This window comes from Erithacus rubecula (genome assembly GCF_903797595.1).
Source record: "Erithacus rubecula genome assembly, chromosome: 11".
Classification (NCBI taxonomy): Eukaryota; Metazoa; Chordata; class Aves; order Passeriformes; family Muscicapidae; genus Erithacus; species Erithacus rubecula.
The window spans coordinates 69528-184934 of record NC_136663.1 but is presented as its reverse complement, the minus strand read 5'-3'; the positions used below and the strand labels follow the sequence as shown (position 1 = coordinate 184934).

Genomic DNA, 115407 nt, shown 5'->3' with positions numbered 1-115407 from the left:
GCGCGGAGGGGGCGCGGGAGGGGGCGGAGGGGGCGCGGGAGGGGGCGCGGGAAGGGGCGCGGAGGGGGCGCGGGAGGGGGCGGAGGGGGCGCGGGAGGGGGCGCGGGAAGGGGCGCGGAGGGGTGCGGGAGGGGGCGGAGGGGGCGCGGGAGGGGGCGCGGGAGGGGGCGCGGGAAGGGGCGCGGAGGGGGCGCGGGAGGGGGCGCGGAGGGGGCGCGGGAGGGGGAGCGGGAAGGGGCGCGGGAGGGGGCGCGGAGGGGCGGCGGGAGGGGGCGCGGGAGGGGGCGCGGGAGGGGGCGCGGGAGGGGGCGCGGGGAGGGGGGCGGAGGGGGCGGAGGGGACGCGGGAAGGGGCGCGGAGGGGCGCGAGCGGGGCGGGCAGCGCTGGGCTCGGCCCGGCCGGGGGCGGCCCGTGCCCAAAGTTTCCGCGGCAGTTGCATAACTGCGGGCGGGGCCGGGCCCGTCCCGCCGGCACTGCCCCCGTCCCGCCGCTGCCCGGGGCCCGCCCGCCCGGGACACCGGCGGCTGCGGGGCCGCAGAGCAGCGTCCGCTCCGCTCCGGCCGGGCCGCTCCCTCCGAGGCCGCCAAGCCGGCCCGGCCCCGGGCGGAGCAGCGCCATGAACCCCGCGGCCGCGGCCCCGCCGCCGGGGCAGCAGGTGATCCACGTCACGCAGGACCTGGACACGGAGCTGGAGGCGCTCTTCAACGCGGTGATGAACCCCAGGCCCAGCTCCTGGCGGAAGAAGATCCTGCCCGAGTCCTTCTTCAGGGAGCCCGACTCGGGCTCGCACTCGCGGCAGTCCAGCACGGACTCGGGCGGGGTCCCGGCGCGCCCGCCGCCCGTGCACGGCCGCTCGCACTCCTCGCCCGCCTCGCTGCCCGGCGCGGGCGCGGCGCCGCAGCACGGGCACCTCCGGCAGCGCTCCTGCGATGTCACGGACGAGCGGCCGCTGCCGCCGGGCTGGGAGATGGCGCTCACGCAGACCGGGCAGCGCTACTTCCTCAAGTGAGAGCGGCGGGGAGCGGCGGGGAACAGACCGGGGGAACAGACCGGGGGAACAGACCGGGGGAATAGACCGGAGGAAGCGGCCGGGAACAGGGGGGGATGCCCCGGGAGAAGCGGCGGGGATGTCCCGAGAGAAGCGGCGGGGATGCTCCGGGGGAAGCGGCGGGGATGCCCCGGGGAACAGGGGGAGAAGCCCCCGGGGAAGCGGCGGGGATGCCCCGGGGGAAGCGGCGGGGATGCCGCGGGGGAAGCGGCCGGGCCCGGGGGCTCGGGGGGCGCTCGCCGCCGGGAGCTGCAGCGGGGTGGCCTCTGGGTGCATGTGACATTTCGGTGGGAAATCCCTTCCCGGTGGGAAGAGAGAGGCGAGGGAGAGCCTGGGGCGCTCCCGGGGCCGGGCTGGAGTCCTGCCGTTCTTGTTGGTAGCGCTTTTCTTTCTGCTTGGCCACACGTCCAAGATTCTGAAACTCGATTTTTTGGACAAGTTCAGTAGCGGTCATTCCGGGAGTTTCTGCTCTGCGTGCCCGTGGCCGGCCGGAGTGGAAGGGGCGGTGGGCGGTGGGAGCTGCCCGAGGTCCGGCCGTGTGTCCCCGGAGCATCCCCGCGCCCTGTTCTGGGGCGCTGAGAGAAGTGGGGTCACAAACCGCCGATATCTCTCCTGGCCAGTCATTTTAGCCAGAGTGTTTTATTTGTGACGATTGAAATTTGATTCAAATAGCCTAAAAATACGCAATAACGATAATAAGAGAAAAGGCAACAGTGCTTTGTTTTGGTAGATTCTTTAGGTCAGCTACAGATTCATTGCAGTTGTACTGCATTAACTTGGTAAATAAGATTAAATGTTTGCTAATGAAATAAAGTATTTACTGATGAATCATCTACCTGAGGATATTGAGGGAGTCAAACTGCCAGGGCTCCAGGACATCATTTATTTGCTCACCACAGCCTTCTTGATCCGAAGTGTAAAATCCTGAGCTCACATTAAGCCATGTGTGGGTATTCAGCCATCATAAATGTTATATAGACAATTTGTCAGGGGAAAAAGAGATAAAACTGTTTAGAAAAGTGAAAAAAGTAATAATTGACCGGATTGTATAATAATTTCTTTGCCTCGTGGGTTTGGAATCTCTAATGGATTACTCAAGAGCCCAGTCTCTGAATGGCTGCAGAGTTGAGGGTTTTTTGCCTTTTGTCACGCTCTGAGCTGCCAGCAAAGTGTGTAAATACCTTTCTGTATGTCACTGTATATTGTTTATGATACTGTGTTCTTATGTCCCTGGCTCCAAACTTAGAAGTTTGTTATTAATCTGGTTTATCACCTAAATGATAAGATTTCCTGTCTCTACACTTTGCATGTATTTTTCTCAATAGAACAAGCTACAGAGAAGTAGCTGAGTGACAGGATCACCCTAACAGACCATTCATAAATAATTATTCTATATAAATTCTTACTAGGCTTTGGCCAGGGGGTGTTTTCAGATACCTCTGGCTAAAAATTGCGTAATATAATCTTTGTCTGCTCCGTGTTTTATTGACTAATGTCAGAATAAGCTCCTGTGATTTCACCTTCCTGTCATGCATTTCTGACCTAGAAACAGTTTTCCAAGTCGATGGGTTCTTGTTGCTTAGGCCAAAAATACAAGGCCTTTAGTAAATAAAAAGTGTAGGTAAAAACTCAAAGTGGTTTTAATTTTGTTTTTCAAATCCTGTCAACAGTAATACTCTGATTACCAGCGTCCTTTTAAATATAAAATACAACACTCATTGTGCATGTAATTTGTCACCTAAGTTGATATTTGTTTTGTTTCCCCAGTTTTATCTGTCCAAAAGAACTTCTCTCATTTATATAAAAATTAGTTGGAATAATGCATTTCTTTATACCTTTAATGCATTTTGTTATACCGCAATGCTTTGGGGTGTAATATTTAGCTATAAAATGCCCACATATGAATTATAGTATTTTACACATGGTGCAATATTCTTCAGGTGAAAATACAATTTAAGATTAATTATGGAAAGCAGTGTTTAAAGCTGTGTGCAATAAAATAATAGAGGATTTGAGTCAGGTGATGTGCTAAAAATTGTATTTGATCAACCTGGGCATACAAGGTTACATTTCCCTATATTCAAGGAAAACACAAAAAAAAGCCAGTGCTTTCCAGCATTACAGTAATGATTTATTTCTTGTCACTATTAAAAAGAAAAAGAGAAACCAATTGAAAGTAAATAGCCAAATTAGATCCTAATAATGCCTTTATTGTCTGTTGAAGTTCAGAATGCAATTTGTTGTATTAAAACCCATTTTCAATAATGATTTAACAGGAGTGCTAAGTGAGTTTCAGTGAACAGTGGGCTAACCTTGACAGGGAACCAGCTGCAGCTTGAAGCAGTTGCACTCCTGCATGTCAGCTCCTGCCGAAATTTTCTGGCTGTGACTGGAAGAAACATAAGTAGCCTGGGGACCACTCCGCCCTGTAATTAAATACCAAACTGCACAAGTGGGGGCTGGAAAACAGGCTAATGAACACACACTTGCAGCAATGTTATCTGAAGCATTTTTCTGTGTGAGCATGTGTGGAAAAAAATGTAAGTGTGATTTATTTCTGATAAAAAGCGTTTCTGTGGAGACAGGCCAACTGCCTGCTCTGCTGCCTGTGCCTGGGGAATGTCTTTGCATGTGGATCTCCAGGCTGGGCTGTGTGTCCATACTCTGTACAAAGAACATTTCATGTATTGCTTAGGCCAGTTTGGGTTTAGGTGGTACAGCCTCATATTTCAAAAGTGTGTGTAGAGAGCTTCTTGGTCAGACTCACATAAACAGATTTGTGAAACTTTTGCCACTGTTATCTTTATCACTGTTATTTTTAAAATGTTACAATAAACATTTGCCATACCAGGACATATTTGCCAGTAAGTTCTGCTGCTGGATAAGGAGGCTAATTACTTACAATATTTCATTTACACAAAATGTTCCTATTTTTTCTTACTGGTTTCTGTTGGAATAGAACTTAACGCATTATCAGTTTTAAATAACTAACTGTGTTCAGCCAGACAGCAGAAGAGTAGTATAAATAAAATAAATACTATAAAAAGTAATACAAATACAATGAAAACCTTTTTTTCCCAAGAATTACAAAACAAATAGTACTAAGATAGCTGAACTGCTGAGGTGATTTTCTAATATGGTCTTTCCTTGAAAAGCATTTGTTAATTCTGTGGAGACTGCTGTTGTTTCACATTGGTGCTGCACAGCAGTCAGTGTGAGCTTTCCCACCCTGGGAATGCAGTTCAGAGCTGGAGGGGGAGGAGGGGGCAGTGCTGGAGGAGGTGGCTGGGATAAGTTCTGGGGAGTGTGGAAGGCACCAACACCTGTGTTACCTGTGAGCAGTGCTGCCCCCAGGTGTGGCACAGTCACCCACCCACCACACGGGTCCTGCCAGGGCTCCTGTGCCCCTCTGCATCCCTTGGTTTGGTGTCAGGCAGGGACAGATGTTTCACACGTGCATGTGCCTTTGGGAGCATTTAATCCACACCTTAAGGGATTTTTTTTGTTCCCTGTTTCCAGTGCTTATTCCTGTGGGACTTAGAACCTGAACTGTTCCCCTTGCCAGCAGCCCTTTATAAAAAATAAATTATAACATGCTAGACAGTACCAAATTGCATTACTGGCAATGGCTTTTATCCAAAATTGCTGAGTGCATTAAAGAGTTCTTAACAGGCAGGAAAGCTGTGATACACCACTGAAGTTGATTATCAGAAATTCAACTATGGGTCACATTTGTAACTCATTTTAGAGACACTTAGGAAGTTCTGAGTTTGGAATGCACACATCAAAACTAAATTTTCCAGCTGTAATTGACAGCATTAGGGGTCTGTGTGATTGCCCCTCAAGTGCTGATTTAATGACGACAATGTTGGAGTTCCACTTAAAAAACTACCAAGGATCCATGAGCTGCTCTTTCTCTGAATTTGGCAGTAGAAACAGCTGCAGAGTTTCTGGTGAAGGCTAGCATTTATTCATTTTCTGGTCCAAGATGGTGTCTTCCCATGACAAACAGACTGTTTTCTTCAGAATCTAAAACCATGTCATCAGTGCTGCTCAAACAAATTTGGTGGTTAATGTGGAGCTTAATAAAATCTGAAGACAGAAGCAGATATGGAATAAAATTGCTTCAGGGACACATTTGATTTGCAGGATGTGATCCACTTCCCTCTCCTGTTGAGTTTAATGAGTTAGGATACAAGCTACATTTCAGATTGGACTGCAAACCATCAGTGAAGGAAGCTTTTAGCAAGACTGCACTGTCTCTAGAAGTATTTGCAAGAAGGGTTTCCTTTGAGGAAATATTTAAGAAATTTTTTGTTAAGGGCTGTCTAGAAGCAAAATTTGAGTTTTGGCATCTGCATTTCTAAATTATTTAAGGAGTCAGTGGCAACTGTCCTATACAAACTACTGTATTGATGTAGAATTTTCTATATTGGACTTACATATGCTTTTAAGAGAATAATAATGTGCACGTGGAATTATTGGTTTCATGAAATTAGTCTAAAGCTAGTGTTTAGGTCATGTTAAACCCAAAGTCCTGGGGTATTTGTGCATTAGTGGATGATAACTGTCACACATTATTCTCACTAGATGAGCTGGAAACCTAATTGCTTTATGTATTAAGGATTGGGAAATAATATCAGCATATTCTTAGATATATAAAGATTTGATACAGGTGTTAATGGTGATTCCTGATTGATTGCTGCTAGCAACAGGAGTTCAAAATCTCTGGAAAAAATACAGATTGCTCTTTAAATACACTTCTGCTGCTGGCTTGTTTACAGGAGCCAGTAATGGTTTGTACAAACTACAGCAGCTCCCCAAACACACTCAGACACAGAACACACAGAGGAATATGCAAGGAAGGCCCCTTGCCCCTGTTAGATTTTCAGATCATTTTTCCAAAGGTCTCTTCACTTGATAAAACCATCAGGCCAATGTGGGTTGTAAGTCACCTTTTTATAAAAAGAATGAAAGAAAAAAATAGCAAAGCTGAACTGCTGGGTGTTGTTTGTTTGCCTAAGCTGCCTTTTGTAATCTTAAAGTAGAAATGCTGAAGTTTTTTTCAGAAGTTTCTTAAAATCCTGTATTTTGAAATGCTTCAGGAATAAAAGTAATGGCATTTGAGAAAGGTTTGGATTGTCTTAGACTGTTTGGACAAAAGCAGCTTTTCTAATCTTGTCCTGTGCTCCATATGGATTATCTCAGAGCACACAGGCAGTTCCAGCTGCATTCCCACCTTTGCAGCCCCTGCCCTCACCTGCCTCAGGTGTCTCCTCTCAGAGAAGCAGCTTTGTGGGGAGTGTGGGAAAGCTCAGCTTCTGGAGCTGACCACCAGAATTCAGGGTGGGAATTCTTCACAAACGGATTTTTTATTTCACATTTGGTGTTGATACTGCATTTCCCATTTCATGTTTTACTCCTTCATTAAACGTGTATATCTTTAAACAGAAATAAAAATGCTTTTAATTCTTGAGACTGGCAAAATACTTTTTGCAAGTGAAGCAAAATGACTGATGAAGAAAAGATGATGTAAAGATATGAAAAGAAAGAAAAGTGAAAGAAAGACAAGCATGAGTTTGCAAATGAAACAAACTGGGATGCAGTTAAGACACAGGAGCACTGCCAGTTTCCATTTTGTGCTCCTTTCCCTGCACACACAGACGTGTTTGCAGTTATTTGAGTAGTTTTGTGGTGCTGGTTTGCTTTGCTAAAAGCCTGCCTTCCACTGAGGATATTGTCTCATGAACATTTCCTTCTTCTGTTAGGATGGCTTCTACTAGAACAATATTTTCAGTGGTCTTTTTTTATCTTAGAGAAACAAATGTCTGATTCATTTTTCTAGAAAAAAACAGGAAGCTGTGAAGCAGACTGGAAAAGAAGTGCACACTGTAACTTAAAATGTAATTTCTAAAGGTATAAAGCAAACTGGAAGAAACTCTCTGTTAGATTCTAAGGGGATATTACACTTCTGCTGTTTTTCTCCTATTATCTGAACCTCATGTGAAGGACAATTTAAGATGATCTTGTTGAAAAAACCCCAAAACCCAAACCACAGCTACTGATATAAAAACTCCAGGTGAAAGCAGCTCCAGCACAGCAGCATTTGGAGCATGCAGCCTCTGCACTTTGTGAGTGATGTTTTCTGTTCCCATGTTCAGTCTGCTGCGCTGTGCTGACACAGTGACACAGATTTTGAGCACAGCTGAATATTCCTCAAAGAAAGAGAAAAGACCTGATGGGGAGATTGAAGCTGAGAGCTCATTCTGGCACGTGTGAAGCTGAGATTTTTAAAAAAATGGAATGACATGATTAATGGATAAAATGTTCCAATTAATTTTAATAGACTAAAAAGCCCTGCATATTCATAATAGGTTACTAAGCATGGCTGGTTTGGTTTTTTTGTTTTTTTCCCCATAGAAAGGATTGATCCTAGAGGCAGATTATTCTCAGATTTGCACGCAGATTGTTATTGTGATTTTGGGTGCTGGAAATACCCATAGGTCTTTTGCAGCTGTGCCAAGGGCAGGTACCAGGTGTGTGGAATGGCAGAGGAGCAGAGCCCTCAGGGATCCCTGCAGAGGCTCTGCCTCCCTCCTTCACTCCCAGCATGACCAGGCTCGGTGTGCTCTGACCCTGCTGGAGTGATCTGCTTCTCCATCCCACAACCTTTGACTGGGGGCCCAGTCTTTACTGTTGCAGAAAAAAAAAATTAGAAATTATTGAAAAATTATTCCCTTAGAATAAGCGTTGTGAAAAATAAAGATTCATCCTGTGTGCTTTGATAGTCATGACAGAGGGATGCATCCTAAGTCTGACTGAAATACAGGGAGACTATTTTTCAGGTAAGAAGCTGATCTGAAATATTTCATTCCTACTAATTTTAAAACCAGACTTTAGGTACCAGATTTTAAATTGAATATTTGGAAATTTCACAGCCCTTACTCTTTTAAATTATATTTTTCAGTCAGCGTCAGCATTTTTTGCAGCTATGATACAGCATTTTAGTATTTTTAAAAGTCACACCTTTTCTGAGGATAGCTAACTTTAGGACAGCTAATTTTCTCCAACCCCTCCATACACACACACATCCCACAGTAGTCCCCAGTGAAAATTGTATTTGTTAGCCAGGTTAAATGTCTAGGCTAAACATCAGTCACTGTCTTGCATTCCTAATTAATTAGATTTAGGGACTAGTCTGTTTTGCTAATAATGTGTGAAATTTGTGCTGCCTCCATTCCACTCACCATTCCTTGGAGCCCTCAGTGCTCCTGGGGCATTCCCTTTCTCAGAGCAGGAATCCTCACACGAGTGTTCCCTGCACCCCAGTACACATCACTGGGATGCACCCACGCTGCTGAACAGATATTTCTATACATTATTTTGAGCTTAAGGGAAGCCTTATTTGTCCACGTTTGTACTTAAAGTATTTCAGTTAGATTCTGTTTGACAGGAATATTAGTGCAGTGTCAGAAATGATCGGAATTCCTTATGTTCAGCTAAATTTACTTGAAATTCTGGTCTCATTTTTAAATTCTCATGTACAGAGAGCACCAGTGTAGAACTGTCATCCCTCCTAGGCTCTGGTCAACTGTCAGCTTTGAGACAGTTGTTGCTTTATTTTGGAAATGTTTTGTTTGAGTAAAGTCTTTTAACCAGCTCCTGCTTTTCATCTGTTTTTCATGGCAAATGATCACATTTCCCAACGATTTGCAAACAGTGTCTGGCAGGATTTCCTGGATACACATTAGTTCTGAGATTGTGAAAGGTCAACTTTCTGATCTCTGGTGATTAGTGTGGTTATTTGTTCTGCTTCTCTTCCATGGGAACTAACCAGCTCATGTGGAAGGTAAAAACAGTGTCCAAGAAAAATCCATCTGCTAGCTGATCACCTCCAGCATGAATCACAAAGAAAAAAATAATCCAAGTAGGACATCTCCTGACCTTTGTGTATGAAAACTTTCTGAACATCTGGAACCAATATGTTTGGAGTCAGAGTTTTGCAAGAAGCTTCTGAACAAGCTTTTCATAACCTGGTCCCACTTTTGTCTGTCAGAGTGAGGAACTGGGACCTTGCAGCACAAAACTCATGAGCAGAGGGCAGGGCATAACCAGTGCTGACTGGGAAAAAAACCAATTCTTTTAGACCTTTTTTTTAGTATTCTAAGGTGACCTTCAAAATTAAAAGCAAGAGAGTAATAAAAACAGGTAAAACAACAGATGTTTATAGGAATTTGACCAATTTAAATTTGTTTCTTGTGACTCCACTGGAAGAAGTGATGGAATTTTCTCGTGTACTTATGTAAGAGATTGAAGCCATGGACAGTTTTCCAGGCTGTGAGGGAACCCTCTGAATGGGTGGTAGGGAATAGCAGAGAAGATGCTGATGTTGATAAGAGATGGAGTTTTGTCATTATTTGCATAGAATCCATCAGACATTTCTTCAGGCCCTGGCAGTGTGTTTGATGGATCCTGATGGATTTCTGGATCCTGCAGGGAAGAGGAAAGAGCTGTGCTCACATCCCTCAGCCCCAGCAGCTGAATTTGGTTGATTGCTTTCCTTTTCCTCACCCTCTGTCTTACAGAGAGGGCAACATTCTGTTCTACCTTTTGTCTGTTTAAGAATTATGTATCTCCTGAGCTGTCTGTTTTCCTGACTGTATTCTCAGTAGTGACTAAATTGCCCAAATGGAGGAAGTAAGATAAGTCCTGATGCATTCAAGGTCATGGTTGTCTCAGCGTTCATTGAAGTAAAGCAGATTTTCTCCTGTGGAATTTATTTTACAGAGGAAATGCCAAGGGCATCCTGATCACTGCTTTCTCTGCCCCTGGTGTCTGGAGCTTTGTTCTGCTCCAGGAATGAGCTCTGAGAGTTTTGGGTTGTGGGGCTGGGGGGAAGGACCAGTAGCTCTGCTGGTTGTTTTTAGGATGGGTGTGGGTTCTCCCCCTCAGGTGGGGCAGTGGAGATGCTCTGTGCAAGGTCCAGACCTGCAGAGAGCCTGGGGCAGTCAAACTCCATCCAGTGACCACTTCTTGCGTCTTAGGTACATTCTGCACATGATAAAAGAAATTGGTAGTGTTAGTTTAACTTTAAACATACAGATTTGAAACAATGGTTCTTATGAGTCTGATTAATCTGCATCATGTAACACTTGAAAGGATAGGAGGGACCAAAAACCAGAATTTGTGGTTGGATAAAAATAGAAGTTTGGCACATTGGATCAGGGGCAAGTGGAAAACTTCAGTGTTTTCAGATATGGTACCTGTCACAACATTGCTCCTGGTAATACTTCAATAACAAATTATTTTCTAAAATACTGAGAGATTTGAGTGGCTTGATATTTTAAAGAATTATATCTACCTCATAACTACTATGGGGGTAGATAAATATAGGCCCAAAGTAATTTTATTCATCTAAATAGTTATGTCTGTGATATATTGAATGAAATTTGTTGCCTAAACAATATTTTTAGTTGGCTATGTTGTAACTAAATCATGGAAGAAAATGCTTTTGCATTTGCTCTTTGGCAGACTAAAGTCTTATTTACAGGATGTAAATCTTGGTCTGAAGAGTTGGGGATTTGGGTCATGGAGGGAAAAGTGTCAATATCTAGTTTGGCTCTGCATGTCTGTAGCCACTGGCATTCATATTAAAATATAAATATTACTGTCTGTGAAGTTCAGAGAACAGAAGTTATTTTGAGCTTTTTGGAGCTTAGTAAATGTAGTGACCTGAGAGCTGAGGCTGTGGGAATGATCCCTGGCTGCTGAAGCACCAAGAGCTGCTTTGCACAGATGTGTGAATTCTGGGCCAGTGCTCAGCTTCCAGAGGAGGATTGTCTGTTTGGGAAAGCTGTTCCTCAATCTGTGTCATTGTTTGGAAATCCTGAGCAAGCAGTTCAAAAGCTTGTCATAGGAAAAAGTTATAACAACTGCTGAGCATTTGTGGAAAGAAATTCTAGAGACTGTTGTAACAGTGTTTTGTTGTCTTTTGAAGAAATGCTGTTCCCTGTGTGATTTCAAAATCAGAAGGCAGGCAGGATTGCAGATGGGCCTACGTATGGAGTAGAAAATAGTTTTATTTCTGCAGTAAAAACAGAAGTGTACTTGAATATAGTGCAGTGACCTGAAGCTCTTGACAAGTTATTCTTCGAATTGCAAAGCAAAAGCAGCACATAATTGTGAGTTAAATAGCAAAATAGAGTATTATTGGTATTATGATCATTAATTCAACCCTCTAAATTCTCTGATCAAAAAGGCACCAGTACTAGGAAAAAATATATTTTGTTTGTTTGATTGTTTTTGATTGGTTTGGTTTGGTTTGGTTAATGAACATGCCAAAATGCACAATGCCCTGGAAACATTAATGGTGATTTTCTGACAGACTCAGAAAACAAAACATGAAATAAAAATCTAGATTACAGAGGGGGCGAAATTCTGCAGTCATACATTTCTCTGTCTCTGGCCAGTGCAGTGGAATATAACATCAGGTATTTTTCTAGAACTTCAAAGGTGTTTTGTGTCCTGTTTTGCCCTGGGCTGTTTTTCTGTCCAACCATCTGTTCTTGCCTGGGAGGGTTTTCAGCCTGTCCTTGTAGGGGACTCTGCACAGCTGAAGGAGGATTGCAGGAGGTTTGAAGGTTGTTTGGATGATTGAAGGATGTTTATGCATTAATTTCTACTAGAATGCACAATATGTTAAAGTAAGAACAGCTTGTCTGGAAGTGCCACCTTGGTGGACAAAGAGTGTTTATTGGGTTGGGCCACTTCTCCCATTCTTGTTACAAGAACCAATTTGTACCTTATGTGTGCAAACACTGATTGTTCATAAATATGGTCCCTTTTGACATGGCTTGTGTGCTGGGAAAGTGAGGCATTCCCTCACAAAGCCCCCAGCTCAGGAGAGGGCAGATAGTTCCATCCTATGACCTGTTCAACAACTTCAGAAACTGCACACATCTGAAAATGGCATGCATCTCTCATGAAATAATGCTTTGTCTTCAAATTGCTACATTTGCCCCCAAATAAAATAAACATGGTTTTAATAAAATCATTAATATGTCTCTTTAGATATGAGTACTAAATATGAGGCACTCATCAAGTAAACAAATGCATTAATGCTGTTATATATTGTATATGTCACAAAACCCTAAGAATGTTCTATATAATAGCTTCATTCAGTACCTTTTTTTTCTTTCTCTCAGGAATTGGGATTTCATCCAAATTCTAAAGGTTAAATTGTCAATAGAACTCAAAGGGTGTTTTGTTTCCATTTGTATAACTAGTTTAATGTTTTTTAAGGCCTCCATGTACACCAACAATGGAATCAGTCAGTTACAGGGGGGCTTAGCAGGACATTCTCAAAGTTCTCTTCAGAGCAAATTATGCTGAAACTAATTCAGGAAAAGAGCAGCTCTCTTCACTGAAGGAGTTACTTAGCGTGGCATAATAAATATTCAAATACAGATGTAATGTTCCGGCTTCAAGATCAGAGATGATGATGAAAATGCAGCAGGAGAACAAAGTCCATGGTTCAATCCTTTAATAATTACATTGTGGCTCCTTGTTAAAGCTTCATGTAATTTTCATTAAACATTATCAGTGTCTGAAGAATCAAGTGCCATGAATTTGATCAGCTGAAACTCGTGAGCTGAGTGCTGCAGAGCATCACTTGAACTCCCACAGCAACAAGTGGCTGAACTGTTGAACGTTATTAATTTCTGCACTCTAAAAGAAAGTGATGGAGGAATGCTGGATTTTATATTGGTGTGCTTTTAGTGATGTAAGGAACAATATATTCTCATTCTTTCCAACTGTTTAACAGCACAAATGGAATCAGGAGCATGCAGCTCTAAGCTCTTGCACCTAACAGCAGCTCTAAGCTCTTGCACCTAACAGTTATTTTTGTCTCCCATGTGTATATGACTGCGTGACTTTTACAGAATATTATTAACATTTTGGCTTTGAATATGGCAAAATTGTGTGCATTCCTTATTAGCAGTGAGTAATGCTGGCATATAATTAAATTTCTGAGGCTCTGGTGTTCTGTGGGGGCACCTGGAGCCCCTCACAGCTGTAGACACACCTGGCTGCACCAGGTTACTCTGAAGTGCTGAAGATGAGCAAAATTCTTCCTTTTGAGAGGGGAAAGTTCCTCATAGTAAACTCTTAGTGCAGCACGTGTCTTTGGTGCCTGATTTTGGTGCAAAATGAGAAGCTGCTGAAGGTTTTTGTTCTCTCCCATTCCCCTCTGTCAGAGATCACAGGGCAGGGCTGTGGCACAGGCTGGCACTGTCCCACTGTGTCACACTGGTGACACTGGCTGCAGGGCACTGCTGGCCTGGCCCTGTCCTCCTCCTGCCAAATATTCTCCTGCATTTCCTTGCTGGGGCTGCAGGCTGGGGCAGCTCAGTGTGCCATGCAGCTGGCACAGTCTGCAGGGTTTGTTCCTGCATGTTCAGGGAGCTGCCCCAGGTGTGCACCTTGCCTGGCTGCTGCAGGGGCTGGGGCAGTGCTGGGGCCATGAGAGGCTGTGATAAAATCTGCAATCCACCTGAACTGCCTCATGCATCATTTGTGGTTTAGAATGCAGAAAAATAGAAGAGACTTCAAACCTGGTTTTGTTTGTAACAGCCCAAGTGCCCTTTGGTCTGCCCCAGACGTTTGGAAACATCAAGAAACCTCAATGTGTTGAGGCACCAGTGCTAAATAGCAGGAAAGATGCTGGAGCTGTCTGATTTTCCCATCTTAAAGTATTGTCCCATGAAAGGAGCATCTTACCCATTTGTCAAGCACCTTTGCAAGGTAGCTTAAAGAAAGGTCCTTCATATTCTTTTCATCTGGTTTAGTGCTTGCTGAAAGTAAAAGTAGATTTTTATCTCCATATAATTGCATGAAAGGGTGTATGTATTTGGAAGAACCCCCTCCAACCTACACTACCACCCCCCATGCCTTCCTGTGGTTCCTAAAATGCACATTCTCATGGTGGTAGCTGCAATCACTGGAAGCTGTTTTGAACACTAAAGCAATATGTATTTTGTAGATTCAGGGGCTGGATGTTTCAAAGTACTCCCTAAAAACACTGAATACTGCTAAATGTGCTGTACCCCTGATCTGTAGGATGGGAATAGCCTTGCAAAAACTGAATGGAGGTGTCTGAAGGTGCACTGTGATCATCTCACTGTCTTTTAAAGATAGCTTATTACACTCGTCACTAGAGTGGATTTTGAAGATTTTGCAGTAGGGATGGGAGGAAGCTGCATGTTAGTTAAAGAGAAGATCCTTCACAGCACATCAGGAACAGAGCCTGTGAATAGTGAAGTGCACTCAGTAAGGCAGGTACCCTCTGGGAAGGAGTGTGGTTGGATAATGACTGTGGGGTTACATTGCAGCACCAGGGAATTAAGAGAAGCAGCACTGAGCTAGCTGGGTTCATTGGTGAAACTTCCCACATGCCTTGTTTTTGGGGTAATGTGAATATAAACTGAAAAAGAAAAGTCTGAGACAACTGCCAGCCTAATGACATTGATGCTTTGTCTGCACAGTCTGGATGTAAACTTGATGCCAATCAAGAATTTTCTCCAAACATTTTCTCTGTGGGTTCGTGCCAGCGTGGAGCTCATTGTCTTTAGCAGGATGTGATTCAGATCATAGTTTAGCTCAGTCCCATTTCCACTTAAGTTTGAATTTAACAGAGCTGTAAACAAGTGGCAAGTCATAAAAATCGGGCTGTCCTACTGAAATTGCAGGATTTTGAAACACGTGTGGGAGAAGTGACTGTCTCTTGTGTTTGAAGGTCGCTCCAAATCCCAGGGACTGCTGCAGTCTGCTTAAAGAGTTACAGTGAGCAAATGCATGACATCAGGACATGGGCTGGACTTTCTGGAAAGTCTTTTCATGTTGTGATGAGAGCAGAACTTGGCTCTTGAAATTCTCCAGCCTGTGGTGAGAGAAGGAAAAAAGCAGCATGGCAAAGGAAGACATGCAGCTCATCCAAGGACAGAAGATGTTCTTGTTGGAGCAGCTCCTGCCTTTCCCAGCAAGAAGCATTTACAAATTCTCTTTCCATATCCAGGGGAACACACAGTGTACCCACAGGTTTTTTTATAAGAGGTAATTGAATTGTTTCTCACCTGCTGTGTTGCAGTGGCAGTGAATTCCTGCTGCTGGAGGAGGAGGGTGGCAGTGAGCAGTGCCTCCGGGTCTGGCAGCAGCTGCTCCTTGTTGGGCAGCCCCAGCCATCCTGCCACCAGCTCCAACAGCTGCCAGAACCTGCTCTGAAGTGACACCTAATTATAGCATTTGCTTATCCTCTTGATCCCCTTGAGAGATTCCTGGCCCTGCCCTTGGCCAGGCACTCGAGGGGTGTGACAGTGGCACCCCTGCTGCTGCCATCCTCAGGGGCAGGTGATGTTTCTGTGGTGACCAGTGGGGTTGGGGGTCTCCAAATGTCCCAGTAAATGTAGCTACTGCTGGTATTTAGCCCAGTTTGGCAGGGCAGTGTCATGCACACACACAAACTGTTCATTTATGGGAGAACTGGACATGTGCACACAGGGTAATTGTTTCTAAAGCTAAAATTTGTTCCTGTTCATATCTTGCATTTTCCTCACCTGTGACTGCAAGATATAAAAAGATTAAAACATTGAAAAGAATGCTAGAGCTAAGGTTTTTAAGTGGATGATAGTAGAGTTTTACAGTATTGTGGGAGTTGCTCCCCTTTGGCTCTGCATCCTGCACAGTGCAGCTCCTGGAGGTGTGTGGGGCATGGCTCTGCCCGCAGTTTCACCAGAAATTGCTCTGCAGTTCCCTGAGCAAGCTCACACAATACACTCAAATGTTGGGTCCCTGAGGTAATTTTCTTAAATGTAAGAAACTTTCTGTCTGTGTAAGGGCACATCACCCAGAGCAGTATGACTGCAGTAACTTTCTTTGTGTGCTGTTTTTGTTTGCAGGGAGCAGAGGGACAGAGGGGAGGTTGGGCAATGCTCTGGCCCTGCTCCAGGGGATGTAAACAGATTTCCCAATGTTTGGCTCCAGGCAGGGAGTGTGGCTGCCTTGGAGCCAGGGCTGTGCTGCCTGGGCCACCAGCTGCCCCAGCAGCAGCTCCCCTTTGATGTGGCTCCTCCCAAAACCCACACTCAGTCCCTGTGTTCAGACCCTGATAAAGACAAAAGAGCTCGAAAGTGTTAGTCACACACCGTGTTTGTGTTATTTCAGCTGATAGTGCACTTGCAGAATAATCACTTTGTCTTTCTCAGCTCCCCAACAACCTTTTCAGATTAGTTGCTCTGAATTTCCTAATACCAGAAAAAAAAAAAGAATTCTGAAAATAGAACCCACTGAGACACATTTGTTGTTGGAGTGAGTACAAGCAAACAGAGAATTTGTGTCCCTCGTGGTGCTGCTTGCTGTTAAACTCACTGAGATGTCTTGGCTTGGCTGCAGGGGAAGTCAGGGATTAGAGCCTTGCAGTCACAAAATGCAGGACGAGGCAGCAGCCAAAATTCAGAGGAACACTGACATTTCAAAGCAGGAGGCTGACACCCAAGCAGGAGGCATTTAACACAAGCCTAAGGTGCAACAGCTGGAGCAGAATCCTGAAGTCTGAGTAGAATACTCAGCTGTTTAGGTCTGAGCTTTGGTTTAATTTTCTTTAGTGAGGTCTGCCATTGGGATTCCATTTGCCACTTGCTGAATTGGAGCTCTGCAGGACTTTATGGGAGCGCCATGATCTGAGCAGGCTGCAGCTTGTAGATGTTCTCTGTCCTATTTATCAGATTCTTGGGTCTCTCATTTGAATTGTAGATATTTCAATTTCCCTGATTTTATTGGAACATGTAAAGTTCTTGTTTGCATATGGAGACCCCCATCAGTCTCACCAGTGATGCAGAAACAGAAGACAAAATGGACATCTCTGCTTTCCTTTTCTGCTTGCTTATGAATGAAGACCTTGCTGAGAAATGGCATGCTCTGATATTAGGATTTATAATAATAAGAGATGCAAAAATTGCTTATGAATTTTAGTATGAATTTTGAGGCTGCTTTGTCATGTGTTTGAATATGCCTTAAATAAGAATCTTATAAAAGTTATAAAAATGAGTCACAGAAGTTCCTTACTTATCTACATAGTTCTGTTTCAATATTATAGGTGATTGTTGAAATTTGAGGCTCTTTGCTTCATGCACCATATGCAAGAATTTTCATATAGAAATGTAAAGAGAAGAAAAGCTAAAATGTAATAAAGATTTACAGTAAGGGGAGAATAAAGTGTTTTCATCGTAGAGAGAAGCAATAGTGAGTGGTTTAATTGTGAATAATAGCAAATAAATCCTCTAGAAGCTGCAAAGAAAGGAAGTGGCTCAGCAGTTTGAGTAACATTCATGTAAAAGTGTGATCTTCTCTTTGAGAGTTGTACATTAAATGCAAAATGTTAGGAGAAGAAAAAGGTGTAGACTGCATAAAGATGTCACATTTTTCTGTTCTTTAAAAACTGGTCTAGGTTCTTTTCCTTTTTCCTCTCCTTGCAATTCACACTATTTTGGTGGTACCTGGTGTGTACATCACAATATGACACTTGGTTGTGAAATTGGTCTGGTGATGAGCTGGGTGTGGAGTGGTGGCAGCAGTGGTGGCCCTGCCACCAGGGTCTGCAGAAGCCAAGGCAAGTTTAAGATGGAGCTCAGGAAGGATTTTAGACTCTTTTATGAAAATTGGATCAAAATGGTTTTCCAGACCCTAAACAGAATATTTAAATTTTTCTGCCTCTCGACACGTTCTTCTTAAAGACTTACCTCTTTGTACCAAAAAAGCAATAGAGGAGACTCCACAGCAGTGACCTGGTAAGTTGGTTAGGCTTGGAGCCAGGCAATCCCTTGACTATTGATTGCTTTAACTTCCTTTTTCTTGTCTTGTTTCAAATAGAATTACATACTCATCCTTAAAATGCTTGTTCTATTGAGTTCCTTACAAAACAGATGCATTTCATCGTAAACTTTCACTTGCAACAAAACCATAGTTCTTTCATCACTGAATTCAGTGGCCAAAAATATTTTACAGTGATCATTGATACAGTTACCTCACTGTAAAATTTATGTGGATTTGTGCATGACTCCTCTGCTTTCAGGGTAATACTATATATGAGAATTTGCATACTGAAATGGTAGGTGTGTTGTTAAGTGCATTGCTGTAATAAATATTAGTGCCTTTACAGAGAAATTGCTGATTACACATGATTTAATCTGCCTGGTTTAGGAATGGGAATATATGCTGGTGTTCTTGGAGACTCATTTTCGTAGTGTGGAAAGCAACCAAGCAGTTGGATTTGGCAAAACAAACACTTGTCTTTTCAACACTCAGCAAAATGACTCTTTCTGGGTGAGGAATGGCCATATAGTGAGTATTTAGAAAAAGACTGGTAGGACAAGAGCAAACAACTTTCAGACAATTAAATTATCTGAAGATGAGTATGCATTACAGACTTCAAGTATGACTATAGAATTGAACAATTGTTCAAGCAAAAGTAATTATTTAACACTAGAGCAGAAGGAATTAGAACAGCAGTGGCAGAAGATCAGAAGAAAAAGTAAAGAAAAAGAAACAACAAGATAATTTCAAGTGGTGAAGGGTGGAATGACAAGGGCAGGCGTGGAATGAGAAAAGCAAAGAGGCGTCCGTGGCATTGGGCTGAGCTGTTCATACGGCGTGGCAGATTCTCTGTGCTAAGCTTATGTTTTTGTTTCCCAGTCACATCGAGAAGATCACGACGTGGCAGGACCCGCGGCAGCCGCTGAGCCCCAGCCCCGCCCCGCGCAGGTGCGCGGCCCCACCCGGCCCCGGTGAGTGCACGGCCCCGCCCGGCCCCGCCCCGCGCAGGTGCGCAGCCCCGCCCGGCCCCGGTGAGTGCACGGCCCCGCCCGGCCCCGCCCCGCGCAGGTGCGCGGCCCCGCCCGGCCCCGGTGAGTGCACGGCCCCGCCCGGCCCCGCCCTGCGCAGGTGCGCGGCCCCGCCCGGCCCCGGTGAGTGCACGGCCCCGCCCGGCCCCGCCCTGCGCAGGTGTGCGGCCCCGCCCCGCCCCGGTGAGTGCACGGCACCTGTGGGACACACACAGTGTGACACCTGCCCTGGGTCACAGTGTGACACCTGCGGGACACAGTGTGACACCTGCATTGGGTCACAATGTGACACCTGCCCTGGGTCACAGTGTGACACCTGAGGGACACAGTGTGACACCTGCCCTGGGTCACAGTGTGAGACCTCCTCCCTGCTTGGTCACAGTGCCCTGCACTCGGGGAGGCAGCTCTGACTCTGCTCTCTCTCTGCTCTCTCTCTGCTCTCTCTCTGCTCTCTCTCTGCTCTCTCTCTGCTCTCTCTCTGCTCTCACTCTGCTCTCTCTCTGCTCTCTCTCTGCTCTCTCTCTGCTGTCTCTGCTGTCTCTGCTCTCTCTCTGCTCTCTCTCTGCTCTCTCTCTGCTCTCTCTCTGCTCTCTCTCTGCTCTCACTCTGCTCTCTCTCTGCTCTCTCTGCTCTCTCTCTGCTCTCTCTCTGCTGTCTCTGCTGTCTCTGCTCTCTCTGCTCTCTCTCTGCTCTCTCTCTGCTCTCTCTCTGCTCTCTCTCTGCTCTCTCTCTGCTCTCTCTGCTCTCTCTCTGCTCTCTCTCTGCTCTCTCTCTGCTCTCTCTCTGCTCTCTCTCTGCTGTCTCTGCTGTCTCTGCTCTCTCTGCTCTCTCTCTGCTCTCACTCTGCTCTCTCTGTTCTCTCTCTGCTCTCACTCTGCTGTCTCTGCTCTCTCTGCTCTCTCTCTGCCCTCTCTCTGCTCTCACTCTGCTCTCTGCTCTCTCTGCTCTCTCTGCTCTCTCTCTGCTCTCACTCTGCTCTCACTCTGCTCTCTCTGCTCTCTCTGCTCTCACTCTGCTCTCTCTGCTGTCTCTGCTCTCTCTGCTCTCTCTCTGCCCTCTCTCTGCTCTCACTCTGCTCTCTCTGTTCTCTCTCTGCTCTCACTCTGCTCTCTCTGCTCTCTCTCTGCCCTCTCTCTGCTCTCACTCTGCTCTCTCTGTTCTCTCTCTGCTCTCTCTGCTCTCTCTCTGCTCTCACTCTGCTCACTCTGCTCTCTCTCTGCTCTCTCTCTGCTCTCTCTCTGCTCTCTATTTGCTCTCACTCTGCTCTCTCTCTGCTCTCTCTGCTCTCTTTGCTCTCTCTCTGCTCTCACTCACACGCTGTTCCCCCTTCCTTTTCTTCATTTCCCCCTCTGTAGGCTTGGCTGCAGGTGGGTTGGTATGTTTGAGGTGAAGTTCTAATATCTCATGTTCTGTTTTAGTCTCCGTGGCTTTTTGGTGTAGTGCTAGACATAGAAGAGTAAGTTCTGTTTGTGCTTTTCTGTTCTGAGGTGCTATAAACCCCCCAAGCCCCCTGTCACGTCCAGTCTTGTCTGATGTTGGATTACCTGTCCAGTTAGCCCTGTGTCCCTTCAGGTCACAGTGTGCACCTGGTTGCTTGTTGGTTTGTTTATGGCTTTTGCATAGTGAGGTTCTGCAATGGAAGCAACTTGCAAACTACTAAAAAGTTTGCTTTGCAGCATGAATTACCTACAAAATTCTTGTACCTGGTGTGGTTCCCTTGGTGTTTCTGTTTAGCTCTTCAAGAGTAAATTTAAGTTGTCAACGTACATCAATCTGATATTGCCAGGTTTAAGCCTTAGTGAAAATAAAGCCAAGAAAACTCTAAAATTTTAAAGAAAATTTGTGAACAGAAGAAAACATTTTCATGTTTAATTGAGTTAGAAATAATCCCTAACATTTCAGTTCTGGATCTTTAACTTTTCCACTACTCAAGAAGATGAGAACAGGTGAGCTTACAGCTCAAGATCATGAAACTATAACCAAAAGGCAGACTTAAAAACACATAGCAGATGTGTTCCTGTTAATTTTTGGTCAGTTGATCTCTTGATTGTCCACTTGCAGTGTGGTTCATGAATGCTGTCTCTTCTCATGCCAAGAAAATGCTGCACATTTGTCTGCTGGTGATCACCAATAGACGTAGTGCAGTATTTACTTTTGTCTTAGATTCATAAGAAACCCCTAGGCTGACCTGTGAGGAAATTAACCTCAGTTCTTTTTTCTACCTTTGTCTCATCACCTGCCTTGCTTGCACATACGCAGTGAGAGTTTTGGTTATGTTACCAGATTTAGTGGGAGTAGCAAACCACAACCTGAGAGTGGGTATTTGCAGAAGAAATAATAAATAAACTCTGAATAAACTCTGAAAGGTCAGGGCATCTGCAGAGTGCCACAGCACATGGCAAAGCCAACAATTGCTCTGCTGTGGCTTCAAACCACAGCTGTGAGTGGGCCAGGCTGTTCATAGCAGTGCTGGAGTGTCAGGAGGTAAGAATAGGACACAGGGATTCTGTTCACAGCAACTCCCCCGCCTGGGGAAGCACCTGCTACTCTGTCCCCCTAAAAACACCAGTGCCCAAGGCAGGACTCTGTACACAACATTTCCCCCTCAGTTTATTAGTGGAAGGGAATGAAAGCCAAATCCTGGACTAAAACACGTGTAATGAGTTTTAGAGGAGGGTCTTACTTGAGATTCAAGGGATTAGAAATAAAAGTCTATACCTAATGAAAGGTCTGTTCTTAAAGGCATTTCAGGTGCCCAATAAGGGTATTTCCACAGACTTCAAAATCTGTCCCATTAAATACAGTTTGTATTTCATTCAGTACCCTTCGTTATATATATATAAAAATATATACATATGTATATATATATATGTGAAGAGGTTCTCTTTTTTTGTGTAGGTATCTATGCAGTTGTTGGCACAGTGGTTCAGATGTATGATTGAATTATTTAATCCAGAAAACATTCCATCAATATGTCTTGGTGAACTTTTTTTCATTTTGATGGCTTTCAAAGGCACACTAAATGTGACACTATTTTATTAAAAAATATATCTTGCAAGATTTAGTCCATAACCGTGTGCATGCCTGTATATCACACAGAGAAATTGGGCAGATTGCAGTGGTCTGCCAGCACTGCAGCCCCTGGCTGCTCCATGGGCAGTTTAAAACGCACGTGGCTGTGGTTACCAGGGCTGGAGCAGAATGTCTCTATTTTTAATTGCCACAGACCGAAGGAAGGGGATTTCTGGTGCTCTGTGCTGGCAGCAGAGGAGCTGCTGGGCCCTTCTGGGTGTGCAGGCAGAGCAGGGCAGCAGCTCAGGAGCTGCACTCCAGCTCTGCCTCTCTGGGGCTCTGCAGCTGATGAGCTCTGGGCATCTCTCATTTGCCTTGGCTTTTCTGTTTGTTATTTTTGGGCTTTTGGATTTTGTTTTGTTTTTGTTTTATGGACTGTAGAAACTAGAAGAAGTTTTTCTTTTGAAGATGTGCCACTTAAAAGAGAAGGATTTAAGTGTTTCAGGTCTGCACACTGGTCTGCACTTCCAATTACTAACACATGTGTTTTCCTTGTACATCTTATGAAGAGGAAGAAAATATGGTTTGTTTTGCAAGCTTGTTGTTTTGGTTTATAAACTCCTTTCAGCAATATTTGCTGGGAATTGTACAAAGGCACTTACAAACATTTTATCAGAGCACAGACTATGATTAGACACCAAATCATGGTATGCCTGTGTGGGAGGCATGCAAGAGCATATAGTGAAAGTTGGTTGAAGTTAGTACTCACACTTTTAAAAATCTGCTGTATTTTTCTACATTTTCTCTTACTATTTAAAGTAAAAATTCACTTACATTTAAAACACTGGTTTTTTTAGTGTTATAGAAAAAGGCATCAGGTGGTTTTTTCCCTTTGATGCATCTTGTTAAATTTACAGAAAAGTAACACATGCTAGGCAAGCTTCTGGGCTCATTTACACACCACCACTAAATTCAGTGACATTTCATGAATGAAAAGGAAAATTTGTCACATAGATTGAAATCACATTCTTAGGTTAGCTTATATTCAGACTTGTAAAATTTGTTTTTTCTTAACACTTGACCACTGTTATTCTTCTGGGATGTTGTGTAGATATATGTACTCAGGACAGCACAGCATTAACAGGAATGTTCTCAGTGTGTGTTTTGTTGTTGGAAGTGAACAAGACTGAAGACAAGCAGAAACTTTTAATTAAATGCTCCTTGTTTTTCAGTCTTTATTCTACATTATGCAACACTCAAAACCATTGTTATTTCCATCCTTCTCCCTTCAAAGTGTTTTAAACAGATTTCTTTTGTGATTGTAGTCTTCATCCAGTGGGTAAGCGCAATCTGGTCTTCATTTAAATATTTTCTAAACTTAACAATTTGCAACTTATTTTGCCATAAAATAATGAACCTCTCCAATAGTATTTATGTTTTCTGTATGAACTAGCTTGAATTTATATGTGAGTTGCTGAAAAAGCTCATACAAAAAGAACATCCAATCTGCAAAAAACCTCAGAACACTTCTTGCCCCCTGGGGCACAGTGGGTGTGGGATTTGGGCCTCGGAGAAAACAGCAGTTGCAGGGCACAGTTATTCTGTGTCCCACCTGGGTGACAGAAATGCGTGTTAAGCGGTGCCCAGAGTTTGCTGGTTTGAGAGTTCTGGGCACTGCCACTCTGGGTGTGGATGGGGCTGTCAGTTCATCCAGCTGTGGTTCAAAGGGGTGCCAGGTGTGGCTCGAGCCACCACAGCCCAGCCAGGGGGGTCCCTGCTGCCCCTCTGCACTGGGGACACTCCAGCAGCAGTTCCAGAAAGATGTGCCTGGTTTCACCTCTGGTGGTGCAAAGAGAGCCCGTGTGGTCCATCAGACTGCACAGGGATGGGGCTGATGGGCAGGAAGGGTTTGAATGCTGCAGTTACTCCTGACCTGGCTGCCAGGGAGGGAGTGACAAGGTTGGAGCTCAGGGACAAGCTGTGCTCTGTGAAGAGTTGGAGCTGAGCCATCTTCTGTTGCCCTCTCTGTTTTCTCCCTTGCAATGCATTGTTTTCCATGTGAGTTTGGACAGGATGGCTTCTCGAGGTCCCTGCTGGCTGGGGCTGTCCTGCGGTGATGGTTGATATATGGTATCTCTTGGCCCAGGTAATGCTGCCTTCAGAAAATGTACCTGCATCACTCTTAATTCTGTACATTGATATAGGAACTTATAAATATATATTCTCTTTGGTTCTGCCATAATGAATTCATTATTATGCACATTTGCAGGGAAGAAAATCATAAATACTGTTTTAGTTCCAGCGTTCCTGTACTCTATCCAAATCTGGAGCAGATTTTGTTGCCACAAGCAGGATGGCTGTCACTATTTAAACTCACTGGTTCTCTGAGGTGAAGGATACTGGGTATTACATATTAGAATTTTTTATTGTGGAGAGCCTCTGACGCTTGTTGTTTAATAGAAAATCATTGATGAATCTAAGAAGTTTAGCTTTTGGCTGTGTTGCTAATGGTATTTCAAATAGGTCGGGACAATTGGGAGTTATAGGACTTTGCTTTCATTTTTTTGAAGGAGCCAGGAAATCCAATCAATAAAACAATGCCAAAATCCTATCTAGGAACAATAAACACATGAACTGAAGTTTCCATATCCTGCCATGATAAAAGAGGTGTAACTGCTATTGTTTAAGGATGATAAAAGGCAGTTTTGGTAACTGTGTCAAAGCCAGTCTCTGGAGATAAGAGCACAGAAACTCCCAAAGTGTTCAAAACCAGATGAGATGTATTTTAGTGTTCATTAATGTCCATGCAAAGTGTTCACTGCTGTCCAGGATTTTTCAGGTCTTGGTTTGCATTGGCTGGAAATGTGGCTAGAAATGTGTGACAGACAGGAACATGTTTTCCCTCTCTGTAGTCTGTACCCTCATACCACCTGCATGGTGGAAAGGCTTCCTGTTCCAGGTCATTTTTAATTGCTGGATATCCTGAAAGAAGCAAACACACTCATTTGTGGTCTGTGAATAATCTTGGCCCTTTCTGATGATTGCTTTCAGGAGAGCTGGAAGCATTGCAGAGGACATGCAGTTCTGTGGGAATGAGAGTTTGTGATGCAGCTCTCAGGAGCAGGAGGGGCTCTTGGTTGTTTGCAATTAAAACCTCTAACAAGTGATTTATCAGGCAGATTTCAAACGGAGTAATTTATTTATGTTTAGGGACAGTGGTTAACAGGTCCAGAGTCTAATGGGAATTAACTTCAGTATCAGGTAAATTAAATCAGAAGACACACACCTTTAAACCAGCAACTGACCATCTAGTAAATATGAAATGTTGAAGGTTGATGTGTTCAAGAGAGATGTTGGCATTGTTTCAAATTCTAGTCATTTTAAATTTTGACACAAAGAAGTTCCTGTTGATGAAAGCATTTCCCCTTAAGTAATCCGAACATGTGTCAGGGCAAGAGTGGAGGGTCATTTCCATAGTTTCAAAGTGAATGAAATGCAAAAGCTGAAGATTGCGTGAAACAAAATTTAAAATGTGTATATATATATATATAATATTTATTTAGTATTTTAAATCTAACAGTCATCAGTAATTAATCATTAGCATTAAAGCTGACTCTGCTCAAGCAGCCACCAACATCACTTTTTGTTACTGATTTATTGTTAAAAGTGTTGGCAGAGTAAATCTCTAATCCTTTAAATAACTTCCTGGTAAATCATGGCTTTGGTGTTGCACCTGCAGGTTGTTTGTATTGGTTTTTTTAATCTTAAATCATCAAAGATGGCAAAGATTAGTTAAATGTGAATATCACAGACTTTAGCAGTTGAAACTGTTGAGAAATCTCTATATAGCTATTTTCAGCTCAGAAATCTGAATAAAGGAGTCTCTGTGCACTGGCATAGTGCAACTTTTTGCTTTAATACTTTACAGATTTTTGGAACAAAATGCACCAGAACTGAAAAGCAGCATTTTTTGCTGACCTTGTTCGAAGGCTAATGCTTCTTTCTGGGAAATAAATGAAACAAGCAGTTCTTTGTTGGCTGGAGTGATAAAAGGAGGGGAGCCCAGTCTTTTTTTCTTTACAGTGTCATGACTAAGTCAGAACTGTAATATGGCTGGGTTAATTTTTTAATTTTTTTTTAACCTTTGTAGACATTTGTTTTTGATCAGACTGTGTGAAACCTGGCTAGTTCATCTGAATTTGGGTCTGGGCTGCCTATAAACAGAGAGAAAGATCCACAGCTGCAGCCAGACACTTCTGACACTTAAACAATAAAACTTGGTGCAATCAGTTCAATGCATATGTCAAAAAAGATTGACATTTGCATGTTTGGCTTCTGCAACTTGCAGTGTCTCATATACAAAATAATCCTTGCCCAGTAAATATCCAGCAAAGTCAACAGGAAGGTCAGTGTCAGAAAACCTAATCACTAGGATATCAGTATTAATTTAGAAGCAAACAAAAGCAATACAAGAATTTTTTTATTTTTCATCTGACTGGAAAAAGAAAACCACAATGTCTAACTTGATATAAACTAAATAGTTGCAGTTTCATGGACTGCAACAAAACTGTGGTCGCATAGTTCAGGTTTGGAACTTGGTTCCATATTTTTGCTTGCTTTTTTTTTGGCCTGGATAATTGTGTAATGGCTGTTTATTAAAAGACTTACTTCATTTTGCAAAATAAATTTGGTTTTCCCCAAGAGCACTGAATCCAAGGCCACCCTGAGTCTGTCTGCTGTAATGACAAACACTTATGTTAGCCCCAGTCTCCTTCACCACAGTGATAGATTTGAGCTTTTGAGTGTTCTTTCTTTGCAGACCTTTAGAGATGTTACACGGGGGTCCCAGACCCTGCCTGAATTGCAGGTGACTGCAAGCTGATTGTTTTGCTCAGTATCTTTTGGAATTTGGCTGCAGAGCAGCAGGCTGGTCCCAGGGTCTGGTGGACTCAGTCCCCAGGCACAGCACACCTGTCCCAGGTGCAGCACACCTGTCCCAGGTGCCCTGTGCTCCGTCCCAGGTGCAGCACACCTGTCCCAGGTGCCCTGTGCTCTGTCCCAGGTGCAGCTCACCTGTCCCAGCTGCAGCACACCTGTCCCAGGTGCAGCACACCTGTCCCAGTCGCCCTGTGCTCTCTCTCCGCAGTCCTGAGCGCGCAGTCCCAGCTGCCCCCCAGCCCTGCCCTGCCCCAGCAGAGCCGCCCCCCACAGCCCCCAGCCCTGCTGGCCCTGCCTGCAGCCCTGGCCACCCACCAGCAGCACCAGCAGCAGCAGCAGCAGCAGAAGCTGCGGCTCCAGAGGATCCAGATGGAGAGGGAGCGGATCCGGATGCGCCAGGAGGAGTTGCTGCGACAGGTAACACCAAACATCCTCTCACTTTATTCAAGAGCTTTTAGTTCATTGCATTCTTAACAAGTACAGTTAGTAGCTCTGTTGCTTTGTGTCAAGACTAGCTGTGGTTTTACAGAAGGGTTACCAAAAGGCTAATATGAACAAATACTTTCATTTCTTTTCCTCTAGCACTGAACAGAACATGGAGTGCCATCAGTCAGAAGTTACTGGCATCTTTCTTACCAGCCTTCCTTAACAGTCATGTAGTGAAATTCTGCTCTGTGTCTGTCTGTAAGCTGCTAGGGCAGCTAACACTGATTCATGTGCAGTTTAACTGCATTTCCATAGAAGACCATGTTCATACTTCCCTGAAGATGAAGGAAGAACATATGGAATTGTTCTTGACTCCAATCCCTACTCTCTTAATTTGCACCCTTTGCCTTTTAGTTGAAATAAAATCACATTCACATCTTACATGAATACCTCTCATCTGAAGACTCTCCAGAATTGGTTGTTTGCGGATGTTTTGCTTATTATTCTGTTTCTTAAGTTTCAGCTCTATATAATGACTCATATTGTTCAAAATAGATATGTAACTTCCTTTATACTGCTTTAAGAAAATTATTTTTAAGAATTGTGTTTCATCTGTTACAGACAAGTTCAGTAGTAGAGTTGTGTTTTCATGGCATATTAATTGGATTCCTTAGTGGAAAAAAACAACCAGTTTCTCTCAGAAACAGCATGAAAGAAGTACACTCTATCAAGAAACATATCGTTTTTTGTGGCCTTGCAAATGCTGCAGCTAACAGTTCTAAGCAGCTATAAAATGGCAACTTCCACAAGAGTAAGGTGGCAGTTCCTGACATGGGCAGTGATCTCAATCTTTTGTGTAGCTGCTCCTTTCCCACCAGGAGCTGATGACAGAGAGGGGTGTGAGGATATCTGGAGCTGAGCCATGATTGTCACCATGCTAACAACTTTCAGCTGTTTTTACTCTCTGGCTCTTCTTGATTCAAGACAAGAGCAAGTCAGGCTTCAAAGCAGTTGTGCCATTAACACAAGACAGGGTTTGCTGCTTTGCTGACTTTGATCCAGTGCCACACTGAGCAGCTGAGCCAAGGCTCCACTCACTGTGCCCAGCACTGCCCTGTTTGTTGGAGCTCCACATTGCATGAGGCTGTGCAGCATCACTTTGCATTGCTGCAGTTTCTGCAACTGGTGTGGCTCCTGGGGAGGAGAGCAAGGCACAAATCTCTCCTTCCTGTCAGAATGTTGTGACCTCCCTTGCAACAGCCCCAGGGCACAGGGACCCCCGGGGTCATCAGTGCCCAGTGCAGCTGCTCCTGGCCCTTTGCTGGCTTTGCTGTGCCAGGGGCACCTGAGGGATAAGGGTGAGGAAGGGTGTGAGCTGCTGCTGGCAGCTGAGAGGAGGTGCAGAGTGTGTGAGTGAGAGGGGAGGGATTCCTGGGAGGGTCACAAAGCCCCAGCAACAGCTGCTGGCTCCCCTCTCCATTCCTGGCAGCAGCTGCTGGGTGCAGCAGCATGCCCAGCCAGGCACCAGTGCCTCAGGGAGCTTTGTCCCTCTGTGTCCTCCTCTTCATGGAGTTGCTAAAACCCTACAACTCTAGATTGAGTACATGCAGGAAGGGCAGCATTTCAGAAAACAGCGTGATAGCATCTATTTAGAGATTTCCTTACTCAGTTTTGTCATTCCATAAGGAGTTAATGTTCTTTTATACTAATTCGATGTTGCCAGCTTTCCAAAGGAAAAGAGAGAATCTGCTTGTTGCTTAGGAGCTTCTTGGAAATGGAAGTCAGTGAAGTAATGTCAGTCAGAAATCTCAGAAAGCTCCTGAAGAAAAGGTGCCCCAGCATTTCTCTGTGTGCACCAGGGCCATTATGCACTGTATTTGGAAGGGTACAGATAGTCCAAAAAGGCAGCACATCTCAGAGGCTTCTTTCTGATCCAGTGATTCAGAGAAGTTTTCTACTAGCATTTAAATGAAATATTTATTTTGCTTGCTTAATTAAAAAAAAAAAAAAAAAAAGTTGAGTAAATTATGGTAAACACAGAGCTTTATTATTTTAGGTCATAGGATTTTTGTTTGGAACATCCTGTTGGAGTCAGACAACCTCTGTATAGAACACTGTACCACTAGATGTCATGTGTGTTTTGCACAGATAATGCTGGAAGAATTTATCTTTCAGGAAGAGTTGTGAATTATTTCCTTTGGCTCTGATTGCTTGTTTGCCATCCTGCAGATAGCAGACGTGGGACAGGTCATTAGGCAAATGCTTATTATTAGGCAGAGTGTTCATTCTAAAGATTGTTGGATCCCAGTCTTGGTTCTAGTGTTTTCTTGCAGCATGTTTAGCAGTTTGTGGTTGCTGAATTACAGGCCTGGCTTCCAGACTGGTAGAGCTGACAGCTCAGTTCTGTGGAGCTTAGAACAGCCAGGTAGGGGTGAGCACTGCCTGCCTGCAGCATGGCTTTCTTCATACCAGTGTAAACAAATTCTCATCAGTGACAGAATCACTTTCCTTCAGTGTATATGTTACATGTTCCCTTGTTACAGGACTGCAGTATTTCTGAGCTGGAATAACCATTCCCATGTGTTGATTTGTCTTCTCAGGAAGCTGCTCTTTGCAGACAACTTCCTATGGACTCAGAAAACATGGTCCCAGTTCAGACAGCTGTGAGCAGCCCTGCCATGGCACAGGACATGAGGCCTGTCACAAATAATGGATCTGATCCTTTCTTGAGCAGGCAAGTTCATTCTTCTTCATTAGGCAATTGCTTCTGTTGCTTTCTCTAGACTGTTTCAGCTCTCCCTCTAAAGAAGTTCCTACATTATCTTTTTTTGTTTACTAACTGCAAACAGGGGTATGACTGAGTGGCTGACCTGAAATCTTTCAATTTATGCTTCAAGAAGGACTCTTAGGAAAAGCAATCTATTGTAACGGGTGGTTTTAATTCTGTTGTTAGTGTGTGTAGAAGACTGGATAGAATAGGTACATTACCTGAGTGTAAATACACACAACATTTTAGGCTGTCAGAACTGATTTCAGCGAGAGAGTTACATATACACGTGTGTATTTCAAAATTTAAGCGTGCTCTGCGTTCAGTTACTCTGTTGTTTGGGCTGATGTGACCCAAGGATGATGTTGGCTGACCAGTGGCAGCAGCTGAGGATGAGGCAAATGTCTCAGTATCTATTTCTAGCATGTACCCTGTGCTCCCTCCTGCCCTGTGTGTGTCTGTGTCTGCAGAGCATCTTCACCCACTCTCTTTCCTGTCTCCATTTGCAGTGGGCCCTACCACTCCAGGGAGCAGAGCACAGACAGTGGCTTGGGGCTGGGATGCTACAGCATCCCAACAACACCTGAGGATTTCCTGGGCAACGTGGACGAGATGGACACAGGTAGAACACTCGGGCTGAGCTTGAAGTGCAGTCCAGCTGACAACTTTGTATATGACTAGTGATGTTTGATAATTACATACTGAACAATAATCTCTGGCTGTCCTATCCAAGAGAACAGGCTGAGACTGGGAGAAAATGCCTAGAAGGTGCTTAGAGCCCAGAGCATTCTCAGCTTTAACTTAGATCCAGATTCTGCCCTTCTGCCTCAGACTGATATTAAACAGAATAACACCTGGAAAATGCGAGCCTTAATTCCTGTTTTCATTCATTGGTAAGGGAAGTAAAAATATTGTTTTGGGTTACATGTACAAATCAATACATTTTCTAACTCTGGGAAATCAGTCTTGCTTGTAAGTCTCTTACATTGGCATAGTTGAATTTGCCTTCAAGCAGAATGTATTTAGCTAGCTTACGTTTTGATACACATTTATTTTATGTTAGTGTCTCATGGTGTGTAAAACACTGAAATAATTTACTAGGAAATCAAGGGTTTTTCAGAGAGTAAAATTCTCAGCATTTCCTTACCTAAACTTCTTTTTGAAGTCATCAGAAATTTGGTATTATGCAGAGAAAGATGTATCTATTAAACATTTTCATGCATGTTCTTATTAATTTATGAAAAAAAAAAAAAAAAAAAAAGAGTAGTGTTAGAGAGCTAAATTGCTGTGAAGCCCTTTTGTCAGCTCCTTCCTGCAGGGTGTGTGGGGGTCCCTGGGCACACCAGGACACAGACTTGAAGCTGTCCTGCCTCCCAAGGGACAGCCAGGGCTGGATGAGTGAGCACTGCTCAAGGACCTTTGTGCTTTTGGGACCAAGCAAGGGTGGGAAATGTATTCTTAGAAGAATATGTACTCTGCACCTAAACAGAGTTTTGGGATAGTATTTGTGGTGAATAGGAGTGCTCACAAGTGCTCGTGGGAAAGGGGCAGTCAGTTTTCCTGTCAATCCTGTTGTTTTAAGTGGCCCACCATAAGAGTTTGGTGCTCCAAAGTAACTCTTTCCCTCCTAGGAGAGGCTGCAGCACAGACAGCACTGGGCATGAATCCCCAGCACACTCGTTTCCCCGATTTCCTCGACTGTCTGCCCGGCACAAACGTGGATCTGGGGACTCTGGAGTCAGAGGACCTGATCCCCATCCTCAGCGACGTGGAGACTCAGCTGGAGTCAGTGCTCAGCAAAAACGAGCCCTTCCTCACCTGGCTCTAGCCCAGGGCAGTGCGGGGCAGATGCCTCCTCCTCTTGGGCTGGCACAGAATATCTGAGCAGCCTCTGCAGATACAGCACACTGCCCTGATGGCTTTTGTTCCACCATCTTTATGATCAGTTTAATATCTGTCTGGATTTTTTTATACTAATTTAAGTATAAAATACATATTTTATATATATGTATACACACATATATTTATATATATATATAAAATACATACATGGATATATAGTCCTTAAAAAAACCCCATACCACTTTACACATCTGTGTCCTTTTCTGCCTTTTCAAACCAAGCAGAAACACTTCACTTCCAGGACAGGAAGTGGCTGATGCTTGTGCAGATCCCTGACTGCTCTCCTGACATCACAGACCCTTTGTGAATCAGAACACCTAACTCCTAGGTCACTTGGTTTAAAAAAAGTGCAAAGCATCAGCACATGAGAGCAGCTTTATTATTATGTTTATGACAAAAGTATCAGAAGCTATTTTAAAATCAACTTACTTGAGCCTTAAAAATCTTCTTTAGTTCTTAGTAACTAACTAACTGTTCTGTGTGGAATACAGGTCAAATCTGATCCTTAGCAAGCATAATTCCTATTATATATCTGTGAAGGCACAAACAATAATATAGATGTTTCTTTTCTCAGTAAATTACTCCATAGTTTTCAGAAATTGATTGCTTTCAATCTCAAAGTACCAGAATTGTTTATCAACATTTTTACACTACAATATTGTTACAAAATAAACCAGGCTGGTACTGACTGTTGCCTTTTGAAAACAAAGAAATGTATTATAAGCAAGCATTTTTTAAAAATTCTTAGATTTTTTTAGATTATTATATTAAGCACTACAGTTTTGTAACTTAACATATGAACAAGCAATTTTTTATATATATAAAATCTGTGGCAAGTATTTTAAGTGCAAAAATATTCTTTTAAAATATCAGTTCTGGAAAATGTGGCACAACTTGTTAATGTCATATAAAGGGGGAGAGCAACCTTCCTCATGCTGTTTTCAGTGATGTTTTTAACTGACAGTGTCAAAATACATGTAGTTGTATACATGAAAAAAAACCAGGAACTTTATCAGGGCACTGCTAAAGCAGCATTTACCAGGACTCACCTGGTAAAGCTGCTTAGGTTTTATGTCTTTCACTTACCATAATTGTCATATATCCTACAAAACTCCCTTATCAGAGTTTTGGGACTGAGAAGACATCAAGAACATTAAGCCTGCAGTTCCCCTGAAGTGCAAATGAAGTCCTGAATATTCTTAAATGTTTAGAAATTATCTTATTTATAATTAATGGTTTTAAGCATTTTGTATCGAAAAATATGTAATTTTATGAAAGGCATTATAACTTTTCTCTTAGCTTAATCCAGGCTATGTAAAGAGAAGAAGAGATGTAGCACTAAGTGTAAATGTGTGTTTGCCAGCTCTGATAACACTTAAAAATCTTGCTGATGTGTCAGAGTGTTGACCCCTGAAGACTTTTTTCCATCTGGTTGGGTGGAGGTAGGTGAAAAGGTCAGTGATGAAGTGGTGGGAATACAGAGTAGATTTGGAAGATGAATGATAAGGTAATAAATGTAGATCCTTGCTGAGAAGGACATACAGCAAATGAATCCTGGTGTTCAGTGAAAAACAGAACAGAAGCACCAACAGGGAGTGACCGTGTCCCTGGGGAACTGCTAAGTGCACGTGGTGTCACAGGATGGAAAATGAAAAGCACACACACTGAAATTCTGAAAAAAGAGATGTCAGGCAAAGACCTACGCTTGTGGAATTTTATTGCATAGCAAAATGTAGCTTTTTAAAATTTTTTTTTTTGTTTTTTTAATAAAAAAAGAGATGTAACAGCAGAGTTGTGTCTGCGCAGAATTTAATCATTGAATGGGCATTGTGTTTCTTTATTCTTCTGAGGGTTATTAGTTGGGTTGTTTGTTTTATTCTTGCTAGTTTTGCTAACTGTTGAGATAGTGTAAATTTCTTTTCAGTAAACAGGGGACCGGGCAGGGCTGACCAATATCACTATAATTAGTTTTAATCTCTCTCTGTCAAGGATTTCTTCAGGCTGTCAGCCTGAATGAGAAGCAGATGGTCGTAAGGCTGTGTTCTTTATTGCCAAGAGTGGTGCTGGTAAAATGGAGATTTCCTGGCCATGGCAGAGCTGGGGGTGCTGGAATTGGCCCCGCTGTGTGGAGCTGCTGAGCTGAGCCCAGCTCAGGGAGTGTCCAGCTGTGCTGCAGGTGCAGTTTGCTCCCTGGAGTGCCTCTGCCCCATGGATGTGCCAGTTTCTCATTCCAGGTGCTCTGGGCTGAGGCTGCTCTGCTGCAGGGAGAACTGGTGCAGTTTTCTGGAGGAATCACACCAGGGATTTCTCAGAGTTGTGAAGCTGCAGGCTTGGTTCCTTTTTTGTTTGTGTTTCTGGGGGTTGTGTCTGGGTGCAGGGGAGGGTGAAAGCAGTCAGTGTTCTGTGCTGCTTCCATCCCAAACCAGCAGCAGGTCTGGAACAGGAAGGTGTGAGTGCAGCAACACCTCAGGCTGAAACATCTGCCAGAATCTTGGGTTAGATCTTCACTCAGTCTTGAAACAAATCTTGGTTAAATGAAAAGTGATTCTTTACACTGTCAGCTTTTAATTTTTATTATGGAGATGATGCATCCAATGAAGTGCAATGACAATAAAATCTGTTTTTCAAAGTTATATTTTTAAAAAGGTTTCTGGCTTTAAACAGGCTTATGGCAGAACTTTTCAGTATTCAAAGCATACGTAATATGAAAATAAATTTATTGTTGACAATATTTCACTGTACTATTTCAGGTTTTGAGCATTTCCTGTACTCAGTTGTACACTGTCTGCTTGTAGTATGAGTACAACCAGGTGGACAGTTTTGCTGTGACCATCCCTGAGGGGGCATGTGTAAGTCTTGGTGATACAGCAGCACTGGGACATGGTTAATTACAGCTTGTATTCTGGTAATACTGTTAGAATGTAACTTGGGGAGAGATTGGGTTTGAGTTTTTGTCAACAAATGCTGTTTGGAGGAAGGGAAGGATTTAATCTATATTTTAATTACAGAAAAATTTGGGTGGTTGTCCAAATAAACTTGTTTCCTAATACATACATCCATGTACATGCTAGTTCTTTAACTATTTTATTTACTTTTACATTTTTTATATGGCTTGTGTGAACATTTGTTTTTAATTTTTAGTACCTTGAAATGTATTATTAGAGGCAATCAGATCAAACTGTTGTATCCTGGGTTTGATTCTGTTTGTTTGTTTGTTTGTTTGTTTAATTATTCTTTGTCTTTTACATGAAAATACAAATGAACTTGAAAGATTTTGGATGCATATTGGTTTTTTAAAATAATTTCTTTAGGGGAAGGAGTGGGTTTGAGGGTTTTAGTATGGGCTTTCCAGGGAACTGTGAAACACTGCTTAGAATAAAGGTGCAGCCATGCTATTCTGTGAAGAAGGCATACATTTTGTATTAAAATATTCAATTTTATATTGTATATTAAATTATTCATGTATGTATATACACATTCAGTATGTATATTCAATTCAATATAGATTTGAATTAAAATATGGGGGCAAAGACCCCACCCATACCAGTGCCATGGGAGAAGTCAGCCTTCCCAGGCTGAACTTGCCATTGCTTGCCTTGCAGCTGGTCCCACTGGGCTGGTGCACAGTCCTTGGGAGGGAGCTAAAGCTGGACTGGAGACAGGTGATGAACGTGCAGGACTAGAATGCTGTGAGAAAACACCTTCTTCTGGGCTGAGCAAACTGTGTTTTCAGCACTGTGTGTTGCTTCTTCAGAGAGGCTTTTGCAGAGTCTCCAGTCAGTGCTCATTCCCCGAGAGGTGACACTGTCCTGGTTCATGCATCGATTTTCTGCAGCCTGTTAACTGAAGACAATCCAAAAAGAGAACTAACTGTATATGGCTCAGCTGTGCAGGGGCTGAACCAGATTTGTCCTGCTGAAGTGCATGGCTCAGAATCATGTGCACACTCCACATGTTGCAATCTGAGTTGTTGAATAACCAGTGTGTGTCCTTCTGTGATAGCTCTCACCTAAAACAGCCCTGCAATGTGAAGTTGCCATGCTCTCAGCACCCTGGTCACCCAAGCCAGGTTTTATGGGTCAGCAGTGAAGCTTCAGCCAGTGTGGCTATGGCAGAGATTTTACAAAAAATACTAATGTTCTTTCTTTTGGCTACTATTATTTTTAGTTCTGTATTAGTGTGTGTTGATATTTCTACACACTATAGCACAGTGGTGTCTTTAAGATGGTCAGGGTTCCAGAGGTCTGTTAACACTTTCAGTTATCCCTGATTGTGGCTTCTTTCTTACCATCATCTTCTGTCCCTTCATAGCACTGCACTCTCTTCATCTGTGCCTTCTTTTCCAGAATTAACACTGGCTTTTTACATCATTCTCTGTTGTGAGGATCTATGATTAGTCCCTGTCCTCGATTTTACTGGGTGCTTTGTGCAGTAGAAACACAGAACAATCTCCAATTACTGCAGAATTGACACTGCAGATGTGATTTGATTGAAATTAAGAGTTAGGGGAGATCCTCGGGTGCTTGCTGCAACTGAATCGATTTGGGAGCACCACTGTTGGCTCTGTGAAGAGTGAGCTCAGCTGGCCTGCTGGTTCTGCCTCATTTACCCTTCTCAATACTCCTGAAGGCCGAGGTGTGAATGCAGTCTGCATCACAAGATGAAATGTGTCAGGATCTGCTGTGTATGTGCTCCTGTTAGAAAACCATCGTGTAGCTGCTGTCTCTCGGATGCAGGATCTCATTGATTTTGGTTTTAGGTTCATAGCTTGCTGCCTGTTATTTCTTATTCCATCTCCCACAAGGATTTCTGTACTCTGTCTGTTGATAAATCAAAGCTGTGCTCAGTGCAGCCACCCATCCCTTTGTTGAACACTGATGAGAAACATTCCTTGTTCCCAAAAGCTTCATATAAATCAAATGACAAATCTGAGACGAGGTGCAGGACAGCTGCTCACCACAGATGAAAGAATAGATGTGAGATGCTTGCACAGTGTGTGTTGAAATAAAGGGGACCCTCAAATTCCTGGACAATGCAATAGAGCAGGTGGGACAGACAGCTGTTTCTGAAGAGGGTTTTTTTTGCAATTTTTCATCTTGTACACCCTAGTTGTCAGTACCTATATCGAACTGTTCAACATTTCTGCATATTTCTGAAGAACTTTCAGTGCTTTTAAGTATTTCTAGATTCTTCAGACATCTCCTAGTGTAAATACACAGTACATGAAATGCATTTTCTGAAAGCACAGGCCACAGAGTCATTATTTCAAGATAAAAATTTTAGGAAACAGATACAGCCAATATCAAGCATTGAGACATCCAGCCTGGCAAGCTGGTTTGTGAAAATTTGTTTCAGAACTTTTTAAAGAAGCACATTAGTTGATTTGAATCCCTCAAATGTCTCCAATCCCTCTTATTTTCTCCTTTATTCCTTTGGGAAGTGGCTTTTACTTTTAAAGTTTTTAAACTTCTTTCTAAAAGGTATTTTTGCCTCTCTCCTGTCTTTCCTATCTCTTTCATAGCACTGTGCAAATGCAGCTAAATCAAACTTCTGCAAAAAGTTTAATAAGAGCATTTTATTTCAGTCATTTTATTCCAGGATGAGGATCTCGGGAGGGCTGGAAGGGGAGTCAGGGCTCCACAGCACTGGTGGGAGGAAGAGCCCTTCATTCTCTTGCCAGGCAGTGCCCGTGCAGGCGGGGGCTGAGCCCTGCACCAGCATCCCCCCGGGGCAAGGAGAGCTCTCTGCAGGGTTCCACTGGAGTTACACAGTTCCATCTCCCTGGAAAATAAAGCATGGAGGTAATTTCCTGGCTGCTCGTGCTGTGACTTCCAAAGGCTTGTGTTATTTCCTAGCGGAGCAGAGCGGGGTTTGGGCAGTGTGTCAGGAATGGGGACCGTGCGGCTGGAGGAAGGGCAGTTTGGTTTTCTGGCTGCCAGCTGGAGCTGCGTGCAGCCCAGCAGGACACAGAGCGGCAGGGGAGGGTCGGAGCTCACCCCACAGCAGCACTTGCAGTCCCCGCAGAGGGTTCCAAAGAGCCCGTTCACCACCTGGATGGCGCAGAGCCCTGCCTGGATCCCGCTCATCACCAGCAGCAGCGAGAACAGGCTCAGGTGCCACGGCACGATGTGCTCGGGGCTCCCGCAATCGCTCCACAGGGAGTGGTCACCGAGGTAATCCCTGCGGGAGAACCAAACAATTGCAAGAAGAATATGTGAAGTGGCAGGGGAGAGCGGCGCTACGGTGACTGGGCGGCTGCTGCTCCCTTCAGCAGGATGCATTCGATACAACTGAACCATTTTGAGTGTTTTGGGAAGAAAAGGTCTTAGCCAAGCGTGCACCAAATAAGTTTTATCTGTTCCAGTGTTCTGTCAGGGGCATTTTTGCTGCTTTTGCTGGATTGCAGCACTTTCTGTGTGTGAGAGTGGCAGGGGACTGTGATCAGGGCATGAAATCCAGTATCTCAAAGTACAGTTGGGAACAAGGAAGTACATTGTAATCAAAACAACTCAATTATCAACACAGATCATGAAATTATGCAAGTCACCTCTTGCCCACTGAGCTGAAAGTAACAGTTCTGTTCTAGATGTCTCATCTTAAGTTAAGGTAATAACTTCCATAATTTTTACCTCCACATTTTGATTTAATTGTAAACTGCTTAAATATTGGCTGTATTTCATCTGCACATTCTTAGTGCTGACTTGTTTGTGTTCTTGTCAAGTGATTTCTGCAACCAAAACCATGTTTGAAACAGAGCATATTTCCGAAGAATCTGAGAATGAGACCAAGGGAATTGGTTTCCAGCCCACACTGACCCATGAACAAGTAATCCTCTACCTGTATACTTCTTGTTTTCTATGTTTTTCTTTTTCCTTTTCAACCTGGAGTATAATTGTTTTGTGTATTATGTGAGAATTGCTGCCAGGTCACTCTTGATGGAGGCATTGAAGGTTCTGAGGTGATGAGGAGTTTACTGCAGCCTTGCTGTTCTGCTCCGATTACACCTGCTCCCCTCAGTAGCACATTGTTAAACTTGTCTTGACTTTGGTCTGAGCAGTGGGATTGCTGGGGTTAAGTTATAATTATACATGGCAGCAAACATGTTTGAGTTGCAGAGCATGAGGAGCAAGCAGCTTCCAAATGCCATAGCCAAAATAAAATTACATGTAGATTATATTTATTATTATTATATTGTATTATATTATATATATAATATTAGCAGTAGTAATTATTTTAAATTTCACTATAATCATACGATCACGGAATGGTTTGGGTTGGAAGGGGTCTGAAAGATCATCTCATTCCCATACACCTGCCATGGTCAGGGACCCCTCCCACTGTCCCAGGCTGCTCCCAGCCCTGTCCAGCCTGGCCTCAAACACTGCCAGGGATCCAGGGACAGCCAGAGCTTCTCTGAGCAGCCAGTGCCAGAGCCTCACCACCCTCAGAGGGAAGGATGCTTGATCTAAACCCAGTCTCAGTTTAAAGCCATTATCTTGCCCTGTCACTCCATGCTCTTTCAGAAAGTCCCTCTCCATCTTTCCTGCAGGCTCCCATCAGATACTGGAAAGCCACAACCAGGTGACCCTGATTCTCTTCTCCAGGCTGAACAATCCCCAGGCAGTTCTCACAGCCTTTCCTCATAAATCATTCCATCCCTCTGATCATCTTGGCAGCCTCCTCCATCTGTGCCATTAATGAAGATATGGAATAGCAGCAGTCCCAGGAGGGATCCCTGAGGGACACCTCTTGAGATCCTTAAGGATCCTGGGCCACTGACCACCACCCTCTGGGTGTGACCATCTGACCACTTTCTTCTGCATCTAACAGTTCATCCATCAACTCCATCTCTCCAATTTAGAGAGCAGGATGTTTTGGGGGACTGTGTCCAGACAAATGACTTGTGTAGTTCTTCCATGATCCACTGGTGGAGTCACCCCTGGGCTGGGCAGGCAGGGCTTGCCCTCAGTGCTGCTTCTCCCAAATCACTTCCCTGTCCTCCTTGTGCACCACCAGAGCTGGCAGGAGCTGTGCCATGACCTTCCCAGGCTGACAGGCTCCTCCTTTCTACCTTTTTAAAAGATTGGTGCATTATTTCCCCTTTTCCAGCCACCTGGAGCTCCACTTGGCTGCCAGGACCTTTCAAATATTCAGAGTGGCTTGGCAATTACATCAGCCAGTTCCTCCAGGACTCTCAGAGGTGTCTCAATGTGTCATTGCTGCTCATCTAATTGGAATTCATCCCCATGTTGCTTGTCATCCCAACAATAGCCCAGGAGGAGGCTGTGCATTTCTCTTTATTGGTCCCTTTGAAACTCAGTAGTTTTGATTGTACTTGCTATTCTTGGCATCCATGCTCTTGAACCTTGTGAAGGGTTGCTGCGTGCTGCAGGCAGATAGAGAGTTCTATAATTTAGACAGATGGTATAATTCCCATTTTTATACAATGGATTTGGAATTTAAATCACCTGACAAGCTGAAAGCATGTATATCTTTTGTTTTCTGGTTGCCTTGTCTTACCCATCCTTGAAGGGGTAGGTCCAGTTTCCTTTAACTTCACATTTAGGGCCATTGTGTAGGGCTACTGCTGATAAAATAAAGCAGTATCCAGCCCCCAGAACTCCAACAGCAGCAAATATTATAGAAGAAAACATCTGATGAAGAGAAAAAAAATGTTACTTTAGTTGCCATTCAAACAATTCAATGCGCCCTGTCAGTGAACGTTCCCTAAATCCAGCTGTTAATAGTCAGTCAACACCTGTCAGTTTTCACTGCACAGTAAAAGGGTAACACCTGTAATTGTATTTTGAAGCTTTTCTAGCCTTGGCCCCGTGTGCCTGAGGAGGGAAGGTGAGGCTGGCAGCAGATGGCACTGCCCTCCTGGGGCTGCTGCTTCTTTCTCAGAGAGCAAGACTGAAGTCTTGGACCACTCAAGGCATTAAAAAAAAAAAAAAAACCAACAAAAAAACCCAAAAAACCCAACTACAGTATCCTTTACAAGTTAGCTTTGGTGTCTTGTTAAATTTGAACTAAATAATGACAGTTTTCCTTCCCAAGTCCCCCTTTAGGTTTCAATTAGTGTTCTCTATCTTCTTACAAGTACTGGTTTGTGTAAGTTCTAGTAGTGCAATTGAAATGGATGGGAAAGTATGTCTTTAATTTTCTGGTTACTCTGCAAAACAAGTGAAGCTTTTTCAGCAGTAAATGTTAATTGTGGTAGTAACTATAAGTCTGTTGTGATAGCAAAAACCAGTGAGTACTGCTGTGGTGAAACATCAGAGGCACAGTGCAATTCTCACAGCACCAAACAAACAGCAGGGCTGTGTCCTCACTCCAGGCAGCCTCTGCCGAGAGCACAGTGGCTGGGAGAGGAAGATAGGTATGTCAGTACACAACATACAGTGTATATGTATTTATGTACAATTTAATATACATCAGTAACCATTTCACTTCTCCTTTTTCTGCCCTGTCTCTTCCACTTACCGCAAACCTCTTCCCGCAGCCCCGATTGCCGCAGCATCCACAGCAATCATTATTCTGAAGGCCCAAAAACACTAAGGCAGGGAAGATCATCTACAAACAACAGAAATGCAGCCTGAGTTGGGGTGAATTCAAGTTACATCTTATTTTAAATGTAACAATCTATGGGATTTTTTTTCTTGTCATTAGATTAAGTTACTTATTGCCAAAACTTTGGATGACTTATAACTTACTTGTTTATCAAAGAAGAATTTGCAGTCCTGAGAAAATTCAACAATGCAAGTCATGGTTGTGGGTGGGGGGAGGTAGGAATGTCTGAATTGAGGTACTTACCAATACACCCGATCCCAAGATCCCTCCAAAGTACCAAACTTCATCTGTAATGTGTTTGCTGTCTTCAGCCACTGTTCCTCCAGGGAAAAACAGCAAAATGTTAGCAAGGGTGCAGAGCACGGCCAGGGGGATGAGGGTGATTCCCAGGCATTTGGCACAGCCTCCCGTGCACATGCTTCTTCAGAGGAGCTGCAAACACCACTGAAGGCAAAACAAAGTCTCTCAGATCTGATTTGTGAAAAGAAGCTCCTCGGTGTCCTTTGCAAAATCCAGTTCCTGTGGTGCTGTTAGGGGAGCTGAGACTGTGGAACGCTCCTGTTCCTGTAGTCAATCCAAAATGCACCGTGCTGGTTTTTATATGTCCTTGCAGCCGTGATGTCAATTGTCTGAATGTCTACAAATGAAATTACGTTCAGGGCAGCCTCTCATTTTACTGTGACAACCCACAAATTCAGTTAATATTTTACTAAGCTGGCTAAGACACTACATAATCTGGGCTCAGGTCATGGGTAGATATCTGTCTTAGTTCTGGATCATCATTTTTACAACACATGATCTTTCTTCATACTAGAAAATATTTCTTTCGCAAGGACTGACATAAAAAATGCATAATGAGTCAGCTGATATGAATAACATACTCATAGTCAAAGTTTTTACACGTCATGAGACAGTTCTGTAATTGAAACTTTAGAGAAATTAGCTAATACAAAGGTGAGACATTACAGGCCAATAAAGATAAGCATCACAAACCTGAGAAAGTTCCTGGGTTGCTGCAGGATGAGAAAAACTTACTTCTTGATGTTAGGCAGTTGGACTTACCTCAGGGTATGTGTTTCTTCTCCATTCATGGGATTAAAAGGTTGATTTTTTTTTGTGATTTCATTCTCTACATGATGGAAGACTGTTTGCAGGAAAGACTGTATTAGAAATGCTGCAACATTTAATAGCCCTCCTCACCAAACTTTAAGTTATATGATGAAGATTAATCAATCAGCATTTTGAAAGGCACATGTTCATCAATGTAACTTTTCATCTCAAGAAGGACAGCTAGTATGCAATCGAAGAGCAGGCAGAGAAAAAAAGTCCTGAGAGAACAGTCTATGTGGCATTCAGTAACAAGTCAGCAGGGTCAGTGTAAGCAGTTTGCATGCCTTTAAAATCCAGTTATTGATTCTGTGGCAAAGATTCAGGACCTGAAAACTCTCCTTACGTCACTTGATACATTAAATAGGCTTTCATAACATTCTTTTTTGGTAGACAGCATCTGTAATTTGGCTCCTGCTTGTGGCTCAGTAACAGGCATAGGGAAAATGTTAGCTGTAGCTGGAATGTAAATCCAAGTTGGCTTTCTTCCCCTTCTCTCTCTGACTAGAATGCAGCTTTTTTGGCAGTTGTGAATCCTGGCTTGCAGTAAAGATGAAAAGTTTAAAGCTGTACTGCATCCAGCACCCTGCCATCCTGATTCACAGCAGGAGGTTCAAAGGCAGCTGCTCCCAGATGCTCCCAGATGTTGCCAGGTGTTCACTGCACTCCTGCACTTTCCCTTCCTCCTCTCACTAACATTGCCTGTGCCACTGAAGTCTAGCCAGACCCCTCTCTTCAACTATACTCATCTATGCATGGAGTTTTTTAACTCTTGCCAGCTTTTATGTGAGGGCTACACCTCATTTTCAGCAGGGAAGGGGCATCCAACCAGAGCTGGAAAGCAGCACTCAGATTGAGTCAAGTATTTTCCCCAGGGAAAAGCTGAGTGGCTTGCACATTCAGCTGCTCTGAAAGGAGCCTCTTCCACTCCCAGACATGTTTTCCAGCTGTGCCCACCTATCTGGGAGGAGTGAACCATTGTCAAGCATGAGCCACTATTCCTGTTGTGGAATAAATGCTCCACCTTGGAGGCTCTGAGGGCTGGGAACTGGGTGAGCCAGTCTTTGGACATTGTGTCATCCTGAACTCTTGAACAGTATGTCTCTAGGACCTGTGCTATCATAATGGAAGGCACTCCTGTCTGCTGTGTTTTGGGAGGGTGTTTCCTTTACTCCTCATCTCCTGAGTCATACGAAGTCCATGCTGTGCAGAAAAGTGAAATGACTTTATTTTCCTGTGGAAAATCATAGCAATATCAGGCCACTCCATTTTGGTAGTTTCAGGAGGATGTAAGCAGTGCTGATACCTTTCAAATTTTGTACTTTGATGTATGGCATGGGAGAAGTTAATTCCCCTTCCTGTCCCAGACTCAGACCTGGGCTGGCTTGTGTGAGGCACCCAAGAGCAGAGGGGAGGCTGGGGGCCAGGGGCTTTCTCAGAGCAGCTTTTCCTGTCCCAGCCCAGCTGCTGCACCCCCAGGCTCTGAGGACAGACTGCTGATGCACAGAGCATTTCCCTCATACCATTTTGACCTGTGTCAAAGCTCAGATAAGAGCTTATGGCAAATGCAGCTCAGACTGGGTGGTGTCCCCAGTGGCACAGGGACACCACGTCACCATCAATACAGAGCAGCCAAGGGTGCTGGTGGCTGTCGGGGGAAATTGGGATAGAAGGCACATTAGAACTAATGTGTTCAGCTTTACTGTAACTCAGCTTTATTGAGTTTATTTATTTACTTCTCTGCTGTTCTATTACTCTGTAGTCATGTTCTGGTTTACATGTCTCTCTTTCACATGCCCCCTCTGCCTGCTTGCCAGCTTTCCCACAAATACAACATGGACCATCTTCTGTAAGGGTTTCAATAAAATTTCATTCCTTCATTCTCCTCAAGGCATATTCTGAATCCGAGTCCAAAAGTAAATGTCAACCAGTCGCAAAAGGGCATGTGGGCTCTAAGCAATCTCCAATTGCTCCTTTAATTTATATTACTTTAAAGTAAGCAAAAATTACATAACTATGTGTATGTAATACCTCTTTTTTTCCTACTGTTACGTTTCATGAGTCTTGCAATATTTATTTTTGTTCATTGGTACAAAAGGTGTGTTGTTATGTATTAATGAAATTGCCATTTTTGAAATCCACAGTGTTTGTAGGAGAAAACAAAGGAACTTCAGAATTGCTGAGGGCCATCTAAGCACCACTGAAGTACTTTAAATAATGAGGACAAAAATTCCACCTAATGTATTTTCCAAAACGAGGGAATTGAAATGAGGAATTGTTTCCTTCGGGGCTACCTGTTATTTATTTCTCTGTGGGGGTGTGTGCCCTTTATTGTCTTGTTGTGAGTTTTTGCCAAGTCACACAAATTATTATTTAGAGGATGTACAGCATTTGCAGTTATATATTCTTCCATCACCATGCATGCAGAAGTGCACAACTGTCCATCGAGTACAATCATTCTCTTGCTGATATAATTTGGTTCTTCTTCTTCTTGACTCTACAAAAGCAGGCAAACAAGCAGGAGATACCTGGGAAACCATTCCAGTTGCTTCAAGTTTTAGAAACAGATGAATCTGCCTCCTATTTTTACCACATAATTTATTCCCTGCTTTCCTGGGAAGTGTCACTGGATGCTACCACTGGGATTGGTTTTCTGTAACTTCCTTCTCAAAGTGACCATTTGTCACTGATTTATGTCTTCAGAGCCCAGTGTTCATGCTGATTCAGTGTATTTCTGAAGAGTGCAGCAATATATGATGTGTCTCCACGTGTATTATCCTCACAAAAAATGTCCCTTTCATGCTTTGATCTGCTTCTAGGTTCATTTACTCAGTCAGAGTATCTGGTGTTTTGCAAGAAAATTTCAATTCTAAGTAAGGACTATAAATATTTGAAAATATGAGCAATTGGAATTACCATTGCTTGAGTGAAATCTTCACTACAACTTCAAATACATAGCTCCCATCATGTTCAGCAAGGGCAGATTTTAATTCTTGTATTGTTGGTTTTGACAGGCTTTTTATGTCTGCAGTTTGAAATTATCTTATCTCCGATAAATATTTTTAAGTTTTCACATCACATGCCCAGACCTGGAATTTCCTTCTTCTCTTGTGAATTACCAGTGTAATTGAGATGAAAAGCCTTTTGTGAATTCATTAACTCACCATAGCTAGGAACCATATGTGGCCCCAAATATAAAGCAGGAATAATTCTGCAAACTCACTCTGAGTTGCTTTGCTTTCATGCTTTCATGGAAGAGAACACTTCCCTCTCATCTTTCTTCCTCAATTTGGAGGAGATGGGAGTAGAAGAGATCTCGCTCTTTCTTACTGCAGCTTGTTTGTGTTGCTGATAAACAGCTTTCCCTGCACACTGGCTCCTTTGGTAATGAGAGGTGTGAGCTGCACATCCATCAAACCCAGTCCCTGTCCAGGTCCATCCCTGCTGCTTTGCTTCTTGTTCTCCACTTGTGCTGTCCAACTGTTCACATGCTCCATGGAAATGACATGACTGTGGCCAACTGGCTCTTTTGTTTCTCTTGATTCTCCAGAATTCTGTAAGGGACATGTCTGCCTTAAGAGAGAGGAAGGAACTGTTTCCATTTTGGAAAGGCTTATAATTTTGAATGTGTTCAAACTTAAGGACTGCTGTGGGTCATTCCAAGCTCTGTGTCTCATGTACTTAAATGCAATTCTGTACAGATTTTGATCAGCAGTGAGAGTGTTATATGCACCATTCTCTTCAATCCATCTGCTGAGAGGCTGGGATGTATAATGCCTCATATTTATCTTACTCATAACTGCAAACATGCCTCCAGCTGGCTAGCCCACCTCCTGTGCTGATTTCACCAGGACATTTGTTAAGAGTGGGGTCATAGTCCATGTTTACAATTTATTTCCTCTTCAGTTGTTTTCTTTGTTATCCTCATGCTGTAATTCTATTACAGAAATAGATTTTCAAGACTGAATAGTATTTTTTTCTATGTTGATCTCCTCTGATAGCAAGAATCTAGAAATTCTAAAGGAGGAAGCTGATTGGGGTTTTAGCTGTGGAATGCCTAGAACTCACAGCTGTGACTTTTTCTTTATTTTTCCAAAATAAATAAAGTATTTAATTTTCAATTAAAGCTAATACATTTAGAATCTAGTTGCATACCTTGGATCCATGGCTCCCAGGAACTTCTGTAGGAGGTCTTGCTGAAGAAGAAATGAGGAATTGTCTTACTCAAATCCTTCTTCATCCACCATCAATTTAAATGCTGTTTTTTCACTCAATATGCTCAAGCTGGTTGTGGCTTGGAGTTCCTGTGTTCCTATTATCAGCAATAGACTCCACAGGCTCTTGGAGAGCAGTGTGAGACATGCTTGTGGCCTTGCCTGCAGTGGATTTATTCACCAGTCACTGTGGTAGTGGAGATCTAAGGCTGAGAATTCGCTTTTGCATTGTTATAGTAGTTCATTGACTTCTCAGTTAACAATTAAATTAAAAACTGAGACATATCATGCAACGTTAAGTCTGATTTCAAACACACTTTGTGTAAGTTTGTGTTCCTTTTCTGAACTGGTTGAAAATGTATGCAAACTCAGGAGTTTTGTGGATTGCGTGCTGTTTGCTGACAGCCCCACTATCCAAAGAAAAGCCCGCAGAGCAAGGACATGGCATGCTATTCCTGTTATCAGACCATTACTGATTTGGTTTAGCTTGGATTTCTTAGTCAGAGCTTTGGAGGGGAGACAGGACAACCTCTAGACCTTCTCCCAAGCTCTTTGCCCCTTCAGTCCTTTCTGTGCTCAGCTCTGGGCAGCTTGCCCTGTTCCTGGAGGATCCACAGCACTGGGAGTGCATTTTCCCTGCTGCTCCCTCACCTCCTCTACACCCTCAGCAATCCTGCAATCTGCATCAGGTACAGCAGCAAAGTGGTTGCTCTGTAAACAGACATCCAGATGGTCCAAGGCAGCTGCTCTGGGTTAGACAATGTTTGTGCCTGGTGATTGTGGATTAGTTGCTGTTAAATTTGCTAGGCTAGGAGTAGGATTGCACTGCTGGTTGCACTATCCACATTAAGCTTCAAATGAACCTTAGCAATGGAAATCTTGCCTCTGGCTCTACCCTGTCCCTCACATCATAATTCTTGTCATTGTCACTATCCAGTGTCATTTAGGGGTCTCTCACTTCATTTAATTACACCTTCCTACTTTTTTTGCAGACAAAGTTTGTCTCAGCTTGAAACCAGATTAGCTATTACTCTCTCACTGAAAGCCCATATGGTTTCTAGGTGTAGTATGCTGTACACAAGTTTGAATGTGTTAACTACTTCACAGATGGCTTTTATTATATTCTACAGTTTGAAGTTTCTTTCCTTTTCTGAGACTTATATGGACCATTTCATTTTGTCAACAGGCATGATATGTGTTTCTAAAAGAATTCAATAATTTTAATTTCAGGAGTAGAAACAAACTTCAAACCTGGATTTTAAATTCAATCTTTTTGTTTCAAAACAAGTAAAAACCCTTTATTGTCATGAACAAGTTATATTCCACTTTACAGCTGAACCTTCACTTGGCTTCTCAAAGTTGTCACAAATCACGAATTCATTTTCACCACTTCCATTTAAACTCTACCATGAACTGTTAAAAGTGGTGCAAGACTGTCTGCTGATGCCTTTCTCCCTAAAGCAGGAAATCTACAGAAGACAAGAACAGGTTTATTTTTCTTGTTGTATCATTCGAATACTACACTTATTGAGAGGAAAAATTACTTTACCATAATAGGTTAATTAATGGGGATCTTTCAGCAGCCTCTGTTAAATTGCTTTTATTTTCATGGCAACTCTTTCTGTTTCACAGGCAGCTTCGTGTCAGTAAGGTTGAGCTGAGTGGAAGATGGTGCAGTCCTAAGTGGGCACTGCAATAATTTCCATATCATGAACAGATTGTTGTGCAGGGAATGTAATGTTGCAGGTTGCTGAGAAATAAATGTCAGCAAAAATAAACAAGTAATTGAGAGTGAGCCTGTTGATAATGCAGGTTCATCCAGGCTAAAAGCTCATACAGGATCTCACTGCAGAAAACAATACAACGTCTCTCTTTCTCCCTCTCTTTCACACAGATGTTTTCTCACAAACCTATAATGTTGCATGTTTTACAACAATTTATGTCCTCAGTCTACTCTTTTTTTTTTTTTTTCCTAAATCATTAAAAGTGTGGTCAGAGTTGACTCACCTTGAATAGATTAGTTATCACTTGTGTTAATATTTAATGGTACAGTACCAGGCTGTACCCTGCTCCTTTCAGAACACTCCCATATTGTTTTGACAGATAATGCATCTCCTGCATTCATACCAGGGATCTGGGATGAAGTGTGCTGTATTTCTGCTGTGTTTATCTTTATGTAAGGGCTGCCATGGATCCTGATGGATCCTGACAGTGCAAGCATTCAGATTCCAAGAGCCTAACTTTGGTCTTAAAGCGATTAGCAAAAATATTAGAAATAAATCAGATTTCTTTTTAAATAGAGATAATTCTTGTTATTTATCTGTATCTCATTGTGAAAAATATGAGCTGGCCTGAGGTCAAGAGACTGTGACAGACCTTGGAGTTCACGTTCCCTGTTCTTCCTGTCTGTTCCTCAAGCTGTTTTTTCTGCCATCTCCTGCTGTCACATATGCCAGAGATCACTTGCACCCCTGGGATGTGCTGCCTTGTGCTGGCCCTTCCCCTGGCCGTGGCTTTGCCTCCCAGCTGTCCCCTGCTCACCCCGTGTCCCCATGCCCAGCTCCATCCCTGTGCAAGGAATGCTGCGCTGGTGCCACGGGCTGCAGGAGCAGGGATCTGGAATGGCACAGATAAACACTCATCCTCTCTGCTGCTTAGCCAAGCTTCTCCAATGTCTTCCCCTGTTCCCTTTGTTGTGTTGTTGGTACTTCACCAGCAAGACAGAAAGAGCATTTTTGCAAGAAATCTGCTGCTGGACTTGATGTCTGTACTGAGTGGTTATTTTCTCCCTGTTCCACTTGAAAACAAAACATCTTCTTAATAGTGCTGGTAGACCCAGAAATGATACCTCCTTATGCTGGTGAATTTAGGTCACATCTGTAGCCATGTGGAAACAGTGTTTTCAGAACTTCTGTTAGTCTTTAAAAAGTAATAAATGCAGGAGTATCAAGACAAAGGCTTTTCAAAAACTGTTCTATATTTTCTTGGCTATTCCAATCATTATCCCCAATAACAGGCATTTCTGCTAAATGTATAGTGGATATTACAATGTAATAAGAATCCTAGAAGGAAAAAAAACCCCACAAAAATAAAGACCAATATGTTTAGTTCTAGGTAATATTCTAGGGTATTTGATACACAGGGAGTTTGTTCCCAAGTTATTTTTCAGTTGGGATGCTTCTACCCAAAAGGTGTAGATACAATTGACTATGTATGCCTCGTAAGTACTAAGAAGAGCAGAGTTGCGTTTTTAATATTTATTAGATATTTATTTCTGATTAAATACTTCCATTTTGCCTACTTATACTTCCTAATACTCCTCATACTTCTGAAAACTTGTGCGTCTCTATAGTGAGGCTAGGTAATGACAGTTGAGTTGCAAAATGTGTAGGAAAAGGGAAGGCTTTTATTAGAAGTTATGAGTGACATTTCCTCAGCAGGCAGGCCAACATACTCTGCACACCCCTCTTAGATGAAGCTCCCTGTAACACCAAGTGCAAGCATTCCATCTCACCCAGGGCTCGCAGGAAAAAGCTCCTAGTCATCCATCCAGTGGCACACCCATTGTCTATTAAAAGGTATTTTTGGAAAGAAGCAGGAGTCTGCAGCATGACTCACAGAGACTATTTTGAAATATCTGGCTATATCCACACCCATGCTTGTAGCCTTTACTTGAGGATATTTTTTAATTGCATCCATGAGAGTTGTCCAAGTTGAGCAACAGAGGACAGACTCCTGAACATAATGGGCTATCTGTTGGGCAAGTGAACTGACTGTTTTCAAGGAGGGAACACTCATGTGCTCAGTGCTAAATCCAAAGCATCCAGGTACATAGCATCTTTGAAAGCAGACATAAAACTTGACAAGATTTTTATACAACTTAGCAGGATAGTTTGGGCTATCTTGAGGTCAGGGTGATGTATGCTGGAAGAGGAATGGAAGTGCTTGATCTGTCTTGAGAGACCATTTTAACCAGGTGCCTGACACATTGAGAGTGGCACCTGCAAAGACACCTGGAGCTGCTCTGATTTCCAGTGGGAGTGGGGATACCTGTGCCAGAGCTGACTCAGGGAGAGAGCTGACTGCTTGAGCATGGCTGGCCAGGAGCAGTGGGTCATGCCTTCAACCTGGGAAAAAAACAACTAGATTTTGGAAGCTGGGGCAAATCGGTGTGTGCAGAGACACATTTTAAAAGTGAAGCAAACATCATTGCTTTTGGAGTGCAGATGTAGAAAAAGCTGGGGTGCCCAATTCTTGACAAGAGGTCATTAAAATGCCTCCTCAACATGAGGAAGGTCACAGGCCTTCCTCAGCCTGAGGACTTACTAAACCACATCTTCTTGTCAGACCTTATGAGCAGGCAGGTCATGCTGCCTTCTTGTGCCCCATCTCAAGCAGCAGAAGATGTTGGGATGCACTGAGTGCAGCAGAGCAGCAGCTGCCCAGGGAGCTGTGCCCAGAGCTCAGCACAGGTAACCCTTCCCCACTGAGCAGTTCAGGTGTGAGTGTATTTGCCAGGACTCAGAGGCCACTTGGCTTCTACTGCTGTCCTCTAGCGAGCAATCAGACTGGCTCTCCAGGCCTTGACAAGTCGTTTAGAGATCATGTGCTGAGGGTAAGAAAGGGCTTTTCATAACTTTACATATTTCTCATCAACTGTTTTGACTGTTACATTTGACTGTTACATTACATGTAAGCAAATTTCAAGTGCATTATGAAAACCACCCTTCTGTAACTCATCTGCAAGTGAAATCTATCCTGTGTGAAGGAACAAGATTTCCCCTCATGTAACAATAATGACAGTATTAGAACTTTCTTACATTGCATTGGGCAAATTGGGGTGCTGCTGCAGAACACTGCTAATTCATAATGGCTATATCTTATTCTAAAAGATAGATTCAGAGAAATGGATAAAGACTACCTTGCTTTTAGGAGTTGGTATTTTAAAGAAATACATTCACTATCCTGGTTTTAATATAAAATTTTAATAATACCTGTTTTGTTTGTTTGTTTGTTTGTTTGTTTAAAGCGGGAAGAAAAAGCCTTTTTTTCCCTCCCTATAGTACATGAATATTTGGGAAATGCCTCCAAAAGGAGAAAGAGTCATGGCTTTGACTCTAAACATTTTGGACAGTTCTAATGTTAAAGGTATGTCTTTTGTATCCAGTAAGGAATTTCAGAGGCATGTGTTTGTTTTTCAAGTCTGATCAGCTCTGAAGATGTGATTCAGATACAGAAGAGTGACAAATGAGCAAGAGTTGTTTCAAACCATAGATCTCAGCCAGCACAAGCAGAGAAGCAAGTGGGGCACAGCAGGGGCACAGCTTGGGCTGTCGGGTGTCTGTGTCTGCAGGTGCTGGCACCTCTTGGCAGCAGTTTTGCTCAGAGCTCTCTGTCACTCGGGGCAGCACCTGCAGCATCCCACTGCCCTCCCTGGCTGGAGGGGAGGAGAGTCACTGTCCTCACACAAGGAGGAGGCATCTCCCCAAGAGCTGCTCTGCTTTCTGTGCCAGATGTCCAGGCCCAGAATTTCTGAGAGCTCAGCATGACAGGAACTGCACCAGTGTGTGTGGAGCAGAGCATGGAGGAAGGACCCTGAGGTGAAGCTCTCCAAAACCCCACCGTGTGGATCTGCTTCCCAGCAAACTGCCTGCCAGCAGAGATCTTACTATCCAAGAGTTTTGTTTCATTAGTGTATTTGAAGGGCAGAAATTAAATATTGGAGGCTGATGGGGTTTGCAGTCAGGTTAAATTCAATAAGGTCCATGCTTAGTAAGATCTTGTAGCTAAAAATGATCTTAATGCTTTGCATAATGACAGCTTTATTGAAGGAACGTAAGAAAGTCCATGAGCACAGTAATTACTCATGCAGAGGAAGAAATTCCCATGTGTGTAAGTACCAGGCTGTGTTAGTCTGAGTTTGTGTACTTTAGATAGATGTGTTTACTTTATTTTATTGGCAGGATTGTGTTTGAACCTAACCAATTATTAGTTATAAAGTTGAGATGTCTTATGGATATAGGCACTATATAGCTATTAGAGGACTTTGGCTCCATGTAGTACTTTGTATTTCGTATAACACCTATCATTTCCAAGTGTCTATCTAAACCTTGGTGTGTCTCAGTTATCATACAACTATGGAATCAGTTTATTAAACCCTCTGGGACCATTGAGTCCAACAACTCCCCCAGCAATGCCAAGGGCACCGTAACCCTTGTACCCAGGTGCCACATCCACAGAGCTTTAAATCCCTCTGGGGATGGACAAACCTTTTGGTTAAGAAATGTTTCCAAATATCTCATTTAAACCTTCCTTGGCACAAGTTGAGTCCACTTCCTTATGCCTTATACTACCAGTTTGGAATTGCTCTCCTTAAATTTTTCCAGTGCTGTACTAGTGTGGATCATCTAGTCTAATACAGTCCTTTGCTTTAAGAAAGTGAGTAAGGATTAGGTTCCTATTTTTGTCATTTGCCAGTATGAATATATCCTCTGGTTCCAGTAGGACAGTTCACCATAACACAGGGGTCAGTTTGTCTTATAGGTATATAGTAGCTAATTTTTAACTGAGACAGAACTTTTATGGGTGCTAAGTTTTCTTTTCTGCATTTCAAGCAGTAGGAAATCTTGCTCTGAAAATGTATTGCCATCAGAACTGAGAATTACTTTACTGTGGTGAATCCTTGAGCTAATGCCTTGAGGCCTGCTCTCTACCTAAATGCAACTGCAGGGGCTTTGGAGTGGGACTGGTTCCAGATAGCTAAGAACTTAAACCACAAGTGAGATAGAACTTACCAATGGAACATGTCCTAGTGTCCGTGAAGAGTATTTGAGAAGATGATCAGAGAGTCCAAACTATACTACTCTTACATGGCATGATAGTTAATTTTCATATTTTAAAATTACGTATTTTCTGTTAATGATAAGCTCTGCCGGACTAAAGGAACTCATTTTTGTTTCACACAAAGCCTTCTTAATGCAAAAGGAGGATGGGAGTGGAGTTCCAGCCTTTCCTGGCTGTTTTCTCCCTCTGCAGAGGTGTGAAATTGCAGGAGAGGCCAGACTGGCAGGTGAGTGCTGGCTGAGCCCAGGTGGTGAGGGGCTGGACCCCCTCCTAGCTCAGCTCAGGTGATGAGGGGGCTGCACACCTTCCTAGCTCAGTCTAATTCAGCCTGTGCCGTGGCTCCGTGCAGAACTATTCAAATGCAGTGTTGGCCAAGTTACTCTTGTGGAGCTGTGGCCAGAGCTGAGACTTTTTTCTTTAAGGCAAGGAAAGACAGAAGTGTCTCTCATGACTTCTGAGGTACTGGGACTCCTTATAATTAAGATAAAGAAGTTACTCCATTAGCAGTGCGAAGTTATATAGCCCTGACAAATGTGTACCTTCTAACCAATGGTACCTGCTTTTCTTTTTGCTCTTTTTAAGTATAATTTACAATGTTAAGGATGATCTTTGAGTTCTTTGCAAGATGAGCTTGCAAATTTTAGGTCCTAATTTCATTTTGACAGAAAAGTAGAAATGTCTTATGTTTTTCAGATTACTGTTTCATAATATTAAATAGTTTTTTAAAAATCCAGGTTCTGTCTCGGCAACATGCATTCATTCATTCATGATCCTAGCATTATCAGGATTGAATGACTAGCAATAAACTTTGATAGAACCTTGTAGTTAATGTTACTTGGCAACATACTCTTTATACACTTGTCATGGTTCAACCCAGCCAGCAGCTCAGCCCCACAGAGCCCCTTGATGACTCTGCCCTGGATGGGATGGGAAGACAGTTGGAGGGTTAATAGTGAGAAAACTCATGGGTTGACATAAGAAGAGTTTAATGCTTAACATAATAATAATAATAAATTGTAATGAAAATTGACTGGAAGCTAATTTTTGTTGTGGTAATCTTTTTATTCATTGCACATTAATCATAGGCTGGATTAATCATCAACCTACTTTAAAAGTCTGCATATGAAGAATGATTAATGGCTTTGTAATTGTAATGGTTTCACAGACACAATTTTCCTCGAGCCTTTGTTTGTAAGCCCTATGTCTTCATCTTAGAGAGAGTGTAATTTATCAAAATCCTGGGAGTCAATGGAGTGTAGCATAAAAGCCTGGGATGTTTTGCCTGACAGGCAGCACTGCTGTTGGCATTGCTGCAGTTTCCTCAAAGGGGTGCCTGCCTTTGTGGAGGGAAATTCCATCCCACTCAGTGCAGACGCTGCGGCAGGACTGTGGTATTTTGATTTTTTTTTTTTTTCTCCTCACCTGTAGAGGAAATTTCCAGTTTATTTTGTTTCTTGTGTGCTTATGGAGAGCAGAAAGCAGGAGCCCTTTTCTACAAAAGAAGAAAGTTGGTTTATTTTCTTTTTTAACTTATCATTTTTAAGTCTGTTCTTGGAAGAACCCTCTTTCGGAACTAGCAGCTGAACCAAATGCCAGCAGTCCTGTGGGAGCCTCGGGGGCTGCTGGCACGATGGCTGAGCTCAGTTCTCTCCCTGTGAGGGCTCTGTCTGCTCCTGGCGCCAGGAGCTGCCACGAGCCTTGCTGTTCTCCACCAAGGGCAGGTGCTCTCACCTGGGGATGCTGTTTCGGGTGTTTCGGGTGTTTCAGGTGTTTCGGGTGTTTCGGGTGCTCTTGTGGAAGCCTCGGAGCCCCCTGGGTGCGGCAGAACCTGTTTGGGCTCAGCCTGGGTGTCACTAGAGGGAGCTGATGGAGTTCTGGGTTCCCCAGTTCCGTCTCCTGAGCACTGGCAAAGTCCCGCGGGCAGGACCCGAGCCCTGGACTCGGACAAAATGCTGCTCTGGGATGAGCACGTCTGTATTTCTGCAGCTAAATGCCATGTTTTGGTCCCGAAATGACACAGCTGCTTTTAGCTGTAATTATAGTACAAAGGAATTGAAAAGCCCCAATTCAGGAAATTAGTATTTCCCCATCCTCCAAGAAAATGACAGTCCATTAGAATGGCACCATATCTGTGAGTTTTAAAAATTTTCTGAAAAGAGCAGCTGCAGTAGAGTGCTGTATCATGTACCACACGATTTACAGGTTTACAGAGGACACAGTCTCAGTTGTGCTGTTCCTTAAAAAAGACTAAGGATTAATTAAATCACAATCAGCATTAAATGTTATTTTCCTGTGCTTTTCTCCATTAAGTGTTACTTAGCTGAAAAAGAATCCTCTGTAGACTAATTTATTCTTTAATAATGGTTTTTAATTGGTTCTTTTAAACTGTTTTTAAAAATATTTTTAAAATCATGTTTTGGGGGTTTTCCTAAAAATTCTGTCCTACTAAAAATGTGTGCTACCTTTGGATAGCATTTTTGAGGTCTTGATGTACCCCTTGGAGGAACATGACCATGAAATAGTTGGCTTTATTATTGACAGCCATTTTTAGGAACATCTTGTAGCAAAGATTCTGTGCACTGAGTGTATATTGTTAAATGGATTTCTGAATTCCAATTTAAATTATGATAGCAGGATGGATGAGGGTGGGATTGCAGTCTAGGAAATCATCTTTTAAGAGTCTTGTGGTCATGCCTGGTTTGCTTTTCTGATTGTGATGTCTGATTCAACTGCTGAGGTGCTGAAAGATATCTAAGTACAGACAACATGCTGCAATATCAGTCATGCTAGTGTCAACGACATGTTAAATTCATTCAAAGATTTATTTCCCATCCTGCTGCTATGGGATCAATATGTAGACTGTTTGCAGATAAGTAGTAGTTGTGAGATTGCTCAGCAAGTATAATTTAAAACATTAAATTGGCAAGAACTTACGAATGCCTCCTTCCAGAGGCAAGACTGCATGGGCAATGTATGAAGCATGTGCTAAGGGGACAAAAACAGGCAAATAATTTGGTGGTTTTAGTTTTCTTTTCTTTTTTGGGGGGGGTGGGGGTGGGGGGGGTTGAGTTTATAGATCTAAAATACATGGTATGATAGAGGTAGGAGTTTTTTCTGGATTTGAAGTCCAACAGGACCACTTTATGAGAAACACAAAGGCAAGTAATGACTGACCTTTGCAGCACAAGATCCAAAGCCATAATGCTGGTAATTTTTGTTCCATGTTTTCAACATCTGTTTTCAGTGGTTGCTCTGTTCCTTGGGCTGTGCTGGGCAGACCTGACACACTCAGCTGGTGCCAGTTTTCTGATCCCTACAGCCATTACAGACACACAGTGTAGGGGAGAGGATGCTTGTAATACTGAGATGGAAATATTTCATACTTGTTTAACTTTTGCAAGAGCATCACACTTTTAGGAATGGACTAGAAACCTAAATGCAAACCAGCGTGTTAGTAGTACAGTCCAGGGGAAACAAACTTTTGCTGGCCATTTTGCAAGGTCAAGGTTTCGCACACAGGCTGTTGCAGAAATAAAAAAAGGATTTGTTTGTCCTGTGTCCTACTTTTACCATAATAACACTGTTGGGAGAATTAATGAATGCAGGCTACAGCATGGCTTTTGTTTGTCACCAGAAAACAGTGTTTGAAGTGGTTTATTTGATTGTGGTATTGCAAGTCTGGGGTCAGTAATAGTTGTTCTTGAGTAAGGTTTATGGGTTCTTCTTTAAAGAGAGGAATTTCTATACACTCATTTAGTGGTAGCTCTGTCCTGATTGTAAGTTTTCAGTCTTCAAACTAGCTGGTTAAATGGCAAAAATACTTTTGTGCATTGCTGCTGACTCCTTCTTAGGACAGCATTATTACTAATAAATGTAATGTTCTCTGTATGTGTCAGTGTGTGTTGTTACACAGAAGTGTGAGTGCTCACTCCAAGCTGACCCCTCTGGTTCAGATCACTTCAGATCTGTCTCAAAGTTGTGGCAGAGATGGCAAGCAGGCACGTGCACCTGTGATACAGCTGTGCTAGCAGCACTTGCTCTCATCACAACTGGTAGTTGATTGTGCTCATAAGTAGCTCATTAGTTCATCTGAGGAGTCGTGATCTAATTAATAAAAGTAATCTGGGGACTTTCTTCTGTCTGTGGCCAGAAGAACCATAGGCACCAAGGACTTAAAGATGAGCAGTTTCCTCTTGTGACTGTCCAGGTTGAGTTTGGCAACCAATGTGTGTTTGAGAGGGGGTGAGGACAGCTACAGCTGCATCACAGTGTTTTTGTGGGTGATTACTGGAAAACACAGCTAATGCATCATTTGGACATTGGGAAATGGATGGCAGCACGGATGGCTCAAGGGAGTTGGAGTTGTCCTAAGGTCACCAGGAGCTCCTCACAGCTGCAGAGTCTGACCTTGGTTTAGCCACCAGGTGACCACACATTCCCAGCACATTCCCAACAATTGCCTGAGCAAGCCCTGGCCTCCATGAGCAGCAACCTATTCAACAGCAGAAGACCAAATGGGAACAGCTTACAAGAGATGCAAGTGGGAATTAATGACTTGTGTAAACACATATGTTGTGTTCCCAATCTTTCCCAAAGAATTGGTGAAGCCCATGCCTTCATTTCCTGTGCAGTGTCACCCCTCCAGATGCCATGCAGTTGCCACAGCTGGCCAGTGCCTCCATAAGAGGCCCTTTCCTCCATTAACCTTTTTCCTAATAGTGGGTGGATCCACCAGAAAATCCGCAAAGAAAAGTTACACTGAGACTTTCTGGCAGAAGCTCTGCCATAGGGTGTCCAAATGGCAGTGGCATTAATGAAGTCCCCTTGATTCACACCTGACCAGGTGTTTTAATGTAAAAAAAATTGTATTTGCATCGAATACAGTGCTTGTTTTGTTTCTTTCTTTCTCAGACTGTTTTCAAGGTCATCGGTACACATATTAAATATAGAATGGATTTTAAATATAAGGTGTTCTTGATGATGTAACTTTTTTTAAATGAAGTATTTAGAAAACCATTATTTAAGTTACAAATAAAACAGTTTTCCAATATATGGTTAGAGCTAGGGTTTTAAATCCGTGTCCCAGAGGCAATATCTTGGTGTGGTTGTTGAGGTGGGAGGAAGGGTATTCGGTGGTAGGTTTGGGGAAGGAGTGGTTTGGGTTTTTTAGCCCAACAAAATAAAGGAAGTTTTCAGTTGAGCCTCCTTCCTCTTCTGCAGAGGAAACTTGCAGTATAATGTTTAGGGTTGTTTTAGTCATCAGAGGTGAAGCACACAGTAATGGCCAGCCTGTGTTTGCACAATTGGAGGATATTTCTCATCCTGAAGGAAGTCTCCAAGGTCAGCAGCTACAATACCCGGAGAAGTTACATCACAAAGCCACAGCTGCACCAGCCTGCTCCTCACCCCCCGCCTTTCATTTTTGCACATTCTTTCTCAGCATAAATGTTGCTCACATTTCTTGCAGGAATACCATGGTTTTGACCTGGGCTTGTGTCTACTGTGTTATTTAGCTATTAAACACACCCTACTCCACCTTCAAGAAAAGAAATCTGAGGGGCTTTTAAAATTTCCTTATAGTCTTCCAATAAGCTGTACATTCCCGAGCTCCATTTGTCCATCTTCTGGTTTTGCAGTGAGAATTGCATTGTGCTGTGATGATGGCAGCAGCAGCACCTGGGTCTAGTCTGGGCCTGTGCATTTTAGTTACCTCCTGCCTTGTGATGGCAGTGGGCATGGCAGCTCATTTCTGTGTTGGGCTGTGTGTGAAGAAAAAGGCCCTGGGCTGCTTCAGGAAAGTTTTCATGAGGAAAAAGAGAAAAGGTTAGATCTTAATTTTTATAGCTCACTTTGTGTCTCCATTTACTATGGAAATTAATATTACTGGTACATTTGGAAACCTTGGATTCAACCTGTTTCTTTCTCAGAATTTTTCTTTTTATGTGTGTTTCTATACATGATATTTCAGTGCAAGGACTTTCTTTTATAATCCTGCTCTTTTAAAGCAGTTTTTTTTCACGAGTGTTTGCTTGGTTTAACTGTTACCAAACCATTTACTAATCGACTGTTAATCTAAATTCATCTCGTCTTATAATGGAAAGAACAAGGACAATCCTAAGAAGCCTACATGTTAATTTTGTTTTCCAACCTCCTGGTGAGGTTTTCTGTTGTTCCATCAACAGGATAGCAAAGTGAGATGTTGCTCTACATACTTCTCATTACTTAAGACCTTATTCTGTTTATACCCAAAACTCTGACTCAGTGTGGTTGAAGTCAGCCAAGTCTTTCCCTGGCTTCAGGTCGTTCTGAATCAGTCTATAAATCTTAAATTCAAAGCTGCTTCTAACAAAGAAAACAAAACATTTTTCCTTCAGTTCCTAACAGAACTTGTATTGTGGTTTAAGGCTGTTACACATCCAATCGTGTTCACCACTGACTATTCCAGGCATCATATATTAGTGTGAAATCACCTAGTACTCAATATTTCCTTCACTGCATTTTGTTCATCTACAATTATTGCATTTAAAAGGGCGGTGGCGTTTCTGCCATCCCTGCTCTTTCACTCTGCAATTGGGAATGGTGGTTAGGAAGGGTTGTAAACGTCATCCAGGTCATTAGGTAACCCCAGGTATTTAAGGACGTGAGAATAAATGCTGATCTTCTTTTAGGTGTGGACAGGTGCGAGATAGGTTGAATTGGACAAGTGGAAGGAGGATCTTTAAAGCTGAGAATATGTGTTTTGGAAGGTGTGCTAGATGTGTTGGTTATAAGCTGCTCATCCTTGCCCTCCTCTGCATTGTGGCCAACACTTTACTTTATTTTCCCAATGGCGAAACAAGATTTGCTTCCGAGCATCACCTCAGCAAATACGTGGAGTGCCTTCATGGCATTCTGGGTGGAGGCTTTCTGGTAAGTAATAACCTGGTGTCTTCTTTCAAGTTTGTTTTGGAGGTACTTTGTACTGTTCTGTTACCTGAATTTATTTGTCAAATATCTTGTCAACGAGTGTCTCTGGAGTTGTATAAAAAAAGAGCTATATTATCCCACAGCTATTATTAGTTACTATTGACTATCTTATCTACAACATTATGTCACTTTAAAACTAAAAAATCATAGGGCCTAGGGCAAAGAATCTGAATGTAAAAGTGAAACCAAGCCTCTCAGCAGGTCACAGTTTGCGTAAAGGGTTAAATCTTAAAAATTTGCTATATTATTGAACCATGCCCCTTTTAAATGTCTCTAACTAATGAGCATTTAGACACAATTTCTTAATTTCTATTATTTGACATGCTGATGGGTATTTCTCTGCCTTAGATCTTTACCTGGAAGAATCGAGTGGTGGTTGTGAAAGCTTTGCATTTGAAGAACAGGAGGCAAGGAGTGTGGGTGCTCGTTATAGGATATCATTAATCTGAAGCTCTTCTTTTCCAGCTGTTCAGTTTTGTGAACCACACTGCAGAATATCCAAGACCCCTAACACCAGGCTTCCTTTTTCATCTCCTTTTAGAAGTTCTCTTAGAAATAGGTCATAGGTCCCTTTCAATTCTTAACACTCTGGTTCTATGATCTCAAGGTACCTGTAAATCTCAGGCTGAAAACAACTGCATGCGAAGGTGCTCTGTGTTGTGAGAGGTGCTCACAGCTGTGTGACAGTCCCATCGGGACCTGGAGTGGGATTTGCAAAGACTGGGCTTTACAGGCAGAATTATGCAAGTGAAATCAGTGGAATTTCTCCTGCAGCACACTTGTACAACCTCTTCTGCCCTTGAAGCACTGGGGCTCAGCAAAAGGTTTGAGCAAGGGCTGACAAGTATGTGTCTGCAATAGGATAGTTCTTATTCTGTTTTCATGTTAAGTAAGTCTGTGGTGTTGTCAAATAACTCTCTACCCTCTCTTTATGCTTTTCCAGAGTACTCTTGGGTGTAGAGTTTTATAAGTGGACACTGTTAATTACTATTATTGCTGGTGGGAGGATCCTCTTTTTAATCAGCTCCATTCATTCTTGATTTTATGCTGAAAACTCTGGAGTATGGATGGTTTATGTTTCTCATGGATAGCTTCTGCTTTGTTACTTTGCATTTCTGTCACTGGAAACTGGTTGTGAAATCTTGGAAAAAAGATTCCTCTACTAAGATGTTTGTCACTCAGACAATGATGGTTACTCTTAAGTAGCAAGTATATTGGCAGTTTAAAAATCTTTATTTTGTAGTCCTCATTGAAATAACGTTAATGCTTTCCCCCCACACCCACTCTGCCCTAAAACATTCTATTTGCAAATACAGAGTTTAATGTAAACAGAAGCTTTTAAAGCTGAAATACTTAAGATGCCTCAACAATGCAATGCCCCACCAGTCTCTTTTTGTGCTTGAGTGCAATATTGGCACAAAGTGGCAACAGAAGTATCCCTGTCCTGGGGTTGGTGATGCCAGCAGCAAAATGTCAGCTGCGTTAAACGGGTGTAAAGCTGCATCACCTGTACAGGCTGGCTGCCACGAAGCAACACGAATGAATCAATTCGAAGAGTGTATTTTGTCTGCCCTCTCTGTGCAACCCAAAGGAACAGTGTGGTTTGTTTGCTCCGTGCCCAGGTGCTCATCCCAGCTGCGGTGTTCATCGGGCTCCACAGCGACGGCGGCTGCGGGTGCCTCGGCCGCGAGGGCGGAGGGAAGAGCTGTGCCGTGAGTGAGCCCGTGTAGCCAGCCCAGAACCCCAGGGACAGGGCTGCTGTCCGTGTTTCTGTCTGCTGCGCTCACAGTCCGTGTTTCTGTCTGCTTTGTTCACAGTCCATGTTTCTGTGCACACAGTCCGTGTTTCTGCTGCTCTCAGTCCGTGTTTCTGTCTGCTGTGCTCACAGTCCGTGTTTCTGTGCTCACAGTCCGTGTTTCTGTCTGCTGCGCTCACAGTCCGTGTTTCTGTGCTCACAGTCCGTGTTTCTGTCTGCTGTGCTCACAGTCCGTGTTTCTGTGTGCTCACAGTCCGTGTTTCTGTGCTCGCAGTCCGTGTTTCTGTGTGCTGTGCTCACAGTCCGTGTTTCTGTGTGCTCACAGTCCATGTTTCTGTGCTCGCAGTCCGTGTTTCTGTGTGCTCACAGTCCGTGTTTCTGTGCTCACAGTCCGTGTTTCTGTGCTCGCAGTCCGTGTTTCTGTGCTCGCAGTCCGTGTTTCTGTCTGCTGTGCTCACAGTCCGTGTTTCTGTGCTCGCAGTCCGTGTTTCTGTGTGCTCACAGTCCGTGTTTCTGTCTGCTGTGCTCACAGTCCGTGTTTCTGTGCTCACAGTCCGTGTTTCTGTCTGCTGTGCTCACAGTCCGTGTTTCTGTGCTCGCAGTCCGTGTTTCTGTCTGCTGTGCTCACAGTCCGTGTTTCTGTGCTCACAGTCCGTGTTTCTGTCTGCTGTGCTCACAGTCCGTGTTTCTGTGCTCACAGTCCGTGTTTCTGTCTGCTGTGCTCACAGTCCGTGTTTCTGTGCTCACAGTCCGTGTTTCTGTGCTCACAGTCCGTGTTTCTGTGCTCGCAGTCCGTGTTTCTGTGTGCTCACAGTCCGTGTTTCTGTACTCGCAGTCCGTGTTTCTGTGTGCTCACAGTCCGTGTTTCTGTGCTCACAGTCCGTGTTTCTGTGCTCACAGTCCGTGTTTCTGTGCTCGCAGTCCGTGTTTCTGTGTGCTCACAGTCCGTGTTTCTGTACTCGCAGTCCGTGTTTCTGTGCTCACAGTCCGTGTTTCTGTCTGCTGCGCTCGCAGTCCGTATTTCTGTGCTCACAGTGTTCTGTGTTTCTGTGTGCTGTATTCACAGTACGTTTTTCCGTGTGCTGTGCAGGTGCTGTCCGCGGTTCTGGCAGCCTTTGTTGGGATGCTTGGCTCTGGATACTGTATAACCATTTCAGCCCTGGGCTTATCTCAAGGACCATACTGTTTTACCCACCTAGAGAGAAACTGGATGTATCCTTTCACTGACTCCTCTGGAGGGTAAGTTATCTATTCCGGAGGATGTTACCTCTACCCAATGTACACATGGGCTTCATTCCAGTACCTTTCAGCAATGCCCAGTAACCACACACACAGTTCTAAGTGGGATCCTTCCCACTTAGTAAGAACTTAACCGATGGCATCAGTTACCCTCGCTGCTACAGTGTAAAACCAAAGCCTTAGAAATATGTATATGTGAGGAAATCTATACGTCATATACTGTTCATTTCCATGGACATCTCTAACAAAGTACAAAGTTTTGGGACTTTGAAGGATTTAAAAACTAGCAATAGTGGCTGTTAAGATATTTGTCTTATCATTTAAGTAAGAGTCTGTTTTGTCAGGCTTGCTTCTGAAGTTGCTTTGCACCAGCATGAGGCAGCACAATGCCCACATTAGTGACAATGGCATAGAATCTCATAAATGAAGCTTGAGGTTTATAAGAATCCTTGGACACTGCAGGGCTCCTAATTATCCCTAATTAAGAATCTCCTGCAAAAATGTCTCAGTGTGCTGTTCCCCATTAATGCTCATAAATCCTGATGTGGTTCATAACATGGTATGCTTTCAAAGTGTCAGTATGTTAGGCAGCCTCAAGGCTCTATCTACCATCTTATGGCTGCTGCCAGGCTAGAGGCAGTTGGAGTACTAGGAAGCACATAAAGCCCTTTGCAGCAGAATTTGGATTTTATATTTCACTTGTATCTCTCCCAAGAGGGGTCATTCCTCCTGCTCCAGCCTCCTGACCATTACTGAGTATAGAAGAACTAGATTAAATTCTTGCTGAACTAGACATTATTTGGTTCTAGTATATGTTAAGTATCCCACTCTGACACAATGTTTTATGCTTTTAATTGCTGTGTCCAGGTACTTGTTTGAGTATAACAAGTGGTCTGAATGTCAGGAACCTCAAAACATCGTGCAGTGGAATATTACCCTCTTTTCCATCCTCCTTGTTTTGGGAGGAATAGAATTCATTCTGTGCTTCATACAGATAATCAATGGCATTCTTGGAGGATTGTGCTGCAGTCATGAGGAGGTAAGTAATTTGCAGATATACGCATGCTTCTCAGATGAACATGAAACTTGTTACTTATACTACCGTGCAGTTTTACTCAGCAGTTACTTTATAGGTATTCTTAAGCAACAATTAGTGTATGGCTGTTTCTATAGCCCTGCTGTGATTAGAATTTCCATGTAGTGTTTGATCAGGTGATTTCTGCTGATTCCTCAGTTGTCCCAGTGACGTTAATCTCCTGAGAGCTAGGAGCTAGGGGGCTTTTGTCTGTCTTTTTGGTCATCAGCAGTGTATAGGTGATATAACTGAGACACAGATCTCCTGGTCATTGTGGTCTTTGCCTAAACCATTTTTGCACAGTGTGATGGTGTTAACCTTGTGCTTTGTACACAGCATCTCATAAGCTACTGACAATAGGCTGCATATGATGAAAATTGCAGCATTCTGGCCTTGCTTAGTGGAAGTATGACAAGAGAAATAATTAAATTCCACATAGCTAACAAAATCTGCAGATATATCTGGGGGGTTTTTGAGGGTGGTTTTTTTTTTTTTTTTTTTTTTTTTTTTTTTTTTTTTTGGTGAGGAAAGGAAATTCTCTCCAAATTTCTTTAAAGCCTTGTTAAATAGTTTGGGCATGTTCCAAAGTCAGTATCATAGTGCTAGTGTTGGAATCAGCACAGCTTAAAGTATGAATCAGGTATAATTTGCACCATACACTATAGTTAATCATGCGTTTCACATTTTTAATTGACGTAGTTGAATATTGAGGTTCTTTCAAAGCTATTACTCTTTTCTTCCTCCTGTCTCCTTTCTCTAACTGCAGTATAAAAGGGCTAATGTATGGTTTTCTAAATGTGGTCAGATTTGCATTTTTAGTTGGATACAATATTAGCATTCTTTCCAATAATATGTTTCTTTTTTTTTGTTCCCCCTGCAGACATATGTTTGCTAAAACATGACAATACATTGACATCGGTGCACGTGTTTGCTGTAATGAACATATTGTGGATTTTTTTAAACATTCCATGTGTACTGAAATACACATTGTTGTCAAACTGTGCTGTTGCCACAAATTTAACTGATGGGGCCTTTGTTGATGGAGTCATATGCAGGTTTTCCACTAACCTGCCTGAACTGAAAGGCAAAATGTATCCTGAATATCTTTGGTTCATTTCATCTTGGCACAGGCAACTGCCTTAACACATGTCACTAAGGTGACTTTATTTAATTTTCTCTTTCTACTGACACAACACCTCTGTACTTTGTCCTGCTTTCCCAATAAAGTTGCTCTTTCATTCCAATCTTGGAATGAATACAAACCAAGTCTAGCCTGGCCTGGATAAAAGGTCTCGGTTAGCTGGATCAAAACCAAAGCAGCATTAAAATGTGGATGATTGAGGGCTTTTCAGGATTTTTCTGAACTTCCCCTGTACTTCACAAATAAAGATTTGTATTAAAAATACCCAGGAGGTGTCTGTGATTCCTACCCTGCCCATGCTGAAACACTGCTTGCCTGGTCTTGGAGTAAAGGGCAGTGGTGGAATGAGAATATGGATTTAATATATAGCTATATATTATAGTTATATAACTGGCTATAACCTGTCCTTCCTCTCCAGCAGGCTCTGCCAGAGTAGGAACTGCTTCCTTGCTTGGTCTGGCTCATTTAACTGGAACAGGTGTGTTTGTTCATCAATAAGGGTTCAACAACAGCTCTGGGACAGATAGAGCAGCACACGTGGAGTCTCAGTCCTAGGTCAGGGCTGGCAGTTCCCAGCCAGGGAGCTGAGGGATCCCTGCACTGCTGACCCCAGCTGAGCCCCTCCTGCCCTCCCAACGGGGATCATCTCCTCCTTGCTGCACTGCAGGCTTGAGATAAAAAACAAGATGTGGGCATGACTCCTGCTTCTCATAATAGTTATTTGGTTTTCTGATATACGCAATTAATTAAAGAACTGAAACAATTTTACCAATTCAAATACACAGAATGATCAGGCTGGGGGTTAGACTTGAAACACCAGCACAAGGCATGTAGCACCAACAGATCCTTGTAGTACACACAGCACTACTGCTCACTATTTATATTGCTGTGTGTAAAAAATGGCCAGCTGGATTCTTTTGTTGCCTGGTGCATAAGACATGTTTTAAGAGATTTAGTAGTTACATTGTGAAGAAGTTACTGGTTTAGGTTGCCTTCATTTCAGCTGACAGAGAAGTCACTCACACAGAGTAAACATGACTTTTCGGTAACAGGCTTGGAATCAACTCATGAATAATGACAGCAATGGAAAAGCAGTGCTTGCAACACTTGGCAAGATGTCTGAGAAACTGTCTTGCATGTTTGCCTAATTCTTAGTATAAAGTAGTTGTTTCCTGTTCTAGCAGCATTGTGTGCCAAAAAATAAGCATGCTGTGATATGATATTTGCAGATTTCAGTTTAAAAACAAAGTAATGAAGCAGAATGCTGTACTGCAGAGCAAATGCTTCTTCAGACACCATTTTCCAAGTTAGCTTCTTCTAATCAGAACAGGTTATAATGGAAATAGCATCAAATTTGATTACAACATAAGATGCTTACTACTAATTTTGGTCTTTGCTTTTAAGAAAATATTTCAGCCAATTATATGGTCATTTTGTTTTTTACTTAAGAAACCAGTGATGGGTATTGGATGTGCAGGATTTTAATGCAACTGGTCTCCCTGCTCTCTGTGGCATACGCTGATGACATGAGTTCTGTCTCTGAGTCTGGAAAGGCAGGTTTGCCACTAATTCTGTTTAGAGCAAGACCTGAAAAAAAGTATCCATAGTGATGAGACAGTAAAACAGGAAATATGGCAAGATCAAGAATGAGGACTTCAAAATGAAATCTTCTAGAAAAAGAGGAGAGTTACAGCAGAGAGAGAATAGGTTGAAAAATTGTTTAATTGTTTGAGTACCACCATGCCCATTTCCTTGTGTGATCTCATGTTAAGTGATAGTATGGAATTAGTTACACTGTGCAATCCAAACAGCTTTTATGAGGGGATGAAAGAAGCCTCATGTGTGAAGAGCCTGAAACAGCTCATGAGGAAACACAAGGAGAATGTGTTGTGATGTCATTGCTTCTAAAATCAGCCTTCCTACTTTTGATAGAGCCTTTTTGTTTTTTCTCTGACTACAACTTTCCTATTGAGTAAAGTATAAGGTCAATTTTGAGTTACTTTTCTGATGACTCACAGGATAGACTGAAGGCTTGGGTTATGCTGCGAGTGTTCAAACTGCTCTGGCTCTGAGTTACTGGGATGGTGTTTAGATGTTCAGGGGCTGGGGAATGATGACATGTGACAATGGGAAAGCTGTCTGACTTTGGCTTTGCATAGTGCACTCAGCAGTCATTTCAAAACAGCAGCCAGACCTTTTGTCCTGCACAAGAAGTCACGTGCAAATAGGTCAGGTCTGTAGCTGTGCAAACTCAGCTGTAAGTACAGAATGGAACAATTGGAGAAATAGCAGGATTTTATTTGCAAAGCACTGGAGCCACATAATGCTGTGGGAAAGAGTAATTGATTAAAAGTGTGAAAAAAGTCTGCCTTGCAGTTTCTAACCAGAGTTATTTGAGTTTCTATACTGTCTGCAAGACAGCCCAGACTCAGCCTGCTCTTGCACGTCCATAACATATCAGTTCCTCCTTAGAGTTCTCTGAATAAATCCTGGTAGTATGAGGTGAAGTGTGGCCTTCTGTACAGACACTGGGCATGTTCATCCTCTTACAGCTCCCTTCCCCATGCCGCAGTAAGGCTGAAAAACCTTGCTTCTGTCACAAACTGTGCTGCAGTTTCTGTCCTGGGGAGGAGGACATTTTTGAGCAGTCACTAGGAAATGAGAGCTTTGAAGTTCCTTCCTGAGTCTGACTCCTAGACATATTTCATTTGGAAGATCACAAAGGAGGGTCTTTTAGAAGGGAAATGGCTACTTAAGGACGTGCATCACACAGGACAGTGAGTTTACAGAGTGATATTCATCTGCTGTTCTGCTAAGTGTTAGCACTTCTATCCCTGGAATCACACCCCAGTCACTGGTTCCTGTGAATATGAAATGACTGAATCAAGCTGGGGAGGTCAAAACTCTTCATATGTTGGAAGTCTTGTAAACTTTTGTTAGCTTAGAGGAGCAAAACTTCCACTCTTGAGAAATGGTTTTGGAGACATGTGGAAGCTGTTTGAGCTGCGTGCTGGTGCCTCTTGCGCTTTGGAGCATCGTTGTGAACATCCTCCTGTACTTTCCAAACGGGAAAGCTCTGCAGGCTGCCACTTACCAGCTCCCCAGCCATGAGTGGTATTTTGAAGGGATCTGTTTCTCAGGTGTGATGGTAAGTGGATTTTTAATGAATTGCATTCTACTGCAAATAATATTGGATTAGTCTACAGCGATGTAATTACTTTTTAAAAAGAGCATATGGATTACTTCAACAAAACCCACTGCAGGCAGAAAACCTCAAACAAACAAAAAAAAATTAGTATGCTGAATGACAAGTTATGTATGTTACTAAGTGCAATTGATTTTGCAGAGTGTGTTTGGGGTTTTTCTGCTGTCTTTTTGTTTATATGCAATTTATGCTTGTATTATGGAGGCAAGCACTAATTCAACTTGCAGAGGTTGAATTAGAGTTCTTTTTTACCCAAATGAAAAAAAAAAAAAGAGCTTCTCATAATTGTTCAAATGTTTTTAAGAGCTGTACACAATCCACTGTTCAGAAGACTTAATAGAGTTCACAATGCATCAGGAGCTGCTGTCATACTAAACACAGAAAATTGTCTGACTGTGACTGGCGTAGTGGGTTTCTGCCTGTTACATATGTAATATGTAATATGTAATCTGCCTGTTACATCTGCAATAATAAACTGCTATGGAATTGCCCACTGTTCATGCTATTCACCATGTTCATAAAGAGCTGTATCCTCAGGAGCAGAAAGCAGTTATGTGATTAAAAGTGCTTTGTACAAAATCAGTGCTTTAAGAGGGTTTATCTGCAAAAGTGAGATTTTTTTAGGAAAGTTCTGAACTGCTATTAAAACATTAGACATTCCTTTGAAATTGTGTATTGTCTTCAAAGCAGAAGAACAAACTTCTGTTCTAGCAGAAGAAAAAAACTACCAGGCAGAGGTTTCAAACAGAAAAACAGTTGCAAATGGATGAAAAAGTTAACTGCAACAATGATATTGATATTTTGAAGTATTTTTAGCCTTAAGATTATTTCCAATTTATTAAAAATGCATGTATCATTTTGTTACAAACCAGTCAGCAGTATGTGAGAGGGTAGTGCTGTGATTCAGAAATATTCTCTTCTCATACTTCCCTTTTCAAACCTGTGCCTCTCTGAATGGCAGGTTGTGGTTCTGGAGCCCAAATCTTATTTATTAAAATTATTTTAGGATCAGACTTAAATAACCCAGTAGTCTGAAAAAATCAGTATGGATATTTGTCAAACAAATAGAAGTCCAGGTGAATTAATCTCAAGTTTGCGTTATTGACTTTTTCTAGCGTTAGGTGTGCTGGTAAGGAAGGCAATAGCCTGATTTGTGTGCGTGTGTCAGCAAGAAGGAGTTGAACTGATATGTCTGTATCAATAAAATATCCTCCTTTTCACTGGTATTGTTTGTTTTGCTTGTGAACTTGGTTTTATTGTTCCAGCTTCACTGGTGCCCAAGCCTGTAGCACTTTTCTGTGATGGGAGATGCTTTACTCTTGTCTTTCAAGTACCAGACACAAGTACAGCAGGAGCCTGCTGAAACCAGTGCAGCTCCTTGTGTGCAATGGATCAGCTTTAAAACATCAAGCAAGACAACAGAGGAGTTGCAGTCCCTGCCTTGGGAAAGTGAAGGAGGCTTTGGCTTAGAGTCTGCAGTCATCTCACTAACCCTGCCATGTCCTCTTGCAGATCCTTCTTCTGGCAATAATTCTGATAACCCTGGAGTGCAGTGTGTTCTATCGGTGCTGCCAGAGTGAGAGCTGCAACAAAACCTACAGGGTGAGTCTCTGCTTTATTTCTGTGCAGCTCCTTAGCATTTGTTCCAAATGCCTTCCTGCTCCTGTGTTTCCAGCATATCCTGCTGCCCTCTCCACTGCTCTGTTTCCACTTCCTTTCACATTGCAAGGTCACAGAAAGTGTAGCTTATTTCTTCTGAAGCATGAACAGGAGGAAAGAAAATTAGACACACACTTCCCTCAAATCCTTGTAAAATAAAATAAGAACATAGAATGAAACATACCAGCTAAACAGCTTCATCTCTTTGCCTGTATTATTTGGAAGTGGGTTTTTTCAGAAATTACACAAATACGCATTATCTGGGATGCAGACTTGTTTAATACATGGTTATGTTCTTCTGGTATTTTTGGAAACAACTTTAAAAAGATGAAAGTTTTAAAACCCCACCCAAATAATATATAATTTATAGCTGTAGAACTGTCTTTAACTCTGTCTGAATATTTATTTTGTATGTGTATTCTTACTGTTCTTTTCCTGCTATTTTTCTTTCTGAATTTTGAAGACTGGGAAAATAAAATGTGAAATTCTGCCCCAAGGAAGTAGCTAGATTGAATGATCATATTTTCTGTTGGCACTATCCCCACAAGGTAACACTTCTCTCTCTCTTTACTTCAGAGTTTTATTTCTATTGTGCTAGCCCTGCTAGGAGTTGCTTTCTCAGGATACAGCTGCATCATTTTTACCCTGCATTTGATTAAAGGCCCTTTCTGCAATTCATCAAGTGGATGGAATTATATTTTCAAGGACACCGCCGGGGGGTAAGAAACGCTGATGTAACTCTTCTGGAAGAAATTGTTCATCAAATCAGTAGTCAGAAACATTCTTCTTACTTCAGCCTGGTGTTTCTCTGATAGGTACCTCACAGATTACCCTGCCTGGTCTAAGTGCACAGAACCTCCCAACATAGTGGAGTGGAATATCATTTTGCTCTCCGTTTTGATAGCTCTCAGTGGATTGCAGTTGATCATCTGCATTCTCAAAGTAGCTGCTGAGCTGAAACGAACACTCTGTGGGACCTATTCTGTTTTTGTGCAGGTAACAAAACATCAGAAGTTAGTTTCTTCAGCATCTCCTTGTCTCTATAGCTTCAGCAATTTCTCTCAGCTGGAGACCTACCCTTTTGGTTTATGCATTCTCTATGCTACTGCATATTTATCCAGAGAATGTGTCCTGAGAATAATAATAATACTTCATTTGTTTTGACTAATCCACTAATTTCTTGTGGTATACAGAGGTTGGTGGCTGCTCACTCTGACCTTGAAGACTAGGGCTGAGAAGAAAAAAATGTGATTGGAAAATTAATACTGATGCCAAGTCCATTACTCTTACATCAGCAGAGGTTGCTGAACACCTTTGTTTTAACATTCCACTAGCAGACATTCTCACTAATCTATGACTTTCACAGCAGTGATGGGAAAGATTAGTACTTTGTTTTTTACTTGCAGGCTGGGATTCTCTGAAAATGGCAAGGAAATTGTTGCTGCTTCTCCCCCACCACCAGAAAAAGAGAGAAATGGCCTCTCCATAATCCATAGTGGTAGATTTGAGTGCTACAAAGGAAAATGAAACCTTTGTCTTAAATCTCTGTCTGTCAAACTTCTCTATTTTGGATTAAGTATATTTGAACAGACATCTGTTCAAATGTTTTTTCACCTGTCCTGTTGCACCTGGCAGGGACACTTCATTTTTTTACCCTCCAGCTTGTTGTGACAATAAGGATGTTTGAATATAATGGAACTGCTTTTGTATTGAAATAACTTTTTCTTTTTTTTTTTTTTTTTTTCAATAAACTGTTGTAGAGCAGTTTTTGTACTCCCTTGTGATTGCTCAGACCATATAACTATTTGCTGTTCTGAAAGGGCCTGGCTCAAAGCCCAGTACATCAGGAGGGGTTGGTTGATAGTTCACTGAGTGAAGCCAAGATTTCTAAATGAATGAATTTTAGTTACAGACAATGATGTTGATGCAGGGCAGAACCTACCCTGCTTCTTCCAACTTAGAGGCTCTTAAGTGCAAAAAGCAATTACTGAAAAAACCTATCAAGTCTTCTTGTGGTAAAATGGGCACCTGGGCCTGACTGACATGCTGGACATGCAGGTCTGGGCTCAGCTGTGCGAGCTGTAAATGCTAACAGCTGCACTGGGCTTCTTCTGACTTTACACTTAGAGGCAAATTTTTTCTTTTAGTCAAGTGTGATTCGACTTGAGTGAACATATGAGGGAATCTTGTGAGCACCCAATACTAGCTTATTAATATTCTTCAAGTATCCTGTCCTTGCTGCAATGGAAGGCTAACATTCTTGACAGTAATGATCAGGTGAAAGAGAATAATCTGTTTTGAATATCTGTAAAGATATTTTTACTTTCTCATAGAATGTTTTTTTCATTGCTGGGGTAAATTAAGGAATCCACAATGAAGCAGACACCTGGCTCATTTGCAGTTGCATGGGCAGAATTTGGCTGTATTTAGCATTCCAGTTTTTAGTCAATGGACACCCAGAGGAAAGAGAAGTATGTACTTCAGCCTTGCAGTAATGCATGTATGCCTACTACATCACAGCTAGTGGGATTCAGGTACACTGTCATCAAATAATGAACACTGTTAGAAATGCAAACCACACAATAACTGTGAACTTTGAGTAAATTATTTAGAAAAATTTAAAATATTAGTAATTTTATTCTGTTTTGAGGCAATATTGAGATTTTGCCTTCCTATTATTTTATCAGATGGTTTTGAATAGCTAAATTTTTCCTGTAGGATTTCAAGAATTCATCTAAAATTTTATTGTTTCATTTCCTTTAGGTTTCAAGAAGTAATAAAGTAATTAATTATATTTAAGAATGGGGTTATTCTTTTGGGAGATGTTTCAGGGTGGCATGGCTTGGCAGAGGTGCATGATACAAAGGCATGGTGATAAAATGAGGACTGTGTCATTGCACACTTGTTCTTCTCTAGGCTTAAATATAATTTATCATTTATCTTAAATTATGATCCTGCATTTTTATGGACTTGTAGATATTGTTCCTGGACAGAAGGAAAATAAAAAAAAATTAAAATCAGCCTGTACTGCAACTAAATATCTCAGAGAATCTTGCTAATTTCTTGCCTGCAAACTCTGGATCTGTCCTTAATTTATAATTTTTTTGTGTAATTTTGTCTGGTGAATTTATATTTTCACTCTATCACAGAAATATCTTAATTTTGGGGCTTAAATTAAATAAAGAAACATGTAATGTAGTTGAACTTCCTGACCCTGCAACCTTTTTTACCCATAATCCAGAATCTGGCATCAACATTGCCATAGCCAAATTCAGCTGCAACTTGGTGGTTCAGCTTTTAAAGGGGCAGTTTATTAATTTGAAATTGTTGTTAAGAGTACTAAAGGTTAACAATGGGTTGTATTTCTGAATTTAACAGCCAGTTTTGCACAGTGCTTTTGTATGTAAGGCAAAATTAACCTTGATCTAATCAATTTAAGCCCTGATTCAACCCTGAGTATTTAGTCTTTAAAAAGAGGTTCTATGAGCTGTGCCTGGCAGCAGAACCAAGATTTCTATAAAGAATTTTAATTAACTGGCTTGAAATCTGGACACAACCCAGGATCCTGGCAGTGGCGTTTGGGGCAGCACGAGGATGCAGCGGCAGAACAGACCCAGCAGCAGAAGAGGCCTCGGGGCAGGACCAGGCTGGCAAAGCTGGACGTGAGAAACCTTTGCTCAAGAGCTCCTGGGCGTGAAATGCTCGTCCTGCCTGCTGAACCCACATAAAGCACAGGAGGGGCAAAGCTACCGTGTGAGTCTGTGAGCTCCGGCAGGAGAGGGATGCTGCATCTGCTCCAAGAGTTCAGCCTTGCTTGCTCTTCGCAGCCAGCGCATTCTGCAGAGTGTCAGGACTCTGCAGCAGCACCAGTGCCGTTCTTTTAAAAGACTGCAGCTGGAAATCGCTGTAGGCACAGTGGTGCAGAAAAATACTGTGGAGCCCCGTCCACACCTTTGCATTTCAGGGTATTCTAATACTTGTGTGGGGAAAAGTGGCTCTTGCTGAGCTGCAATTTGCTGATTGTGCCCACCGTGGATGGAGGGCTCCAGGCTGAGGGCAGATGGAGCTGCAGCTGCTGCTTCAAGGGTGTTTAACTGCAGAGAGCTGCAGGCAGCCAGAGCAGCAGCTTGGGCAGCAGGCAATAGGCACACATCGTTCAAATGAGGGAATGTGAAATGTTGAGGGTTCAGCTCAGCCTCACTCTGTGATCTTATTGAGACCTGTCATCAGAATATTCCATTTTGGGGTTTGTTTATTCTTTTCTTTAAAGGAAAAATTTCGAAGTAAAATATTTGCTTTATCTTTTCAATGCAATTTTGGGGATTTTAAAAACAGTCGGAGTATTTCTGCATCCTCAATATGAGAAATGAGGTTTTATGGTTTCAAACAATAAAGAGATATTCGTGATACCAAACTGCAGACTCATAATGTAACCAATTATATAGGGTTCTTTTTATTTAGGTCCTGAGAGAAATGTCTGCTTTTTGGACACCCTCTGAAGATAATACAGACTTGAGAAGCTGAGGTACTTTGGTCAGTTTTCTGAGTTCCTTAAGATAAAGATGAGTGTGTTTAGGCATAAAGACAATATCCAAGTTTGGGGCAGATGAGAATAAAAGCAGGAGTGGAAAATATTGCCTGTCAAAGTTTTTGTTATATTTTTACATAAGAAAAACCTTCAGTTCTTTTGCAAATCAAGGATAAGTAATTTAGAGTATTCAGGGATGTACAGCAAATTAAAGTGTATGTTTTTACCCTCAAATAAATGTGGAGATTTCAAGGGTATTGCTTTTGTGGCTTTTCTTTTCCTCAATCAAATGGAAACCTTAACAAAAATACATCAAAAACCTACAAATGTATGAAAATTCATTTATTAAAGAATGTATTAAGGAATGACTTTGTATGTAAGTATTTTAACAAGAGGTAAAAGTTTCCTCATTTTAACCTCACTTAATTTACAAATGGGGCATATGTAACCCGGATAAAATGATCTTTCCACTGTTCTACTTGTCTTCATCCAGGGCAAAGGAAAAAATTCCCTACTGAGGTAATTTTGAACATGTGACATCAAACTGTGAAACTCCAGAATTTCATCACAGATTCGGGGAGATTTCAAAATCTCAGCTTTGGCTTTGTCATTTAGAGAGAGGTAGAATCCTCTATTTAATCCAAATGTGTAGAAATGTGAAGAAATTAAAAATTCTGACAGTGCCTGATAAGAATAGTGATTAAAATTGGCAAATTATCTTATACCACACTCCTGGTGAATAGGACTTAGATTTTTATGCCATTAAAGGAAAACTGCTATACTTTAGTTATATTCTGAATCATAGTCTTCTATCCAAAATAATCATAATTTTTCTGACCACTGTTAAAATAGCTGCAAAGGATATGCTTATTAAAGATAATTTTAAGTTGTCATACAACAGAAAATTGTAATAGTGTCAGGTCTCAGAGCACAGATTAATTTTTTCAGAGTTCCCAAGTGACTGAAAACATATATTTTTTAATAGAAGTATGCAGGTCGCTTTGTATGCCTTAAGTTTCAGACATAATCAGGTTATAATGTATATATACTCCAAAAAGTGCCATTACAACCTTTTGTTAGATGGTTTTTAAGTGTTCCATGTTTAAGATCCAATTTTGTTCTCATTTTTCAGTGAGACTGATATAAAATGTTTACGGAACTCGAATAAAGCAAAAGAAGCTTTTGGCACTGGGTAGTGCATTTAGATAATGGTAACAATTAAAATTATCTGGATCTTATGTTTTTAATCATTGAAGGATGTGGCTTATCCTGCCCAGCAACAGACTAGGAGGAAGAACACAGCAGGGTCATTTTGTGGAATTTCTGAGCCTCAGTACCAAAACTGCTTGGAAAGGGGATGCAAACCTCTGTCCATGAACAGCTGCTCCTTTCCATCTCTAGCAATATGTGCCACACTTTGTGCAAAAATTACATTTCTAAGGGAGCTGGGGTGAGTAGCAGAGCTAACCCAAGCATGCACTGGTGGGCACACTGGTCCCAGTCCTCCCTTTTCTGCTTGTGCCACACCAGTTTGGTGGCATGAACAGGAGCAGACTTGGGCTCCTTGTGTCAATGCAGAGCAGATACATAGGGAAAAAGTGCCATAGAACTTTTCACAGTGTGCTTGAGAAATTGTCTTTTTGTGCCAAATATCATATGATCATTTTCTCAGTTGTATACAAGCTGTAGAGAGAGTCATGAAGATAGTGAAGAATGTGACAAAGCTTAAGTTTGTAAATCCATTTAAACCTGCTTTTAATTCAGTGACAAGATTTATACTCTACAACAATCTGAATGTTAATTTGTGTGACTGTAGGCTGGCAGACATACAAAAAATTTCTTTCATTTTCTGAACTGACAAAGTTACCAGAATCTCTTGTTTGCCCTTGACACACAGAGACATTGTGCAATTGCTTTTATTGTGTTCACAAAAGCAAACAGGAGCAGGAGAGGGAGGTGAGGATGTGGGGAATAACAGAGATAGGAACATATAAAAGGAAATTGCTTGTGCCCATCCTGTGTTTTTGTTTCATGTTTTCCACAAGGTCCAAAATGAAGCTATTTCTCCTAAGCTTCTTGCTGCTTTCCTGCTGTTGCCGAGCTGGGGCAGTGAACCGGGAGTACTTTATTGGCATTACAGAGACTGTCTGGAACTATGCACCTGGCAATGCCAATGCCATCTCTGGGCAGCTTTTTGCAGAAGAAGAGTAAGTAAAGCAGCATCACTGGTTGGGTTTTATTTTATAACTTAGACACCGGGGCTGTACTGAAAACCTGGTGAAGGCAGTGAAATGGGTCTTGTTGGTGTCCGTGGATTTTCTGTCAGACATGTATGGGAATTTTGATTTTTCTTCCTGGCTTGCTTGAGAATTGCATTCCAATGTTCTTCTAATTTAAAGCATTGGATTATGCAGTAGAATGTGAATTTGTTGTAATGAAATATTTACTAAGTAGAGGTTAGAATAAGACTCTGAATATCTAATGTTGTTTAATTTTGAATGTCTAAGGTGCTAGTGTTGAAGAGATGGTTTTTGTTTTTAAATGTGGAATCTTGATGAATTTAAAACTTTCTCACCGAGCAGAGGTTTCCTTTTTAGTTATTCATTGTTGTCAGGGATGGTTTCCACTGGTGCAGAAGCACAGCTAGGTACTTCCACCCACAGGGGAGCAGCCGGGCTGCTTGCCACAAGGCAAAGAGGGTCCTGTGCAGAGTGAGAGCAATAAGGAGGCTGAGGATATATAGGGAGAGAAGTGCCCAGGAGACCTGAATGATCAATAAAGAAAACACAGATATAAAAGGCATCAGAAAAATACTTGAGAAAAAAAAACCTGTTCCTTTCTTCTCTTTTTTTCAGTGCCTTTAAAATTAAATAGTACTATATAAAAGCAAAAAATAATTATGAGAGAAAATAGAAATTAGAAAAACCTTAAAAAGGCAGTTCTCATTTAGTCTGTGGATGAGGGATTACAAGACTTCCTGTGGCTTGTTTTCTTTAGTGACAGCCTCAGCCATAACTTGCCACTTGATCAGGTATGAGATGAAGCAGTCAGCTTTTTATTTTTTCCACTCACAAACTTCATGAGGTGTAAGACAGGGATTCAGGAGGCTACTAATTCTGTTTGGGGGTGGAAACAGAGCATCATGTCTGAGAATTGCAGAGCTGTGTTGTAATATAACAAACCACTGTGTTCACTGCATTTCACTGCTTTTCTCAGATCTGTGGTGGCCTGCAGCACGCTACATTAATTTCAGGTTTTCAGTGGTTGTGTGGTTGCAATGGAGCCAGTCCCTTGTACTGCCCTTTTCAATTTCAGCTTCTCTGATTCCCTTTCTCTTCCTGGATGCTTTCTGAGGCTGAGCTCATGTGGAGATTGGTGTTTACAGGGTCATGGAAAAGCACAGTGCAGAGGGAATTCTCTACAGCCAAACAGTAGCTTTTCAAGTGGACCAAGAAGAGCCATGCCACACATGTTCAATTTAGGTTGCAGCTCAAAAGCCTCAGGCTCTCAGAATTAGAGTAACTGAGCCTTTGCTCCCCAAGTGGTGCTCTGGATTGGCATTTTAATTACACTTCAGACTGTGCTTGCCAAGGTACCTACAATTCTTTCGCCACATGATCAAACAATACTCCACCTCATGGAAAATGCTTTGCATTTTGGGGCAATACTAACTTTCTTCACCACAACTTTCCACACTTTCTTCACTAACTTTCTTTCTTCACTTTCTGATCTTTCTTCACTTGCATGTGGTTGTGTACAGCGCTGCAGAGACCTGGTGTTTATCTTAGACTATTAATTAAAAACCACATGACAGATGCATTTGTGTATTTTCTTCACAGGCAGGCTGAAGTCTTTCTCAAAAGAGGACCACACAGGATAGGAAGCACCTACAAGAAGGCTGTCTATGTTCAGTATACCAATCATTTCTATGATGTGATAGTTGACAAACCTTCCTGGCTGGGTTTTTTAGGTCCTATAATTAAGGGAGAAGTTGGAGATTCCATTACTATTCACTTGAAAAACTTTGCTTCTAGAAACTTCACTCTGCATCCACATGGTGTAAGATACACAAAAGAAAATGAAGGTAAGCTTGATTCCATTCTGTGCCAGAATTTATCAAAAGTTAATCGTCCCTCTGAATATAAGAGGTATTCTTCCATCAGAGAGAAGAATGGTCAAATAGAAAGGGATTTAAATTAGGACATGATCAATTTAAAATAGGAGCTTAGTTTGACAATTTTTCAAGAGTGAAATACAAAGCCAAAAGTGGAAAAAAGCAGGTTTTGATCAACATTTTACCTGAAATAAGAATTTTTGTGTTTCAACCAAAATAAGGGTAAAAATGTATGTAAGATATTCAGGTATGGAGGATATATAAAAATTTGATGCTGTGAGGAGACACTGCTAACAGTAATAACGTACTGTTCCAAATTCTTACCACTAAATTTGGGTATATGGCATATAAGATACACAAGAGTTTATTAAAATAGAGTCACAGATACTGCTGAGTAATTAGTTTTGATTACAACTGGTGTGTGCCTCGATAGACACTCACTCTGTCGGGTCAGAACAGTGAATTATGCATGTATGAACACTTTTCAGAATTTTTTTCTCTTGCAATTGTTCCAGCAACACCTATATTCCTTCAGGGCGTATGCAATTTTTTAGAACAGTTTCCAAGATTAATATTTAACAGATGTTTACAAATATTTGAATTGCTATCTTTTCACAAGAAGTACATAGTCCTCTCCAGATAAATTAAGGACTAACTTTAATGAGCCACTAATCAAAGTACTCTTATGGACTTCAAAAGCAAATGAAAAGATTCCTAAGGAGAAAGCAAGCATGTGCTCATGTGATTTAAAAGCTGTGTGTGTGTAAGCTGTGCCAGCTGCCCAGCCCCTCCTGCTGCAGCAGCTCCAGCTGTCCTGGCGCTCTGCTGGTCTGTGCTGAGGCTGGACCCCGCACTCCTGCAGGTGCTTTCTATCCTGACACCACCGAAGGTGTGCAAAAGCGAGATGATGCTGTGCAGCCCGGGGGCCAGTACACCTACACGTGGGATGTGACAGAAGACCAAGGTCCAGCCAGAGCAGATGCAGACTGCATAACCAGGGCTTACCACTCCCACACAGACGCTCCCAGAGATGTCGCCTCAGGGCTTGTTGGGCCTCTGATAATTTGCAGGAAAGGTAAACCATAAATTAATAAGTGAGTAAATAAATACATATGCAAGGTGATTGATATTTATAATTGATAAATATCAGTGAAAAAACTTCATAGAAGAAAAGAAGATTACAATTTATTTTGAAATAACTGCTTTTGGTCTTCTTAATCAGCTGTTTTCAATACTGTAGGAAGTACTTTGATTTTGTGTATGAGAGTGAATGTAATTTTCAGAATACTTTGTTCACAAGTCCACACAATTGAGATGTGCTATGCTAGCACTGTGAAAGGAATTGTAAATACTAACATAAGAAAAAGGTTAGGATGCAATATTTACTCTCTGTACTTTTATAGAATCTACGAAAAGGGATTTTTGTTTCTTAAGTGTGTCTGTAAATTTATGTATATAGTCATGCTCAAGAAAGTGTCAAAACATTAAGCAAACAGGGTCCAGCTCTACTGACATTAGAATTAAACTGACCAAAAAAGTCTGCTACCAAAGATATTTTATATATCGCTTTATTTTTCAGGTACAATGACTAGGGACAGTGATCAACACTTTGATGGTGAATTTATCCTTATGTTTTCTGTGGTGGATGAAAATCTCAGTTGGTATCTAGAGGACAATATCAGAACATACTGTACTGAGCCTTCCAATGTGGACAAAGATGATGAGGACTTCCAGGAAAGCAATAAAATGCACTGTGAGAGAACATTAATGTTACTTGTCACTGGTATTGTGAAGTAGTATTTTTCCCTCTTGTCTCTTTTAAAGATAAATTGTAGATTTATTTATTTAAATCAGGAATTTTTCTTAGAGGACTACGACAAATTCTTTTAAATAAAAACTAAAAAATTAAAAAGTGATGGCAAGTATTGTACAATCAAACCTTTGGAGTTATGCAAAATTCTTAGCAGCCGAGAAGCTCTTTGCCAGTATTATTTTCCCAGGCATTCTAAAGAGAGTTGTGTTATTTTGTTCTGTTTCTTAGTCCTGAACTCTGCGCTATAATTTCACAGTTTAGAAAAACAGGTTTTGCTGTTACTGTAAGCAAACGAGATGCCTCTGGCTCTGACATGTATTCCAGAATCATGGCTATGTCAAGGAAGCATGTGTCTGATACTGGCAGTTATTTTCAAAGGTGGGGAGCTTGCTTTCAAAGCTCTTTCTATTTTGAAGAATAGGGCAATGGCTGCATTTGAAACAAAAATCCTAAGGTCTGTGAAGTTAACTATAATAAAAAAACCATTTATTTTAGCAATCAATGGGTTCATGTATGGATACCTCCCAAACCTCACAATGTGTGTGGAAGATAAGATAAAATGGCATCTTTTTGGCATGGGTAACGAAGCTGATATCCACTCAGCCTACTTTCACGGGCAGACCTTAATCGAAAGGCAGCATCGAGTTGACACCGTCAGCCTGTTCCCCGCCACGTTCGTCGATGCTGTCATGGTGCCCCGCACCCCGGGGCAGTGGCTGCTCAGCTGCCAACTCAATGACCACCTTGAAGGTACAGTACAAGTTTCAGCCATCAGAACTTCTTTAGCTTGAGTTAAGATTCTACTGAGTCACTTTTCCAGGGCTCTTGATCTGGTGATATGCCAGGCAACATTGTCCTCTAGGTAACAAAATCTCAGAGTACTTGAAATGCCTACGCATCCGTTAGATGGGTTTGAGCCTGTAGCCACGGGAATCAAGGGGTTCTTTTCTCTAATGGCCATCATCTTCAGCTGGCAGGAATTAGCACAGCTGCATTTTTGCAAGCCTCACCTGTGGGCAAAAAACTAGCATGATGTTTGCTTCCTGCTGGAGATAACTAACCACAATTTTCTGTTTGCCAGCAAAGTTGGGACTCATTCCATGTTTGACAAGGACAGGCAGGCTAACTTGCCTGCTGACAAAAACATGTTCTGAGAAGTGCATTCATGAACAAGAAGAGATGTTATTTTCTGTTCCCTGCATTATCCTGTATTTTCAGTTTTAATAACCAGATGAAATACTTAGAAGTTAATTCCACGCTTTTGAATGATCTATATTCCTGTAAGTGAGAGAAGTAATTTGTCACATAAGTGGGGAATACCACAGAACTGAAAATCATTTTCCAAGATTTGAAAATGCTGAAATAAAAAGAAGTGTGTAATCTACAGATTCAACTACACAGAGGTTCCAAGCTTTATCAGATCAAGCAACATCCTAATATGGCTGAGGCATGCTGGCCAAGACTTAGATCCTACAAATTGACCTGATTTATAGCTGTGAATGGTTCTCTTCACTCTATTATTTGTATCTCCAGCAAGTAGATTTGCTAATGCTTCTCTTAGGATGCAGGCCTGGGACTTCCCCACGTAAGCTGTTGATTATATTTAGATGGGTGATGGTAAATCTGGTAACATCTCCCCTGGGCTGGATTGCTCACTGACAGCACTGTGTCCACTTCACCCTGATCTTCTCTGTCATGTCAGTGGCAGCTTCACAAGCAGAATGCCCTTTGCCACACCAGTCTCCCTGCTGTGGATACCACAGCTGTGTTTCTATATCCTAGCTCAGCTGGCATGCCTCCTTTTACAGCATTTATCTCCCACTTTGTGATTTGCATATCCATCGGTGTGGGAATTGTCCAGGGAACAAAATACCTGTTGGAGGCAGGGAAAGAAAAAACAAAATGCTGTTCCTTCTCCCTAGGTTTCTCTACCTCTTTTTTTCCCAGGTGGTATGCAGGCCGTTTTTAAAGTAGAAGACTGTAAGAAATCCACACCAGGTCACAAGGAGAGTACAAAAATAAGACACTACTTCATTGCTGCTGAAGAGATCATCTGGAACTATGGCCCATCTGCAGTGAACCGTTTTACAGGACAAGAATTAATCATTGACAGGTAAATGCCTCTAATAAAAGAATTTTTATTTTCCAAGCAGAATTGATTTAAGTATGCTAAATAAGGTAAACCATATGGTAGAACTGACTTTTAAGCAGAATTGCTCATTGTCCTCATCTGTGCTTAAATGTTAACACTAGAAAAAAATATTAGACCAAATTAGATCATTAGTTTTCCTTGTAATCATGCCTTAAATTTTGCTGCTGTGTTAGTAATTACACTGGGATCAAGATTAATTATTATGTTATATGTAGGCTGTGACTCCTGATTATTCAAGATGGTTAATTATTCTGAGTTGGGGAACAAAGAAGAGTTCATGACCACTGCCTTAGATGATGAAACTCATGCTAATGGTATCTCATCTAGGAAACACCTTGCATGAAATAGTTTTGTCCTTTGCACTGTGTTTACATATTTAGGATCTGGATCAATTCACTAAATACACTGATTCCTCAAATTTTTCATCTGTAAGTTAAAGCATACTTACCCCTTGCACAAGCAATGAGGTACAGTTCATTGTTTGAATAGTTATTGGAAAACACTGAAAGGTCCTTTCTTAAAGAGTGGAAGTGTAGATTGAATCTTCTCACTTTGTATATGGATGTTACATATTCTTGGTGTTTGTATCTGCTCCTGTTGAATTTTTGGAACTTTAAATTAGAAGAAGAGTAAACTCTAGATTTTGAAATGTTGACTAGAAATAATTGTTAATGAGTCTCTAAGCATACTGGCTTTTTAAGGGCAGTCCAGCACAGTGTTTTTTTTTTTTTTAATGAGAAGTTAGTGAAGGATAATGGATTCCTGCACATCTTCTACAGGACTGCATGTAAGTGTGTGACCATACCACTGAAATGAAACCTAAAAGACAAACTCAGCATGTCATACCTCAGAAAACAGGGTTGAGGTCCAACTGACATTTTGCACCTGAGCATTTTGACTTGAAATGTTTGCGTCTATTGTGATTTCTTTTACACAGTGAATCTCACGGTTTTTTTGAGCAAAGTGAGACAAGAATCGGTGGCTCTTACAAAAAAGCAGTTTACAAAGAATACACAGATGGTTCTTTCACTGAACATAAAAAAAGGCTTGCAGAGGAAGCTCATCTTGGACTCCTAGGTAAGAGAGTCTCAACTTTTTCCAGGTCAAAGATTTATGAGAGTAAACAGCCATTTCCTCTGGTTAGTGAGCAGTGCCCCCACGTCCAAGGAGAAGCCCTTAGCTCTCCCTGCCTCCACTACTCTACTGCCTGTGGTTTCCCCAGGGTGTAGGGAAGCTCTTGAATTCAACCCTATCATGGTACCCAGCTGCCCTGTAGGAGCATCCCATGGCATCCAAAGGTCAGACTCTCAATTACAAGGATAGGCAAATCTAGTCCTATTGATAACCTTGCTGCTCCTGGCATGGGCTGGTGCTAATGTCTTTAAATCCCTTTCCAAAGGGAGAAATGGTCCTGAAAGTCACTGGGCCTCCATGGGAGCTGGGATTGGTGGCTGCTGGGCTGTTGAGTGATTCAGGCCAAGGACTTGGTCTGTGGCCACAGAGGCTCAGGGGTATTCCTCGTCCAAGGGGAAAAAGCAGCCAGCCACTCAACGCCAAGTTTGTGGTGGCCTGTACAGCATTTGATAGAAATACCCTGTAATTAGAGCATGCACACCTTCCCAGGACCTGTGATCAAGGCTGAAGTGGGTGAGCACATCAGGGTGACGTTCCGGAACAATGCCAGCCGCCCGTTCAGCGTGCAGCCGCACGGAGTGCGCTACGGCAGTGGCACAGGTGAGCCCCGCCCCACCTGCCCCGCCCCTTCAGCTACGGCAGCGGCACAGGTGAGCCCCGCCCCACCTGCCCCGGCCCTTCAGCTACGGCAGCGGCACAGGTGAGCCCCGCCCCACCTGCCCCGGCCCTTCAGCTACGGCAGCGGCACAGGTGAGCCCCGCCCCACCTGCCCCGCCCGTTCAGCTATGGCAGTGGCACAGGTGAGCCCCGCCCCACCTGCCCCGCCCCTTCAGCTACGGCAGAGGCACAGGTGAGCCCCGCCCCACCTGCCCCCTGGGACACGGGAGGAAAGAAACCGTGCGCGCCTGGCATTGCTCCCAGCACTGATTTCTGTCGCAGGGACCGGATCGCCAGCCTCGCCTGTGAGCCCCGGCACCACCTTCACCTATGAATGGGATGTGCCTGAAGATGTGGGTCCCACAGAGCAAGACCCAGACTGTTTAACCTGGCTTTACTACTCAGCTGTGGATTCAGTCAGAGACACCAGCTCTGGCCTTGTGGGCCCTCTCCTAGTGTGCAGGAAAGGAGCTCTGCTTTCATCTGGGAAACAGGTCAGTCAAAGGAGAAAAATGGAAACATTTGCACCATCACAGCTGAATCTGCTTTCTCCGCCCAGACTGTGCCACCTCCTCTCCACAGCACAGTTTCACCCGCGTCCTAAGGGGAATAAACAATAAGAAGTAAGGGGGGTTGTTTTTCAGTCTAGCTCCAGATAGTCACTGCAATATGAAAACATCATTGTCATGAACAGCTGCTGGCATTTAAGTATCAGCTATGATGAGAATCTCCAGGAAAATACAGAGATTTTAAAGACCAAATACAAACTCACTTCCAGGGTGGTCTCTGCTGGTAGAAAGAGCATTAGCATCAGATACTTAGTTACTAGATACAGCAACTGCAGAGCTTTGAGATTATCACAATGAAGTATCAATACATGCACTTACTCTGCTTTGTGATTTGTACTCATAAATTATTAGGAACATAGCATTTTTTTCCCCCTGACTCACTCATTTCTATTTTCCTTTCTACTATTTCTTCTCAACAGAAAAACGTGAACATGGAGTTTTTTCTACTTGCCACAGTATTTGATGAGAATCTGAGTTGGTATTTGGATGATAATATTTTGATGTTTACACTAAGTCCTGATAAAATTGACAAAGATGATGAAGACTTCCAAGAGTCTAACAAAATGCACTGTAAGAAAATTATTTGGTAGCCAGATATTAATTTCTACAATAAGGTTTTTACTTTTATGGTTTCATGTTTGAGGCAGGGAAGCTGTATAATGCAGAGACATTTCATTCCTTTTCAGAGGGAAAAAAAAATCCAGAACATTTCAGTGCAATTAAGTTTCAACTAAATGTGGCAGTTCAAAATATAATGCCAGCTGTTCAGTGTCTTGCAGGGCAGCTGAGGATTTAGGATGGTTATGTGGCACTTTGAGAAGGAAGAATTAGGTCTTTAGTCTGTGTTCAACCAATATGAGCGTAACCAGGCAGCAAGACAAAACCGACCTCCGCTTTGTTTCTTTAATAGGGCAGAACTGAGTTTCACACTGATTGGGTTTTAGCACTGCAGAAATGTTTTTCAAGTTTCATGCAAAAAAGACCTTTTTACCCTCAGGCCCTGCCAGTAAGTCCTAATCTTCCAGCATATATTTGTGCATTTTAAAAACTTTACCCTCGAGGCTGTTTATGTTTACAGACTCTTGGCACTGAGCATTCAGTGGTACCTGAGAAAGCTAGATTGGAAAGTTTTGCAAAGGAACATCTAGAAATCAGTTCAAGTTAGTAACTCAAACTAAAAAAACCTTCCAATTGCCTCCACTGTATAGCTGGAGGTGTTGCAGGGTATAAAAAGGGATCCTTTGTGCATCCTGTATACGTGACAAGAAGAAAGCAGGGAAATTTCCAGCTGGCCAATGAAGCAATATGTGCTGTAGACACTGAAAAGGGAAACAGTTAGAAATTATTTTTAAACACTGGGGTTTGAAATTTCTTTTGCTTGAATTGATTCTTTAGTTTTGTTGATATGATAAAGTATTTTATTATTGATATTTCTGCCAGTCTAAGGCATGACATTACATATTCATTCATCTCTATTGTAGAATTAAGTAATGTATTAACCAAGGTGGATTTTGCTTTCTCAAATGTTCTATAGCCATTAATGGTTATATGTATGGAAATCAGCCTGGTCTTGAGATGTGTAAAGGAAGTGTTGTTTCCTGGCATTTGATGGGCTTGGGTTCAGAAGTTGATGTCCATGGCATATACTTCTCAGAAAACACATTTGTAACTAAAGGAACAAGAAGGGATACAGCAAATCTATTTCCACATACATTTCTTACAGCTATTATGAAGCCAGATTCTGAAGGTAAATGTCTTATTTTAAAATCCTGTCATTAATGCAGAAACTGTTACCTATGAATGCTTTGTGCATAAAGACAAGCTTTAAGTAGCTGGTATATTGATCTTGGTGCTAAAACTGTATACAGCTGTGTTTGAAGGGCAGCAAACTATAAGGACATATGTTCTCAGTGCTTGACTCTTCCAGCTCCTCTGTATGCTGAATTTTATTACTACAAGTAGCCATACTGCACAAAGATTTTGGACCTTATATGAGCAATAACCTTTGTCTCAGTCTCCTCAAGTCTTTGTTTCTTATATGACCCCTTAGGAGTTTTTGAAGTGTCTTGCCTGACAACAGACCACTACACTGGGGGCATGAAACAGAACTACAAAGTGAAAAAATGCCACTGGTGGAATGTAGATGTATCTATGTACCTGCATGAAAAGATTTACTACATTGCTGCAGTGGAAGTTGAATGGGACTACTCTCCTAACAGGACATGGGAATTTGAGCGCCATCAATACAATGAGGAAAGGTACTTTGGAATAGATACAGGGGGAAAAATGCAAAAAAAGCAAAGGATCAACTCACTTCTCTTCCAAACCTTTTCCTCTTCCAGACATTTCTAGACACACTTTCTTTCCACATATCTTTTTTACGCTCACTTGAATTTGTCCTTCCCAGTAGTGTTGCCATGTAACTGAGCCAGATGGCACAGTTATTGAGAAATAGTCCAGCACAGGTCTTCTGTGGGACAGATGTAGATTTTAATGGGTCCTGGATCATGCAGATGTATTTGTTATTTACTGATGTTGATAGTCCTTGATGTGTAAAGCTTAAAATGTTTATTCTCATCTTATCTATAATGACTATGTCCTGATAAACAAGGTCTTTGTCTCATGTTTATTTGTAGTCTAAGCAAGGTTCTTTTTGACCCCTCTCAGTTTAATGAGCTTACACAAGATACATCCATGATTGAATCCACTTACCATGAAGCTTACTGTCTTGGTGCTCTATTTCCAGTATTTTAATCTCAATGAGAGAAAACTGATTGGATCAATAATTCATGCCAATTAGCAGAAAAGGCTAAATAAGAATGATGGATTTTTCTGTTGCACCTGAATCACTTGAATAGCAGATTGCAACCGTATTTTGTTATTAATTGTATCTTCTTCTTTTCCCTCAGTGATAGTGCATTTCCTTGGCCTGTATACCAGTGGACTCTGACATATTTCTAAGCACAAGTAATATGGACTATGCTGTTACCAGACTTTTTTCCCTGTGAATGTGTCCTGCTCCCATGACCTCAGCAGAGAATCCTCCCATTTAATGTCAGCAAGACACTTAAGCTTTACAAGTTTTAGGCTTCATTTCAGATGTACACAAGTTGCTGAGGGCTCTATTTTTCTATACAGGTTGCTGTGTGTCTTCTTGCAATTTGAAGCATTTGCCAGGCCAAGCCCTCATGGTTTTTTCAAGTACCATAGAAACTTGATCTATTTATAGTGGGTTTTTTCACCTTCTAAAGAGGAACCTTCCAGCTTAACAAGAATGTTTTCATGTTGAAGATACTAGCAGTTTATGAGATTACTTTTTCACTGAGCCAGATTTGATAGTTTACTGACATACCTGCAAAAGATATAATACATGAAGAAATGCATTTCTTTCTTCTTTTGGCAGCCCTGGCAACCCATTTTTAAATAAAGACGACAAATTCATTGGCTCAAAGTACAAAAAGGTAGTATATCGTGAATACACGGATCAGACATTCAGTACTCTCAAAAACAGAGCAAAGGAGCAGCAGCACCTGGAAATTCAAGGTAAAGTCATCACGTTCAGTTTTGAAAATGCAAAAAATGCAGTGACACAAATAAAAAGATACTATTTAAATAATACTGAGTACAGTTCCACCCACAAAAATGGCCTCAAGCTAAATGGAAAACCTACTTGAAATTGCCACTTTTATTGTGGTGCTTTCCCTGCAAGATAACATTGCTTGCTCTACAAGGAAAAAAAAAGGATTTTGGTTTGCTCCCTGATCAGAGGTCAGTTTTTCCTTAGTCAGCATAAAACTGGGCAGTAACATCCAAGCTGACTTCAGGCACACAATAGGTGCTCAGAACTTGAGCCTAACATCAACATTTCAAGTGGAATGCCATCGTGAACATTTTCTTTACACAGTTTTCAGCTTAATTATAGGCCAATGTTGTGTATTTGAACCCAACATGCTGCTCTGCCTGCTCTGACATTTTGTAAAACCAAGTTAATTTTTCTTTTCAATCCATCAGGGCCACTGCTTGTGTCAAATATTGGAGACAAAATTAAAATAGTTTTCAAGAACTTGGCATCAAGACCTTATTCTATCCATGCCCATGGAGTGAAAACAGACAGTTCTGTTGTTGCTGTAACTAATCCAGGTACCAAACCACACTTTTTTATTTCCAGCAGGTAACATTAAGACTTCTGGTAAGATTTAGGAAGCTTCCAGATATCAGGAAGGACATTAATTTTTGTTTGTCTCATGTCAAGTTCTTAAATCTTTGATGCTGATTATTACAAATATTTCTACAGTTCAAACATCCCTGCTAATTATTGCTATGTATCCTAATCCTTGACTGATGAGTAATTTCTTGACACAATGTGGCTGCACCTTTCATGAAAGCAAAGAATTGGCTCCATAGGGAAAGCATAGCTTATGCTACTACTTCTCAAGTTCCACAGTGATGTTTACAAAAGATACAATTGACTTTATTAAGTGTGGTGAACTGGACAGTGCAGACACATTCACACACATACAAACCACGGTCAAGAAGAATCAGGGATGTGCAGAAGGGACCATCAGCTTGCCAATGCAGTAAATGGGAAGGCAAACTTCAAGAAAAATGCAAGCTGTAAATGGAGATAATATCTGCTTCAGGATGACCTCTGGTATTTCAGCACACCTGAAAACTTCAAAAATTAATTGATACTTATTTAATTCAGGTGAAATAAAAATATATGTCTGGAAAATCCCAGAGAGATCTAGTCCTGCAAGAGGAGATTCACATTGTATTGCATGGGCATACCATTCAACAGTGGACATTGTTAAGGTATATTATTGATATCAATTTTGTCACGTCTCCAACAGAGCCAAAAGAGACGAGTTTGAAACCTTTTCTGCTTTCTCTGCCAAGTTATTTTCCCTATTACCATACCTTTGAATTTAAATGTTTCTTGAAGGTAAACTGCAAAAAAGGGCAGAAATTCAACAACACAGACATTCATGGTTTTGCTTCCTGGTTGATCTGCTGTTGGCTTAGACAATCTCACATTCCCTTCTTAATGCTAACACTTTACAGCTTGTTTAATATCTATTCAGTCATTTATGGGAAAACTAAAATGCAACTGTGAAACTCAACTCTGCCATTTTTTACCAAGCATGAATTAGCTTAACATAGTATATTTTTAATGGAAATGAATGAATTTTTGCCCTTGTCTCAACAAATACAAATTAAGTGTCAAGAAGTATATTTTGAATGGAAATCAAGTTCAAAATTATAAAAATTTTTTATAAAGAGCAATAAATTAATATGGAATAAATGTTTATTTATAGCAAGAGATGAAAATGATGCAGTCTTCATTGAATTTGATTCCTGGGTAACATATAACAGTGGAGAAATAATTTCATTTGACACTGGCTACTGTTATTCCCAGATACTGACAGTTGCTAAGATAGTAAAAGGATTAATGTATGTATTAAATATGCTTCTGCTTAGTTACATCTTGTAATTATGTGGGTTTTCACTTGTCATTTCAGGACACTTACAGTGGATTAATAGGCACACTCGTTGTGTGTCATAGACATTACCTGCCATCATTTCATACTAAAAATAAAGTTCAATTTGCTCTTCTCTTCATGGTTTTTGATGAAAATGAGTCATGGTACTTGGATGAAAACATTAAAACGTATTCTACCAACCCACACCTTATTGACAAAGAGGATGAGGAATTCCTTGAAAGCAATAAAATGCATGGTATGCTTCCCAATTTAGTTCTTGTAGCTCTGCGAATTCTATAAAATCATATATTTGAAAGTACTGCATATAAATTCAACTTTCTCAGCCCCCTGAATTTCCAGTTCCAAGACAGAAGGCCTGAAAAATATTACTCAAACTGTTTGAAAACACTGCTAATGCCAGTGAATGACTTTCTTTTTTTCACAAGTTAAAAAGCTCTTAACAACACCAAAAAGACAAAATGACAAAACAACAAAACCCCCAAGTGTATTCCCATGTTGATGCTATGAGTAGAGAAAGAAATGAAATTTGAAGTTCTCATTTGATGTCAGTAAACAACTGTTTTGGATATGTTGGAGAGACTACATGCACCCTGAAAATGTGTCCTTGTAAAGCTAACTCTTTTACAAAGTTCTACAGCTCTTTAAAAACTGCAATATTAGCAATGGTGTACAGCAAATAAATTTTCTTTATTATGTCTTTCTTTCTAGTTTAATGTGGAATATAAACACAAGCATTCATAATGTACTGCCCAAAGCCATTACTTCTGTCTGGCATTAGCTTTCAAATCTTTCAATTTGTATTATATTAGAGATCAAGAGTACACATTACCTTATTTCTTTTCTGTCTTACTTTCCTTCTTTTTAGCCATTAATGGAAAGGTGTTTGGAAATTTGCATGGCCTGACTATGCACGTTGGAGATAATGTCAGCTGGTATCTGATGGGAATGGGCAATGAGATAGACATTCACACAGCACACTTCCATGGCCACAGCTTTGACTACAAGGTATCAGGTCTTTTTCACTTAGTTCTTGCTGTGTTAAGAATGAGATGCAAGTCAAATACCAAGGACTGTCACCTATGGTGAACAGCCACAGATATTAAGCAGGGCTTGTACTTTGACCGCAAGGGTTTTATGCCTCAAGCCTCTATTGGATCAACATATAAGAGCCAGATAGTATCTGCCAATAGCATTTGCTCACTGGTAACCTCAGAAATTACTTCAACAAGGTAATTGTGAATTTTTCATGGCTACGGTAAGATAAAAGCTACAGTTTTTCTTCATTTCCACTTAGCTGCCAGTTTATTAAACTTCATAGCATGAGGAGGATGTACAAAGAGATGCTTCAGTTGAAATGACACAGAGAAACTGTATTTAATGCAGTTAACTGTTGCTTCTTTTTGCTTGTAGCAAACAGGGGTTTACCGGGCAGATGTCTTTGATCTGTTCCCTGGGACGACTCAAACTGTGGAAATGACCCCACAGAGCCCTGGAACCTGGCTGCTGCACTGTCACGTCGCTGACCACGTCCACGCGGGCATGGAAGCGACCTACACTGTGCTCCCGAGGGAAGGTAAGAGCACACACCTTGGAAATGTTTGTTATGTTTCAAGCTGCACAATGGGGCTCACAGACAGCCCAGAGAACTTAGAACCAGTTGAGGCACCCGGCAATATCCCATTGTAGACACCAAGATGTGTCAGGATACCTGGTCACACTTCTCTCAGCGCTGCTCAGGAAAAAGGACTGGATGACAACTGACATTACTTCAGCTTACCATCCATGAAATCTAAGTGACAGATTTTTTTATTTAAAAAGAATTCTTCATAAGACAGAGTATTTCTGCACCCAAAATTGCCAGTACTGTCAGACTTCACCTCAATCTTTGTTCAAAACAAGCAGAGCTGATAAAAACAGCTGAATTAACCGTCCCCATGCAGCTGAAGTACTGAAAAACTAAAACAGTGTTTACTTTCTCAAGGGCATGTTGTAGCTTCACAGCCACTATTACCTTGCTTTAGCAATATTACCAGTGAAAAATCTTGAATTCTGAAGAACCTCAAAAGTTCTTGTTTCTAAAAAGTTAATACAATTTTAAAAGCAACATTTTCCAGTGCTCAAAAGACAGAGGATAACAGGTATTGTTAGAAACAGAAGAAATAATTCAAAATATGTGATGTACATGTATATATATATATATATATATGATTATATGATTTACATTTATAGCTATACTAAAAATACAGAATGCAATGTTAAATGGAAAATCTAATTTTCTTTGATAAACTACTGGAAAATGAAACACAACCTAATTCTATTTCATAAACACTAAAGCTGATTTGCAGAGTATGTTACACCAGACCTCCAGAAAACAACAAGACTAATTTAAGAGAATGCCATGTAAAAAAGAGATTTTCAACTTAGATCAGCAGTATGTCAGACTTTTTATTATTAGCTATCTAGACTGCACTAAAATGTACATTTCAGTGCATCTTAAAGTTGTTTTAAATCTAACTCACAACGTCCAGAACGTACCTGGTACTCTGTGCTCCTTCTGGACTCAGCTGGCCACATGCACAAACTATTCTTTTGATGAAATGCAAAAAAAGCTGTTTTCCCCCTTCTAGATAAACTGTCTCTGATCCCAAGACTATTCAATCAATTCAAGTGTAAAGGCATTGAAAGCACTCAAGAATGATGAAAGAATTTTAACACAGTGATCATCCAAGGTCTTTCTTCATTTCCTGGAAAATACTCTCTTCTGGACCACTCATCTCGACATGTTTTGGAAGATTTCACATAGTGGCCATGGCTAAGCAAAGAACCACATTCTAAGACACCTGAATGCATGTAACAGCTTATAAATATATCTTTCTATGAGTGAAAATAGTACCTTGCAAGTGAAACACTCTAGGTGATGGCTAATGCATGTTATTTAGCAGCTGAAGAACATGGAAGAGCTAATGAAATGCACTATTTTTAAAGTTTGCTAATAACTCTGAGTAACAGCAAAATTGGGGGTATCAGTCATCATACTAGACACACACATTTTACTAGACAAGTATGTCTGTAGTGAGAAGATACACAGTATTGTATAATTGAGCAGTTAACAAAATACTTAAATTATTTTTGTTAATTTACAATTTTATTCTGTATTTAAATAATATTTAAATAATATTTTATTCAGTGTATTTAAAAGATTTGGTTTGCTGTTATGAAAATAATTCCAAGGCAAAATTAGGCTGAAATAAACCTGAAGAAATGCAGACAGTGAAAGCCAAAATATGGTGACTATGGTACTGAAGAGGTTTGCTCTGACAACTTTTAAGTAACTTGTGTACTGGAATAATTTTTGCTGTTGCATCTCTTGGAAAAGGAAAAAGGAAGTGTTTCCTGGCATATGGAAGCAGCAGTATTAGAGCATGGCTGATTCTAGTCAAAAATGAAAACAGTAAGAGTGATATGGTTGTGTTCCAATAACTCAACTACTCACGTTATATCTATGCCAAATGAGAAGGAAAGATGTATGGGACAGGCAGGGAAAGCAAGACACCTGTAACAATGAAATTGCTTCTCTGTAACAAGCCTAAATCACTTGGGTCTCTTTTAAAGATTACACTGAAACCAGCGTAATACCTACCAGTAAATTAGAACATTCATCTTACCTGAAGCAGGAATGCTATGTAAGTTAAACTACTTTTGATTTTTTTTTTTTTTAATGTATTTTAGCTGACATACAGATGATATCTTCTGACTGACTTCTACAGGTTTGAATAACATTGCAACTCCAGTGAAAACATTTTTATAGAGTCACCGTCAGCCAATTAGGCCTTTACATGGTTTAGATAGTGATGAGATAATGACAGCCATTGTATTTTTGGTAATTGTCAAAAACTCCAAACTACATTAATAAAAAAGTTATAAACATTGTGACAGCTTATTACGACTGAATTCCAGCTCTGAAGGAGCAGAAAGATGCTTTCTGCTCACATGACAGACAAATATCAGCACAGACACACATAAGCACCTGATATGCTTATCAAAAACAACAGAAGAAATAAGTGTTTTTGGCTGGATTTATGGCCTAATGATACTTCAAATACTGCCTACTGACTGAGCATAAGAGAAGAAAGAAAACAAAGACCAGCAAGACAACTGTAGTCTGTTATCTTCCACTTCTATTTCTCTTTGATTAATAGCCTTTCTTGTGAATTGCTAAATTAAAACATTTTCAGCGTAATACTTGCCTGGGTATGTAACTAAGATGACAGAGCAGTGGCCTGATTTTGCAAGGCAGAATTCAAGGAAATGTCTGTGTTGCAATATCAAGTCAGTTGGGCCCAATTCCTCTTGGAAGAGTAAGGGACTCACCTTTTACTCATACAGTTAGACACATGCCTGAACCTCCCTAGGCCAGTGATCCAACTAACAAAGGTTTAAAAATGACTTTCTATTTTGCTTTCAGTGAACACTGTATGTTCAGTTGTACTGCAGACTCTGTATTTCCCAGATGCTTTGGCACCAGAATTAGCTTCCAGATGCTTTGCCTCAGGAAACAGCTGTCCTTCAGTAGCTGATGTAGGATGGATGTGAAGGGAGTCCCACAGCACCTTATAAGGAATTCTACTGCTTCATTTACTTTTTTAATACAGCATATTCTTTGTAGTTGAGTGGATAGCAGATCCACAGGCCATTGTCTTAGGTCAGCAGCTTCCTCTGGCTGCAGTGAAGGAGATGTGGCAGAAAAAAGGCTGCAGTTCCATCCTCTGGTAGAAGACTGAGGAAATCCCTTAGCTCCAGTTCCATTGCAACAATAGATAAAGTTTCTGCTCAGACCAGGGGAAAAAACATTGTTTAGGTATTTTGAGTTTAGAACAAAGAAAAAACACCAAAGCATTAACAATGTAATTATTAATTAAAGTAAACAAATTATTTAAATATTGCAACTGGAATGAAATTTGAGACATAACAATTTGGGTGCAAACACCACTATGGGAAATGTAAAAAGTAAACTGAAATTATGACTTCAATCAAAACTATTCCTGTGTCTTGACTCATCAGGTCTACACATGGCACTAACACCAATGAAGTCTGATCTAGTATTTCACATTTTGTATGAAATGCAAAACAAGCCCTAGAAATGTTCTTAGTACCCTAACTGAACACTACCTGTAAAATTGGATGCTTTGCAAAAAGCTTCTCAGACCAAGCTGTGTAATGTTATTTTCTTAAGCAATTACAGCACAGTTAGTGCATGAAAATAAATCCAAGTAAAAACTGCTGGCACCAGAAACTAGAACTTCATGACAGAGTGTGGCAACCTGTGCTGTACAATGCAACCCCACAGTGCTGTTCTTCTCAGGCATTCCAATGGCATACTTTTAACAATATATATGCTTTATCTAATATTCCTAATTTGCCAAAACAATCACACTGGCCCCCTCACAATACACAGTACTATTAACTTCTTACAAACACATAGCAATAGGACTACAGAATTATTAGGGTGTAAATCTCTACTTCTAGTATTAACACTTTTTCAGTCTATGACCTAATCATCAATACATACTTATTCCTCCCCTGCTCTGTTATCAATAACAGCCTATTACCTAAGGACAAAATAGTCATTTAGCCTAGAAAAAAAACCAACTAGTTTTGTTTAGTACGTTTTTAAATGGTGTTAATTTTAATTAACAGTGTTAATTTAATTCTTAAATTAACTCCTAACCTATATACAAAAGGAGTATGATTCCAACAGTTTACCTGTTTTCCATACCAAATGAATGCCATGAGTTTTATGAGGCTACATTGCCTATGTTGCAGAATTCTGTGTTAATGGCCAGAAAGGCTGCTAAACTGCACTAGCTTTAACTGAAGAAAAAGATCCCCTTTTTTTTCAAATTATCATTATCAGTAGTCCTTAGTCCAAACAGTTATTAAGAATGTTAGCTGATGTACAAGGCCTTCTGGAGTTGAGTTACAACCAATTAATTTACCTTTGAGTGATGAAATAAGAACAGGGCAGTCATTTCCAGTAAGTCTAGTTCTCTTGCAAAGTTCAGGAAGTAGCTTGTTCCACCACAGAGCCTAACCCACAAAACCCCACAGCAAAAGTGTAAATCAACAAGGACTGCAATTAAGAGTATGAAAGACCTGCTAAAAGTACCCTGAACCAAGCTCAGATGTGTACAAATACACAGGTCAGTTATTATGAACTCCATAATTAGTTTATAGCATGCTATGAAATGCAGTGATTTTGCATATGTTGTGTTTTTTCATCTTCAGTGCAGCTTTTTTCTGCTCAAAAATCTTTATACAGTGTCCCTCACACCTCTATAGAAAGAAGTTTAGAAGACAAAAAAGTCACATAATTAGCAATACCAACACAGTCAGAGAATTTTTTTTCTCCCAAAACAGCTCCATGGAGAGTAGTGAATAGCATTGCTCTGTGTCCAGACCTGATCTGTCTCATTCCAACAACTGTAGAAGTAAATTAGGTTTTGTGTACAATTTTGCAGATAAGAATGGAGAGAAGGAAAGGGATTTCTTTCCTCCTTTAGAAGTTGGTAGCTATTTTCTTTCACTTGTGTTTAGATTCAGTACTGCAATCTCACATTCTATTCTAATGTGGAAACAATCACAGAAACTATTTTCAGTTCTGAATAAAAAGCTCAAATCTGGTTCTGAATAGAGTTCTAGTACATCCATCTGGTGGAGATTGCCTTTGCTGACTCTGGTCAGCAGAGCTGCACACAATTAATTAAGTTGCTGTGCTGGGAAATGGAAATAAATTCCTGTATTCCTGGAATACTAGAATAAAATCAGTTCCAACACTAGAACTGTATAAAGGCCCAATGGGGAAAATGGGACATAAGGACATAATCTTTCCACTAGTGTACTGGCACCATTCTGATTGCTAGGTCAGAAGATGTCACTAGAACACAGGAAGAACATATTTAAGTGCAATTTTATTTGAAGGACCATGTCCTCTTATCAGCTAGCTTATTACTAAGACTTCCCATTATAAACACTGACAAATGATTTAGAATGATTTAGTTAATGAGAAACGAGGTAGCTTTTCATTTACAGTAGGAAAAGAACATATCACTCTCTTTTCTGAGGCACTTTGCCATCTGAAAAGACTGTGCTTTAAGTTTCCTATAATGAATGGAGTAAGTGGCAAAAGAAACTGAAGGAAAAATATTCCATTACAATTACTGGGGACTGTGTTAAGGAATTAAAATGCCAAGGAAGAGGTTGAACAAAAGCTAAGCAATTAATTTTGCCTGAAAGCTAGGCTGTGTGATCCATCCAGAGGCCGTATGTACATACAGTATTTCAGTTAGGAAAAAAACCCCAAATGCTAGTGAATAACTGCACTGAAAGTAGCCCACCTGATTGCCACCCTTCAGCTCATGCTGAGCATAGAACACAAGTGCATCAGGACACCTTCTGAGAAGCTGGTCAAGGGCTTCCTCATACTTGCCCAGACGGGTATTGCAGAGAACACGGATGGTGAGGCCAACGTGGTCAGCCTCTGTCAGGGGCTCCAAAACAGGCAGAGCTGAAGCTATATTGATTGACTGACTACATAAAAGAGACTGAAGATAAAAAGTATTATTTGGATTTAAGACAAACATTGCAAAAAATGCTAACCATAACCTTAGAACAGAAGGCCTTACTTCTTGGAATAATCCTGAAATAATACTTCCTTTAATCAATATTGCTGAGAACTGAGACAGCAAGTTTAAAGTAGATGCAAATGTAAATACTGTTATCAACAGAACTCTTCAGTATGTTTTCCTTCCATCATTTCAGTCGACCTTTTATTTTGACTTTTTTATGTTGTTCATACAAACATGAACATTTGCAGAATGATCTAAGATATAAAGCAGTAAGATGCAATACCTGACTCATACCTGTAGTCTTGAGATGTCTTCATGGTAATCTTTGTCACGTGAACATCCCAGAGACATTATGGAAGATACCCATGGGACAATCAACCCAAAATGACTACAGGAGTTTATCTATACAAGACAGAATCAAGTTGCAATAAAAGAAACATTTCTATTAGTAAAAGTTCTGTATGAAACTCACCGCGAATAAAGAAAATTTTAATCTCAACTAGCATAATTTAGAATAGCACCTACCCATTCTTTTCTGGTTTGTGCAATTTAATAACAAATAAATGGGAAACTTCTATTTAGTTCTGTATTTCAGCTTTCCTGCTCATAATTATTTAGAATTCAACATTCACACAATTTTCTCTTTTAGTTAGCTTTGTAAAATTGTAAATAATCCACCTGACAAGTTCTCATTGTTTAGTTTCACCCCTTATTTCTATCCAGAGCTGAGATTCCTCTTGGAAGTATATCTGCAAATGTCCCCAAGGAGCAGGACTGGCCAAAGACAGAAATACTAATTCGTAACTGCACACACCATTTGATTTCAGTCTTGCTTTTTTTAAGAGATAAATTGTTTAGAATTAAAATATTAAGGATGGTACTTGGATAGATTCTGGAGGAACACCGCAGTCTAAAACCTCCTCTGTGTGGTTTACAACTTACTAGATCTTCTGTTGTTTTCAATGGCTTAGTGTCAGGAAGTTGGTTCCTTGATATTCTCCAAACATACTGAGAAGTAACTCTCATCAGGAGCTCCTGAAGTATACCTTCCTTAGAGGACACTACAAGAAGAGCTTCCCAGAAATCCATCAGGAGCTGAGGAACAGTGTTTTCACTGCTATTACACAACATCTAAGAACAAAAATGGCAGAAGACAGCAAGTAGGCTATGGTGCTTATTGTAGCAAAAGTTTGAAAAGACAGGAGGAACAGTTTTTCACTTTTACTAGAAGCAGAACTTTGATTCCTTTTTTGTCCTGTGATTCTATGTATTACACCTGCTATGAAAAGTAGAAGTCCATTAAATTATTTTAAGGCAATCAATTCTGACCAACAGATTTGATTTCTTATTCAAGATTTCCTCCACTGCCAGAAATGTCAGTACAACTGTCAGGAATTATTTACAGACTGCCAATGAGGAGGATTTTTACATATGCCAATAGACACCTACTTGTCTTCAAAAGAAGTCTCTAATGATACATTATAAGATCAGCTGTGTAGCTCAGCTGGGTATCAGGGCAGGACCCACAAGGAAGATGTTTTAAGATTTGCTGTACCAGCAAAAACGATTTTTACTTGGTTTCCAAATGGTTTTGACAAACAACTCTTGCTTTAATTGGAACTTCATGACTTGCTCTTTTTGACACAGTTCTTTCACAGTAACAGATACAGTAAAGACTGCAACACACACACATTTTAACCCATTGTAGATAAAAGCAGAAAAGGTTTGTCTATTCCCAGTTGAAAAAAAGAAAACCTTCAGGGACACTAGAAACACTATTAGTATTTCTTCCTATAAATTGCAGACACCCTTTTCTTGCACCTATTTATACAGATCATCAGAACATTATATACCTTCATATTTGAGCCTGATTCTCTAGAAGTATGTTTTCATTCTAAAGAATTCTTTAAAAGAGGCTTATGGAATTAACTTATCTAGATTCTGTTACATTTCAGCAGCCTTAGGAAACTCAATCACTAGGAAGCCACTGAAAGCACTGTGAGATCAGGGTATTTTCCATCCAAATGATAGGGTAAAAACAAAGAACTTCATGGATTTTTTTTTTTTTTTTTTTGCTTTACTTAACCAGTATTTCATTCAGAAGGTCCAGTTTCTGACTCTGTAACCATCTATCATGACTAGATTTTCTCCAACCCTCATCTTGCTCTGTCTGAAGAAATGCTGAAACGTGAGTGAAGGAGCAACTGAGGCTGCTTTTCTTTCCCAGAACAATTCACTATGAAAAAATAGATGCAAAAATATGATCACAGGCCAACCTTGAAGAAGGCATCTGCTTCTTCTAGTTCAATTTTACTGTTCTCATGTAAAGCCACAGTGGCAGCCACCAGTAAACCAGGCTGCATCTCCTTCAGGTGAACAGCAAACTCCGTTGGCGCAACAATTCCTTCCCTGCGCTGCTGCAAGAGTCGTGGCTGCCCAATGAAGCCACAAGCCAGTGCTGTCTACAAACATAATTAGACATAAATCAGGTGGAGAATTCAATATATAGATTATTCTACTCAGTAAACTCAGTATGTTCTCAGGCAATAAAATTTAGATTGAAGTAGTCAGGGAAGAAATAAATCCATTCTGCAGGTCATAGAGTAGCCCTCCAGAGACAGGGATTCAAACCACATTCTGGAGCCCTGAAAAACAGGCCTTGTGCCTAAACACTGAAAATAATATGCTATTGAAAGATGGAGTAATAAAATGGATTGCATAAAGAAATCCAAGATATTTGATATATGGTGGTTTGAAAAATCACAGGCTGACTTTTCAAGAGGCTGCTTTGCCAAATTTGCTAGTAGACTACTTTCCTAAAGTGTGGGTTTTATTTTGAAAATACCCCTGAAACAATGATCAAAATGTGTTACACTTGGTGCAACAAGAAGCTATTTTGAGTCATGTGAGTACTTTTGAAGGTGACTAAAACAACATATTATTTCCATTTTAAAGACAGTGGAAAAAATAATGCCTAAATAAATTAAATTAATTCCACAAGAAATATAAGGCACACCTAAGAAAAAAATTCAGATTAGCTTTCTGAAAGTGGCCTTTTTTCCTACTTTGAAATAAAATGCTTTTTTAAAGGTGAAGTGCAATAGAAGATATTTAATAGATCTGATTAAAAAGGAAGAAAATCCAACCAAAACCACTGAAGCCTAAACCACCTTTTTCACAAAATAACATCCATGCAGTGTATGTTTGCTCATAATACAGTACTTTCACTTGATCATGCTGCAAAAGCAGGTGGTGCTGAATATAACTTTTGAAACAGCTCCCTACAGTTCCCACCTTGCAATCCACAAAGAGCTTACTTTAAAAACTCTGCAGGACTTCTTCCTCCAAAGCATGGTATTTTATTTTGAAACAGGTGTCCATTTCTTTTAAAAGTGTTTAGACTCCCAATATCCCACTATAAGAAGAAGTCTCTGTGTCGAACTATCACCTTGGAATATTCCACAGTCTTGAACAAACTCAACAAGAAGTAATTTACAGACTGGTCTCACACGTGAACATCTATGGCAGAGAGAGCTCCACTAATATTTTTGCCCTCAGGTAGGAGGAATTCTTACTTGAATAGCTCTGAAGTAAGTTCTGATCTGGTCTTAATAAGAGTTATGTGCTTTGATTCCACAGAAGGCGTGAAATTGTATACAGAAACTTCAGTTTGTGACCACAATGGAAAAATATTCACTTCAAGATCAATTTTATAATGGCTGTTTGCATACAGATGGTGTTTTGATGGGCACATCACACATTTCAGATGAAGAGATGCAGAAATGCTACTATACAATCCTCCCATGTGGCTGAAGAGCACTGGCAGAGTTGGTTACATCCCAGTAAAACAGCATCTAATTGATCAAGAATTAAGAGCTTTAAAACTCTCTGATTTTGCATGTCTTTGCCAAGACAAGCCTACCCTACCTGCAGGGCAAACTGCACAGTCCCAGTGTATGTCAGTCCTCCCTTCCACTGTTGCTGTAGACATTCAGTGGAGCCTACACAGCATATCAAGGGGAAGAGGAGTGATCGGAAGTTTCTTTCACTGTAAAATGCAACTGCAAGTCAAACTATTGACTTGGACTTTGTAAAGCATGAATAGCTCATGCTCTTGGCATACTTTACCTCCTTATAGGAGTCCATTTCATGTTCATACATTGTCAGGTCTCCCATTTTCAGAGCCAAGAAAGCCTTAGTAAGTGTCAGGACTACTGATGGCATCATCTTTTCTACTTTCTGAAGATACTCCACAGCTGTCAAAGGACATACGTTTCTCATGCTGGGACTACAAAGGATATGAGGCAGCTGCGCAGGGTCTGTGTGATAGAATATCTGGAGAACTTTATTTCCTGATTCCTGTTGAAATAAAAGGCATTTGACATATTAGACCTTTTCAGATATACATTCTTCTATGGCATATGAAAGTAGTGCAGTTCTGTTGTTTTGTTGTTTGTGCTTGGTTTGTTTGTATTTTTTTAAAACAGACAAGTTCAACTTAGCTATCAAATCACTGCGTCTTTCCTGCCTCCCTCCTCCTTACTGGTAAAAGTAAAGGATTTCTACCTTGTAGTGATTCAACCCATATTCTCGCATGCTAGAAGAACCTCTACTACCAAAATGAATTGTTTTTAACAATCTCTACAATTTAGCAATGATCAAAGAAACAGTTTGTTTAGCTACAGAAATGAGAGACAACATAAATTTGAGGCAGGGCTTTCCTAAAACAGAAGTGTCTCTGTGCAAGTGGCAACCAGATCATAGCAGCACACATCATGAAACCTATAAGATGTTGCTTGAACACTGTCCAAAGCATCACAGGTGCTGCTTGCTATTCAACAAAAATGGGAAAATACAAACAATGTGAAAAAGAATAGGTGTAAAACTAAAAAAGCAGCTCAACATTTTCAAAGGGAAAGTGGCTAATATTTGATACAAGATTCTTAAAACCAGAACTAAATAGCAGATTACAAAGAAACCAATTTATTTCTACCTTACTTAATTCTTCATTTGAGTCTTCATTAAGAGAATGAGTTAAGTAAAATATAAATCCTCTTTCGTATGTCTGTATTTCATCAACTTCTGAAACTAGTCTCTTTAAAACTTCAGTCATGGATAAACCAGACATTCTGTAGTATGGCAAAGCAAGGTGGTAATCCTTTGTGTCAAACCTGAAGGAAATAAAGAGGAAGGAAAAAAATAACAGAACAACTAAGGATAATGCTTTTGCCATCACTCTTTGTAAGAACTAAAACTAAATCAATCAAAGTAGCAGGCACATCAGTTATCTGCATATATTGCTCACATTCAACATAATTCTGTTGAATTCAACATAATTCTGAATAACTGAATGACAATAAAGACAACCAGACATTCAAGAGAGGACTAGATTAAGCTGGTTTTGTAAACCAGAAAAGTTTTTATTATATATGCAGTACTAATATAAAATAGCAAAGCATTACTAATATAAAATAACAGAGCATTATGGATTTTCATTTTAAGGTTACACAACTGGAAACACAGCTCAGCTATGACATCTAAAACATACCTGCTGTAGCAGTCTCCTAAGAAGGCACAACTTTCTCTGAATGCTCTCAGAAGATCTTCCTTCTCATCTGATTTAAGGAAATAAGGGTCCATTATAGCTGCTCTGACCAGTAAGTGAGCCTCACTTAGAAGGTGGATGCAGCTCTCAGTTTTAACATTTTCGTATGTTCTACTATAATCTACCTAGAACAGACACAGGATATACTTAGGCTGCTGACAAAAATTAAGAATATACAGGAATAATTCTAATGAGGACAGCAGCCATTTGAAACAGGATTATGGGCTCCTCACAAGAAATACATTATACTAGATTCAGGAATTACATGCATCAGAGATTAATTAACAGTTCTTATTTTTAGTTAGCAAACAACAAAAGCGGGAGTTGGGCAGTACCATTTCTCTGTAAAGCTGAATTGTTGAAACAGTGTTTATAATATATAAATTCCAACCAGGCTCTGACTCCGAATTTGCCCTGGATTTGATGCTGTCAGCCTTTCTGGAACTAGAGAAAAGAGTTGAATTGTCAGTGTTGAAATAAACACTATGCAACCAAAAAAAAACCTCACTCATTTTGTAATTCAAATGCATAAATACGTAATTCAAATGCATAAATAGGTATGTTTGCAGCCCCAGTAAGTGCTGGAGAGTTAAGCTGTGAATCTAAGTCATAATGGCTAATAACAGAGCAAGGATAGGCATGTCCATACATAAGAGTCACCATCAGAACCGTCCACTACATCTCCTGTGCTTAACACCAGGGAGTATCAGGAATCAAAGAATCCTCAAATGGCTTGGCTTGGACCTTAAAGATCATCTAGTTCTAATCCCCCTGTCACAGGCATGGGATGGCACCCACTGAACAGGCCAGACTGCCCAGGGCCTTATCCAACCAGACACTGCACAGCTAAGTGATTTAAATTAGCTGTCTAATCTCCTGTAAGGACTTAGTGCATGTTTGCCCCTGCAGCTCTATCAAAGTGTTTGCCATGACATGGCATAAAGAGCTATCAGAATGCTTTTATTCTAAAACGTTGTCTCGGTCTATAAAGCCCTGAGGGTTAAAAACACTGTAGGAAAACACACACTTTTTGTTCTGGTTTTTTATTTTATTTTAACTGTACAGATGTAAAGATTTTTACATCTTTGTTTTCAAATTATGATGCTACGTAGCTTAGTATTTGTTCAACTTGTGTCCTTTACAGAAGGTAAAGGTCTATCTTCTTCAGATCCCAATTAGGATATTTGAAACAACACAACTAGCAGAAATGGGCTTTATACAAGAAAACTACAGTATTTTGAATAGCCATTTTTCCTGACTGGCTTCTCCTTATCTTCTTCTGAATAATTTCTGCTCTAGACTTTAAGAAATGCTGGCTCAAATAACTCCTCAATCAACTGAAACTGTCTCCCACTCTTGTTAATTAACTCAAACTGACTTTAATAAATGTGGTTTCTGAATAGCTGTTTAGAATAGCTGCTTAGCTGCTTTATGAAAAGCCCCCCAAAATGGAAAGGGAATAGCAGTTTCTATAGAAACTTGTAAAAAGTCACATATGCCTCTGGCTACACACATGCTACAACAGCAACTTGGGGCAAAGTCTGATCCAACTTTTGTCATGGATAACTACAGTGATGTTCTCAACTTTCTGAGAAAGTACCATCAGCCAAAGATAAGACAGTTAATTTTGTGCTGTAACACATTTTGTAACCTGTAGCTTTGGCACCACATATTTTTGGTTACGATACATTTTTTTCTTAAGATTTTTTTTAATTCTCAAGATAAATTCTTAGTGATGTTATTTTAACATTTTGTTGATTTCAAGCATTTGTGACTTTATGCTCACTTCTTCTGTCAGTAAATACAATTCAATTTAAAGAAAAAGCCTTACTACTCTTCTCAATCACTAAGAAGGCAATTATTTCTAAAAGAGTTTTTCAACAGAGGAGTCACTCTTAAATTGCAATATCCACAGGTTCAGCATTGTATGCAGAGCTGGTATGTACCATCTCCTTAAAAGACACAAATCCTTACAGCATCCTTCTTGTAGGCTTTCTTCTTTCAGTAATATCTTCAGTGTCTGCTTTAGTCAAAAGAATTATATGGTTTTTGAAATGACAGATAGCTCTCGGTCCTATAAAAAGCTGCATTCTTAATGTACAGACATCCAGTGTGACAGGTGGACAAGCCTACAAAGGAAAGTGACTATTTTGTAATTTCACTTGGTAATGTATGTTAAGTATTTAAATAAGTCAGGAAAAAAAGCAACCTTTGTACAATAAAAACATCCACTGTCTTTCCTGAGTGCTTCATTTAAGCAGGAATAAAAATACTCATAAATGCCTAACAAGAATAAGTTAAGAATGAGTGGGAAAAAATTGTTTCACTCTTCAAAGCAACTGCACAGTTTCAGCTGTGTTTCTCAAAATAATTGAACTTGGGGTAGATGCCTAATGCAGAAAAATTTATCTTGAATAGTTTGAATTTGGCCAAGTTTTAAAAGACTGCCTGGTTATAAAAGTCTTTACCTCAGTTGCTTGTAAAAAGTAATTACAGACAACCTATTGTTACCTTACAAAGACAGTATTATTTCCCAGATTATCTCTAAATGTACTTTTCATGTAAAACATATGCTATCATCTATAGTGGACAAAAAATTGAAAAATGCAGCTTCATTTGCACAGAAAAATTCTAAATTTACATCTTTAAAACCATGAAGTACTACACCTAGAAATTAACATACACAGTGAAACAAGATAACACAGCATTATATGTGTAACCTGCCTTTTGAGGACACCTCAACATTTCTTGTAAGAGTTGGAGATCTACGTGATCTAGACTGCCCTGGGCTACAGAGACCCAGAATGAGACAGCTCTAAAACTGGTTTAAAAAAACAGCAGGAAAAATACTAATAGCAAATAATGAAAATAACCACCATAACACTTCAAACTCCACACTGGGGCAGGGACAGCAACGAGGGAACTGGCCCATGAAGGACTCACACCAGCACAGGGATGTCCCCGAGGGACTGTAGCCCATGGAGGGATCCATGCCAGAATGGGTGGGCACACTGTGGATGGCAAGCTGCAGCACAGAAATCTGCCTAGGACTGCAGCCTTCACACCTCTCCAAAACTCCTACAGACACAGGAGGCAACCTGTTGACTGACTGGAGGAACTGTGATGGATTTCAATGTAACCCACAGTGAAAACGCAGGAAACTGAGACTGAAGAATGGACAGGTGAGATTGTGTCATGTGCTGGTATCAGCTATCCAGAGCAGAGAATACATGTTTGGCTCTTGAAAATTTTACAAAACTTCTACTGTCCTATGACTTCTTTATGTCTGCTGCCTACATGCTCAGAAGAAATCCTTAAATGCTATCTTAAAATACCTATCCGTCTAACTTTCCTGCTACTTCTACTAATGTGTATCACAGTCGTTACATTCAACAGATTTTTACTGATAAGCAATTTAAATAAGGGGAAAAGTTTAGACCTCCAAGGATCAAAATCCCTCCTCCTAAAAAAACACACCCTAACTATCTGGTAGCAGACTTGTTCGATTGTCTACGTGCCTCTTAGAGAAACTGGTTTTTCAAGGACACCTAAGAGAGAGAAACATACAATAAAAGAAAACTCTGCACCCTTTGTTCAGTTTTATCGAGAAATGCATGGAATTTAGTTTAAAAAATAAGTAATTTTATAGTTTTTCGTGTTTTTGAAAATATTCTACTAAAGGTCCAGAATTTTACTTGGCAATAATAATTGTTTCATTGGGATATCTGTAGACCACCAAAATACAACATGCCATTTAGTCTGGATGTTATTTTATTGGTTCGGCCACCAGAAACTAACAGGATTTCAATTCATAAGTCAACTAAGTGCCATAGCACTCCCACATTTTAGCAGTGAGGCAATGAGAAGTGTCCCTTCACTGTATGATACGTGGTATGATATAGGAAATACCTTCACCGTTGTGTCCATATATGGATCCTCACCACGAGCTGCTGCTGCACTGCATCGCACTGTGAAGCACTGCAGGTTCTGACTAGAGGAAAAGAAGAAAACACAACCATGAAGGAAAGAAATTAAGATTTGCAAAAATCAAGTAGCTAAGACTAAAGTGAATCAGCGCTTTTACCTTTGAAGAAATGGGCTTAAAAGCCCAAGCAGGAGTGGTATGCTGAACTAGCACGTGAGCCTGCCCAGAGATTTCCAGGAGGCTATGAAGGATGTATCAGAGGGTAAAAAAAAAAACTTTGCAAGGACAGCAGCATAGAGAAGCATAGTAATATTATCAGCAAAACCATAAACATAGTACCTTGTAATGACGTGCAGGAACTGTGAAGTGAGGACTGCCTGCTCTGACTTCTCTGAATATTGGTAAGTAGAAATTAGTTCTACTAACTTCCCAATAGAATAGAGATACCCGACATGAGGTAAAGAGAAAAAGCAGAAGAGACTCAGAAGTTTCCTCTTGTCCTCTGTTTCCTCATAGGCTGCTGCAGAAATTCCTAGATGCAACAATGAGAAATGCATTTTATGTACTTCATAAATAAAAATCTGGCAATTCCTTTCCAAGCCTGATGACTAAAAGATACAGTCATACCTGCCCAAGTTGCAGACTAGTTTTCTTAGTAGCTAGTAAAAAGAAGTTTTATATGAAGCTCAGTGCACATGTCAGAAAAGTGAATAACGTTATCTCATTTGGAGGCATTTTCACAAAAATATGGATGTAGAAATCATGTGAAGATGTGAAGAAATTCTACAGATGTAACAGTATTAGAGAGTCCTAAATTCACACAACTAAACATCCACGGACTGATGTCCAAGTCTCATCTTAGATAATTACTTTTAAGCTGGAATGAATGGCCATCCAGAGCAGCAGCTCACAAAAAACAGGTCACTTCTTAAGTGAAGGAAAGGCTGGAAATGGCAGAATTTATTAGGATGCCACTTTAGGAGGTAACAGCTGTGTTCATATTCTACAGATCCTGTAAATCACACAAGAGCATAAGACAGCCGGAGTTAAATGGCAAGTAGCTCATTCTTTTCAGTCAGCAGCAAGTTAAATGAGGCACTGCTATTTAGCAGACAGCAAACCATCTCAAACTGAGTGAACAGTCAGTAAAAGTCAATGGCCAAGCATATCCTGGGATGCATCAGGCACAGCATTGCTGAGGGGGCAGGGATGGGATTGTCCTGCTCTGGTCTGCACTGGGGCAGCATTATCTTGAGTCCTGGGGGCAGTCTGGGGCACCACAATAAAAGGATATAAACCTATTAGAAAAGAGACGAAGGGAGGGCTACAGAGACGTGAAGAGTCTGGAGGGGAGGCCATCGGAGGAGTGACTGAGAGGTCTTGGTTTGTTCAGCTAGAGGAGACTGAGGAGAGATCTAAGAGCATTCTACATGCAGTTCCTGAGGGAATGACACAAACCTGTGTTGGGGAGGTTTAGGTTGGGTATTAGGAAAAGGTTCTTCCCCCAGAGGGTGGTCAGGCACTGGAACATGCTCCCCAGGGCAGAGGTCATGGCCCAAGTCTGTCAGAGCTCAAGGAGCATTTGGAAAATGTTCTCAGGCATTTAGTGGGATTCTTGGGGTTCTCCTCTGCAGGGGCAGGAGTTGGATTCAATGGTCCTTGTGCATCCCTTCCAACTCAAGACATTCTGTGATTCTATGAAATCTGATTGATAACACACAGTATTAAATTCTTCAGGTCTTGTGGAGCTTGAACTACTGAACCCCTAAAATCCGCATTCATCCCTTCCAGTTTTAATTAAGGCCCTTAAGAAAGGTAACCAGTATCCTAGTGATTATTAAAGCTTACTACTCTAATTTCCTTGGCTGGCTGAGTGGCAGTCTAGTATCTTGTAACACTAAGGAGAATTTTATTACTGCAATGTAAAGGGTGACTGTTTTGCAACACAAAATTTATCGATAAAGAACTGGTAAAAGCTGATTTAGTCACACTTTTGGTGTGTTGAATTGGTACTTTAGTTCAAGGTTTATGTAGAACTCGGAGAAATTAAAAGACTATTTTGTTAACAGAAGCTCAGTTTAAATCAATGAAAAGGGAAGAAATATCTCAATTTAACAACAAATCAAACAGAAATCACACAGAGTACAAAACAGGATACAGAAAGAAGCTCTTTCCTTTCACAAATCTCCTGTGACACAGTCCATTGTGCATTCATACATATCCATACCTGTCTGGTATACAGGAAGCAGTTGAACAGAGTGCAACTTTGCCTCTTCGCAAAACCCAAAAGGCGACTGGTCAGGTGCAAAACGTCTAGGAAAGAAGTCCGAAACAATGTGGGACTGCAGTGAGAAATTATGACGATATACCTTGGATAAGTAAACAGCACTGGCTACACAGCTCATGTTTTAACACTCAACAAGAATGCAGGCTCCTACTAGCAATGCCATTAGCACAGCAATGCCAAGAAGCACATGGTGCAGCTAGATAGAACTCTTCTGAGTTCCTGCAATCTAAATACTCTCTCTTTGCTTGTCTGCAAGATGCATGTCAAAATTTGTCATCACTAAAGAAATCCCACAATTGATTTTGACCTCAATTTAAGGGTTTTTTTTTCCCTCTTTCTTTTTCTACATGGAACATCATGCAATTTCTAATACTATTTTTTTTCCTAATATGTGTCATCCTTTACCCTGCTTTGCTTTGGAATTCACTGTTGGACCCAGACATCAATTCTTCCTCAGCTTTTAATAGAAATTTTGATGAAAAGGAAGATTAAATCAGCTTCTGGAGAAGGGGACCTGGAGAGGCAGGTGCTGAACTTTCATCCCTGGGATCCTGGGACAAGACACAGGGGAAAGGCTCAAAGCTGTGCCAGGGGAGGTTCAGACTTGACATGAGGAAGCATTTTCTTACCAAAAATGATGAAACACTGAACAGGCTTCCTAGAGAAGTGGTTGATGCCTAGACCTCTCACTGTTAAAGTAGTGTTTGGCTTGTGCCCTTAATAATACACTTTAACAGTGGCTCACCCCTGAAGTGGTTAGGCAGCTGCACTAGATGATTGCTGCAGATCCCTTCCAACTGAAATATTCCAATGTACTAAAAAATAGGGTTTCTTTGGTATCCCATAATTTCCTCAGTTCAGAAGAACACCAAACCTTATAAAAACCCCAGAAGTCAAAATACCAGGAGTTTCCTTTCAAAAAGGCAAAACATACAACTCAGTTTGGTTTTTTGTAGTAAATTAAGCCATAAAAGGGAAAATACATCTATAATACCTGAAAAGCAGATACTGTACTTGGAAATGCTTTGTGTCTTCTGTAGGCAACTCTGTGGATTCCAGTGTGACGGGTATCTCACATAGCTTACTTTCTTCCCCAAGCAGTTCCACTGGCTTCTGACATATGATGAACTCATCTAATTCAAGCTCTAAAGGATGTGTTGAAGGACTTTCATCTTTCACATCTAAGCAATGAAAAGGTTATCTTAATTGTTCAACCCATTCCCTGCAGCAGCAAGAAAATGGTATGACAGTATCACTTAAATTCTCCAATTACAGCTACCCTGCTAGCATTGGCTTCCTCAAACTACAAGATTTTTTGAAAACAGCCATACTAGAAGGTGGGAACAATTCCTACTTAAGCCTCCATAGTCTGAATACTTAAGAGTCCAGATTTCTGGAAAAAAAAAAACCAAAAACCAAACAGGTAAACTGTTCATTAGAAAGTGAGTCAAAGGCAATCAATGTCGCAAATGGCTGGTCATCAAAAAATGTTGACTTTTGGCTGAAGAGATTTTGAGAAGGCAAAGGCAGCTATCATAGGAAATTGTGTTATCTTTTAAGTCCTGGAAAGCAAATCCTAATAACACTGAGAAAGTAACTGCATTTTTTCTATGTAGTTTTCAGTAATAAAAACCACTAGGAGCAGGATGCCTTTATCTGAGAAAAAACCCATAATCATTCAGTGAAGAACACTGCATTTATACTGTCCCTATGTGAAGTCTTATTTACCTTCAAATTTTTTCAAGATACAGTTTCCATTTCTAAAGGACCAGCCTTTTACATTTCATAAATTGTAAAGAAAGAACCTTCCTAAGGTTTGTTGGTGTTCATCTGGTACATAAACATTTGGAAAAGTGGGAATTGATAACTGATTACATATGGATTGATATCCTGTAATACACAGGAATGAAACATCCTGATTACATCTATTTCTGGGATTTCTAGAATTCTAAGGCAAATCTTCAAATAAGATAAAGGACCGAAAAAGGGGAATTTGCTTGATTATGGCAGGTTCTGAGCCTAACAGTTACAAAAGTACACATGCATCACAACAGAAACATACTTAAGTGTCTAAGCCAGTTACTTAGGCAGTGACACTGATAGAATAATTTTTCTGAACACAGCACATTGAACTACTACTACCCCTTTAACTTCATCCCCCTAAACAGGGACCTAATTCTGTGTCTGCAGAGGCTGTACTATCCTCAAAGTGTGCAGCATGATGGCATATTTGTTTGAAATGTTACCTCCAGCTGCAGGTTGGTACAACTTTTCATGCTCTAGAACATTCAGCTGATAGTCATTGACAGGACAATCTGGAAATATTTTCTGAAGGTCAAAGATCTTGTTCGAGACTATCTTCAGAACAAGGGGAATAAATTAGCGGATTCTTGGAGATAAAAAAAATAAAAATTTAAATTACTTCAGCACCTACCTCCATCCACAGACTTTTCTGGTGCACTGACTCTCTGAGCACGTTGCTGTGTCCCGTCTGTACTTTGCTGGACCAGTTCCAGTTTCAGGATTAGAACATCCAGCTCTGTTGTTATGGCTATATGCCTGGCACAAAATGCAACTTCAGCAGGAATGAGGTTATCAATATGCAAAATTAAAGAGCGTTCAAAGTCTAACACAGTCAAATTCTGATTTATGACCCGGTGTTTCAAACAGAACATGACTAGTTTATTCTTGCAGCCTACAAGAAGATCTCCATTCACAGAACAACATGAAATGCACAGTGGAGGATCTGAAAGTGGCATTTCAACAACTGACATCTGATCTTTTAAGGTTTCACTGTATGACTCTTCCATCTTGTGACCAACCATACGAACACACACGCGAGAACTCCCTGCAGACATGCATCTCCAGTTCATGTACGCTCTTAGGAAAGTTGTTCTGCTTTTTTCTTCAATTGTCACCAGATAGTCTCCTTGAAAGAAAGCAGTCATACTGATACATCATTTAAAAATAGATGACAGTTTCTGAGCTCTTTACCTGCTGTAGCGTGCTACAAAGAACATCTTCAAGTCTCAACTCTTACAAAAAAAAAAATCCAAAACCAGTATTCACCAATTTTTCTCTAAAAGCGCAAGTTTCTTTGCTGGGTAGCACACATTTCATATCACTAAAAGCAACAAGGACTTACAGATGTAGCTTTAGAGTAACTCCTATGTGAATCCTCCCTACAAGTTGTGATTGCACACAAGGTTCCTCCCACCCTCTGCCTTCTCATATCCATTAATGAAGGAAATGTTTTGTTCTCTACAGACCATGGAAGGCAATAGACCAATAGACTCATGAAGAGCTGGGGAATGGGCTGGAACCACCACCCACTCCGTGTTCTGAAAACAAAAAAACAAAACAAAACAACAACAAAAATTAAAAACAACCAAAACCAAAAGCAGGGTCGGGAGCACAGACCGCAACCGAGGTGGAGGCAGACGACGAAGAGAGCTGCGGCTCCCACCCTCCCCCGGCAGGCCCGAGCGCTGCCAGAGCTGCGACCGGCCCGCGCTGCCCCGCTCGGCCCGCCCGCTCCAGCAGGCGCGCCCCAGCTCCGGCTCGGAAGGAGCCCGAGCGGCAGGCGGGTGGGAGGGCCAGGTCCTTGTCCGCTTGTGCCGAGGGGGAGCCCAAGCGGCTTTGTTCGCCGTGCGCCTCCCGCGGCCGCCCGGCACGGCCGGGCCTCCATCCGCGGCCGGCGGAGCCCCGGGCCCGCTCCGCGCACCCGAGCGTGACGCGGCCTGGCCTCCCCAGCAGAGCACTCACGGACGCAGCGATCGCCAGGACTGACCTGCCGAGCTGTGCGCCATGCGCAGCACCGGACCCAGCGTAGCGAAAGAGCCCAGGGCCTCGCAGCGGCCCTGCTCGCGCACAGCGAACACCTCCACCCTGCAGCTGGCCGCCGCGCTGGCCACGAACAGCACGTCTTGGCCGCAGCAGAAATGCGCCGGTTCTTGCTTGCAAGGCACCACTCGCTGCGATCCGAAGGGGTGCAGATTGTAAAGCTGCACCATGGTCCCGAAATTCCGCTGCAGCAGCGGAGACAGCACCCGCAGCTTCTCGGGGCGGCGCCCGGCGCTTACGCGCTAGGCAGAGCTGCCTCCGCGCGGCGCTGGGGGCCGGGGGCGGGCTCGGCCGGCGGAGCGCGCCTTTTCCCGGCCGGCAGAGTGCTGCTTCCCCCGGCCGGCAGAGCGCGGCTTTTCCGGGCCGGCAGAGCGCGGCTTTTCCTGCCCGGCAGAGTGCTGCTTCCCCCGGCCGGCAGAGCGCGGCTTTTCCCGGCCGGCAGAGCGCGACTTTCCCCGGCCGGCAGAGTGCTGCTTTCCCCGGCCGGCAGAGCGCGGCTGCCCCGACACCGCACCGCACCGTCGTACGAGGTTCCGCGTGGCCTTGGCGTGGTTCCGTTGCTGGGCGAGCATCCCCGGGAATCCTCCGTCATGGCAAAACAACGCCGTACACTGGCGGAGATCTCGAGTGGGACGAGGAAGTGATCCTTGAGGAGTGTGAGACGGAATGGGAATGGTGGTTCATAAGTGGAAGATCTTGCTGTGTTTGGTCGGTGGTTTACGTGCAGAGCAGTTTTCACTTGGGCCCGGCTTGGAGCCGCTACTGCCAGCAGGAGTGTTCCTAATGCATTAGGCTGCGGAAACCTGGGTTCTTCCAGTCTCTCCATGTGAAAAACCGACTTTTTTGGATTTAAATACAGCAATTATTTCTTAATAACCAACAGCAACAAAAA

At 41.5% G+C, this 115407-nt stretch overlaps 6 protein-coding genes across 7 annotated transcripts; 4 read left to right on the top strand and 2 right to left on the bottom strand.

Annotated features, from left to right (window-relative positions):
* Positions 1 to 489: 489 nt before the first annotated feature.
* On the top strand, positions 490 to 31913 carry WWTR1 (WW domain containing transcription regulator 1; the record flags this gene model as incomplete). Its single annotated transcript, XM_079315652.1, has 6 exons — positions 490 to 1005; positions 18794 to 18862; positions 27057 to 27309; positions 29919 to 30052; positions 30595 to 30707; positions 31717 to 31913. Exons 1-6 carry the CDS (start codon positions 617 to 619, stop codon positions 31911 to 31913), a joined length of 1155 nt encoding a protein of 384 aa, XP_079171778.1. The 5' UTR covers positions 490 to 616.
* Positions 31914 to 37576: 5663 nt separating this feature from the next.
* TM4SF4 (transmembrane 4 L six family member 4) lies at positions 37577 to 42022 on the bottom strand (the record flags this gene model as incomplete). The annotated part of the gene is made up of 5 exons (XM_079315288.1): positions 41801 to 42022; positions 41471 to 41560; positions 40508 to 40641; positions 37984 to 38167; positions 37577 to 37744 (listed from the first exon to the last, which is right to left on the bottom strand). The coding sequence occupies exons 1-5, from the start codon at positions 41972 to 41974 to the stop codon at positions 37577 to 37579; spliced, it is 750 nt and encodes a 249-aa protein (XP_079171414.1). The 5' UTR covers positions 41975 to 42022.
* An 18392-nt stretch (positions 42023 to 60414) lies between these two features.
* Positions 60415 to 66153, top strand: TM4SF1 (transmembrane 4 L six family member 1). The gene is made up of 5 exons (XM_079315558.1): positions 60415 to 60630; positions 62310 to 62399; positions 63534 to 63682; positions 64550 to 64721; positions 65638 to 66153. Exons 1-5 carry the CDS (start codon positions 60454 to 60456, stop codon positions 65650 to 65652), a joined length of 603 nt encoding a protein of 200 aa, XP_079171684.1. The 5' UTR covers positions 60415 to 60453; the 3' UTR covers positions 65653 to 66153.
* Positions 66154 to 68603: 2450 nt separating this feature from the next.
* TM4SF18 (transmembrane 4 L six family member 18) lies at positions 68604 to 73789 on the top strand. Its single transcript, XM_079314638.1, has 5 exons — positions 68604 to 69046; positions 70616 to 70705; positions 71339 to 71481; positions 71578 to 71758; positions 72169 to 73789. Exons 1-5 carry the CDS (start codon positions 68870 to 68872, stop codon positions 72181 to 72183), a joined length of 606 nt encoding a protein of 201 aa, XP_079170764.1. The 5' UTR covers positions 68604 to 68869; the 3' UTR covers positions 72184 to 73789.
* Positions 73790 to 77317: 3528 nt separating this feature from the next.
* CP (ceruloplasmin) lies at positions 77318 to 94300 on the top strand. Its single transcript, XM_079314635.1, has 19 exons — positions 77318 to 77497; positions 79130 to 79374; positions 80267 to 80479; positions 80984 to 81157; positions 81713 to 81967; positions 83165 to 83330; positions 84307 to 84446; positions 84993 to 85103; positions 85443 to 85654; positions 86149 to 86299; positions 87264 to 87476; positions 87780 to 87987; positions 89133 to 89272; positions 89741 to 89869; positions 90435 to 90541; positions 91249 to 91465; positions 92096 to 92235; positions 92641 to 92803; positions 93858 to 94300. Exons 1-19 carry the CDS (start codon positions 77322 to 77324, stop codon positions 93926 to 93928), a joined length of 3231 nt encoding a protein of 1076 aa, XP_079170761.1. The 5' UTR covers positions 77318 to 77321; the 3' UTR covers positions 93929 to 94300.
* Positions 94301 to 94927: 627 nt separating this feature from the next.
* Positions 94928 to 114764, bottom strand: HPS3 (HPS3 biogenesis of lysosomal organelles complex 2 subunit 1). 2 transcript variants are annotated; one of them, XM_079314636.1, is made up of 17 exons: positions 114463 to 114764; positions 113107 to 113601; positions 111667 to 111853; positions 110613 to 110698; positions 108725 to 108917; positions 108370 to 108451; positions 106435 to 106589; positions 104796 to 104904; positions 104404 to 104585; positions 103849 to 104026; positions 102984 to 103214; positions 101132 to 101317; positions 99798 to 99986; positions 99150 to 99257; positions 98625 to 98831; positions 97227 to 97317; positions 94928 to 96056 (listed from the first exon to the last, which is right to left on the bottom strand). In XM_079314636.1, exons 1-17 carry the CDS (start codon positions 114683 to 114685, stop codon positions 95929 to 95931), a joined length of 3030 nt encoding a protein of 1009 aa, XP_079170762.1. In that variant the 5' UTR covers positions 114686 to 114764; the 3' UTR covers positions 94928 to 95928. The 2 variants fall into 2 exon arrangements, with proteins under 2 accessions (XP_079170762.1, XP_079170763.1); XM_079314637.1 differs by lacking the exon at positions 114463 to 114764 and adding an exon at positions 113818 to 114145.
* Positions 114765 to 115407: the final 643 nt, after the last annotated feature.

Coding starts and splice junctions, on each gene's coding strand:
- TM4SF1 (XM_079315558.1), top strand. CDS start 60,454: ATGTGTTTTGGAAGGTGTGCTAGATGTGTTGGTTATAAGCTGCTCATC. Junction 60,631..62,309: donor TTCTGGGTGGAGGCTTTCTG/GTAAGTAATAAC, acceptor CTCCGTGCCCAG/GTGCTCATCCCAGCTGCGGT. Junction 62,400..63,533: donor GCGGAGGGAAGAGCTGTGCC/GTGAGTGAGCCC, acceptor TGTGCTGTGCAG/GTGCTGTCCGCGGTTCTGGC.
- TM4SF18 (XM_079314638.1), top strand. CDS start 68,870: ATGGTTTTGGAGACATGTGGAAGCTGTTTGAGCTGCGTGCTGGTGCCT. Junction 70,706..71,338: donor GCTGCAACAAAACCTACAGG/GTGAGTCTCTGC, acceptor TCTTTACTTCAG/AGTTTTATTTCTATTGTGCT. Junction 71,482..71,577: donor TTCAAGGACACCGCCGGGGG/GTAAGAAACGCT, acceptor TTTCTCTGATAG/GTACCTCACAGATTACCCTG.
- CP (XM_079314635.1), top strand. CDS start 77,322: ATGTTTTCCACAAGGTCCAAAATGAAGCTATTTCTCCTAAGCTTCTTG. Junction 83,331..84,306: donor CAAGAATTAATCATTGACAG/GTAAATGCCTCT, acceptor TCTTTTACACAG/TGAATCTCACGGTTTTTTTG. Junction 87,988..89,132: donor CATCAATACAATGAGGAAAG/GTACTTTGGAAT, acceptor TTCTTTTGGCAG/CCCTGGCAACCCATTTTTAA.
- HPS3 (XM_079314636.1), bottom strand. CDS start 114,685: ATGGTGCAGCTTTACAATCTGCACCCCTTCGGATCGCAGCGAGTGGTG. Junction 103,215..103,848: donor CAAATGAAGAATTAAGTAAG/GTAGAAATAAAT, acceptor TTATTTCAACAG/GAATCAGGAAATAAAGTTCT. Junction 101,318..102,983: donor AAATGGACTCCTATAAGGAG/GTAAAGTATGCC, acceptor TTATGTTTGTAG/ACAGCACTGGCTTGTGGCTT.